The sequence below is a fragment of the Xenopus laevis genome, chromosome 1L (genome assembly GCF_017654675.1).
Source record: "Xenopus laevis strain J_2021 chromosome 1L, Xenopus_laevis_v10.1, whole genome shotgun sequence".
Lineage (NCBI taxonomy): Eukaryota > Metazoa > Chordata > Amphibia > Anura > Pipidae > Xenopus > Xenopus laevis.
In genome coordinates, this window is record NC_054371.1 from 176,814,394 (window position 1) to 176,952,715 (window position 138,322).

Consider the following 138,322-nt stretch of genomic DNA (forward strand, 5'->3'; position numbering starts at 1 on the left):
TCAAACCTTGTACTTTATTGAAAATGAGAAAGGGAATACTAAAACACTAAAACAATGCAATGAATGCACCCCATTCCCCATCTGAAAAAATGGTGGAAAATCCTGAGATTACTTCTTTATACATACAGTATATATATGAGTAATTAAAGATCCAGCATGTTTTACAATGCCCCAGATATGCCACGTATCTTCCACCCTAGTATACAGATGTGTGTGCTTCAACCACCTCATAAAAGTCCCTTTCGGTCAGAGTGCAAAGCAGTGTACAGGCCCTTGCCATTGGCCAAATATATAGCAGAAGAGAGAAAAACTGCAGCACCTCTTGTTTGCAAAATGTGAGAATTTATTACAATTGGTCAGTAACAGGCAACGTTTTGGGCCTGGTCTTGCCCTTTCTCAAGCCTGCCTGACACTATCAGCTAACTCTTGTATTTGCCTCTATATATATATATATATATATATATATATATATATATATATATATATATATATATATATATATATATATATATGCTATATATACAGTATACACACACACACCAGGTATGGCCAACCTGCTGCCTTTTAGCTGTTGCTCAGCTGCAACGTTTATTGTCCCACTGACAGATATAGGTCAGCAACATGACTGGCAAATAACAAAGCAGCAAAATAGCAGAGCACAGGCTCACGAATTATGGTTCATAGAGGTGTAACAGAAAACACATCTCCTTATTCCAGCACAAAAGGTGTTTTTTCCCCCCCAAAGTTTAAATTTAGATATTTCCTAGCACTATCCTCGTTAATAAAAAGAGCTTATTATTTTCACAGCCTTCACCCTAGGACGAGAGACATATATTTAAAAGGATACAAAGATGAAAGGACAATCCATAAGCGGGGCATGTGTTGCACCAAAGTTGATCTTTTAGTTAAAGGGTAAATACTTGACGTTCTGTTATAGAAGAACCAACAAGGTACCCGGGTGGATTGTTGTCAGGGTAGCAATTTAATGCATTAGGTGCACAACAAGAGATGCTTTCATTAAAATGGCACATTCTCTGGCTGTGTATTGACTCGAATGGCAGAAAACAGGCAGCAAAGATGGTGGCTAGTAGAATGAGCATAAAGATTTGAGCTATCGTGCCACCTTAGGCAGCAGAGCAGTGGTCCATTCCACCTGTCCCACCCCTAGCTCTAGTAATGGATTAGCTCAGCTTGTAGGCAAAAGAGGCCTGGGCTAGAGCTTAAAGGGACAGCATAAATTACTGTAAATATTTAAAATATAATATGGAGTATGCCATGTTCTTTAAAGAGAAGTTTATAGATTAACATGCCAACTCTCTCTATTTGCATTTATATGCAGCAGCAGGATCTGCATATCAAGATGACATTCTTCACAGACACTATCTTCTAGTGTCCCTAATATAAGGTGGTATTGTTACATCTTCACTTGGACAGGACAGCTCGATTATTCCATCACTGGATTTTGGAAAAAGATCACAATGATGGGTAGTCAATCCAAACATTTTGTGGTATTGTGAGAAATATAGTCCCTCAGCATTGAGAGGGTTATTTATCAAAGTCCGAATTTATCTCAATATTTTCTGCTACAAACTCCAATCAAATCCTCTCGGGTTTTTTATGCTTATTTATTATTACATTTTCCCAAAAATTAGCTTTGCAGGGGGAAAAAAATCAGATTTTCACGATGTTTTGGGATTTTGACCCGATTATTACGATTTTTTTGGATTTTTTCACCCAAAACTCAGATTTCTTATATTTTTTGCCCAAAGACTTCGGGGTATTGCACAAAACCCAGCGCACATCAAAAAAATCATTGGATCTTCTCTCATTGACGTATACGCAACCTCAACAGGTTTGAGATGCCAGATTTTCATATTCGGACATTTCCATCCTCCAGGTTTAGTAAGTCCGATTTTATAAAAAAATAAAACAAAATCACGAATTTTGCATGATTTTTGCTTTCAGGGTTTAGTAAATAACCCCCTGAATATTTGTTTATTTGGTGTATAGCACTCACAAATGTGATATTTAGTACAAGTGGGCCCCCTAACAGGTGGACCCTGGGCTAATGCCCCTTTTCCAATGTATACATGGCAGATATTCAAAGGGAAATAATATGGTGCTGATGTAATGATTCACCTGCTTACTTTTCCCACCGCCCCAGGTGGGCCTCCATGATTACATGACCTGATTTATTCTTGTCTGTCTATGCCGGGAAGCATTGGTTACAATATAAGCAACTCTGGATATCACATGTACATAATCCGCTGCACTAATCTGTCTGTGACCCACTTAATATCATCATAGATACTTGCTGTTCTGTGAGCTCTTTCCTTTTCCTCTTAAAATGCATCTGCACTGTCACTGAATCTGTGCTAATAATCCATCAAGGATACAGAGAAGCAGTCATTCCCTATCCCTGACCTTTAAACATCTGTTTGCTGAGCCAGGCTATCTACCTCGCTCTCTAGAGCCCCATTAATACAAGAAGGTCCAACCAGTTTTAGCAGATCCAGTCACAGTCACTGTTAAATATATATAAAAATATATATATGAGGTTACTTCTAATATCCTCATATTTTCCAACACGGGGTACTTTGTCGGACATTAATAACAAATACATAAAAGTACAAAATATAGTCAAACATTTAAGTGAATATGTATTATAACATTTCCAAGTAAAAAGATTCTTTTATGGGTTTTTTTTTTTTTACAAAACATTAAAAATAGTTAATAGCGTTCCTCCAGCATAATCTTGCATTGAAATCAGTATTTTCAAACAGCAAACAGAATTTTTTATATTTAAATTTGAAATTTGCTGTGGGACTACGCATGTTCTTAGTTTCAAAGGTGCACTTAATCATGTGATTTGTACTCTTGATAAACTTCAGTCACTCTTTACTGCTGCACTGCAAGTTGGAGTGAAATCACAACACTTTCATTCCCTAACTAGTGGTAGATATTAGAATAGCTCTCAATAGTAAAAATCCAAGTGCCATAGCGACTCCTCCAGTTAATGAGTAGGCAAAACATTTGCTTAGCTGAAAGCAGTTCCATTGTGAAGTACGTGCTATTTTTAAAGCACAGGATCAGACACAATGACATGGCTGTCTATGCACAAATGTTACGGCTTGAATTTTTTTTTATTGGTTTAAGAATACCATTTTAAATGATAGAATGAATTATTTTCAATGTACACAGTATACTATAAAAATCATGACAGAATCCCTTTAAATGGGATTTTGCTGAATGTGAACATAGTTTTCTATTTAATTTTAAAATATTATTTTATAATATCAAATCTATTTGAGACTAGACAATATAATGACACACTGTGACACTGTTAGTAAATATCAGTCACCTTGAGTTGTCTTGTAAATGACAAATGCGGAATCAGAATCCATTTTAAAAGAAAAAGACAGCAAGGAATGAGAAAGAAATTTGATACATTTCTGTGTAGGCGGGTAGGTTGTTAGCCTTTCCTTATTGCTGTTAGCCCTCATTTAGTCTATGACCATGAATAGAGATGCTAAATGTAGGTGGGTGGGTGTATAGCCTATCCAGGAGTTGACATGCCTGTAGGTGGAGGGGAGATTGTTTTTCCTAGCAGTATAAAATAGAGTTTCACAAGCTATAAAGCTTCTGAAATTCCTGTTTGCAGATTTGTGTTTGCATATCTGTTACATAGGAGAAAGAGCTGCTGGACTGGGTTAAAGTAAATATGAAAATTAACAATACTAGTTGCACTGTCTGTTTTAATTATCTGGAATGCTTAGGCTTACTTCTGCCAAGATAAACAAAATGGCAGCGCCCACATTTATATGGATAAATGCAAGTATTCAAAGAAGACATGTCCTGTACACACAATATGTCGTGCCCTCATCATTCCTTTATTAAAATATATTGAGGCTAAGGTTCACTAAACTCAGTGTAAAATGTAAATATAGGAAAAAGACAGTAGTGGGCTCTTGGATGTATTCTAATGTTTCTATTGTGGAATCCACAGTACTACAAGAATTAGTTCTATTCGGCTACGCAATAACTTACAGTCCCGCCCCTTCTGTATTATTATATACTGTGTTGTACTTGCTCATCCGTGAAAGTCATATGGACATCTTTATTAGAGATGTTGGTGCAAATGCTTGAAGTGGCCACTTTTTTATTACAAATGTCCAATGAGTCATAATAGAGACAAAAGAGATCCTCTAATGCCCTAGACATGAGCCCATCCTAAAACAAATGTGGCATGCCCCTCAAATGTCTGGAAAAAAATGTCCACATAAAACTCTGTGGATAGTTCAGACTTTTGAAGGCAATCCCGCTTTAAAAAAAGTAAAAGTTGCCAATGTTCCCTACCTGCTGAGGATGGTGAAATTAAAGGACAAGCTGTAAATCTAAGTTAGGCTTCTGTTCCATAATATCCTGGTCATCGTCACCCAGGCATCTGTATAACTGTGACATTTGCTTACAAAGGAGCACTGTGGACAAGCATTGTGCAAGTTACAATTACATTGGATGGGTGTGCCTTTGCATAGAGAACAATATAATTCTGCAGGATTTGGAAGGTATGATCATTTCTGAAGATATATTGTCTGTATACAATGTAATAACCCTTCTTTTTAAGCTACTGCATAGAAAGCATGCCAATTGTAGACTAAAATCAGCATTTGCCAGGGAATAAATGAACTCATATAGAACAATTATCATTGACATCCAGTACTGCAGGTGTTAATGGAACACAGTCTTGTCCTTTTCATGTTGGCAGAAGAGTGGGTAGATGGGAAGGGCATCTGTCACTTGTGGGTGACTGTGTGTTGCTTTCTAGAGACATCTCTGCACAGAAAATCTCGCCCACGCAAATCAACTTGGAGCCAATAGCATGATTCATACTGTATGCAAAGAACTATTTTAGGGTCCTAATTTAAAGCAAGTATTACTCAACTCTAAGGAACACGTTAACCAGCCCCCAAACGCTTATCTTCTCCAACATTTGTGTTAAGAAAGACACAGTGGTATCTTAGGTTAGTGTATTAAGCAGCAAAGTATCACCTAAGGCCGAGCAATGGCCATTATACCTTTATAAACCCAAACTCACTCTGTAAGGTGAGAATCTCATCCTTCAGACTTTAATTACACTAATTTAATAGGGATTTGCCTGCAAACTGTTATTTGTGTCCGAGTTTCATGTTTTGGGCACTGGGGAAATCAGGCTCAACATGAATACTTCCTAAACTGGCCACACATAGACCAAAGTGCCCAATAAATCACCGATCATTGTCTGGGTGTGTAAATGGCCATATTGGGTATAAATGTCCATGATCCGTTGTGTTTCTTTCATGCCTATGATTAAGTACCAGAGGGTATGAAACACGTAAGGCGGAATACCAAGTAGTCTGTATATTTTTAACTTAATATAGATTTACGGGATAATTATTTGATTTTGGACTTTTGTGCCCTTTTTAACTGGGGGTTTATCCCAGTAACTATGGGCCCTTTTAGACAGGTCCTTAAACGTTAGCATCCCATTATAATTCGATTTTTGGGTGTGCAATATGGGCACATATAGGGATGGAAAATTCCATTAGTCAAACCAGTTGGTGTAGAGGCATCAGTCTGGTTTTTCCTTTTGGTATTATGGCAACTGATAAGACAGGGTTGGACAGAATACCAGATGATTTCCAGTGGGCCCAGTCAAGAACAATCCTGTGAGAACGCACGCTTGCGTCCTGTCCGGCGCAGGCGCGGACGCGCTAATGCGCGTCAGCGTCTGACGCGGGACGCTGGCGGCGGACGCGGAGGCGCTGGTCGCAAGGACGTAGGCGGAAACGCCTGTGACGGACGTGCTGGCGTCAGTTCCGCGACGTCAGCGCAATGACGCCAGTTTGGCGCCAAAACCTCTGTATTTAAACCCAAACCAGATTAACATGCATTGCCTGATTATTAGGTTATTTGACTGAAACCCTAGCGACTCTGAACTTTGGATTCCCGATTATTGACCCTTGCCTGAACCCGGACTTTGATTACTGCCGCCTGTCTCGACCTTCTTGCCTGTTTATCGATTACGAATATTGCTGCCTGCCTTTTGACCTCGGATCTCCTGACTACGACTTTGCCTAAGCCCTTGTACTTCGCTGACCGTCTCACTGGCTACTCTCCACAACCCTGCTCCCTGTTCCACTCCAGGTGGGTAGCGGTTGTGTGAGGCGCTTGTGGGTTCATTAACTTCTGCTCCAGCCTCTTCTATGTCTGGATTATACTGGTAAGTCCTGACAGTATAACCAGGCCAAAGATGGATCCAGCTGAAGGGGCGTCCCCGTTTGCAGTCCTGACGCAACAGTTATCTTCTCTTACGCAAGCCGTCCGGGAGCTGCAAAGTGGCTATGCTCAGTTACAGGAGCACATTAGGACCCAACCACCAGTTGTTCTCCCTTCCACGGCCGCTGCAACTCCTCCGGTTCCAGCGGAAGTCCAGGTGATAACTTCTGAGATTTCGGAACCTAAGGTGGCCTTTCCGGAGAAGTTTGCGGGTGACCGAAAGTTGTTCCGGAATTTTAGGAGCAATTGTAAGCTACTGTTTACACTCAAGCCTCATACCTATCCCTCTGAGCAGACCCGGGTCGGGGTGATTATCTCTTTTCTGACGGGAGAACCACAGACGTGGGCCTTTCGTCTTATGGATCGCCACAGTCCTGCATTGGCCACAGTAGACTCCTTCTTTGATGCCATGGCAGTTCTTTTTGACGATCCGCACAGAGCCACTACTGCTGCCTTGAAGCAAGGTAGCCGCCCAGCGGAAGACTACACCCTGGAATTCCGGCAATGGGCAGATGACACGGAGTGGAATCCGGCTGCGCTTAAGAACCAGTATCGCTTCGGCCTTTCTTCTGAACTAAAAAATGAATTGGCCCATACTGGCATTCCCGACAGTCTGGAAGACCTCATCTGTCTGGCCATCCAACTCGATCGGAGGCTCAGGGAGCGCAGAGAGGAAGAAGAGGCAGAGAGAGCAGGTCTTCCACCTCAGTCTTGGATGTTACCAACCGCTCCACCTCCTATCCGAATGCCTTCCACTTTTCCTCCAGCTGTTCCGCCACCCGTCTTCAGTGCAGCCCCAGAGCCGATGCAGATTGGAGCCATTAGATCTGCGTTAACTCCAGAGGAACGGATCAGACGTCGCAGACTCAACCTCTGCCTGTGCCTTCTCGTCCATGGGGTTCGGTTTCTTTGGATTTCATTTCTGATTTGCCATTGTCTTGTGATTGTTCCACTATTGTCGTTTTTGTGGACCGTTTAACAAAGATGGCTCATTTCAAGTCGTTACCTAGACTTCCTTCTGCCTCTGAGACTGCTGATACCTTCATTAAGGAAGTAGTAAGGCTTCATGGTCTTCCGGATGAGGTGGTGTCGGATCGGGGACCACAATTCACTTCTCAGTTTTGGAGATCGTTGTGTGGAGCACTCAAGATTTTGGTGTCCCTTTCCTCTGCCTTTCACCCTCAGTCCAATGGTCAGACCGAACGAACTAACCAGACTCTCGAGCAATATCTGAGATGTTATTCTTCATACCTCCAAGATGACTGGGTGAATCTTCTTCCTTTAGCCGAGTTCGCTTATAATAATTCCCATCATTCTTCAATCAATCAGTCCCCTTTCTTCGCAAACTATGGTTTTCATCCAGTAACTTTTCCCTCTGCCATTGTTTCTGACATTCTAGTTCCTGCTGTCAAAGACCGATTAACTTTCTTATCCAATAATTTTCAAAAGATCCAGGAAAACATGAAGCAGGCCCAACAAAATTTCAAGATTTATGCCGATCGGAGACGGAGAGGTGACCCAGAGTTCAAGGTGGGTGACCGTGTTTGGTTATCAACTGTTAACCTTAAGCTTTCTTGTCCCAGTAGGAAGTTGGGTCAACGTTTCCTGGGTCCCTTCCCTATTATTCGCCAAATCAATCCTGTGGCTTTTCAACTTAAACTTCCAGCTTCCTGGCACATCCATCCAGTGTTTCATGCTGCTCTTCTAAAACCAGCCTCAACATTCCAATTTCCTGGGCGTTCGGCTCCTCCTCCGCTACCTGTGGTGGTCAACGGTCAGGAAGAATTTGAGGTTGAGGAGATCCTGGATTCCAGACTAAGAGGCAAGCGGCTCCAGTACCTGGTGAGATGGAAGGGTTACGGTCCGGAAGAAAATTCCTGTGAACCAACATCGAATATCCACGCTCCTGAGTTGCTGAAGAAATTCCATAGAACTCACCCTGGTAAGCCTTCTGGTGGTCGCGTCCTAAGGCCGCTCCTTGATGGGGGGCAATGTGAGAACGCACGCTTGCGTCCTGTCCGGCGCAGGCGCGGACGCGCTAATGCGCGTCGGCGTCTGACGTGGGACGCTGGCGACGGTCGCGGAGGCGCCGGCGACGGTCGCGGGCGCAAGGACGTAGGCGGAAACGCCTGTGACGGACGTGCTGGCGTCAGTTCCGCGACATCAGCGCAATGACGCCAGTTTGGCGCCAAAACCTCTGTATTTAAACCCAAACCAGATTAACATGCATTGCCTGGTTATTAGGTTATTTGACTGAAACCCTAGCGACTCTGAACTTTAGATTCCCGATTATTGACCCTTGCCTGAACCCGGACTTTGATTACTGCCGCCTGTCTCGACCTTCTTGCCTGTTTATCGATTACGAATATTGCTGCCTGCCTTTTGACCTCGGATCTCCTGACTACGACTTTGCCTAATCCCTTGTACTTCGCTGACCGTCTCACTGGCTACTCTCCACAACCCTGCTCCCTGTTCCAATCCAGGTGGGTAGCGGTTGTGTGAGGCGCTTGTGGGTTCTTTAACTTCTGCTCCAGCCTCTTCTACGTCTGGATTATACTGGTAAATCCTGACAAATCCCCATCGGCCCTTTCCTATTCTTATCATAGGTTTGTAAAACATCTACTCCATTTAGCACTGCCTACATCTCATTATAGTGCAAGTACGTCCTCCACATCAGGTTATCTGGGAGGCCCAGTCTGACACTGGATATTGTTCTATCTAAGCCAGGGGTCCCCAACCTTTTTAACCCGTGAGCCACATTCAAATGTAAAAAGAGTTGGGGAGCAACATAAGCATGAAAAAGTCCCTTGGGGTGCCAAATAAGGACTGTGATTGGCTATTTGGTAGCCCCTATATGGACTGGCAGCCTACAAGAAGCTATACTTGGGACTGTAATTAGTTTTTATGCAATTAAAACTTAATTTCAAGCTTGAAATTCAAAAATAAGCCCCTTCTTTGAGGACCCTGAGAGCAACATGCAAGGGGTTGGAGAGCAACATGTTGCTCACGAGCTACTGGTTGGGGATCCCTGATCTAAGCCATAGTTTCATAGACTAGAAGTTTGGTTGGAAAGCAATGAAACTGTATAAATATCTGAGTGACCAACGTTAATCACCTCTTATTGGAAACACAATACTGTATGATAGAGATCATGTTTTTTTTGAAAATGTTGTCATCACAAGAGGTAGAATTTCTGGGATCATTATAAATATAAATGTTGGTTTATAAAATTATCATATTGCACAGAGCTGTACAAAGAGGCATTTTAGAAAGAAATATGGTACATTAGAAAACCTCTGCTAAAGAGATCTCCCAATTCCAAGAAAACACAAAAAAATCATAGTTTAGTGACACATTTCAGTACAGCTGTTTTACAGAAAGATTTTATATGTAATCATTTTACTTGCTCTATCTAACCCTTATTATTTTGTGCTGAACAACCCAAGTTTATGGTTCTTTTTCAGGCAAATGGTTTATAATCTGACCCTGGGAGGGTTCCTGGTGCCATTCCCTACACCCAGGGTATCACTGGCTATTTAAATTAAAGATCTTTTCATTTTAAATCTTTTAATGTCTACAGCCCCCAGCATCCCACTGAGAAGCTTGGGCTTCCACTGATCGAGGGTAATGGAATCTACAGTTCAACAATTGCTGAAGGAGCTGCAGTTGGGCATCCTTATTTTATGTTATTATCCCAATGGTGGCACCAGATTTCCTGCAATAATTCGCCAAGGCCCCCTCCTTCTCCATTTCCAGCCCTACTTTGCAGCCATCTGTGAATGAATATTGTGTGTTTGCTCTGGATTAGATTATGTAGAAATGGAAGCACTGCCTGCCTGTCAGCCAGAAGGTGCGCAGTTATATTTCTTTATGTTACTAATGAGCAGATATTTTTATAGGTCCATATGTGCGTGCATGCGTGTCTATATGGGTAGGAATTCTTATGTGTGTCTGTATGTCTATATCAGGGTTTATGTCTTTTTTTTATCACTGATGTTATCTGTGTATGCATCTTTCTGCACTTGTATATGTTCATTATATATATATATATATATATATATATATATATATATATATATATATATATATATATATATATATATATATATATATATATATATATATATATACACACACATTTTCATATTGTTTTGCCTTTGTGTATGTGTAGAGCCATGCACGTTTGTATGCATCTCCATATTTAAGTGTCCAGTCTTATATGACTGCTTTTATATATCATGAAATTTCTTGGATGATTGAATAAACATTCACGAATTCAAGAAATTTGTGGGCAAATTCCCTAAGCTGCGAAAATTCGCCAGCGACGGCAACACTTCGCCAGACCTAAATTCACCAGGACAATGCTAATTCCCTAAAATGCAAAGCGCTAGCGTTGGCTAATTTGCATGCGACAGGAAGTGAAAGTTTAATGAACGTATATGTTGCAGCAAATACATTACTTTACACAAGCCCAGGGACCCTTAATAAAATAAAATATAGTTGTATCGAGGTATCGAAGGCAAGTCTGGAGCAAGAGGTAACGTTCAGTAAAATCCACATCTTAGTGAATTTGCCGAGTTACGTCCCTTCGCCAAAGTGAAAATTTGCCTGATCGATAGCGTGTATCTCTTTCGCTAGCAAAGTTACGCCTGCGCCCGTTAGCAAATTGGTGAAATACCGAAATTACGTCATGCTGGCGAATTTTCGCTAGCATTAGTCACTTCGCCCTTTAGGAAATCTGCCCCTTGGTGTATTGGTCCATTTTGAAAATTTGCATATTTGACCAAGCACCGACAAGTGTGCCAATAATAATTGTATGTGTCTGTATGTGTGCAGTTGTGGGATCACAGGTAATATGTTTACATGTAACATGGGGTCACTATAAGGCCCGCATCTGTGCCAATGTTATATGCAAGTGACCTTAGCTACTGGTGTAAAGAGTCTAATACAGTGAAACCTCAATCTTAAATACTCTGATTTTAAAGGGGTTGTTCACATTTAAATGAACTTTTAGTATGATCTAGGCAGGGAATAATATTCTGAGACAATTTGCAATTTGTTTTCATTTTTTATTATTTGTGGTTTTTAAGTTGTTGAGCTTTGTATTCGGCATCTCTCCAATTTGCAATTGCAACAACCTGGTTGCTAGAGTCCAAATTACCATAGAAACCATGCATTGATTTCAATAAAAGACTTCCAATAAGGATTAATTATATCTTAGTTTGGATCAACTACAAGCTACTGTTTCATTATTATTGCAGAGAAAAAAAATTTGGATTATTTGGATAAAATGGAGTCTATGGGAGACGGGCATTCTGTAATTCTGAAATTTCTGGATAACTAGTTTCAGGATAACAGATCCCATACCTGTAGTATATTTATTATAAAAATGTAGTTAAGCAATATACAGGCTACTTACAAGAGTATTATAAGATGTGCGTATAAAACCAATAGCATTTCGCATGGTGCTCGCCACGCTTCCTCAGGAGATGAATTGAGATTGTTTGATGGATACAACTACGTCAGTCATGCCGGTTCTGGTTGGATTTTCAAAAACCATCACTTTAACACTTTTCTTCACTAACTAGATTTTAAGGATCTGCCTTTTTAGGAAATATTTACATTTACACGGTTATATTGCTGTTAAGGCCAAAAACATTTATCTTATTTTGTATGGATGCCATGGAAACGATTTGGGGCCTGAAATGTTTATCACACTGACTGCTCTGTGCGTATTTTCCCACTTCCTCCTTCTAAATTCTCCCTTATTCAGTGGTTTGTTTTAAAAACAGACATACAGTATATTTTCAAGGCTATAGTGGGCTTATTGGAATCCTGCCTAAACTGACAGCAAAGTGTTCAGTGTTATGTAAAAAGGTCAGTGGTTTTACAGTTACTTGTTAAAGTGATACTGACACTAAAAAAATGTATTTTTAAAATATTAATCTACATTAATAGGTCATGTTGATCATTTTTTGCTGATAGTTCTGCTTTTGTAAGTAATTGTTATTTGAAGTTCCTAAACCTGACTGTCTCTTCTTAACCTCAGTCAGTTAAGCTGGCCATAGATGATGAGATTTTTAAAAGATCCGATCGTAATCGTGAGACGATGATTATCACGAAACGATCGTACGAATTGTCCATCAACTAAAAAGACCAATTTGCCAGGAAAACAAAGGGTAGCTGCCTGCTTGGCCCTACAGACATAGATAGATTGCACTGGGACCGACAAAGATTTTTTGACCTGGCCGATCAATTTCCTGATAGATGTCGGGCGAAAAATCGTAAGATGTACGATCGTTCGAATCCCACTAACCGCACGATAATTTCAAAGAATTGGTTGGTCTTCGCTAAAATCGGTCGTTGGGCAAGAGAAATCTTTGCGTCTATGGGGAGCTTTAGAGTTTCTAAGAAAGGTAATGTAAAAACATCAGGCAGATACTTTTATGGCAAAATTATAAATAGCATTCAAAAATGTTCTGATGGATGTAAAAAAGGGTTATTGTCTGCTGTCAGTATCTCTTTAATGTAATTACTATTGAAAGCAGTATCTGTCCCAGTGTTTCTGGTGTCTGCACTCCTGCCTCAGACTCCTGAAACAATGCTGAGCAAATCTAATTAAGACAACTCAGTCCTACAGAGCAGAAATGAAAAAACAAACAATTACAAATCCATGTATAAAATTGACTCTACTGACAACTTGCTAATTTTTAAGACTCGATTGACTTTTTATTGCCAAATCACCAAGCGAGTAGCTCAAGGTTTCCATCAAGTGGAATAAATGTAACACTGCAGTAATACTTTTGTTCAGAAGTTGTATTATCATTGTGGGGCACATTTTACTCTTGTAGTCAAGTATTTTGCATATTTTATAGGCTATTGTTTCCAAATCATGGTTGCATTTTATTTATGAAGGCATCACTGGTCATTTGTGTTTCTGCAATCCCAAATTCTACACTTAGGGGCCCATTTACATAGCTCGAGTGAAGGAATAGAGGAAAAAAACTTCGAATTTCAAATGTTTTTTTTGGCTACTTCGACCATCGAATGGGCTACTTCGACCTTCGATTCGAACTAAAAATCGTTCGACTATTCGACCATTTGATGGTCGAAGTACTGTCTCTTTAAAAAAACTTCGACCCCCTAGTTCCACCTAAAACCTACCAAGGCCAATGTTAGCCTATGGGGAAGGTCCCCATAGGCTTCCTAACAATTTTCTGATCGAAGGAAAATCATCAATGGATTAAAATCCTTTGAATCGTTCGAAGGATTAATCGTTCGATCGAACGATTATTCCTTTGATCGTTCGATCGTAGGAATAGCGCTAAATCCTTCGAATTCGAAGGATTTCAATTCGGCAGTCGAATATCGAGGGTTAATTAACAGTCGATATTCGACCATAAGTAAATTTGCCCCATAATAATATTTATAATGCTATGAACTTAAAATGATTCAAAGTTTCATCTTGTCCTTCCTACGTATCATAGAGATCAATGGAAAACAGATATTCTGAATTTTGGAGTGCAGAGAATCATGTTTTTTCCTCAAAACTCCAAAATCACTCATGAATATGACTTGAAAATGTATGAGAAACTGCAATTTGCAAAAAGTATTTTCTGCATTACTTTAAATAATAGGGTTTATATTGGAAATGTCACCTTTCAACTGGCCACATTGTTTTCAGTTCAGTTGTTTTGAGATTGTTCACCAAAAATAAAAGTTGCTTTCCATGTTTTATTTTTGACTGTTCCTGTGTCTGGTGTTTCATCAGTAATTCAGGTGCAGATTCTGAACGGTTACTATTTTGCTACATTAGTTGCAGCAGCATCTGTGGAATATTAACAACTATTGTATCAATTCTAACAGCTGCTTTTAATGAAACTTGGCAGGGACAAAAAATAAGAAACGTATCAACTGATGTATCAATTTAGAACAGTTACAGTCTGCGACTCTCCCCCCAACATAAAAAGGTGAAAATTTAAACTTTAAAGGGGTGGTTCTCCTTTAACTTAATTTTTAGAATGAGAAATTCTAAGCAACTTTTGGTCTTCATTTTTTCTTTATAGTTTTTTCATTATTTGCCTTTATACAAATCTTTTTCAGCTTTCAAATGGGGGTCACTGACTCCATCTAGAAAACAAATGCTCTGTAAGGCTACAAATGTATTGTTATTGCTACTGTTTATTACTCGTGTTTCTATTTAGGTCCTCCCTATTCATATTGCAGTCTCATTAAAAACAATACATGGTTATTAGGGTAATTTGGACCATAGCAACCACATTTCTGAAATTGCTAACTGGAGAGCTGCTGAATAAAAAACTAAATAATTCAAAAACCAATTTCAAATTGTATCAGAATATCACTCTTGGATGCCCAGTGGCTCCCTGTGCCACAAATCACAAACTCTGCATCTTTTTATTCATGTTTTTTTTTCTCAGGAAGGTAAAATAATATGGTGTTGTAACAAAAGCCTTGACAGCATCTAAGTATACTAAATCTGCTGCCATGCCATGATCATAAATAGCTGAATGTCTTATAGTGCAGTGAGCACAGTTCACTCCAGAAACTCCCCAATGTCAAAACTGCTAGTTACTATATAAAAAGTTTGTTTTGAATATTGTAATACTGATGACTTTTTTTAAGTCCATAAATCTTCAATTTGTGTCACGTCAGAAGAACTAGTATGAGAAAATCAGAAGTAGCGACCTGACTAACAACTGAACAAAACAAAGTACTTGAGGGTGGATTCTATCAGCTCGTGAAGCCTTGTTTCCATTAACTTTGCTTGCAGGAGAACGAAGGCTTACCCCCCCCCCCCATTCTTTGGCAGACTGTAAGTTCTCATTACAGTGTAGCAAATCTATTCTGTCATGAAGATATTTATTATTATTTATACTTGTAAATCACCCTTCTAATTGTCATACTTGCAGTTTACTCCCAGCCAGGAAATCAAACACAAAGACTTAAGCCGGATCTGTGAGCATAATCAGCTTGGGCAAGGTTATCAGGGCATTTTAAATACTAAATGGCTGTAGAAATGCAAATTTGGTGCCAGAAAGTGACATCACAGCATCTGATGTCCTGCAGTGCACCTCTGTACAGTGATGCAGCACACACTGCGGGTGCATAGGAGGTGTGCCAGTCCCCAGTCTCACTGTTGTGTGTTGAATACATATCTTATTCACAATCATGTGTAGTGTTATAAAGAAAGCGAGATGAGTTGCCACTAGGCCTGGACTGACAATCTGTGTGTTCTGGAAATTGCCAAAGGGGCTGCTGTAGAATGCCATAGACAGTCATTATTTATTGGTAGGGGCTGTTTGGGCCTATGTGTAAATAATATGGCTTATATTGAATCCCAGTCTGGGACTGGTAGTTACTTATTACTTCAAGGACACCCTTTATTGGCTGGTAGACCTGGCATTAGATGTCCTGTACTAGCATTAAGATAGAAAAGTTTGGAGAAAGAGTGAAGACAAATGTAATAGCCAGCTATGAGGAATTGAGTAGAAGCCTAGACAATGGGGTGTTAGTGGATTATTATTATTATTAACAACATGTTTTTATATAGCGCCAACATATTGCGTAGCACTGTAAAGTAAATGTGACTATACAACTAAATCCCATGAATTCTATACATAGAACATATGGGGTTACATACATCACAATCAATACCGGTACAAAAGGTGAAGAAGGCCCTATGCAAAAGAGCTTGCACTCTAAAGGGAAGGGAGTAATACACACGGTGTGCAAGTTTGAATTAAGTGGGTGAGAAATGTGGTATTGTATGTGGTGTTGCACTTGGTAGTTAAGCAGAGTGAGGGTAGGCTTCTCAAAAGAAGTGCGTTTTAAGAGATTTCTTGAAAGCAGAAAAGTTGGGAGAAAGTCGGACAGACCGTGGGAGAGAGTTCCAGAGGAGGGGTGCAGCCCTTGCAAAGTCTTGAATGTGAGGAGGTAATGAGAGAAGAATTGACTAGCAGGTCAGTAGAGGAGCGTAGTAAGCGGTTGGGTGAGTATATAGAGAGGAGTTCAGAGATATAGGGTGGGGCAGAGTTATGAAGTGCTTTGAATGTCAGGGTCATTAATTTGAATTTGATTCTGAAAGGTAGCAGAAGCCAGTGCAGGGATTGACAGAATGGCATGGCAGAGGAGGAGCGGTTGCTGAGGTGTATGAGCCTCGCTGCAGTGTTCATTATGGACTAGAGAGGTGACAGTCTCTGGATGGGAAGGCCAATTAAAAGAGAGTTACAGTAGTCTAGACGTGATATGACGAGAGAGTGAATAAGAATTTTGGAAGCATCTTGGGTGATAAATGATCGTATTTTGGATATGTTCCTCAGGTGGAAGTGACTTGATTTAATAAATGACTGGATATGAGGAGTGAATGACAGGGCAGAATCTAGGATAACCCTAAGGCACCGGCCCTGGGGGGAGAGGGGGTGATAGTGGAATTGTTAACTATGATGGATACTTCTGGGATGTTACTGGTGTTAGAGGAAAGAGAACCATTTCAGTTTTAGAGAGGTTTAATTTAAGGTTGCGTTGCGATATCCAGGTAGAGATAGCGGAAAGGCAGGAGGAGACGCGAGTTAGGAGTTCTGGGTTGAGATCAGGAGATGAGAGATAGATCTGAGTATCGTCAGCATAGAGGTGGTAGTGGAAACCATACGAGTTGATTCATTTGCCAAGGGAGGTATAGTATAGAAGTATAGAGGGAGAATAGTAATGGTCCCAGGACAGAGCCTTGAGGAACCCAAACAGAAAGAGGTAGGGGAGAAGATGATACTCCGTTGTAGGAGACACTGAAGGAACGATTGGTGATGTAAGAAGAGAACCAGGACAGGGCTGTGTCACGAAGGCCAAGCGAATGGAGGGTCTGCAGGAGGAGAGGGTGATCTACAGTGTCAAATGCAGCCGAGAGATCAAGCAGTATTAGTAGTGAGAAATGAATGTTGGCTTTAGCGGTTAAAAGGTCATTAGTTGGTCAAATCAGGGCAGTTTCAGTGGAGTGTTGTAGCTTAAAACCAGATTGTAGGGGTCCAGCAGGTTATTGTCAGAGAGGAATGAGGTAAGTCGGTTGTAGACTAGGCGCTCAAGTAGTTTAGAGATGAAAGGTAGCAGAGAGATAGGTCGGAGGTTGTCAAGATTGGAGGGATCAAGAGAGGGTTTTTTCAGAATGGGGGTGACAAGAGCATGTTTTAGTCGAGAAGGAAACAGTCCAGTTGAGAGCGAAAGATTAAATAGGTGAGTTAAGTCTTTGATTAGACAAGGATTGGTATTGTGGAGAAATTGAGGGAATTGGATCAAGTGGGCAGGTGGTAAGGTGAGAAGAGGCCAAAAGCTTTGAGACTTCCTCATCAGTGACAGGGGTGAAGGAGCACAGGAGAGACTGGGGAGTGTGGGTGGTGGAAGTCTAGGGGGGTTGAATAGTGTAATGTCCCTTCTGATCAATTTTTGTTTTTGGAGTGCTCAGCAATATCTTGAGCAGTGACAGATGTGCATGGAGGGGGGGGAGAAGGGAAGTGTGTTAAAAACCAGCTCCACCTTTTAGAAAGGGAGTTAATGAGTGAAGTAAAGTATGTTTGTTTGGCTTGGAAGAGGCTGGTGTTATAGGAGCGCAGGGCAGATTTATAGCTCCAAAAGTCTGACTCCGAGCAGGATTTGCACCAGCGACGCTCACATGCACGCGAGTGTCTTTGGAGCGCTTTTGTATGAGCAGTATGCCAAGGTTGAAGTGGTTTGGGTCGAGAACGTTTAGTTTTTATAGGAGCAAGCTCATTTAGGGCAGTGGTGAGAGTACTATAGTAGACAGAGGTAGCCACATTAGGACATGAGATGGCTGAGATATTAGAGTGAAGAGAGTCAAAGGAAGAAGAGAGATGTGACACGTCTACAGCTTGCAAGTCACGGTAAGTACATGTTTGGGGAATAGCAGGGGTGAGGAGGGAGTTAGTGAGAGTTGAAATGTGAGCATATTGTGATCAGAGAGGGGAAATGGTGAGTTAGTAAAATTGGTGGTTGAACAGAGTCTGGTAAATATGAGATCCAGAGCGTTAAGGGGAGTCTGAGCAGAAAGATAAGCCTAGGGAGGAGGTTAGTGAAAGAAGTTTAGAGACAGAAGGGTTGTTAATGGGTATATTAAAGTCACCTAATATGATGGATGGGATGTTAGATGAAAGAAAGTAAGGAAGCCAGGCAGCAAAGTTGTCCAGAAATTGTGCAGTTGGTCCTGGTGGTCGATATATAACAGCAATGCAGAGTAAACAGGAGAAAAGAGCCTAATGCAGCGAGTCTCAAATGAGGAGAATGATAGAGAGGGAACAGGTGGAAGAACTTTAAAAGTACAGCGGGGAGAGAGAAGCAAACCTACCCCACCTCCAGGTCTGGGAGTATGAGTAAGGTGTAGGCCCCCATAGGACAGGGCAGCAGGTGAGGCGGTGTCAGTAGGAGAAAGTCAGGTTTTAGTAAGTGCGAGTAGGTTAAAGGAATTTGCAATGAAATGGTCATGTATAGCGCTGAGCTTGTTGCAGACAGATCTGGAATTCCAGAGAGCACAGGAAAAATTAACTGGGTTTTTGGGTATAGGAGTAAGAGTTCTGTACTGTTGGAATTTGCACCGAAGAGAAGGAGCTCGTGGCCGTGATATAACTGGGATGGGGTAAGGGCCAGGGTTTGGGGAAATGTCCCCAGCTGCCAGTAATAGAAAGGAAAGATAGACTAAGAGAGAGCGGGATTTGTAAGTTCTTAGTTGTGTCAACAGCTTGTCTAAATCTCCCTCCTGTTTCATGTAGATATTTATGACTTTAAGGTCAGATAAGAAATAGTTGTTAAATATAACAATATCTCAAATCAATATTTCAGTAATATTTTACATGGAACAGAATACTGTATAATTTTATGGATGTAGATCCTAATGGGACATCACTTAAAGTTCTATTTGGACCAGTGTTAGCTAGATTACCTCTATTTCTCCTCATACTAAATTGTGCAGAACTATAAGTTGCATGCAGGATGTTGCCACTTTGCAGAGTGATTTGACTTAATTCCAAAACTGGACAGCAAACTGGCAAATTAGGTTCAATGTTGAGAAGTGAAAGGTTATGCACTTTGGTAGAAATAACATGAATGCATGTTATACACTAAATTCTGTTTCTAGAGGGCATCCTTAATGTAAAATGATCTGGGAATTTTTGTGGATAAACTGTGAAACTGTAGGTAGTGTCACTCAGTAGCTACTAAAGAAAATACAGTGAAACCTCAATTTTGCAAACCCCGGTTTTAAGTTTCATTATTTAAAGTTGTTTTTGTGGTCAACATCAATTTCTAATACATTGTAGTGGGTGCTTTTCCCTGATTTTACAGAATGTTTTTCTGGATTTTATACCAAGATTTTGTCCTGAAGTTCTAAAAAAATGGCAGTCTGTCCTATGTGAATGCTGTTAATGAAATTAGAGGTTTAAAATACTAACTTGCATATTTTTCCATGGTTCTGTCTGCAAATAATCCAATTAGCCTGCACCTCATACAGTCATGCACATTCACTTAATACATTAAGATGTGACTGTTAGAGAAGCCTTACACATGCGCCGCCAATGGACTCCTGCTTATAAACTTTGAGTACTTCAGGAAAAAAGCTGCTGTAACAGATTTCCATTCAGTGGTTCTGACCATTGAAACAGGTTAGTCAGAAGCTAGCGATTGGGCTTACAAGGTGGGATTTGTAATTGAACATTCATGTTGTACAGGCAGCCAAAAGAAAACCAGGCAGGTACAGAAATATACGGCTTTATTAGGAGTTACTACAAGTGCCTATATTGCGGCTGGTATATGGTGGGAAGTCACAGTTTGAAGTCAGAAAGAAGAAATTCCAGTGTGAAGTTGGTGTCCCCAAACAACGGATGTTAATTTCGGGCAAATAGCTTGGATGTCTAGCAACCAAGGCCCAGGGGTATTCTAACAAAATGAAAACCGTGCATAGAATTAAGTGCTTTCTTTTTGGGCATGACTTTAAGCAAGTGTTGCTGCACGGTTTATATGATTTGCTTTGTATGTTATGGGGAAAGAAAAGCCTTACAGAAAGCATTAAGGGTTTAAAAAGGTAACTGCTGAACTCTTAAAATAACAGATCCAACCCTACAGTTTCCCAGATGTTTTCCTTTCACAGCACGTTTAAGAATTCTTCTGGGGAATCTTAATGGTGACCTGAAAAACCAAACACATTATTTTGAATATTTTGTAAATCCTTTCCTGACAGATCGTTTATGGTGCTTAGACATGAACTATGAGAGATATGTTAAAGATTTGTACTTGATTAGCATCATGGTATAGCAATAATGTCCATATGTGTTAAAATTGTTATGCATTGCTTCCCCTGATTTATATAAACAAAACATGCACAAATCTACAGCCATCTTTATTTCTGGGGATGTAGAGGATTTGAGCATATGGCGCAACTTACATTCTTCACTTCTGTGTATGCTTCAAGTCCATACTCTCCAAGCTCTCTGCCTATTCCTGATGCCTTGTACCCTCCAAAGGGGGCTTGAGCTCCAAAAACATCATAGCAGTTAATCCTTAAAGAAATAAATAATAATAATAATAATAATAATAATAATAATACATTGCCAGCAAGTTCTGCCGAATGGAAAGCCTATTCCGTTGTGTATATTGCTTTATAATGTTGGAGGCCCCCATACTAACTTTGTACATGCAATATATAAACATTCCACTCTGTCGAAAAAACTACCATTTGTTCTTTAAAGTGCTTCTTCTTGCCTCGTGCGCATCTTTAGAATGTATATCTCCAGCTTGTACAAAGAGATTCTGTACAAGGATATCATTCCTCCCCACCTGCCAAGGTGAGTCGTACAAGAAGTAGAAAGCTGTCCTGGAGCTGAAGAGCTGGCTTTGCACACTCTCCCTGACAATAAAAACTACCCAACTATAAACCGATGGTGAGAACCCCCTGTGTTTACTATACCCTTCGAAATGATGCCCCCCCCATCATAATTTCGAAGGGTATAGTAAACACAGGGGGTTCTCACCATAGTGAAATTGTTACATGAATTGAATCAAAATTCTACCACCTCCAGCTACCTAGTAGTTCTGCACTGTCAGGGCCATAGGAGAAACCTTACACAAAAATAACAAAATTCATGTTTTCTATACAATAACATTCCATTAGGCTACAGTCCTGGGCTGGAGGAGAAAACATTTCATGCGCACTGCTTTAGGTGTCAATCATGTGTCAGTCTTCAAACCTCACTAAGCAGCAAGTGCATTACTTTACTGGGAATTAGATACAGTAAAGTAATGCACGTAAGAATACTGCCAAGCACAGTAGCATTTTTACGAACACTGGAGAAAAAGATCTCCAGAGATGCTGCACATAGAAACCAATCCGATCTGTGCTTTTATTTTCTAACTTGTAGGTGACCGTTTAAAATGTTTGATTGGTTACCATGAGCAACATCTCTGTAGATCTCCGGAGATCTTGATCTTCAATGTTAGTAAACATGCCCTATAGCCTGCCATTTGAAGAGCGTATAAATAAGGGATGATGGCACAATGCACCAGAAGAAGAAGAAAAAAAAAAAAAAAAAAAAAAAAAAAAAAACACACAGCACCACAAGTCCAGGCAAGCATTAAAAGTCTGTTGCAAGTTCCCTTTATGCTGATCCCTTTTACAATTCTGCCAATAAAGAGACTAGAGGCATTACTTCCCTACTACAGGTATGGGACCAGTTATCCAGAAAGCTCCAAATCACGGAAAGGCCTCCATAAGACCCTATTTTATCCAAATTTTTTAAAAGGACTTTCTTTTTATCTATAATAATAGAACAGTACCTTGTTCTTGATCCAAACTAAGATATAATTAATCCTTATTGGAAGCAAAAACAGCTTATTGGTTATTTAATGTTCACATGATTTTCTAGTAGACTCAAGGTATGAAGGTCCAAATTACTGAAAGATCTGTTATCCGGAAAACCCCAGGTCCCAAGTATTCTGGGTAACAGGTCCCATACCTGTATCTTAAAAGGAAAAAAACCCCATAAGGTTGTGTAGTACAGACATGCATAGAAGTAAAAACTGCACAAATACTGGAATTTAAAGCAATTTCTTGCCTTTATCCAATAAAATGGCGTGTACCTGAACCACTAAGCAGCTGCATGATCAGTTTTGTGACACTATCCTCCATATATAATAAAAGAGGCACTAAATTTGCCCAGGTCGGGTAACCCATAGTGACCAATAACACATTTGCTTTACTACAGGTGACCAGTAAATACTACCTGCTCATGAGGTTGCTGTCGGTTCCTGGATCTGGGAAACCTTGAAGTCTTTTATTACATAAGACTAAAAGTATCTTTGGGTGGTGGCACTTCATGGCGGTGGTAAGGGATTTTGTCTCTACAATGTTTTATGGTGAGATGTCTTGCAAAATACAAAGAATTTTCAAGAAAAGGAACACACCAGCCTTTTCCCAATAACAACCATCTTCAAACTTTCCCTAAAAGTCTGTGGTGGTTCTCATTCATTCAGGTCATGATATATCTATTGTAAGTCAAATCAACTGCACTTGCTGGATTTTTTCTTTTGATAATTATGTTGGATGGTGGAAGTGAGATGGCTTTCACCATCCCACTTAATTTAGAGGGAAAAAAATACAGCATGTTCAGTTGATTTGACTTATTACTACAGATATTTTCCTAAAAGGAAAATTCTGAGCATTAGCGAGTTTTGCACTGAAACAACAAATACCATATGTGCTATTGCCCTTAGAGTGTTGAGGTATACATACCAGACAGTACCAGCTCTTACTGACTGAGAGAAAGTGTGAGCTTTATCAATGTCCTTTGTAAACACTGCCGCTGCCAGACCATACATTGAGTTGTTGGCTCGGTCGATCACCTCTTCAATTGATTTAAACTTTAGAATTTGCATCACAGGTCCAAAAATCTAATAAAAAAAGTAGAGTGTTTACGGCACGCCCTTTCATACCAGTCCAACAAATATGCATCAAATAAACATCATGCTCATTATATTACCCCACTGTATGACAGAAGTAGACAGTACAGTATATCACTCTAGAACAGCTTTAAGTTCTGTTAATCTTTCATACCTCTTCTCTAGCAATGGTCATGTTGTCAGTCACATCTCCAAAAACGGTGGGCTGGATAAAATAGCCTCGATCAGCAGCAGGATTACCACCATAGAGAAGCTTTGCACCTTCCTTTTTCCCAGATTTTATATACCCCAGAATTTTATTAAACTGTTCCTCATCCACCTACAACAGACAGGCAACCGGTAAAATGAGACACACCTAAGAATTTACATTTTCCAAGGCTGTGATGTGAACAAAGTGCCAAGAATAAAATGTTGCTACCACGCCTGTCATGTTTGGAACTGGGTAAACAATTTCAGGCAAATTAAGTGTGAAACCCAATGCTTGGAAAAATAAAAGCAAAATGCAGAAAAGTCAATATAAACTGCAAATCATGCTGAGATGAACTATTTAAGGCAGGCATTCTTCAGCTCTTAGGAGAAACAGGAGAGTTGTTGAAATAAAACTGCAGTGCATCTGTTGAAGAAAGCCAGTGTACATGCTACAGAAAATAGATAAGGAGAACTAAACCATAAAAACAAATGTGGCTAAAAATGCCATATTTTATATACTGAATTTATTGCACCAGCCTAAAGTTTCATCTTCTTAATAGCAGCAATGAACCAGGACTTCAAATTTGTCACAGGGGGTCACCATCTTGGAAAGTGTCCGTGACAATCACATGCTCAGTGGGCTCTGAACAGCTGTTGAGAAGCTAAGCTTAGGGGTCGTCGCAAATTATTCAGTAGAAAATGAGGTTGGTCTGTAATATAAACTGATGCTACAAGGCGGATTATTAAATTCTGATGCTAATTGCACTGGTTTCTGTGCTGCCATGTAGTAATTATCTGTATTAAATTATTAATCATCCTTACATTGCAACATTTCTATTCTATGTGTACTGTATATTGAGTGGGTCCCTAAGCTCAGTAAGTGACAGCAGCACAGAGCATGTGCAGTGAATCAGCAGAAGATGGGGAGCTAGTGGGGCATCTTTGGGGAGACAGATCTTTACTGCTAAAAGGCTGTGGTGGCCATGGTCTGGTACAGAAGCCCAAAACAATGTACAACATTTCTAGCTACTTCTTTAGTTACGCTTTAGTTCTCCTTTAACAGCAGGTACCTGTACACACTACTGTTTGGGGTGCAACTGCAAAGTGGGCCTAGTTACTAGTCCAGGTTGGTAGGACTAGTCTGATCAGCCACAATCTATGAGAACTGGATGTTCTGTGCACAATGGAGTCCTAAAAAAAGCACAGTTTAAATAATCCAAGCACAGCTTTGTATTCAGGTCGTACAAAATTGTACCTGAGGTCCTTGCTCTGTTTTGAAGTCAAAGGGGTTCCCAACAATCCTATTCTTTGCTCTTTGTATGCTCCTCTCAACAAACTCATTGTAGATATCTTCCTGAACATAAGTGCGAGAGCCAGCACAGCAGCACTGGCCCTGGTTAAAGAAAAGGGCAAAGTGGGCCTGCTCCACAGCCCAATCCACTGAAGTAAGCAGAAAAAAAAAAATAGACATTAAATGAAACCTAAACTCCCCCCCCCACACCCACACAATGAATACTTAAAGGGAATGTCAACCCCAAAACTTTTTTGCCTAATTAAAGAAAATATAATTCTAATCAACTTTGAAATAACCATTCATTACAACTTTTCTATGGTTCCTAAATTACTTGAATATGTATTGCTATTAAAAGCAGTGTCTGTCGCTTTCTATTCTCTGTCCTGATGTCTCAGACTGTTGATACAATGTAAGACAAGCCAACTGATTAACAAACCTGTCTTTGCTGGGGAACTAAGACTTTTGCAACATTGTTTAAACATGAACAACTATTTTGTGATGGTCTCTGTGCTCCTTCAGATATCACCTGACCAGAAATAATGCAGCTCTAAATGTATGAAGAGTGGAAGCAAAAGACAGAACGTTGATATGACATGTATGTATGTGTGTCCTTGGTTCGTGTACACCGTGAATCATATGATCTCAGGTCCACAGTACTTAATATGGCAGTTTTCTATTTAGGATTACCCTATGGCACATAACTTGGAGGAGTTATGGGAGAAAAAAAAATAATCCCATTTTGCTATTACGCACATTACTTAAAGGGGCTGTCCAAACATAAATGCAATCTTGCTGTCCTAGTATGCTCATATCACCAATGATGTTACCTATACAACAGATTGTTAGTCAGACACCCTGTGAATAAACTGCTGAAGAGTTGATCAGTTGTCATGGTCTAATCACAGGGCAAGTTGTACTATTTACCAAGGGACACTGGCTACTGTGATGGGATGTTCTTGGACTTGTTATTATTGGCTATTGCCCATGATAACAAAAAAACGAGTAGGTGTCATTTACTTGGACCCAGGCAAAAGTGCAGGAGCACTAAGTGGAACAGATGCCTACACTCCTTTGCCTGTCCTTCATGAGTACCAGAATATAGCCCAGAAGTTCTAGTATTAAAATAATAAACACACAGACATAGAATATTTATTTAGTGCTGGATTTCTTACAATCTGCATCAGAAAAGATAATGATTGGGCTCTTCCCACCAAGTTCCAGTGTCACTTTTTTTAAATTGCTTTTCCCAGCTGCTTGTTGGATTAAACGACCAACCTAGAGAGAAAAAAAAACAAAAAACAGTCGACTTGTTTTTATCTAGCCACATGATAGAGAATGATACTCTAGAGAAAAATACTCACACCGGCATGTTAAAGTCAGAAGTAATTAACATATCATAAATAAAAGGTTCAGCCCTACAGGCTAAGTGTCAGTCACATGACTTTAAGGGTTTGGACACGGTTCAGATGAACACTTGGGGTTTGGCCAAATCTAAATCCTGCTGAGTGCCAGAGTTTGATTGGATCCTGAACCAAATCCTAGATTTGCTACATCCCTAGATAATATAGCTCAACGGATGCCTCAGAAAGCTTAAATAAGCAAATTTTTTTTTTAATATATATATTTTTAATATAATAAAATTTTTGATGCCTGCCTCTTTAAAAAGGATCAGACTAGAAGTTCAATTATGGTTTATTTCTGCACCTAGAGATTTCCTGCAGAGAATCCTATAAACGGATCACAGTGCAAATTGTGTTTATACAAGCCTGGAAGTGCGGTCCTTAAAATGCTAATCTCCGGAAAGTCTTGTTGGATTAGCCAAAGGTTTCTGGTGATTAATATCTCACAGATAAGAATATATGCTCAAAGACTCAGCCCATTAAAAAACAGTCGGGTTACTGCATCAAAGAGCACAAACCACTCTCTAGTACTCAGGTAGGACACGTTCAGTAAATACATTACATCCTGCATTCATGGCCCATCACCAAGTAGTAATTCAGTCACACTACTTATTTTCCAAAACTACTATAGAATTTCAGTTAAAAGTGACACCATCTCCTATCAATATTTTCCAATTCAATTGTTCAAATATGAAACAAATTTCAGAATTGGAGAAGCACCAGTCAAACAATAAGAGGAACTGTGTGTTGAATAAATGAACACAAAATCAGCTTTAAAAATAATTTGAAGGAAAGGGCAGGGGACCAGCTGGCTTACAGAGTTTCATTTCTAGCTCTCAGCACATCTTTAGAAGCCATGGAAAAGTTGCAATCAATTTATCTGAAACTAACTGAAAAAAAAAAAAAAAAAAAAAAAAAAAAAAAAAACGGTTTGGCATAAACTAAACCTTTACCCTTTCAAATGGTAAGAACTTCCCATCTATGCCCCTTTACCATAGCTGTGGAGTTGGAGTCTGGAGCAATTTACCATAGCTGTGGAGTCGCCAAAAATGTACCGACTGACTCCTAACTTTATAAGCACTGAAAATAATCGAATCATACTTAAGAGCTTCTACGAAGGATGTGGTTTATATTTTTGAGCTTTGCCACTGTTAAAATGCCTAGTATGTTGTGTACGTAACTCCTTTCAATCAACAAGGAAATTACATTAGGAACAGTAATGACAAAAAAAAATAATTTGAAGTGTTCTAAAGTAATTAAAATATAATATACGGTTAGCATGCACTGTTAAAAGCTGTGCGTTTGCTTCAGCAAAACTAGTTTAGTTTATATAAACAAGATGCGGTGTAACTATGGGGGCAGCCATTCAAGCTGTTTGAAAAAAGTAGACAAGGCACAGGTTACATAGCACATAAGCCCTGTCCAATACAATGGTGTTTTATCTGCTATGTAACCTGTTCCTTTCTCCTTCTTTACAGCAGCTTGAATGGCTGCCCCATGGCAACAAAGCAGCTGCATTATATAAACTATAGTAGTCTTCTGAAGCAAACACACAGCTTTACTAGTGCAGAGCAACAGTACATTATATTTGAATCCCTTTAATACACTTTTCGGTTTTTGGTGTTACTGTTCCATTTAAAACAGAGGAATCCGAGTTGGAGTCAGAGGATTTATATACCAATGCCCCAGCCCTGCCCTTTTCACTCTCACTACATCCTGAAGCTCCCCTACATTTCCCATTCTGTATACACACACCTCTCTCTCTCTCTCTCACACTAGTTCTTCCAACCAACAAAGTCTTTAATTCCATTCTTATGGCCCAACCACCATTGGCAGGAATATTTGCAATTATGCAATGATGATACTTCCCAGTGTAAAATTATTCTGGGAAATGGTTAAAGGGTAAAAAAAAAAGGTCAATATTACCTCTGTAGAACCAGTAAATGCCACTTTATCCACATCCATATGAGAGGAGATAGCTGAACCAGCTGTGGGACCCATTCCAGTAATGATATTTACAACACCCGGAGGGAATCCAGCCTGTAATAATTAGACAATGAATTGACGATTTGAACATTTCTAGAGAGAATCTATTTTCATTTATACAAAAAAACATTACATTGTTTGGAAGAAGTCATATGTATGTACACGTAGTTCTGCATACGTAGTATCTGAAACAGAAGAGCTGCAGTGTACTGCACAAGTTATATGGCTCACCTCTTTCACAAGGCTAGCAACATGCAGAGCAGAGAGAGGGGTCTGCTCAGCCACCTTCATGACAATCACATTTCCAGTGGCCAGAGCAGGTCCAAATTTCCAAGCAAGCATTAGAAGAGGAAAATTCCACTAGGAAAAAAAGAAAAAAAAACTTAAATTGTTATGCAATATAATCACTTTCAGTGCATAAACATTCACAAAAATTCAGTGGAACTGTAGTAATTATAAATGACAACATAGAAAGTGCAACACAGCAAGATTTCCCACTTGTAGTGTTGGGTGCATATTTATTTCCCACTGCCAGGGATAACTTCCAATATAGAAATTCCAGTGCAGCTGCACACCAAATTTGTGAAAGAAACACTTTTTATTGTACTTTAACATTTTTGAATTTGATTATGTATATATTTGTGCATTTCTAAACGTATTTTTTTCTGATAACTAAACACAATCGTGCTGTGACAGATTGCACTTGCTTCAACTGGCTGGTCCCAGCAAGAGGCAGCAATTTGCAATACACAATGACACAGCCGAGTTATTTGCAGTAGAGAGAGGAAAAAAAAGCAAATGCACAAGAGAAAACATTATTAAGCATCCACTACAGTCTGTCCATGTTTACATCTAACAGAGTTCCTTAAAAAAAAAGAAAATAATCCAAGTAATTTACAAACGAAACTCTCCAACCCCATTGTACCACTTAGTATATTCCCTGATTTGAGAATTATATACTAATAAAGGTACATAATCTATAGAACTTTAAAAATAAACATAAAAAAGCAGGCATAACACTAATTGCCTGAGCACTTTTACTGCACCATATGTTTAAGAACAAATACACTGTGCAGCTCAAAGTGCAAACCGGGAGTGTACATTTTATCCTCCCTGACACCTAAAGGATTAATAAGGTTTGAATGAGTATGGTAAATATTTGCAGCAACATACCGGAATGATCTGTCCACACACTCCGACAGGTTCATGTCTGGTGTAGGTAAAATAATCTCCATCGATTGGGATCGTCTTTCCATGACATTTGTCAGCCCAGCCTGCATAATATCTGATATGGACAAAGTCATCATTTGAAATACCAGGTAGTGTTGTATGGGCCCTGTCCTGCATACTAAACTTGAAATTATAATTAACTTATTTGTACAAAAATGTATCCCTACTTGTTTAAGATAAATATAATTTGTATATGTGATTTAAAAGGGATTTTCCAAAACACAACTATTACCTTGAAAAGACAGTACCTTCCCCCTATGGTAGTATGTAAAAAAACTATTTTATAATAAAATGACAACAAATATTTTACACAGACTATGAATGGGTGATGATATAGTAGGATATGTTGCCAGTACGAAAGATTCCTCCATCCACAATATGTATGTAACAACCCCATAGGGTACATCAGATACTCAAATACAGATTGGTAATAAGATAAGAGAGGTCATTACCTTAGGCATTTTAGTACAAGATCCAAGTCCACTGCATAGGAAATTGCATATGGCTTTCCATTGTCTAAAGTCTCCAAGGTCTACATATAAGGGAGAATAAAAAGCCAAGAGGATAAACAGACATGCATACTACTAAAACTATCAGAGGAACACACATTTTTTTTTAAAAAAAATCCTTTATTTCATTTTGAAATACAGTATAAAGTAGACAATTTGCTCTTTACAGATTTCATATTTTTAACATAATTCTGCAGCACTCCATAAACAAGCAGATATCTGGTTGCTTAGGCCCTGCTCTCCAGCAGGAACAATGACCAAGATAGCATTTTGTTGGATTTCATACTAAAGAAAGGCAGAACTAAAAAAATTTAAAAAATTATTTATATGTGGGCATCAGTGCTTCGTAATGTCACTGGCCTATGCTGCAGAAATTAAATTTTCAACACCCTTCCAAAACACTAAAGGGCTAATGTACAAGCAGTCAAAATGTCAGCAACAGGTCTAGAAATCCATATCAACCAGTCACCCAGCAGTAATTACTGGTTACCTGTTTGAAAGCATCTGATTGGTTGCTTTCAGTCAGTAGACTTATTGAAAGGTTTGCAATTTTATTACATTGCTCTTTAAAGTGATACTGACACTGAAAATCTACTCTTCAAAAATATTAATATAAATTAAAAAGGTACCTATAGGTCATGTTGCTTATTTTTCGAGGATAGTCTGCTTTTGTGTGTTATTATCAATTGAAGTTACTAAATCTGACTGTTGCCAACCTGACTCTCCCGTTTCAACCTGTCAAGAGTTTCTAAGGGTTATGGACTACTGCTGCACAAATATGGCAACTCCTTCATAGAGGAACACAGGGTATGAGATAGGTAATGTAATAGGGCAAATACTTGTATGGCAAAATTATAAATATCATGCAAAGACAATATTATTATATATTATGATGTAAAAAGATTAATTTTTGGTCTCAGTATCTCTAAGTTTCATTACTCAGGTGGGTGTGTGTAGGCATGTTGCAAGAGATTTGGGCCAGTGCTCAGGCCCATAAGGAGAGTAAAGGCACAACTATAGAGATTAATAACCAGAAAGGAATTCAAGAGATTTAAACATGCAAATAAGCATCTAGGAACATAAAGTAATAAAACTGGTCAGTGTCAGTTATACATTGATTTGTGAATGTTAGCCATTTGTGACACACGGTGCAGACCATATACTTTAAAGAAACAGCAACATTAAAAATTAAAGTTTTAAGTAATTAAAATATAATGTAGTGTTGCTCTGCACTGGTACACCTGGAGTGTTTGCTTCAGAGGCACAGGGTACACAGCAGATAACAGACAAGCTCTGTAGAATACCATTGCATACTACACAGCGTATCCGTTATCTACTGTGTATCCTGTGCTTGAATGGCTGCCCCATGGCTACACAGCAGCTTATTTATATAAACTACAGCAGTGTTTCTGAAGCAAACACCAATTGTAACAGTGAAGGACAACAGTACATTGTATTTTCATTACTTTAAACCACTTTCATTTTTTTTAAATGTTATTGTTCCTTTAAGTTGAGAGCAAATAAGAAGCAGGACAAATTTATGGCATAGTACAGTTGTATTTAATTTTACTTAAGAATACACATTTTGTACATAGACTTGAAGACTACTGTACATCTTGTATTTGATATATTACCAAGCTTATCTTATACTTAAAGGCATAACTTCCTTTTGTTGGTGCCACTTACTGCCAATATAGCTCTGTCTCTTTCAATAAGATCTGCCAGACGGTTTATCAGAACACCCCTTTGAGATGCATCCATTCTCCTCCATGGTGATCCCAATCTGAATGCCTCGCGTGCAGCTTTAACTGCTTTGTCCACATCAGCCTGCAACAGAATGTTAATGATTAACTCCTATACAATAACCAGCCTTACAGGTGACTTATCAATACAGGATATGGCTCTATAAAGGACATACAACAGCATATTGTTTTATTATTATAAACTACGATTCTGAGCAAGGACTAAGTTATAACCACAGTACAAGACGCAATGTTCTTTATCATTAAAGCAACATATTATTTATATTATACATTAGCAGCTGTGATACCGAGCATAGATGGTTATCACATGACCCAACACAATAACAAAGACCATATTATTTGCAGAATGGAAGTGCCTGGTGGAAATTAATGCATGAAACTATTCTTTCTATAACAGATAAGAGAGGAAAAATAAATATGCTTGCACTATGAGGTCTTCTGGTTCTTTAAAGTAACCCATATACACTTCAACTGCCACAAAAATATGGGATTATCAAAAATTGGATCAAAAGATATAACCAAGCCACCTGTTCAGTCCCAAAATGCCTCTGCCTATACCCAGCAGAAATAGAATTAAGCAGGTTAAGAAATCTACTTTTACTAATCAGGTCTCTCTTAATGATGAGCTGTAATTAGCATACAGTATGTACAGTCTGGACCTATACCACGAATATGTTCCTGGTATTCTTGTGTGTGTTTCACTTATGGCTTTTTACATGAGGTTTGGGTTTCCCGATAGATTAAAAAAAAAAAAATTTAAAAAAAAAGCTAAAATCCAGTTTTATTATTGTGATCGATAATATATATAGGATCCAAATATATTTTGCAGTAGTGAAAACAATTACAAATCTGCATTTACTTCCAGGATGAACCAGAGTTATCCGCTAAAGCAGCTACTACAAAACAAACTCCTCATTTAAATTTATAACAATGGCATGGATGTGACACTGCCCTCCAGACTGTTAACTGCAAAACCCAGTGTCCCATTGACATCGGTCAGAGACAGCAGGGCCTTGGCAGGGAAAGTTTGACAATTGGAGAATTACCGACTGTCCATAAAATTCATATGACAAGAATGTGATGGCGCACAACATCTTTATAAAAAGAAACGCAAAGCAAGAAACAGCCATATCACTAAAGACCCATAACTGGTAAAACTACAGAATATATTTTGACAAGAATACAACTCCTGAAACAGTTAAATGGCACACAGACAAGACATATTTGCACTCATGTTGAAAAATATGTGTAGGCTTGCACTAGTGTAGAGACCCACAGAAACTAAACACGCACATTCCTTATTCCAACTGCATCACCTCCAGTACGGTTTTAACCCATACATGTCAAACACACATACTTCTGTTGTTGAGGGCTACAACTCTCACCATCCTAAAGTTCAAAGCAACAGGATGGCTAGAACTCTTATGTTGTAATAAAACTGGAATAACCAAATGTTAAAACAAATGCCGAGTATAACCACAGTACAATGTTAATGATTAACTCCTATACAATAACCAGCCTTACAAGTGACTTATCAATACAGGATATGGCTCTATAAAGGACATACAACAGCATATTGTTTTATTATTATAAACTACGATTCTGAGCAAGGACTAAGTTATAACCACAGTACAAGACGCAATGTTCTTTATCATTAAAGCAACATATTATTTATATTATACATTAGCAGCTGTGATACCGAGCATAGATGGTTATCACATGACCCAACACAATAACAAAGACCATATTATTTGCAGAATGGAAGTGCCTGGTGGAAATTAATGCATGAAACTATTCTTTCTATAACAGATAAGAGGAAATATAAATATGCTTGCACTATGAGGTCTTCTGGTTCTTTAAAGTAACCCATATACACTTCAACTGCCACAATTGGATCAAAATATATAACCAAGCCACCTGTTCAGTCCCAAAATGCCTCTGCCTATACCCAGCAGAAATAGAATTAAGCAGGTTAAGAAATCTACTTTTACTAATCAGGTCTCTCTAAAAAAAATCACCTCCAGTACGGTTTTAACCCATACATGTCAAACACACATACTTATGTTGTTGAGGGCTACAACTCTCACCATCCTAAAGTTCAAAGCAACAGGATGGCTAGAACTCTTATGTTGTAATAAAACTGGAATAATAACCAAATGTTAAAACAAATGCCGAGTATGGAATCTAGCCACACAGTCACATGCTACAGGCACAGCAACATTCCACAGATTTTTTCTTTTTCATTATTTTTCTTAAAATGGAAAAGGCCAACTTGAGAACAGCTCAAACTGGTTTGTAAGCAAGACACATACTATGGCGGTCTGTAATGTATGCTCATATATCATTGTGGTGCAACACATGGTGTGCCATTCAGTTATAAGGCTACTTACTTTGTCTCCTTCTGCAATATGGCATATCACTTCTGCTGTAGATGGGTTGATGGTGGGGAAGGTCTTCTTGCTGACAGCATCATGCCACTCATTGTTGATAAAGAGCTAGGAAAAAAACCATCTTATTACAGAATATTAACTAAAAATAACAGAAGGATTTTCACATCATGTGTGTGAATTTCAGAGAGTCAACAGATTTGCAATATGTGAAAACACTGGTCCAACCCCAGCAGACCACTCATCACACCTCATTTACTTACTAAGGGAGTCACCTGAAAAATTAACTATACAACGATTTAAGAGGCAACATCTTAATTTGTTTATGTATGTACTTTTACAATCTTAAGGTAGTGACACACGGGAAGATTTGTTGCCAGCAATTTTTTATGCGCAGCTGTGGGTGACAAATCTCCCGAAAATGCCTCTCCACTGCCAATCATTGAAATCGCTGGCAGTATTCCATTGGGGGAAAGTGAGTTTGAGAAGCAGAAGTGCGTCCCCCCCCATGCCATTAGCCCTATGCACATCATGCAACATTTATTCAGCAAAACTGGATTCATTATTTTAAAATTAAACAGCTTCTAAAGTAAAATCAGATATCAGTCACATGGAAATAAGTCTGTTTTGCCTTGTGACTATCAGGGGATGACTTGGCTTAAGATTCTTGGTGCTGCCGCTAGAATTGGACCGAACTCCTTTCCACACTAGCAGTCAGAAACATAATTATACATGGACAATCTCATTTCTACCAAAGTCAAGGATTTCTACAGCCGATTCTTATCATGCTATTCTACAACAGTGAACTGTTCTGGAGTTCATTCAGCAGTGCAGCTAATGTAAAAGTGCAAAGGGTAAGTGTTCTGCTCCACCTGTGCCAAAGGTTGCTTAAACTGGACAAGAGCAAAAATAAACAGAGGTTGCAGTGAAATTCCAGTAGATGATCATTACAACAATTAGGAGTCCAGTGCTCAGATCTGTAGCATTGCCAGCAGTGTATCACAAAGGTGAATTTACTTAGAGGATCATCAGAACAAGTGTAAAGCTTAATGTCACGTGTAGTGGACTCTCCACTGGCAGGAATAAAAGTCTAACCTCTTCCAACAGCATTTTTGTGTCTGGAAAAGTGCTCACTAATGTACTTCCTACTATTGCCCATGTAACATGACCACCCTAACCTCTTCAGGGGGATGTGACTACCTAACTCTTAATACTTTGGGAAAGATGTTAATGCTAGCTTTTTGACCCTATCGCCGAGGGAAATCGTACATTTAAAGGGATCGCGTAGACATTAAACATGATGGAAACCATTTTTTTTGTTCCTGAGATTTGACCTTGCATACTTTAGTGATCTTTGTGCTGTCAGGTACACATGCAGATATGATCTACAAAGCTTAAGACTTCTCCTTAAAGGGGGTTGTTCACCATCCAAACACTTTTTTCAATTTAGTTGTTTTTAGATTGTTCACAAGAAATAAAGACTCAATTACTTTCCATTATTTATTTACTGTTTATACAAAATCTAAGTTTAAAGTTGAATGTTTGTGTCTCTGGTGTTTGAGTCTGGCAGCTCAGTAATTCAGGTGCAGACTCTAAACTGTTACAATTTTGCAACATTTAGTTGATCCATTTCTCAGCAGCATCTCTGGAGTTTAGCAATTATTGTATCAATTCTAACAGCTGCCTGTAATGAAACCCAGAGATTAGAAATGTATTAACTAAATGAACCAATTTAGAACAGTTTACAGGGTCGGCGACCCCCCTCCCAGGGCTGTTTCAGAAGGTAAAAAAAAAAAAAAAAAAACAACTTCAATATTAGAAAATAATTGGAAAAAGTCGTTATTTCTGGTAATCTATCTGAAAACAAATAGTTGTTTGAAGGTTAACTACCCCTTTAAGGGTCAGGGCACATGCTCAGATTCGGGGAGATTAGTCACCGGCGACAAATCTTTTTGTCGTGGCGACTAATCTCCCCGAACTGCCTCCTGCCGGCGATTTACATTCTAGCCGGCGGGAGGCAGTTTGGATAGATTAGTTGCTCCGAAGAAGAGGAAATGTCGCCGGGCAACAAATCTCCCCGAATCCTACATTTTGCCCGCAACCACCACAGGCATCGCTTCCTCAGATACTGCAATAGACAATTTGTGCTCTTTCACCCCTGTACTGTAGGAGCCAATCAGGAGCGAGCATGGCACCTAAGCATGACATCACTCTTGGGTGTTATGTATACTCACTTCCAACAGGCTCCCTGCTATACTAAGAGGCCAGCATAAAGATTTATTAAAAAGCACTGTAGTGAAATGTAGGGATAAACCGAATCCAGGATTCGGCCGAATCCTTCTGCCAGGCCTGACCAAATCGAAACCCTAATTTTTATATATATATATATATATATATATATATATATATATATATATATATATATATATATATATATATATATATATATATATATATATATATATATATATATATATCCTTAGTTCTGCACAGTCCTGGAGTTATAATGTTAAAGTTTCAAATAATCTGCATTTTAGTTTCTTCTGAAATTCCTCCTTTCATCTGCAATAAATTGACCAGATCAGCAGAAGTATTAAGAGGGTTGGTATGTGCCAGGGTTGAAGAGCATCAGTATTCATTGCAGTTGGTTCAGTTCAACTAATTGTACTTTTGGAAAAGCGTCTCTGGTATAAGTTTGAGGCAAAACCAACTCAGGCGACGGCCAAGTGTATTGCAACACCCTGATTTAGCAGAAGTTAGGCCGAACTTTCCTCTCTAGAGATACAATAACCTGCTAAGTAAACCCTTATTATTCAGAAGTTGCTAAAACGTATGTAATACAAATGGTGTCCCCCTGTAATAAAATGATCCTGCTTGCAAGCAACTGGAGCGCAGTGTCTTTATATGGTCAGTGTTGTTGACTTGTGTTGTATACTACATTATTGCACATATACTCTTCCATTCCAGTCACAATTGAGGAATTAGACAAGTCTCCTGTTTCTATACACTGGTGCCTGGTTTGACTTGGAGAATTGTAATTGCGGAAAGCAGCAGACTGGCCGTTCCACCACAGAGTATTTCGTATTAGTATTTGCAGGCCCCCTTACACGAATGAAGTTGGAACAGTCCGAGAAGCTCCCGCGCTGCTCCGTGCTTACCTGGTTGAAGTGCACATCTGGCTTAGGGTTGGGGGTTGGTATGGCAACGGAATATCTGCAGAGCTGTAGCCCCAGAGGTACACGAGACACCTTGCCGTAGAGGCTCCCCAAGACTGACCGGAGCATGGCGCACTCACATACAAAGCCTGAACTTCAACTGCAAAACCCAACGCAACAACTAAACTTCAGTTCAGTCTAATCGCAGCTGCTACTTATGTCCCCTCCCAAAAAGAAGGAGTGAACTGGCCCAAGTCCAATCGTTCTGCGCTGAGAGGAAAGGGGGAGGGGTGCAAACGGGTCAAGTTCAAGTGGGAGACGCATGCCCAGTTAGCTACTGTTGTTTTTGTTACATCGATTCCTGCTCCTTCTCTGCTGACACTTTGTTTGCACAACTCTGCTGCCTGTCTGCCTTGTATGGACATTACATGGCGACAGAGAAATAAGCGCAGCCTGCCTCATTCCGGCTGTAGTATTAGCAATCTATGACAGAGATCAATCACATGTTCTGGTGATCCCTTAGTTGAAGCACTCAGAGCATGTGCAGTGTCGGTGGCACAAGGAATATTCCCAAACAGATGTAATTTACAGTAGAGTACCGTTTTTAGTCATTAGTTCCCCTTTTATGACCCAATTATTTAGAACCAGACACTTTCGACATTATGTTAATGACTATTGTAACAAGACATTTCACATTAAAGGGAAACACCCACCCTAAACAGCATGGAGGGCCATAGGCTGAGTAGTTGCTCTAAGAGACAGACTCCCAGGCAGAACCCTTCTCATTGTCTCTCTGCACCTCAAGTCCCAAATACCAGGAAGCCCTTCTCATTATGTCTCTGCACCTCATGTCCCAACTCCCAGGCAGCCCTCCTTATTGACTCTCTGCACCTCAAGTCCCAACTCCCAGGCAACCCTTCTCATTCTCTCTCTCTGCACTTCAAGTCCCAACTCCCAGGTAGCCCTTATTCTTTCTCTACACCCCACACACCAACTCCCAAACCGCTCTCTATCTCTCTCTGCACCTCATGCACCAACTCCTATGCAACTTTTATTAACTCCCTCTCTACATCTCATGCACCAACTCTAAGGTATATAATTCTCTCTCCCAGTACTTCATGCACCCAGGTAGCTCTTCATTCCCTCTCTCTGCACCTCATAAACATACTCCCACACAACTCTCCTTATTCTCTCTCTCTCTGCACCTCATGCACCAACTCCCATGCAACTATCGTTCACTCTCTCTGCATCTCATGCACCAACTCCAAGACAGATATATAATTTTCTTTCCAAGTACTTCATGCACCCAGGTCACTCTTTATTCTCACTCTGCAACTCACGCAGCAACACAGCTCTACTTATTCTCTCTCTCTCTGCACCTCATGCTCCAACTCCAAGGCAGCTATACTGATTTCTCTCTCTCTCTCTCGAGACAGAGAGACACACACTAGAGAATTGCTCCTGAGTTGTTGCATGAGTGGCAGAGAGAGAGAATTAAAGAGTATCTGGTGTAAACTAAAGAGAGTAAATAATTAGACAGTATCTGGGAGTTGGTGAATAAGGTGCAGAGCGATAGAATTAAAGAGCTGCAGGAGAGTTGCTGCATGAGGTGCCCATAAATCAGCATAAGGGCTCTTACAGACGAGCGCTAAGGGCTCTTACTGACGAGCGTTTTTACCTGCGCTCCCCTGCGTTCCGTTTTTCTGCGTTCAGCCGCAGGGGAGCGCAGGAATAGACGCATTACATTTTTTCCAATGGGGCTGTACTCACACAGGTGCGTGTAGGCGCCGAACGCAGGAAAAATGCAGAATGTTGCGTCTCAACCTGAGTTCGGCGCCTACACGCGCCTTTGTGAGTACAGCCCCATTGGAAAAAATGTAATGCGTCTATTCCTGCGCTCCCCTGCGGCTGAACGCAGAAAAACGGAACGCAGGGGAGCGCAGGTAAAAACGCTCGTCAGTAAGAGCCCTTAGAGTTCCAAAGGGGCTTCCAGTGATCACCGGCACCTGATAAACGCTCAGGCTTTGACGTTGAAGTCAGATGCTTTATTGGGTGCTGTGTGTACTTGTTTCTGATTGGTTCCTACTGCTAACAATGTCCTGACATATTGTTTGAGGATAGGACTGCCAAATGTGGCTGGAGGAAGCAGACCTTTGTCTAGTAAAAAAATTAATGTGCAGGCCCGGATTTGTGGAAAGGCCACCAAGGCCCAGGCCTAGGGTGGCGGCATGCTGCCCAACCACACCCAGATTGGTTCAAAAACACTGGGGAATCACAGAAGATACAATCATTTTTTACATTTCCCATGCGCCAATCCCCATTGCTCTAGTTCAGATGATGAAAATATGCACAAATAAAGGAAAGGGAACAGGGGCAACAAACGTCAGTGGGCCTATGGGTCGCCCACTATGTAAATCCGGCCCTGTTAATGTATACTGAAAAGTAGCTGCTTGTAATGTATGCTATAAAAAAAATAAATTTTCTAGAGTGCCTTTACTTCTCTTTATATTTCTAAGGCAAATGTCTTGTGGGTTCTCATTTACTTGCACCTATTTTGTTCTGTATAACACCCATAACTCTGTAGTTTGTTCTCCCTTTCTTTTTGGCGGTTACCCAGATCTGAATGAAACACACACAGACATTAAATGTTGACATCCAGCAGAAGCTGACTCATTCCATTGCTAGCATAACAAGCAATTAATATTTCTTTATTTCAAGGACTTTAAGAATGTTTTGTACCTGCAGATGTAATTCATGACGGCCGGTATATCATCTAATAATGTAATCCATGGATATATTAGGCCCCAAATCTCTATTTATTATGCTCCTTATAAACTTACCTATAAAATTAACATGAAATAAAAGACCAGATATGGTGGTGCACATCCCCACTCGTTCTTAACTTCAACATAGCACTGGAGAAAAATGATTAAGCCTTTCCATTCAGCTTTTGCACCACAAGCTACCTTCCTAACTATAAATGTACAATTATAAATGTTATTAAAATCTGCAAAACCATGTCTAGTAACCCATAACAACCAATCCTATGTAGTAAATGCTACATGGTGATTGCTGTAGAGTTCTAGGTCTGTAAAAAATGTTGTACCCTTTTATTACAATACCTCAAAGGTAATCTGCAGTCCTGCTTTAAAATACCTATTTCTATTTTGGATCGATATTATTTGTCCAATATTGTTCCCAAATAGATATACTAGGATAGCTTTTGGGTGTCTCGATTTTTAACATGAATTAAAGGACCTGTAAAGCCTACATCTCCTCCACCCAAATGGCGCATATGTGCCATTCATGCAGTGAAGAATACAGGCTTACACAGGCAGAACTTGCTTTGATAAAAAGTCCTACATAAATTGAGCACTACAATGGTTAAGCTGAGGTCAGGAGAGGAGGTCAGTAGAAAAAATAGGAGAAGACAGCTAGAGGAAAATCTCCACCAGCAATGCCATCTCTTCATTGGCTGCTAGAATCGATGATGTGCTTACAAATCTGAGTTGAGAAGAACTGAACATGCCCTGTAGCCAACAGCAAAAATTCCTGAACCCATTCTCCTCCTCTAACCCAGTCGAGGGGGACGACTGGGTTAGAGGAGGAGAAGGAATGCTAAGTGATTGAGTGGATGCTGGTGCCTTACTATTCACCTTTGAACAACCGGAGTTGCAGGTAGTCAAAGATTTCAGAGGGTGGGGTGGTTTACATGTCCTTTAGTAAATCCAACATCTTTTTCTGAAAACCCCCCCAAACTGGGTCCATTTTAAAGCTGTGTTTTCAGCTGCTATTCTGTTAGGATGACAAACATGGGTCAAGCTTTGTTGCACGTGAGAAATTCAGCTCCCTATTGGTGGCAAAATTGTGAAAATTCCTTTCCTGAGCAATGTATTTTTGGAGCTTTGTTGCCCATGGGGAGCATGATTTCCAGCAGGCGAAAAAGTACACTGCATGTCATCAAACTTACATGGGATAAAATCATAGCCCATGCAGCCACCCTACACCGTGGGCATAGAAATACACATGCCAATTGCCTCATGGTCCCCCAGAACTGAATTAATCATTGAAGGAGAGATCAACTGCTCATTTTCGGTAATTATACAGATAGGAATCAATTCTGGGGTAAGAGGTACTGCACCCAGCCAAGACGAGAGCAGGAGTGTAGTACATCTTTGAGTATTTATTTATTTATTTATTTATTTTTAATAGCTACTTCAATCACATGCATTTTCCAGGTAATGCAATAAGTAACATTTTCTCCAGCAAAACAATGCAGTTTGGGTAGGTGGTAGGGAAGGGAAAAATAGAGGGTTGACTTGTGCTTTAGAGGGTTGACTTGTAATTTAAAAGGATCCTTCACCCGAAAACTAGTGAAATAAAACTGCTAACAAAAGAGAGAGAAAAATCAAAGCACATTTGATACACATTACAATAAATGTATTTGGGGTGTTTAGTTCCCCTTTAATGCATATCAGTTTCTGAGACTGCTTTACTCCTCGTGATTTTTTTTTTTACTGAAAATAATGTTAGATTTTTTCTAAAATGAAAGCATAGCTGTATGACTTATGCATGCATAATATACCAACTATAATATCATTGATCTTACAGCCATTCTGCCACACAAAATACATCTAGGTGCTGGCTAAACATTATCCTCAAAATTTCCCTTCCTGACTAGGTTCAAGCCAACATGAATGTCCCCAGAGACCAGGAAAAAGGGTAAAAAAGGCAGAAAATACTTGCTATGGTTTTTACAGTTGTCAACAATAACAGAAACACTTCTCACCTTAGAGACTTTGATTTATTCCCAAACACAGAAGATTCAAATCACAGCATCCAGAAGTTTATAGGACAGTATAACACCATTAAAAATAGTAGTAACTGAAATGTATTTTAATAAATCATCATTACAAAAAATTAGGAATTGCAAATACTGTAAGTCCGATGTATGCTTATTTAAAAAGAGTGAAAGCAAAATTAAGGCACTGCTTAGTAACAAGCCGACTACGGAAGACACTGTATAGTAGAAGCTGATCATATACAGTTCTGATGGGCATGAAATGCACATTGTACTGTTGTTATTATGAGCAGTAACACCGTGCTTTAAAATAAGGAACCACTACTCTTATCAGTAGCAATGTACTTGTAGAGCAACCCTTTGTCATTTAGTTGCCATTATTTTGTACTATATTGAGGATTCATTTCTATAACATTGGTAGTCCAGTATATTTGTACAGGCCCTGAATTGCTACATGAAAACAGACCAGTACACAGTGGTACGTATTTTAAATGGTTGTTTCTATTACAGTATTGCTATAAATAAAGAGAGAAATACATTTCCCCGTGTGTAGTAGTATAACATTTTTATTAATTATGATCAGTGGCAAACTAGAAAACAGAAATTATTCTTCACCATTGGCAATGGCGTTGTACCACCTGGGAGTTTAATAGCACTAAAGACAGGCTTTGATCCTTAGTGATTTTAGTGATCTCCACTGCAATCTGTCTACAGTGCTACTAAACACAGAGGTGGCTAAATGCCCAAAATCTCCTCTTGTGCCATTCCCTGTAAAGTTATAATGACACATTTTAGAATTTGTCAGTATTAATTCTGGCAAAGATCTGATAAACTAGAGGCACTGTTCCAATAGTGTACTGGTGTAAAAAGTAACTGCAGCCTAACACATCTTTGCTTTATTGACTAACCCTGAACTGTATCCCACAACTGTAGCGCCAATGGCTGAATCAGACTAGGTTAGTAATGGGTGGCAACGAGAGGGAGGCAAAGTTGCAGTTTCAAAAAGTAATTTTATTGCCAGAAAGAATTTTAAAGTGATACAGGCATGATCCTATAAAAACCTGGAATATGTAGCACTTTTTAAATTGATACCCATTCCAGGTTTTTATAGGAACATGTCAGTATCATTTTAAAAATAAGAATATATAAATGAAAATACATTTTTGTATTCTTTAATTAGCAGCGTTTCTATTCTGAGAATTATGTCTGTTAATGAAGGTAAGTGTCCTTCATCTAGTCACATTAGCAATAGGATTTATAAAAGTAGCTGTATATATATTAATAATGCAGGTTTGTGTTGAAATACATCCACAGGATAACAGACCTGTTGATTGCATTATTTTGGAAGAAAGACTGACTAATGTTTCAATTCAATTTTAGCCACAGCTGCTTGGTGAACTTCATCTGGTCCATCAGCAAGTCGTAGCGCTCGGGCCCATGCATGGAACTGAGCAAGTGGAAAGTCACTGCTGAGACCCGCGGCACCAAAAGCCTGGAAAACATAATGCATTAATAAATATTAATAAATTAAATGCCCTCTGGTAAAAGTTTAGTTCCAAATGAGACAAACTATAATTTATAGGAGCATTACAAAGTAATTTCGTACTTTATGATTGGACACCGATCAATTTACGAGTTCCCACTAAACACATTTCTCATTCACTTTAATGCATACCTGAAATTTAGATTCTAAATTACAAGCAGACTTTCTTGAACAAAATACCAGACTCCCTATAGTTTGATCTTGCTTAGCAATAAAAAAACATTTTCTTTCCAGCTTGTCCTCTTCCTGAAGTTTTGAGAATACTGCTAAAATGCCAATTATTGTCAAGTTATGTGGCCTTGCACACACATATAAGAACACATGAAAACGTTTAGTACAATTATCTGTCCACATATAGGGGCCCACATTGTACATATACTTGTATTATGGATATCAGTTCAGTTCGAAGATCGGGCAGGTTTAAAAAAAAAAAAAAAAAATGTAATGTGCTGATATGCCTTGTCATGGTGCATTGGAAGATGAGGAAAGAAGAAAAGTTATGGCTGCTCTTCACTTTGCATGAATAAACAGAACAACAGAAATGCATGCATTTGGATGCCTTTAATCTTTTAGAGTTGTGTAAACAAATGATATGGAAAAAATGTCAATGATTAAGGCATGGTCAGTGGGTGGCAAAATGAAGGAATACTCACAGTGTTTATCTTGCTCCTACCTGAATAGCACGATCAACAACACGATAGGCCATGGTTGGAGCAACCATTTTAATCAAGGAAATTTCCAGAGCAGCTGTCTAAATAGGAAAAAAAGAAAACGTTTGTTAATATATGCTAACGCCTCAGTCCTATCCCACATGCTCTTATCTAAACTACTACAGGTGCCATTGCCACCTACTGCACCTAATGTCCCAGGGTCTTTTCTCTTACTGCTACAGTTATCTCACAACCATAGTCCCTTCCAAAACAGGTAATATCCAGACTGCTGCAGTTACTATCATCATACTGCAGCCATTGTCTCTTCCAAAAGGACAATATCACAACTTCTACAGGTGCCATCTGCCTCTACTATATCTGCTCTCCTACAGTCACTGTCTCTTCCCAGAGGATAATATATTTACATATCTGCTTCTTACAGGGCCAGGCACCAGCTCACTCAGTGATCCATGCTTGGGCAACACATATTTAGTATTCCATCTTGTCTTTTGGAGAGCACTTACACCTTATGCTCTGTGCTACAGAGTGCAATGAGAACAAACCAATATAGGTTTCAAAGATACAAACATCTCTTCTTTCCAGTAAATTATAAAATGTTTTTTCCATAGTGTGCTATGTTGTCTGCTCAAACTATGGAAAAAGCACTTTATTCTTTACTCCCCACTTCTGCAGGCACAATAGGATGGAATGAAAAAGTCAAGAGTAAATTTGTTGCTCATTATTTTGAGTGGCCTCAGAATCTAGCTACTACTTCCTAGTATGTGTATGACCCTTCTAAAGACAACCTGGATTATACCTTCCGTGAAACTTTAAATACATGCTTTGGTGGTCTATCACACTGTAAGTGTTTTTTCTGTAATTTATTTAGTTACCCAGGTGAGTGGGTTGCTCATCTCTTTTCTGTTTTAAACTTCTTTAGGAAACCAACAAAGCATTTGGGCTGACAGGCCATGACTGTACCTACTACAAATGAAGGCCTGTCTTTACTCAGATTTTTATAATGAATGCAGCAGAATGAAATATGCAGTATAAAAATCACAGCTTAACGTGGTTTAACATCCATTGTTTTTCTTCAATTATTAGACATCATAAATTAAAAATATTTTCCCGCAGGGACGTGATTTAACTTAATTTAATTATAACAAAACAAACCTGAACAAACAAATACTGAAATAATGCATTACAAATAAGGCATCTGTTATTCATAAACCTCCCAAATATGGCAATGACTTTTCCCATCGTGTCTTATTCAAGCATACATTTTTGACTGATTTGCCTTTTTCTGCAATATTGAGACAGTACTTTGTACTTGATGTTAATTTCCCAAGCATAATTCCATGCGGAGGGCAAAACAAACCCTTTTTTAAAGTTTCAGTAGTTTTAAGAGGTGGTGCTCTAGATTACAGAAATACACTTGTATCCTGACAACTCTAGATCCCAAATCAGTTTCTTCAGGAAGTACAGAAGACAGATATATAATTACAACAGAAGATGGCACTTTTACCTTATTGCCAACTGTATCCATGAGATGGGCCGCTTTTAGTACCAGCAATCTGGCTTGCTCGATTTCTGCTCTGGATTGTGCAATGCCTGCTAGAATAGTCCCTTGCTCAACTAAAGGCTTGCCAAAAGCTATTCTTGTCTTCACCTACAGAAGAAAAATGAAGTTATTAAGCAGATATAAATGATCAACATAATGGGAAAGCGATGCTTTAGAGGGGTTCTGCACTTTTGAGTTAATGTTTAGTAGAGAGTGACATGGTTTTCATTTTTTTATCATTTGTGGTTTTTGATGTATCTATCTATTCAGCAGTTCTCCAGTTTACAATTTTAGCAATCTGGTAGCTAGGGTCCAAATTACTGCAGCAACCATGCATTGATTTGAATAAGAGACTGGCACATGAATAGGAGAGGCCTGAATATGAAGATAAGTAATAAAAAGTAGCAATAACTATAAATGTTTGCCTTACAAAGCATGTGTTTTTAGATGGGGTCAGTGACCCCCAGTTGAAAGCTGGAAAGAGTCAGAAGAAGAAGGTGAATCATTTCAAAAATATAAAAAATAAATAATCAAGGCCAGTTGAAAAATTGCATAGAATCAGCCAAGACAAAATGTCTTCTCAGCATTGAGATAATTTCATTTGCTTAAGATACTGCAAAAGCTGCTTGTGTTTGTTAATGGGGCAGTGAAACTTGAAGACAAGTAAGTTGTTCTAAATTATAAGAATGTTTCTACAAAGCTGAGCAATAGGTGGATCCGTGAGTGGAAAAGCAAATATGCATACAAGCAATGCACTGTTCCCAAAGTAGCCGGAAGTTTCCACACAAGGCAACTTCCGAATGAGTAGCAACAGGTATGTTTTTCCACCATTTCAGGAGATTAGTCGTCCACGGTAGAGATTTATTGCGGGCAACTAATCTCATGGTCTGCCAAAGCCCTAAAGTAAGAAAACGTTACCTCTTTACACAAGAAAAGATCAGGGGACTTACTCGCTGCTTCATGAGACTTAAAGACCTCTCGGCATTTCCTACAAGCCTCATACAGTGGTGTATTCGTCCTGGACCAAGTCTGCCTTGTGCAATTTCAAATCCCCTGCCACGTCCCAGCAATATATTTTCCTTGGGCACTCGTACATTGTCAAAATGGATCTCGCCATGTCCAGCTGTTAAAAAAAAAAAATATTCAGAAATCTAGTTAAAGGGATACTGTCATGATAAAAAAAAATATATTTTGAAAGCATCAGTTAATAGTGCTGCTCCAGCAGAATTCTGCATTGAAATCCATTTCTCAAAAGAGTAAACAAATTTTTTTAGATTTAACTTTAAAATCTGACATGGGGCTAGACATATTGTCAGTTTCCCCGGTGCCCCCAGTCATGTGACTTGTGCTCTGATAAACCAGTCACTCTTTAATGCTGTACTGCAAGTTGGAGTCATATCATCTCCATTTCCCCTCCAGCAGCCTAACAATAGAACAATGGGAAGGTAACCATATAGCAGCTCCCTAACACAAGATAACAGTTGCCTGGTAGATCTAGGAACAGCACTCAATAGTAAAATCCAGGTCCCACTGCGACACATTCAGTTACATTGAGTAGGGCATGCCAGAAAGCAGTTCCATCCTAAAGTGCTGCTCTTTCTGAAATCACATGACCAGGCAAAATGACCTGAGATGGCTGCCTACACACCAATATTACAACTAAAAAAAAAATACACTTGCTGGTTCAGGAATGAAATTTTATATGTTAAAGTGAATTATTTGCAGTGTAATTTAGAAATAAAAACTACATCATAAAAATCATGACATAATCCCTTTAAGTACATTTGTAATATGTTATTATGTCTACTAAAAGTACTGTGCCATTTGCATTATTTGTGTTTAATACATTTTTTTGCTATTATTCTACTTTTAAACTAAATTCTGGCAGCCACACAATAAATGACCAAGTTGAATGTTGTTTGTTTACACAATACAGAAAACCTGTTTGTTTGCTGGCCCCGGCCACTTGTGTATGGGGTCACTGGCTGACATTAAAAGAGATTTAAACCTAAAAAATGAATGAATATAAACTTACTAATAATGCTTCTTTGAGCCCCTATCAAATTTAAATGTATTACATTACTACTAGGATGTTGTGGAACATTATTGTTAAAGATGAATCTAAAATAAAACAAACTTTTAATAACTTGTAGACAGAAGTCATCTAAACTAGTGATGCGTGGATCAGGTGGGTGGTCAGAAAGACTTAAAGCAAGGCCTCTCTTGTTGCTACAAAAGATGCACCGAATCCCGTGCACTAATGCACCCGTGGCGCTTCGATTTCCAAAGTTGCCTCAGTTCGGGGAGATTGTCACCCCGCAGAAGAGATGATTAGTTAGTTGCCAGGCGACTAAATCTCCCCGAATCTGCCCCAACCCTAAAGAAACAGTAACATCAACAAATGAAAGTGTTTTAAAGTAATAACAATATAATGCAGTGTTGCCCTGCACTGGTACAACTGCTGTGTTTGCTTCAGAAACACTACTATTGTTTATATAAATAAACTGCTGTGTAGCAATGGGGGCAGCCATTCAAAGGAGAAAAGGCTCAGGTTACAAAGCAGATAAGCTCTGTAGAACATATTGGTGTTATCTATTATCCACTATTTAACTTGTGCCATATAGACTTTTTTCAATTTCTGCTATTGCCATACAATAAATAGCTTGTTTATTTGAACTATAGTCGTGTTTCTGAAGCAGACACATCAGTTTTACCAGTGCAGGGCAACACTACATTATATTTTCATTACTTTAAAACACTCATTTTTTGGTGTTACTGTTCCTTTAAGTTTATAGGTTTGCCCTGTTTAGCTCGGAAATAACAAGAAACAAAGATTTTTTGTGGTTAAAGCAATAGTCATAAAGTATGTTTAGCAAAAGCTCTACTCATGTTGAAAGGGTATATACTGCCCCTTTACAGCGCCCAAAAAAATTTGTGTCACATTGCCCTTGAAAAAATCTCAAGCTTGAGAGTTCAACTGGAAAGTAAAGCAATGACACATTGCGGAAAACGTATCATATAGCCAGTATTAGTGGGTAAAATTGATTTTTTTGCAAATGTTCACCTGGAGCATCATCTAATCCATACACTGTCAGTGGTCTTGTGAGTTTTATTCCAGCAGTGTCCATTGGAATCAGGATCATGGTCTGCTGTTTATGGCGAGGAGCTTCTGGGTCTGTCTTTCCCATAAAGATGCATATTTTACAACGAGGATCCAATGCACCTGTTAAGAGATAACAGTAGTAAAGGTATAATATATGATCACTGTGTGCTCCCTTATTGGAAGCTACCTCTACAAAAGTCTTTGAGGTGTTTTTTGAAGAAGCACAATGTGAAAAATAATTTCTCCACTGTCAGACAAAAATACTATATAGATAAATTCTAGGTCTGCCCATTTGTGTAGTGAAAAAGAAAAATAATTTTATAAGGGAGAATCATTCTGACATATTTCTGTAGTTAATAGTGTGGTTTGTGCCAATGCCAGAAAAAATATATATGTATATAAATAGGTACTACTCCAAAATAATTAATAATTGAAAAACAAATATTAAAGTTAATCATGGAGGATATACTCACAATTCACCCCAGTCCTAGGGTGTAAGTCCAAGACAACATTTCGAAAGAAAGGTGTGAGTACCTCCAATAATAATGAATCAATCAGTTAAAAAATTTTAAAATTTATTAGGACATAAGAGCAAGACCTGGTCTTGCTCTTATGTCCTAATAAATTTTTCAGTTTTTTAACTGATTGATTCATTATTATTGGAGGTACTCACACCTTTCTTTTGAAATATTTCTGTAGTTGCCTCATATAGTGCTGCCCTATGTAGCTAGCTCCAGTGAGCATACACATATGTGTATATATATATATATATATATATATATATATATATATATATATATATATATAATGCACAAAGGTACCGGCACTCTCGACAGCAGCGTTAAATATGCCTGGGTGCAGAATCAGAAAAATCCAAATAAAGAACAAAAGATGAGCCGCACTCACAGGACTTAAAAAATAAAAAATTCGATTTATTTAAAAATATATGACCAACGTTTCGGCCTCCTCCAAGGCCTTTCTCAAAGGCCTTGGAGGAAGCCGAAACGTTGGTCATATATTTTTAAATAAATCAAATTAATGATTCCAATATATATATATATTTGTGCGTGATCTTCATGACTTATTTTTGTATAGTTTTGAAATAATACTTATTAACTATGTATTAGTTAATTTAATGTTAACTATTTCCACCCGCAACTGTAAGTGCCATATGTTTGCCTGGATCACTGACTTTGAGGCTTCATTTGAACTGATATACTTATTTAGTAATTCATTAAGTTTTAGTGTATCTTTCTAATCAGAATAGCAGAGAGAGCAGACCAGAGAAAGCTCCAGTTACAAATTAATATTTGTAAAACTAATAAGGAAAAAAAAAAAGATACATTTAGGGCACATTTACTAAGCTCGAGTGAAGGATTAGAAACTTCAAAGTTTTTTTTGGCTACTTCAACCTTCGACTACGATTTTGAATCAAACTATTAGAACTAAAAATCGTTCGACTATTCGACCATTCGATAGTCGATTAACTGTCTCTTTAAAAAAAACTTTGACTACCTTCTTCGCACCTAAAACCTACCGAGCACCAATGTTAACCTATGGGGACTTTCCCCATAAGCTTTCTAAGCAATTTCTGATCGAAGGAAAATCGTTCAATCGATGGATTAAAATTCTTTTTATTAGCCTTTCTATTCTGGCTCTTGCTTGACTGCAGATAACCAGTTGTCTGTTTTTGGGGGTCATTTAACCTCTCAACCAAAGAGGGCCCTCAGATGTTGCCAAACTATAACTATCCAAATTCTACCCTTGATGCCGGGAGAACAGTTAAGAAACAGTGTTAAAAATTTTAAATTTTTTTATTTTGTTGTTGTTTTACAACAGAGCTGCTATTCTCAAACTTGTGAATCACTTCTTATCCCTTGTGCTGCAGGGAATCTGAAACAGGGGAGCACTCCAAGTGTGATAACACACACAAAGCTTTATTGAATTCTTCAAAATGCACAAAAGACCAAATGGTAAAAGCCATATAGAATCAAATCCTCTTCTGTCTCAACATGTTTTGTCCTCAGCAGAGCTTCCTCAGGAGGTTCAGGGGCATTGACGAGAACCAGATTAACACTTTTGGTACCTCTAAGGGACACAAACACCCTTAACACATAAATTAACCCTTTGTGTGCCTTAAAAGTTAATAAATAATTAGAACTAAAGGTTATGACAAATACATATTGTATTAGTCAGTGAAATGGAGTCACAACAAGTACAGGTATGGGACTTATTAGTCATAATGCTCGGGACCTTGCTCAAGGATCTTTCCGTAATTTGGATCTTCATGCCTTGAATCTACTAGAAAATCATGTTAACATTAAATAACCCCAATAGACTGGTTTTGCTTCCAATAAGGATTAATTATATCTTAGTTTGGATTAAGTATAAGTTACTGTTTTATTATTACAGAGAAAAAGGACAAATTTGGATTGTTTGGATAAAATGCAGTCTATGGGAGAGGGTCCTTCCATAATTTAGAGCTTTCTGGATAATAGGTTGCCAGATAATGGATCCCATACCTGTACTGAGTATGCCCATAGGAAATTGTAAATGTGGAAAATAAGGCCTGTAGTTTCTTGGAAGAAAAAGCTAAATTTATGGCTTTACAAATGGGAACGTCCTACAGGATCAAAGATTCCATTACCTGTACCACCAAGGGTGTCATTTATTTGGCACCTTGTACTTGTGGTCAACAGTATATTGTGAAAACAAACCATCCCTCACACATAAATGGTATTTTAAAAAATTGGTAAAACAAACCGTCCCTTTAAGAAGCAGATTTTGGAACACATAAATGGTATTTTAAATGCCCCTAAGTTAATCAAGGCAAACAAACACGTGACATATTTACAACAGCATATTTATAAGGAGCATGCTTGTGATCCAGGTGGAATATGGTTTCCGGGTATTGAAATGATAAGGAATACCCTAATAAAAAGAGATGAGGACATAAGAATTCTGCAGATAGACAAATATTGGATTTTTAAATGCAGAACAAAATTCCCTAAAGGTTTTAAATGTAGCTATAGAACCAAGTTTCTTTTTTTAAGGAAATGAGGTTTTACTGACTAATGCAATATTTATTTATCATAACCTTTAGTTTTTTTAATAACTTTTAAGGCACACAAAGGGTTCATCTAAGTGTTACGGGTGTTTTTTATGACCTGCAGAGGTACCTAAAGGGTTAATGTTGTGTATAAAGTCTGGTTCTCGTTAATGCCTTTAAAAGACCTGAGGAAGCGCTGCTGAGTGCGAAACATGTTGAGGCAGAAGAGGATTTGATTCTATATGGCTTTCACTATTTGATCTTTTGTAAATGCATTTTGAAGATTTCATTAAAACTTTGTATGTGTGTTCTAACACTTGGAGTGCTCCCCTGTTTTCTTTTGTTTTGCAAAAGAAACATGTCACCCTAAGGGTGAAATAACTAATGTATAATGTTAGTTAAGCAACAATGAAAACATATTCTACTTTAGAAAATCCATTACCTGAAGTCCACCATTTGTGACCATTAATTATATATGAATCACCGTCTTCTTTAATGGAGGACTCAATATTTGTGGCATCAGAAGAAGCAACCTAGGGAATAACAGGGGAATGCATATGAAAATGTTGCTTTCAGCTTACGATATCTATTTCTAAGCAACCAAGTATTTTGTTTCTCTTCCTTTACTGCTTTTAGGTCACATGACTTGTTGCGTTCTTCTGTTGTTGTTTGCATTAAATTATCATCAATTAAACATCTTTTTTGTACCCAATGAGGTCAACAGCGTTTTTAGGTCTGGTGCTGCCCTAGGCACTGGACCTTCAAGCGCCCCCATCTGCACATGCATGTGACATTGGCGAATGTGACACCACAGCACAATACACGCATGCGTCTGGAATCTATCTGCTGCATCACTATAGGGACCCCCCATGTTGGATTTGTCTTTTTTTTTTACCATACAGGCATCTGAGGGCCACCTACCCTTAAACTACCTCCTAAGAGCGCCTATATGGTAAATACACCTCTGTATGTGGTATCAGTTTACTATTTATTATATTAAATACAAGATCTCATTCTCTAAACTGGAGAGCTAACACCAATGCAGATCTGTGAAAAGCCATAACATGATTAATACGTATAAGGCACATTGTTACTTACATGTCTCTCCCCTTGCTAAACTTGTCCTGTCACTGCTGAAATTGTAACTACAGTATTACACCATTACATACACATTAACTAATTAAAACGTGAAAAACCAGTAGATCATTAGGTGGATGGTGAAAGGATGCCCGAACTATAAAAATAAAATTGTATGTTTCTAAAAGCTGATTTAAATTGTCATTACTGTAGATAACGTGTATTTGGTGGAGGATTTGTAAGAATACAATTACGATTAATATATTATATGAGAATGAAATCGGAATAAAGAACAGGGGGATAGGGGCATAAATGCAACCCTAGTGGGAGTTCTCTCTCTGAGAAGATAGTCTGAAGAAAGCATGTAAATGCAATGACAAAGGTTCACTGTAACATCTGAAAAAAAAAGTCACCTGTGGCTCAGTCATAGCAAAACAGGACCTGATCTCTCCTTCTAACAAGGGTTTCAGCCAGAGTACTTTCTGATCTTCTGTTCCATATCGAACCAGTACTTCCATGTTTCCTGTATCAGGGGCTGAGCAGTTAAATATCTAAACATAACACAATAAAAGACAGCAGTATATAAACAGGTGAAGACCGATACAACTGGATAGTTAATTTTATATAAAATGACAAAAAGTATTCTTCTGAAGACTTCTGCAATTAAAATTAAAGGACAAGGAAAAGCTATTAAAGTAATTAAAGTGCATAGCAACACTGCATTATATTTGCATTATTTTAAAACACTTTCATTTTTTTTGATGTTCCTGTTCCTTTAAGCCTTTTTCAGATCAAGGATGGCATTGTTGTAAAAAAATGCTGACTTAAAGAAGAAGGAAAGTCTTTTTTTGCTTGAGGGTGCCAAAAGTTAATCACCCCCAAGTGATTGTATTTATTTACCCGACACCCCGGGCCGGTGCCACCTATCTTTCTCTAAGACCAAGACCATGGAGCATGTGCATAAAATAGAATTAGCAGGCAGCACATGTGCACAAATAAAATTCATGAGTGCACCTTGTACTATGGGAGAATGAGTGCTCCCAAGCATTGACCCTGGCAATGCCCTTCCTTCATTAAGAGCAGCAATCACAAAACACTAACAAGGTTGCCATGGTGATGCACGCATCAAGGTGTATATACTGTATATGGACCATTTGACCATTGTTTATTATTTTGTCCTCCGAACCAATTGATTTGTGGTTTACTGCTACTCCTGTCTTATTCACCTGCCTGCTGCATACTGGCAACGCTGTCTATCCGGCACAGATTTGGCACATGCGCAAATTGTTTGTGGAACCGGTCATCGTAGTGACTTCACAGATAAAGAGAATGGTGGCTGCAACAGAACATCTAGAGATGCTAGTTTCAGAGGGCAGAGCAGGACAAATCAGAAGAATTTTGAAAAAAAAACCTTTAGTGATCAGGTACAGCTATGGGGGTTATATGACATGGTGGAGACTTGGGGTACTAGCTTTCCTTGTTCTTTAATATTTTTTTTCTAGTTTACAAGATATTACAAGTTTTCACACATATTTGATAATTATTTTGTCAACAGAGGAACTCTTGTGTTGCTTTTCTTAGAACTGACCAGAACATTTTTTAGATGACTCATTGCTCACTAAATTCATTTTCTGAGCAGAGAAACATGACAAGATTTCATCCTGCTATCTAACTAATGTATATTATGTTAGCATTAAGAGATTCATCTAATATGACTAGGGCTCATTTATAAACACTGGGCAAATTTGCTCCTGTTCAGTAACCCATGGCAACCAATCAGATGATTGCTTTCAGTGCTCAACCTGTAGCTGGCTGAAAAAAGCTAATCACTGATTGGTTGCTATGGGTTACTGGACTGGAGCAAATTTGCCCAGTGTTTATAAATGAGCCCCACTGTGTTTATAAACTGCCAGAGAAAGTTCAATTTGGCCCCACATCCGCTCCATGTTTGTGTGCTCTGATAGGACTGTAATCTGCCTGTCAGTGAACACATTGAGCAGATTTCAACCAGAAAATGTGCAAGTATAAAAATGGTTTCAAGGGTCGAAATGAAAATTCGAAGTCAAATTAACAAATTTTCTTCATGGTCAAAACTGTCAAATTCGACTAGGGAGTTATTAAAATTCGATTCGAGTTTTTTTTTTTTTAAAACATTTCGAATTAGATTTTCAAGATTTATCATACTTTAGCCCTTTAAGAACTCAAATTCGACTATTCGCCACCTAAACCTGCTGAATTGCTGTTTAAGTCATTAGGAGAGGTCCATTGATCAATTTGGATGTTTGCAGCCTTCCTGACATTCCTGACATTCTGTACGAGTTGAAAAAATTTGATCATAATAATAAATTTTGTTTGGTTGAATTTTGAATTTATGGAGGAGTTTTAAAAAACTCACGTGAAATCTAAATTCGACCTTTGATAAATGTGCCTTCCCATGTGCCACTAGATTTTGCTCTCACATAAAAACTGATTCTGGAGGCATTTAGGGTAATGGTCATTTCTTGAGGAACTCTATGGCTATGGACACACATTTGTTTTACGCAACCGCTGCACCTCCGCTAGCGTATTTACGCTGCGGTTAAACGTATGTGTGTCCATAGCCTATGAGTGCAAGTAGCTTTTTCTTTCCTTAGGCAGATTCATAGTTAAACTTAGTTATCACACCTGAAAAATTTAGTGTTTGTAAGATGTATAGGAATATAGATAAACCAAGTTACATAGTTACATAGTAACTATGTAACTTGGTTTATCTATATTCCTATATATCTTACAAACACTAAATTTTTCAGGTGTGATAATTTTTCTTGTGGGGGGATAAGTTAATATAACTGCGGACATTTTTAAAGGGGATATTCACCTTTTCGGAACATCTCGCCATGTAGTCCCTTTTCACAATATGTAAACATTCCTCTTTAAACGGGTGGTTCACCTTTAAGTTAACTTTTAGTATGTTATAGAATGGCTACTTCAAAGCAACTTTTCACTTGGCCTTTATGTTTTAATTTTTTTTATCATTTTTGAATTATTTGCCGTCTTTCTTCTGTCTTTTTCCAGCTTCCAAATGGAGGTCACTGACCCCATCTAAAAACAAATGCTCTGCAAGGCTACAAATGTATTATTATTACAGCGCTGTGCAATATGTTGGCACTCTAAAAATACATGTTAATAAATATAATAATAATATTGGTCTTTATATTACGCATTTTTTATTCAGGTTGTCTCCTATTCATATTCCAGTCTCTCTAAATTTGTAAACTGGAGAGCTGCTGAACAAAAGGCTAAATAACTCAAGAACCATAAATAATAACATATGAAAATCAATTACAAATTGTCTCAGAATATCACTCTCTACATCATACTAAAAGTTAACTCAAAGGTGAACAACCTCTTTAATAATCATTACTATATTATTTGTATTCACATCATAGTTTTATTTTTTCTGAAAGAGAGGAAAAATATAAGTCACAATTTTTGCTTTGCAAGTTAGTAAGCATCAGTCCTCTAAAAGTCCATAACAGCATACACAGTTCTGTGCTAGGAATTCTAGTTTCAATGGGTAATAACTGCACACATTGCTACATACCTCTGGTGCATAGAGAGATGTCCCCATTAATTCACAAAGGTGAGCATATTCCATATTTGTAAGTCGTGCACCATATTTGCCTTCTGGGTCACTCTCCAAAGGAAGAAAAAGATTCCATAATCCTTGTAATTTGGCCTTTTCCTATTAAAGAAATATATTCACTGAGTACAGACATATAGGGTTATTTATCAATGGTCAACTTTTAGCTATGTGAGGCTTTTTTTAAACCAACAATTTTTATTGTTTTTCATTCACAAGACAAGGGGAAGGGGGGGGGTACATTCCCGCCTGGGAGACACTGACCAGTTGCATTACCATACATCAGATACAGAATGTGTATACAGATTTCCCCATGACCTTCTGATGGAAGTTTTAATCACCTACATCAGTTATGCCCTCAGCATCAGTCCATGGCTGCCAAATTTTGTCAAATTTGTCTGGACAGCCCCTTGATAAGTAGGTAAGTTTGATCAGGGGAAGGACATTGTTCACTTGCTTACGCCACATTGTCAGTGTGGGAGGCCTGGGCCCCATCCACCTCAGTATAATACACTTTTTCGCATAATATAACAGTCCTCTAGTGAGAAGGTGCAAGAATTTCCCATGAATAACCCCCTCCAAAATTCCCAACAGACAGGAGTGGGGATTGAGCAATGGGGGGAGAGCCAGGTGGGTCAAGAGGTGTGTTGTGACCGCTCTCCAAAATGATTGTATGTGGGGGCATTGCCACGTCATGTGAAGAAAGTTCGCCTGTTCCGCCTGGCACCTATGGCAGTTGCCGTTTGCCCTACTGCCAAACCTGTGTAACTTAGCAGGAGTTAGGTAGACCTGGTGGAGGAACTTATATTGTATCAATCTATCCCGAGAGGATACTAAGAAGTGATACAAGTTGTCAGTCACCTCCTCCCACTGGTCCTCCTCCAGGTCTCCCAGGGTGTCACGCCATTTAAGGTAAGTACGGTGGAACGGGGCCACAGGGGCACGAACCAACAGCCAGTAGATTCGGGATACTAATTTAGCTGGCGTTTCCAACATGACAAGTTTCAAGAGTGGATAATCCTCGGTTACCAGTAGTTGGGAGCGAAATTGCGACAGAAAGGCCTCTCTCAGTTGGAAGTATGCATGGAGATGTGAGGCTTTTTAGACCTCAAATAAACACAAATGGTTTCTAATTTAAGAAAAAACTTGAATCAGCGAGTTCAGGATTAACAACCCAAAAAATTGAATTAATCTACTTTTCGACAAAAAAAAAAAAAACTTGGAATCGCCTGATCGAGTTTTTGAGTGAAACCCACCGAAAAAAACTCAAACATCATGATTCATGAAGGCTATTAAAGATTTTCAAATAGTTCAAGGGACCTCTGCCATTGACTTCTACATGGCACGACAGGTTTTAGATGGTATATTTTCGGATTCAAATGGTATATTTTCGGATTCAAGCTATTTTCAGGGTCGGGGTATAATAAATCTCGAAAAATTTAAGGTTTTTTTTTAACCCGAAAAATCCCTCAAAAATACCCTTGAAAACTCAAATTTCTGTGGAAAACAGAACTCGACTTTTAAAAAATCTGCCCCGTAACCGCATAGCAGATAGCTATGGCAACGTTGTCTGTTTTATCTGAAGCCAGTCCTATACTATTTTGTAATTATGTTCAATTTGTTAGCTAGCAAAATGGTGTATGTTCCAAAACAAACTGCTGATCAACATAAAGATGAGTTGAAGATTGTATTTCTATTATCAGTAGGCTGTCAGACATTCAAAATTCAGATTGTAAGTCACACACTTTTTTAATTTAAATGTCAATGTTAATTTTACAAGAGACAAATGAACCTTTACTGATGGTTAATAATAAATAACTAATCAAATATAACAGGTTAAAAGACTAAGACCCATACACATGTTATGATTCATTTGTTATAATATAATCACTACATTTAAGGTATGTTATGTCTCACTTATTTCCAATTTCAAAGTTTTTAAAACCTACATGCCTTAAATGTAAAACTACATTTAAGGCATGTTATGTCTCAGTTATTTCATGTCAAAATGTTTAACTTTCCCTTATAGGTTGTATAGTATAGTACAGAGAAACAGTCTTTATGTACCTTCAGCTCTTCTATGAATGGATGTGGTGTCCATCTCTTCTCAGACGACTGATAATTTCTAAATTCTTGCTCAGCGGGATATATATACATTTCAATAAACTGCTTAACTTTTTGGTACAGATCCAGCGCTTCCCCAGAAAGTTCTTTATGAGAAAGTATCAGGCCACTCCTTGACTGGGAGTACTGAGAAGTCTTGGTTAATGTAGGAAAGGCAGTCTTTGGGGATCCACTTTGTACAGCCATTCTACTGCATGTACTATATGACCTTGATGATGGGTTGTTAGAACTTGTTCCTGATTGAGAACTGAAGATACGAAATCCTTCCTTAGTTGCAAAATCCCAAGCTATGTCAGCCATAACATTCACAAGTTTTCCACCACTTGATGCATCTGACGAACTTGCCTGTCCTGCAAATGGTTACAGTGTAAATTTCTGAAATTTTCAAACATACCTTTTATGCCTCATTCAGATAAAATTACCTTGCAACAGACAACATGTACCTTCTCAGGCTTGCAACAGATAATATGTACATTCTCAGGCTTGCAACAGATAACATGTACACATAAATAAGTCTTTATATAGGAACACGCGTGTTATGTGTATATGGTGTACCTGTGAGTGATCGCTTGTATACACCCTGTAGTATAGCTGCCACCCTGAAAAAGGAGAATGCCATATAGAAATTCCAGTTGTGAATCTTTGGTATTCCCATGTTGTTGCAGTACTGTTGGAAATATTCCTCAGTTGTTGGAATTCCAAGTGCTGTGAGGTCACAGTTTTTAAGGCCTACAAAAAGAGCAATACAGTGTTTAAAATTAGTTTAGCCTTATCTAGGAGGAAGAAGAGCATTGGCTCATAGTTTCTATCAATTATCATATGAAATTATTAGATTATTCTCATACTTTATTTATAAAGTGGCAACATATTCTGCAGCACTGTACAGTGGTTTAACAAGGGCAAACAATACAAGAGACAAAAAAACAGTTACAAATGATGCAACAATGCTTCTTAGGGGAATATTTATTATGCTGTGTAGATAACAGCGGGATAATATATCACATGTCACCAGGCTTTGTAAGATTTTCACGTGTTTTTTCTTAGTGACTTCAACCGGAAGCATTTACTTTACACAGCTTTTTACACAGTTTTTCTGCTAATTTCGTTTTACACTGCATAATAAACATGCCCCTTAATGGTTTTAAAAATTTCCTTGATTTAGCAGGGGTGCCGATTTATTTGGACAAGCTACTTTTAGTGCCTGTAAACATAGATTTATACATGTAAGATTCTTCTCTGATCATACCGTCATATGAGGTCATCTTTGCTTGCTCAGCTGGTGGCCAATATTGGGCTGATCATCCAGTTAAAGATCAGATCACATAGGGGGTTAGGAAAGCAGGTCTAGCTCACATTCAGAGCCTGAATCTGGTTCTTGACCAAAAATATTTTATATTCAGTCCAAACTATACCCGTCAGTAAAAATGTAATGCATGGGGGAAATTGCTTTGTCCTTTATAATACCACTTCTAACCTTGACCGAGTCCTCTTATAATTTTATCTAGCTTTGTCAATTAATAAAACAATAGTGTAGTATTAGCTTACACATATTCTGCTTTTGGTTGCATCTAGTACTTATACAGTACAATGTTCTGCCTTGAAGTAGAACTAAACAATTATACATGAACTCTATTGATACCTTTTTGAATTGGAAGATCAGAAGGGAGGTAATGAGCCAAGCAGCTGTATGCCACATCAGAAATAGGATCCCCTAGTGTGGACAATTCCCAGTCCAAAATACCAAGAACCTTGGGTTCCTCGGGGTGAAAAATTAAATTATCCAACCTGTATTCAATAAAAACACATAATAAATACTACAAAAAATAAAATAAGCATAAACACAGCGATTGTAGGGATTATTTAATGTAGGGATTATTTATGATTGCAAGTATAGTTCCAGGGTGTTAAACTGGCTGCAGTCAGTTGCATGAAAAATCCCATTCCTTAAGGGGAAGAGTTATTAAGGGTCGAATAGTAAATTCAAATTTGAATTTTCGAGTTTCAAAATTCACAAATTCAAATTTGAATCCCCCTATTCGAATGTAAATTCGACTGTGAGATTTATCACTCCTCGACCATGGAAACAGTCCTAATTCGAATATTTGCCATCTAAAACCTGCCGAGTTCGCGTACAAGTAAATGGTCAGTTGAGCCATTTGGTCAGTTGAGCCATTTGGAGATGATGACATTGAAGTTTTTTTTTCAGGAGAAAAATTTGATTCGTACGAATCAAATATGAATTGAATATGATTAGAATTTTCGGGTCGGAACCATTCGATCGAATATTAGATATTCACATTTCTTCTTAACCTCCCAGTCGAATTGTGAGTATATTTGAATAAAAAAAAAATTCACAAAAATTTGAAATTTGACCTTTGATAAATGGGCCTCTAAATATACTTGCAACTAACCTAAATGACCACTCTTATGTCTACCACAATGCACCAATGATAAAAACAAGTATACTTACAGACAACTAGACTGCAACATTATATGCTTTAATACCTTTATGTACTGTCTACTTTCAAATGAATTATCTGCACTGCAAGTCTTTTATTAAAGCACACTTTATATCTTCATTGGACGTTTTTTTTTTGTTTTGTTTTTTTACAATATTACCACCATGTGTTTCTGACTCAGCAGACATTTTCTGTTAATGAAACAATGTTAAAAATTGTTTTGTACCTGAAATCTCCATGTACCACTGTGGTTTTCTGTTCCTTGGGAAGATGCAGTGGAAGCCACTCAATTAGCCTCTCCATAGCTGGGACAGTGTGTGTCTCACTAAGTCTATACTGCTTAGTCCAGATCTGAACTTGACGTTCAATATAAGCCCCTAAATATAAAGAGAGCCATCATAATACTTACAATTAGTAAAATTAATTAGCAACTGAAATTAAGGCACAATCTCAGCCCTATGTAAATTATACATATAAAATAAAATTTAGACCAAGAATATAAAGACTTGAAATGCAGGCTGCGTGAGCATATTTATAGTATCGAGTCCTATAGTACCAGTACAACAGTGTCCAGGCATTTTGTTAGATTGTAACAATAGTGACATTAAATATCTTAAAATCCAGGGAATGCAACTGCATTCGAGTGTAATCTGTAGAATCTAATGTATTCAGTCGTGTTTTACGTTTATTATGTTTATTTTGTTTCATTTAGTATTTAATTGATCCGGTGTCATGTAAATGTTTATTCTAAGAAATGGACTTTCAAGACACGTATATCTGTTTAATTGATGTATAGTTTAAATTGATGCATAGTTTACATTGATGTAGATCTTAAAGTGATACATATTTAAGTGTTTCCTCACACGATGACATTTTGTTTTAGAAAAAGTTACTCTGTAGTTTTCTTGTTCTGATTGTTAAGAGTTGATTGCTTTTACTTTTGAGTCCATTGAGAACACCCATGTAAGGTTAATATGGACGTCACTTCCTTTAATTATGTTTAAATACTTGTAACGGCTGTATGCAAACTAGTGCCTATGATTACGCATCCTTTGATACGAAACGCGTTAGGACGCTACTTTTAACATGATGGAATAAAGCTACAACTTTTACCTCAATTTGTCACGGCTGCAGGAGTGCGTGTATATTTATTTTTGAAGATTGGTTTCGCCTAAGCTACGGGTTCGGGGCACGGCACCCGGGCCATCTGACAAACGTGGTGAGTGACAAGCAACGCTGAATTTACCATATTCGCAACAGAATTGTTCCTTTTCAAGTGAAGGGCCTGGGGTTTGGACACCCAGGCCATCCTGTTCCACTCGGTGAGAATTACCTAGTGGTCGCTATCTGGTTTTGTTGGTGGTTTTTATTATGAGCGTTATGCTCGATTTATTTGAAGTATTTAAACATTCAACAATTTAAAAAGCAAGCCTACAGATTATAGATAAGTTGGTCCAATTAGAGATTTGAGCCAGCGATCCATTTCTGTGCAAGAATATAAAGCCACAAATTATAGCATCTCTTATTATTTAAAGACAATTATTCTGAAGATCTGTGGGAAGTGGCAGGAATTCCCTGCACACAGGGAAATGTACAATGTGGCCACAAAATTGATATAGTGTGGATAAATTAAGTTTCCTCATAAAAAGAACTTGTATTGTATTTTATTGTATTTCACCTTTAAGTTACCCCTTTTTTAAAGGAGAACTAAAGTTAAAGAAGTAGCTAGAAATGTTCTACATTATGTTTTGGCCTGTACCAGCCCAAGGCAACCACGGATCTTTATCAGAGAAGATCTGTCTCCAAAGATACCCCAGTAGCTTCCCATCTTATTTTCTGCTCATTCGCTGCACATGCTCTGTGCTGCTGTCACTTACTGAGTTTAGGGACTCACTCACAATATACAGTACACATAGAAATGTCACAATATAAGGCTGATTAGTAATTAATACTGATAATTACTACACGGCAGCACAGAAACCAGTGCAACTAGCATCAGAATTTAATAATCAGCCCTGTAGCATCAGATTTTATTACAGACAAACCTAATTTTCTGCTTGATAATTAGCTATGACCTTCTCAACAGCTGCTCAGAGCCCACTGAGCATGTGAGTGACACTTTCCAAGATGGTGACCCCCTGTGACAAGTTTGAAGTCCTGGATCATTGCTGCTATTGAGAAGCTGAAACTTTAGGCTAGTGCAAAAAGTGCAGTATATAAAATATGGAGTTTTTAGATATTCATTTTTAGGGTTTAGATCTCCTTTGAAACAGAAATATTGTACCCTACTGACTGTACAAAACAACTTGACATTGAAAACATCCAGACGTTTTACCATGTTTTCCATAATCCTCTACTCCAGCTGTCTTAATATCCACATTATGGATTTTACACAGAGCTTGATTCATTGCTGAATATATTGCAGAACGCTGCTTTGTCTCCATTCCTGGTAAGGCAGGGTCTTTGAAGATGCGTCCAGTTAAATACTCCATAACATAGAATGGGGTGCCAATAATGCTAAAAAAAAATAAAAAAATAAGACAGAATTATAAAGGCAGCTGGAATATACAACAGTGTTAGTGTCACAAGCTAATAAGTGCTTACCTGGAATCTTCACAAAGATGAAGCACTCTGGGAACAGGAACACCAGCCTCACTAAGGGCTTTCATTATCCTAAAAAACACAACATTTCTGAACCATAATTTAGATATTACAATTTGAGTAAATTTTTTTAAAAAAGCATGATCTCTGAACAAAACTTTGCCCCCTTTTGAAATGTAGTGTTTATCATATTAAGGATTTGGAATCCCAGCTGATTACTCAAGATTAGGTCCCAATCTGCCACTATTGGGGGGGCACAGGGGTTACTGCAGTTAGCAGCCCCTCGCAGAAGGGGGCTCATGATGGATAGGGATGAGCTGTTCGTGAGAGGGACATTTTTGTTTACTTTGGGACCCATTTTACTTGTTTGCAGGCCCACCACGTAAGGGACTTGTGGGCTAATAATTAAGGTCACTCAATCCCCTTGTAAGGGGACCTTGATGACCAATTGGCGTACCTTCTGCTGAGATTTTTGTATCCATATTGATAAGATAATTCTCTTCTAAATTCTACAGAAAAAAAACTTTGCACAGGTCTCTCCTTGGCATAGTGTAAGTGATTTTCAAATTTTGCAGATCACAAATATGGTTATGGTATTGGCTCTGTTATCCAGAATGTGTGGGACTTGGGGCTTCCATACTGCAGACTTAAGGTTAATAAAAACAAAATTCCAACAACATTTTTTTGCCATTAACATGGACATATGTTATATTAGATAAAGAGATCCTTTCAGTGGTTTTAAGGCCATTTGTAAATCTAATTGCAACTGGAAGTAGCATAAGTTTATTACACAAATATACAATAAACTACTTTACATAGCAATTATATTTATAAATAACTTTAGGGATGCACCGAATCCAGGATTTGGTTCGGGATTCGGCCTTTTACAGCTGGATTCGGCCGAATCCTTCTGCCCGGCTGAACCGAATCCGAATCCTAATTTGCATATGCAAGTTAGGGGCGAGGAGGGAAATCACGTGACTTTTTGTCACAAAACAAGGAAGTAAAACATGTTTTCCCCTTCCCACCCCTAATTAGCATATGCAAATTAGGATTCTGATTCGGCCGAATCTTTCACAAAGGATTTGGGGGTTCGGCAATCCAAAATAGTGGATTCGGTGCATCCATAAAAAACTTTTTTTTTAAAATTATTGTATAATGGACAGTTGCTTAGACCTGCATTTTTTGTCACTATGCAAAAAAAAGTTTTGGGTGGAGGATCCCTTTAAAGGGGTTGTTCACCTTTAAATTAGCTTTTAGTATGATGTAGAGAGTGATATTCTGAAACAATTTGTATTTGGTTTTTATTTGTTATTATTTGTGTTTTTTAAGTTATTTAGTTGTTTATTCAGCAGCAATTTTAGCAATTTGGTTTCTAGGACTCAATTACCCTAGCAAACATGCACTGATTCAAATGAGAGACTGGAATATGAATAGGAGCTTGAATAGCAAGGTGAGTAATAAAAAGTAGCAATAAAAATACATTTGTAGCCTTACAGAGTATTTGCTTTAAGCTGGAGTCACCCCCATTTGAGAGCTGCAAAGAGTCAGAAGTAAATAAATACAAAAACTATAAAAAAAGGCTAATTGAAATGTTGCTTAGAATTAGCCATTATATAACATACTAAAAGTTAATGTAAAGGCGAACCACCCCATTTTTTCAAACGGAAAAGCAAAAATGATGAAGGGTTTTGAGATAACGTTTTTTAAAACAGATAAAAATGTCCTTAGTTTTGCCTGAATCCAAAATCATGTGCCTTTATATGACTAACACAGGCGACTAAAGATCTTTTTTTTTTCAAGAAAGCTATTGGATTTTGGATGTCAACTTCCAATTTAAATATACAAGAACACTACAAATAAGATTCATCATTCAACCAAATGTTAAGGAAGGATTTAGCAATGTATGAAAAATGATGGATTGGTACATCATTAAAATATGACTGTATATATGTAACATAGGTAGCATGACTTACCTATACTCTCTTTCAATAGCATGTGCTGCAGGTAGAAGTTTCCCTGGAGGTTTTTTCCGCAACACATATTCTTTTCCATTAAATACAACATAATATGTGGGGTTGGACTGTCCATGGCTAAACTGTCGTAGAGTTAGTTGGCCTGTAAGTTTTCAGGGGAAAAAAAATGCAATTTTTCTTGCTCTTTGTACTTCATATCGTTGCCAGCAAGATAAAGATATACATATATATATATATATATATATCTATAGATATATATATATATATATATATATAGATATATAATAATATAATGTCTAACATCTTCATATGAATTCCGCTAAATGCTGTTTTCCTTGTTATATTAGCAAATCTAATCCTTACTTGTTAGAAGTCTGTCATCTACATTGGAGTGAAGTGGTATAAACCTCAGGTCATAATACTTGCACTAAAGTTTGGAAAATGTTCAAGGAACTGTTCAATTATAAAAGAAACTGGGTAAATGGATAGGTTGTGAAAAATAACTGTATATACCATTATCTATACTAGCTAGCTGTAGATCTCATATCACAAAAGCCTTGGATATTATGCTTGTTAAAGAAATCAACCAAGGAACTCCTAAAGGAGAACTAAACCCTACCTTCCACTGCTCCCCTCCAAAGTGAAATGGATCTTGCGGCGCACACGCAGTTAAATCCATGTCCTGAATCAGCTTGTACTGCGCATACTCCTCCAAGATTCATGTTGCGCTCTAACAGAAGAGGATCACAGACAGACAGACAGAAGATGGCGCCTTTGAACTCTGCAGCTTTATAGCAGGTCTGGATACAAGTCAACTTCTCAGAAGAATAGATGCTGCGAGGAAAGAAGCTAGGAGGGGGGCAGTGAAGCAGGCAGTGGAAGTGAGTAGAGGAGGGTAGTTTTTAGTTCTCCTTTAAGAGAATCTGTCATCACAACATCACCGGGTTGGGCATTGCACAACCTTATTGCCCTCAACATGAAGAACCACCTATACTACTTTTCTATGGAAAAAAAGAATCCCCTCACAAGCGCTTTTTCTCCAGAGAAACCTTTAACCACATAAGTTGCACATCTCTTCACTCTCTCCAGCTTATCAATATGCTTCTCAAAGGGGTTGTTCCCATTTAAGTTTTATCATGATGTAGAGAGTGATATTCTAAGACAATTTTCTATTGGTTTTCATTTTTTATTATTTGTAGTTTTTTGAGTTATTTAGAATTTTATTCAGCAGCTCTTCAATTTGCAGTTTCATGAATATGATTAGGAGAGGGCCTGAATAGAAAGAGGAGTAATACAAAGTTGCAATAACAATAAATTCTTAGACTTACAGAGCATTTTAGATCAGTCAGTGACCCCCATTTGAAAGCTGGAAAGAGTCAGAAGATGGCAAATAATTCAAAAACTATAAAAAATAAATAATGAAGACCAATAAAAGTGTTACTTAGAATTGGCCTTTCTATAATATACTAAAAGTTATCTTAAATGTAAACAACTCCTTTAAAGAATGGAGCCTAAAGCTACACTGCATACTCAACGTAAGGCCTTACACCAGGGACCTATAAAGAGGCAAACTATGTTTTCATCTCTTGAGCCATGCCCATTTTTATCTCATCTCTTGAGCACAGCCATTTTATAGCCACTGAATAACACTGCCTCGCATTAAACAGCTTGTTATCCACAAAAATCCCCAGATCCTTCTCAATTAAAGATCCCCCCAACACATTACCATCTAATATATATTTAGCATTTATGTTATTTCTACCTAAGTGCATTACCTCGCACTTAACCACAATGAACCTCATTTTCCAGTTTGCTGTTAATTTTTCCAGTTTGAGGCAAAACAAGTTGCTGTTTTCAGTGTGGTTTTCTAAATTGTACTGCTGTAGATTCCCTGGAGCCTGTGTCACACTCCCAACTTAGTCAGGATAATGTATAAAGCAGGAATAAACAGCTTCAAAGCAGTATTTTCAAACTGCAAGTGAAACACTACATGTTTCGGGTACAACCCTTTCTCAAGTGTATAAATTGTGCAAGGTATTATGGGACTAAATAGCCTCTTCCAGCCCAGGATCCTCCCCCATTCACCTCATTAAAGTGAATTAGCATAATGCAAAGTGCAAAAAAAACACAACATTTTTCCAGTTTAATCAAATTGCTCTGCAAAGTGGCCAACTAACTATTATACATTATACATTTTTTAACTTACTCAGCCTATTTATCCAGTTTTATTTTTACACTGAACTCTTCTTTCATAACCGATTGACAAATCTGCTTTGAGTCTTTTTTTATGACAGAGAATCAGTCAGCATTACAGCTGCTACTGTCTTAAAAATTACGTTACCTTTTTAATAGGTACAAAGGCTAAACCTCCAAAGAATGTCCATGCATTGATTTTAGTACCATGTGTCTTATGGTGCAGCAAATAAATATCTTCACCATGTACAACTGAAATATAAAATACCATGTGATTTGAGCACCTGATATTCTTTCCCCTAAAATGTTTTCCAGATACTTCTTCAAAGGATCTCTTGGAATTTCCATTGCTGGTCTCAAAGAGCGAGTGTTTGGAACAAAATCTTTTAATGGGAATCCTAATTGCTTTTCTAATTGCTCAAGAGCTTCTCTTGGATCATCCACCTGTATTTATTTAAAAGACATTGAAAGCAAAACCTATTATTGCATTTAGACAAATCTTACATTATACTCTCTAAGTAGGGTTTAGCTTCCTTTAATCAGATAATGTAATAGATACTTTTATGCTATAACCACTCACATGTAAAGTTACTAAGTTGCCAGCCAAAATTCAGCAAAATCTGAAGGGATTTGATGGAGATTACCGAGTGTAATGCATACTGTGCCATATATTTTTCTGTATAGGAAAACTGTGGGCACAGGTATAGGATCAATTATCTGGAATGCTTGGGCTTTCGAATAAAGGTTGTTTCTGTAATTTGGATTGCTGTATCTTAAACCTGCTAAAAATCATTTAAACATTAAATAAACCCTAGAGGACTGTTTTGCCACTAATATGGATTCATGCAACTTAGTATTAGCTTGTATCAAGTACAAGGTACTGTTTTATTGTTGCAGAGAATAAGGAAATATTTTTTTTTTTTTTAAAAAACAAACCAATAATTAGCTTAAATTGGACTTTAAGGGAGATGCAATTCCTGTAATTTAGAGTTTTCTGAATAAAGTGTTTCCGGCTAAGTTATCCCCTACCTGCACCACACCACAAAACAAACATTGTCCAAGGATTAAACTGAGCTGGGTGAGGGGAAGCAAGGTTGCAGTAATTTGGGCAGAAGGTAAAGAAAGGCAGAGTTCAAGTAAGGTCAGTAATCAGGCAGAAGGATATTCACAAAAAGTCAGCAAAATCACCTGAGTAAATCACAGCAGCTAGGTGTATAACCAAGCACTGACTGGATCCACTAGCATCCTTTTGAAGGCTAAGTTTGTTTCCAAGACCTGTGCAGCGTCATGTGCACACGGACATATGTAACGTTGTGCGCACTGACATGCCTTTGGGTATTTACTTAAACAAGAAGTTGCATTTGATGAAAATAAGGATTGTTGGTACAATCTCAGTTGTTTTTAAGTGGCTGGTCCTGGTTGCACTTCTATGCTAAAATTTCTAAAGAGAGAAAAATCTCTTGACAAATATTTTCCCCAATAGCAATGCAAAATACTTACAAATCATCTTTATGGCATCCCATTAACCCCCCCCCCTTACAGTATCAATATTATTAACAGTGGTCTCTACCTTATAGTTAAAAACCAAGTTCCAAACATACTTTTAAAAATAGTCCTAGCCCCAACTCACCTTTATTGTACTAAAGCCCAGCTGTGCAGCAGCTCTTATATTCTGTTCAAGATCATCTAAGAAGATGGAATCTCTTGGCTGAACACTAAGCCGCTCCACGCAAAGTTGATAGATCTGAGGGTCTGGTTTACATACACCTTCAATGCAAGACTCAACAATCTAAAGGATTTAAAAAGACTAGGTTGAAAAAAAGAAAAACTCAGGTCCCAAACTAATCAGTTATGCGTACAGGCCAGTGGGTATAAGAGTGAATCACAAAACAAATAGAGAAAAAGATCTATATTATATTTACTCAGAGATCAAGATACTGAGTAGATAAAAATATATAAAAAAATATTACATTTGAAAATAATAGTCTCTGAATAGTCCCCAAAAAGAGGTTCTAAGACAATGTCAAGGAGTGAGTAGGCAGTTAGGTTAGAAATTGAGGTCCAATATGGTTAGATATTTGTATTTAATATCACATGTCGTGTTCTTTTTTTAAATGAATTAAGATACAACGCTGGTTAACAGCTCGGTACCTTTGTACCAAATAACATATATGGCTAGTGGATGTCCAAAGAAGTTTTATAAGGTCTGGTCTCCTTGGATATCGGAACATATGCCCTCACTGTTGATCCAGGATGCATTAGGCCCACGGGTTTCTCCTCCACACACAATCTAATCCCCCCTCCCCCCCACCTTAATTTCCCCAAAGGCATGGCATAATACACAATGAATAAGGTAAACAGTTTAACTGTTGTAAATCGCTTGGTTTCAAGTTGTTTAAAGCTTGGTTTGTTTTTCTATTTGAAAATGATAAACTCAATAATAAAAAAAATAAAATAAAAAAAAGATAGAACACTTTCCTTTTTGCCAATTTCTATCCTGCAATGCAGCACAGAATTATGGTACTTTATAAATATGTGGTAATAATAACAATAACTTATCAGTGATTGTCAAGACATAAGAAAATAACCACCTACCACATCAAACTGTGAACGATTCAAAGGCAGAAAGCTTTTCCCATTGTGCAAAAAGAAGTTGTTGCTTAAAACAGCTGTTTTGAGACCCTCGGAGCGGATACAGCGTATAGCCTGGGTCATGCATGAATGCTGTTCTATCATTGGTCCATTTGTGAAATCTGTAAGGAATCTGAAAATTGGGACAGGTAGACCAGCCTAGAAATCACAAGAAAAAAAATTCTTTAGAAAACAAAATGATCCTTATTTATACATTGGTAAGACAATCCATAGTCCACAATACCATAGTAGTGAAAGATTGAACAGCACCAGCAACTTTTCATGTAGTTAAAAGCCTTTATTTGTGCTTATTTGGTCAGTAAGCTTGATAAAAGGCTGCATGGCCTGAAATGTTGCGGTGATGTCCACAAAAGCACAAATAAAGGCTTTTTAACTACTTGAAGAGTTGGTGGTGCTGTTCAATCTTTCACTACACAGTTTGCCAATGGGAAGTGGCTATTATAGAACGTGCACCATCTCCAAAGAATACTGAGAATCGATGTGCTGACTACTCTTTTCCTACACATTACTATAGCAACCATGCATTGATATGAATTAGGGATGCATCGAATCCAAGATTCGGTTCGGGATTCAGGCAGGATTCGGCCTTTTTCTGCAGGATTCAGATTCGGCTGAATCCTTCTGCCTGGCGAACCGAATCCGAATTTGCATATGTAAATTAGGGGTGGGGAGGGAAATCACATGACTTTTTGTCACAAAACAAGGAAGTAAAAATGTTTTCCCCTTCCCACCCCTAATTCGGTTCCGTATTCGGCTGAATCTTTCGCACAGGGTTCGGCCGAATCCAAAAAAGTGGATTCGGTGCATCCCTAATATGAATAAGAGAGTGGAATATGTATAGGAGAAGCCCTGAATAGAAAGATAAGCAATACAAAGTAGCAATAACTATACATGTATAGCCTTACAAATCACTTGTTAGATGGGGTCAGAGACTACCATTTTAAAACTGCAAACAGTCAGAAGAAGAAAAAGACAAACAATTAAAAAAAAATAATGCTTAAAGTGGTGGTTCACCTTTAAGGTAACTTTTAGTATCTTACAAAATGGCTAATTCTAAACAACTTTACAATTGGCCTTCATTTTTTTCTTTTTTATAGTTTTTGAATTATTTTCCTTCTTCCTCGGACTCTTTCCAGCGTTCAGTAGCACTATATATACATTTACAAATAACAAAAACCATAGAAAATGTGTAATGAATGTACAGCTAGGTCCATAAATATTTGAAAACAAAAAGGGGGTTGTGAGAGCACTCCTAAGTCTAAGTAAAAATGTATTTAATTATAATGGAAGTGCTACTGACTTGGCCAAATTAATCAGGCCAAGTCAGTTGCACTTCCGTTCTACTTTAATACATTTTTACTAAGCCTTAGGAGTGCTCTCACAACCCCCTTTTTGTTTTCCATAAATATTTGGACAGAGACAACTTTTTCTAATTTTGGTTCTGTACAATACCACAATAAATTTTAATGGAATGCAGTTGAACTGCATATTTTCAGATTTAATTCAGTGGGTTGAACAAAAAGATTGCATAAAAATGTGAGAAACTAAAGCCTTTTTTATACAATCACTTCATTTCAGGGGCTCAAATGTAATTGGACAAATTAAAAAACTGAAAATAAAATGTTAATTTCTAATACTTGGTTGAAAACCCTTTGCTGGCAATGACAGCCTGAAGTCTTGAACTCATGGACATCACCAGATTCTTAGTTTCCTCCTATTTAATGCTCTGCCAGGCCTTTACTGCAGCAGCTTTCCTTTGCGGTTTGTTTGTGGGTCTTTCTGTTCCAAGTTTAGTTTTCAGCAAGTGAAATGCAAATCAATTGGGTTCAGATCAGGTGACTGACTTGGCCATTAAAGAATATTCCACTTCTTTGCTTTAATAAACTCCTGGGTTGCTTTGGCTGTATGTTCTGGGTCATTGTCCAACTGTATTATGAAACACCTTCCAATCAGTTTGACTGCATTTAGCTGGATTTGAGCAGACTGTGTCTCTGAACACCTCAGAATGCATTTGTTTGCTTCTGTCCTGTGTCACATCATGGATAAACACTAGTGTCCCAGTGCCACTGGCAGACATGCACACCCAAGCCATCACACTGCCTCCACCATGTTTTATAGATGTGGTGTGCTTTGGATCATGAGCTGTTCCAAGCCTTCTCCTACTTTTTTCTTGCCTTTTTTCAAGCCTTCGCCTACTTTTTTCTTGCCATCATTCTGGTAGAGGTTGATCTTGGATTCATCTGTCTAAAGAATGTTTTTCCAGAACTGTGCTGGCTTTTTTAGATTTTTTTTTTTTTTAGCAAAGTCCAATCTAGCCTTTCTATTCTTGTGAGTGGCTTGCACCTTGCAGTGCACCCTCTGTATTTACTTTCATGCAGTCTTCTCTTTATGGTAGACTTGGATATTGATACGCCTACCTCGTTCACTTGTTTCGCTGTTGTGAAGGGGTTTCTCTTCACCATGAAAATGATTCTGCGATCATCCAACACCACTGTGGACGTCCAGGTTTTTTTGCGTTGCTGAGTTCATCAGTGCTTCACCATCCGAGAAATTGCTACAATATTAGGAGTGGCAAAATCTACAGTTTGGTTCTTCACATTTTTATGCAATCTTTTTGTTCAACCCACTGAATTAAAGCTGAAAGTCTACAGTTCAACTGCATTTTAGTTGTTTCATTTAAAATTTATTGTGGTAATGTACAGAACGAAAATTAGAAAAAAAGTTGTCTCTGTCGAAATATTTATGGAACGAACTGTATACTGCAAAGTTGCTTAGAATTACGTTTTCTTTTATTGGGCAAAATGTCAAAAGTTTTTTGGACTCTCTCCTAAACTCCTTCTACTGGGTAACTCGTACCTTCCAAATTTCAGACTTCTCCAGGACTTCATATTCTGGCCTCTCTCTCATGACTGATGTACTGAACCTGTATGACCTTATAAAGGACAGATGGCTTTGGGAAATTTCTGATTTGATAGAGGGGACTTGGAGGAAACAACCGACAACAGTTATAATTTATTGATCTTTTCTGGAAACACCTATTTAATAATGTATTATTAAACACTTGTTAAACTGACCTCAGATGCCCGGGGCACCTAAATCAAATTTTACAAAATTTTGGCTCCATGGTGGGAGATGAACTTACACGAGTAAACTGTTTCTTCCCTTTCATTACCTATAACAACTATGTGTTAATGCTTATGCTCTGTATTTAAAAGGAGGCACCAATTGTATACTGATTTCTAGCACTAAGATATCATGTTGTCAATATCTGACCTGTAAAATTATTTTTAAATGTAAAAATAATCCCTGTACCCTTGGATTCCTGATATACAGCAAATAAATAAAAACAATATACAGCTTACAAATGCACCCAATTAAAAATGTCAGTCTCTTAGATAATTTCTTGCCGACCCCTTCACAGTCTCTCAACTGTATGTAAGTCCAAAATCAAGCATATATATATTCCCAAGGGGATATGTATAAGAAGAGATCAGCGCCTGTGGCAACAGAAATTAAAAACAAGCATAGCGTAATACGTTCCAAATATGTAGTTACACCCTGTGCATACACTAGGTATTAAACAAGTGTTTTCTCCCCTTTTCCCTTCAGATAACTGTTAATGGGGGGGGGGGGGTGGTGAGGTAGCAATACAGGTGATAGGAAGGTAATGACTTCCCTGCGAATCAAAAAGTAAATATATTCCAGGAGTGAAGCGCCTCCACCTTCTATAGAAATGCCTACTTACAAACCACAGCCGTGGTGTTATGCATGTAACGAAAAGCTCTTTATGGTCCCTCCTTCGGGTCACAACATTCCTTCCAGGTTTCAGGCCAGAGATAAAACCGGTGATAGTGTAATACCGTTTTTTATTAAAAACAAATTAAAATCAAATTAAAAGATTTACACTCACATTTACCCTTAAAGGGTTTTTGCGCATTCAGTCCAATAAAAAGTCCATATGGGGTCGCGAGGGGTGGTTCTGCTTACTCACTCCAGACTCCCTCGTGGTGCCTTGCTTCTGGGCCTTGGTGTCCCCCAAACTTTGCCTAACGCGTTTCGCTGTACGTAATCAGCTTCCTCAGAGGCGTAATTTCCATTAGTGTTTGCTGTGCTGCTTTTTAAAACTCATTCCAGCGCGCTCGCCTGGTTTCCGCCGTCACTTCCGGTTTATGTGTTCCAATTGGTGCGTTCCAGCGTATTCACTTCCTGTTCGGCGCACAAGATCCTCGGTTCTCGAAGGAGAACCGAGGATCTTGTGCGCCGAACAGGAAGTGAATGTGCTGATTTTTAAAACTCATTCCAGCGCGCTCGCCTGGTTTCCGCCGTCACTTCCGGTTTATGTGTTCCAATTGGTGCGTTCCAGCGTATTCACTTCCTGTTCGGCGCACAAGATCCTCGGTTCTCGAAGGAGAACCGAGGATCTTGTGCGCCGAACAGGAAGTGAATACGCTGGAACGCACCAATTGGAACACATAAACCGGAAGTGACGGCGGAAACCAGGCGAGTGCGCTGGAATGAGTTTTAAAAAGCAGCACAGCAAACACTAATGGAAATTACGCCTCTGAGGAAGCTGATTACGTACAGCGAAACGCGTTAGGCAAAGTTTGGGGGACACCAAGGCCCAGAAGCAAGGCACCACGAGGGAGTCTGGAGTGAGTAAGCAGAACCACCCCTCGCGACCCCATATGGACTTTTTATTGGACTGAATGCGCAAAAACCCTTTAAGGGTAAATGTGAGTGTAAATCTTTTAATTTGATTTTAATTTGTTTTTAATAAAAAACGGTATTACACTATCACCGGTTTTATCTCTGGCCTGAAACTTGGAAGGAATGTCGTGACCCGAAGGAGGGACCATAAAGAGCTTTTCGTTACATGCATAACACCACGGCTGTGGTTTGTAAGTAGGCATTTCTATAGAAGGTGGAGGCGCTTCACTCCTGGAATATATTTACTTTTTGATTCGCAGGGAAGTCATTACCTTCCTATCACCTGTATTGCTACCTCACCACCCCCCCCCCATTAACAGTTATCTGAAGGGAAAAGGGGAGAAAACACTTGTTTAATACCTAGTGTATGCACAGGGTGTAACTACATATTTGGAACGTATACAGCAAATAAACCCTCATGCTGTGCCATAGGCTTTTTTTTCAATTTATCACAGTGCTGACACATTGTAATGCTGTGTGTACTTTCTGTATCAATTGAAAAGGGATCCTCCCTAACTCCAATGGAATCGCAGGAAAGTGGCAGCATTGGTGCTTTTCAGATAACTTTCATCTAAAATCCATGGATGCACCATGCAATTTGAATTGCAAATCTTTAACGAAGAATTAAATTATGCTGAATCTCTAACCGGATCCGGACTATAATTTTCATATGTAAATTGTGGTAAGGAAGGGTTAAAAAGAAAAAGTAATTCTTTGGATTCAGTTTGGCCAAGCATTTTAAAAGGCTGAATCCTGAATTCGGTGAATCCCTATTGAAAATACGTATTAGGATGCTCTCAGGGAAATTGGAAACAAGTAAAAAGTTGACCCTATTTGCCACAGACCTTAAACTCATGCTTATTCTCTGTTGTTTAATTTTTCAGCTGGAAGGCAAGCAAGTGCACTAACCTGATAGTGTAGCCTGTTATTTGAATCAATTAAATCCACCTGTCACCAGCAGTAAAAACGCTTGTGTGCATCTTTGCAAATGTAAGTTTTTATGGCAAAGTTTTGCAGTTAAAGGAGAAGGAAAATCTGTTCTCACTTGGGGTGTCAAATGTTAGGCACCCCCAATTGATTGTAGGGTCTATCGGCAGAAAACTGCACTGGCCGGGGGTTATACCAGTGAGCACCACGGAGAGATCTTCTTCCTACTTCCTCCACGGTTGCGAATGCGCAGAAGAACGGAAAGCCGAACTTTAAAGTCAGCTATTTCGTTCTACTGCACATGTGTTTGCCTGGGGAAATTCGAAGAAAGATGAAGCCGGTGCTCGCTAGAAAAACCCCGGGCCAGTACAGTTTTCTGCCAAAAGGAGCACCGGCCCGGGGTTTCAGGTAAGTCACTACAATCACTTTGGGGTGCCTAACATTTGGCACCCCCAAGTGTGAACAGACTTTCCTTATCCTTTAATGCATATTTTATATAGTTTCAACTGAAACATTGAGGTCGAAATTGGATATTTTAAAGAATGGTACTAATGTACTAAGCTGTTTCTTGAAAGGTAAGCTATTTCATTTCAAACTGCAAAAGCTTTTCTTTGGTAAATTTACATAGAAAACATTTAAAAAACATATATCAACTTACAATATTTGAACACTGCTCCCCAAATTGCTCTACAAAGAGTTCTGCAGTCAATTCTCCTCTCATATACTTCATCCAAGGTCCTCTGTTCCCACCTGATCGAATGGCTTGCTTTAATGTACCAGGTGGAACTTTGTTATGAATTTCCCACTCTGTATGCAAAATACACATTTGGAAGAATTCCAATGTCAAATTACATCAAAGAAATAGCTCAGTGAAAAAGATGCACAAATATATAAAAATATCTGTCTTGTATTTATCCTCAGAAAAAACATCCACTCACATTTCCAGAGAGCAGTGTTACAAATGTGCATTTGCAAAAGGGATCACTGATGATCCCTTGTATTGTGCGGAATTTGTGCAAGATAGATTTAAATTTGGAATCCCTGCCATCAAGCTAGAAGAGACCCACAGTTATCAAAAATATACCATACAAGCAGAATAAAACAACTAAAACATTTTAAAAAATAAAAAATGTCCTCAAACTTTTAGCGTACTATACAGAAAATTACAGTGTTTTCAGAATAAATCCTGTTTTCTTTCAATGATTATTTGCCTACGTATTTAGATTCTATTTTCTGCTTTATAATAAATAATCAAACAGAAAAAATAAGTCTGTTTTTAAGGTGATGTTTTGGTTCTTTTCTTTATCTATATAAATCCACAGAACTATGGATAGTTATATACTAAAAGTTTCTGTTTTTTCCTTTAGCAAATTGAACATATGGTGTTTTTTTTCTATTTATTTAATGGTAAACATGAACAGTAAAATGTGAAGATATAGTTTATTGCATTAATTATTAATTCTACGTGTATTATTCCTTGATGGCAACAGTGGGTATTGCTGTACCACTTGCACAGCTAGGGAATTCTACATTGATCTTACAATAGCAAGAAATAAATTGCAGTGCTTTGTTATTCTAGCTACAGTATAATGAATGCCTCAGCATAGGCAATCATCATGACAGTTCCTGCTTGGTTAAGAAGAAATGCTTTAAATCAAAAAAAAAAATAAAAATCGCAATTTGTAATTCAGATATAGGTTTAAAGGGGATCTAAAATCTTAGCACAGATTGTGTTAGTATACATCAAAACTAAACACCAATATACTTTGTTTCAGTTTTAAAAAGGATGTAAATACAAATAACATTTTGCCTACTAAAGAAAAATGTAATTCTAAGAAAGTTCCCAGATACATTTATTAGACAATGTCAATGTTTTTTTGTGTTATTTGTAATTTCTACTGAAATTTCTATGGAAAAGAGAAAATGTCTGCCCTTTCTATTAACTGCATTTGTTGCTCTGGCTTTTGAAACAACGTAGCTGAGGAAGAGTTGATTGCAGCTGAATTGTTTCAAAAAGTCAGAACCAGGAGTTCCGAAGGGCACAGACCAATACTGCTTTGATTTCCAATAGAATATACATACAACTTTATCATTGACATTTTTTAATTAATGCATACTGCAATGTTATATAATAATAATAAAATTGTGCTAGCAGAGGAAACTGCCCATAATGTGTAATGACTGTAGTGGGAAATGCAAAATTAATATGTGGGTCTGTATAATGATGGTGCAGTTGCAGACATGTCAACTGCATGACATCCGTGGCCACAGACCATTGTGCTATCAAGAGGACCAAAGAGTATTTTGTGTCACATTTTAGGTACCCTTTATTATTATTTTAATTTAAGCAGTAAAAGGAAGGCAGAGTATTAATCGTGGTTTTGATCAGTTGTGCTGACAAAAGATTGCATTAGAAATCAATTCACATATGTATCACGTAGGCTCACCTTGTATCATTTTGTAAGGCGAAGGAAGCAGCACCCCTCCCATATCAAAAATAACAGCCTTATACCCTGTTGAAACAGTATGGCTGCATCTTACTGAACTATGCTGCTGAAATAGAAAGCTGCTCCATATTGCAGTTGCCTTTGTATAGCTCAGGCAGGATGTTTTTAAAACTCTGTTTATCATCATTTCATCACCTGTATAAACAGAAAAAAAGTCAGTTTTGCTTTATTTTAGCCTTCTAATCGTTTCAATCTATCTGCTTTTTTTAGGCATATACTTTTATTTACAGTAAATTTTTTTTTTTTTTTTTAGTTTCAAAAAAGCTTCATTGTAAATTATCAGCGATACAAAGCTGTAAACGCATTAACAGTACCATGTAACATACATCTATAACAGTTGAGCAAACATCTACAGTGTCTCATACAAGTTCGCTTATGGTTAGAGTTTGCAAAATGACAAACTTATAAGTACGAGTCAACAGTGTTTCACATCGTAACAGCCAGAAATCAATATACTTCAAAATAGAAAGAGTCATACATAAACGAAACAACAGTAGAAGTGTAATTAGAAAAGAAGGTTAAGGTGGGGGGGGAGAAAAAGAGAGGGGGGGGTGCAGCGGGGTGGTATCGGGTCCACAACTCATGAAAGGTAGATCAGTTTCCTTAAATAGGAACCATCTTATCCAAGTAGTAGAGAATTTCGTGAATTGATCAGGGGTATGGGATGACATTTCCTCGAATCTGCATATTTCCGTAATTTTGTTGAACCAATCTTTAATAGTAGGCACATATGTAGTTTTCCAGTGTAGCGGTATCAACAGTTTTGCGGCATTAAGCAGTTGAGGCTCTAGACCCAAATTAAAGACCTTTAGAAGAACTTCTAAAGCAACTCTGGGAGGGGGGTCGCCGACCGTGTAAACTGTTCTAAATTGATACATTTTGTTGATGCATTTCTTATCTTTATGCTTGCTGAGCAGAATCTCTGGGTTTCATTACAGGCAGCTGTAAGGGTAAGGTCACACTGGGCGTTTTGGGGAGATTTAGTCGCCTGGCGACTAATCGCCTCGTGTTTGCCGCGACCAATCTCCCCAAACGCCTTCCCTCACTCTGCGCTGGCTAAAATGAAAAATTGCCGGCATTTATCACACGCGGCGATTCGTTTTCTGAAGTCGCCCGTCGGGTATACAGATATTCGCATACCTCGACATTCTCCTAATCATGGCCCCTGTCCAGGGATCTATTGATGTCTCACCTTTTAATGACCACATCTTACCTACAAAACCTGGGTTGGTTGATCAATTGGGAAAAGAGCCACACTCGGCCTACCCAAAAGTTAGAATTTTTGGGAGTCCTGATAAATACCCTGACTTGATCCTTAAGCCTCCCGGCATGGAAGATTCCAGATATCAGAGGGGCAGCCCTCTGTCTCACTCGGTTCCCCATGACAACAGCGAGAATACGTCAGCAAATCTTGGGGAAACTAAGATCTAGCTCAGAATGCATCAAATGGTCCCGAATCCACACCAGAGCCCTTCATATGGAGTTTCTCTCTATGAAGAAGTTCTCTCATTTGGAGTTTTCTTCTCCAACCAGCTCATTTGTCTAAACCCAGAGGTTCTAGCATCCCTCAAGTGGTGGTTACAGAAAGACAATCTTCTTCAACCAATATATCTCCTTCCAAGAGTATGGATAACCATAACAACAGACGCCAGCAAGAGAGGCTGGGGGCTCACCTAGAGGATTTCAGAATACAGGAAACCTGGCAAGAGGAAGATATACCCAAATCATCCAATTGGAAGGAACAAAAAGCCATACACCTGAGCCTCCTGAACTTCCAACACATAGTCCTGGGAAAGGCTGTAAGGATCAGGTCCGACAACATGACTGCAGTGACGTACATCAACAAGCAAGGTGGAATAAGGTCCAAAGAGCTATTAGCCTTGACCACTCATGTATTCGTGGGCAGAACATCACCTGACAGATCTGAAGGCAGTAAATGTTCCCGGCATTCTGAACTCACTGGCAGACAAACTAAGCCACCCTCGCATAGTTCTGGGAGAATGGGAACTACATCAGAAAGCCTTCAAACTAGTCCAGTCAAAATGGAGCCGTTTTCTCTAGATCTGATCGCTACGAGAAAGAACACGAAATTGGCAACTTGTGTGTCTTGGGGCCCGGACAAAAGGGCAGTTTCGCAGATGCGTTTTCGAAAACATGGAACTTCAACAGACCTTACCTTTTCTCTCAGTTCCCCTTGATTCCTCGAATCCTGAAGAAAATCAAGGAAGACCAAGCAGAAGTGGTACTGCTAGCCCCACTTTGGCCGAGGAGACCTCGATTCCCTCTTCTCCTATGAATTTCAGTCAAACAACCACTCAGTCTTCCGATCTTATCGGATCTTCTCAGTCAGGGAGTAATACTTCATCCACATCCAGAACGATTGCACCTAACGGCTTGGCTCTTGAAAGGCGGAACTTAAGATCTGCAGGGTTACCTGCTAACTCCATTTCCACCCTATTGGTAGCAAGGAAAACTTCCACAATTCAGAAGTATTTCATCGCATGGAAAATTTTCCAATGACATGAATCATCAAAACCTTTTAGAAGTTAAGCTAATCGAATTTCTACAACAAGGGGCTGATAGGGGTCTCAGCAACTCAACCTTAAAAAGTAAGGTTTCGGAAATATCTCACTTCTCTAAAACTCTTTGGGCTCAACAGCCCCTGATTAGAAGATTTTTCCAAGGAATGAGGAGACTTAGACCAAGAGTCCACTCACAAGTTCCTCCTTGGGACCTAAACCTAGTCCTTAATTCCTTAACAAAGGAACCCTTTGAGCCATTGGATCAAGTACCTTTTAAGTTCCTGATCCTCAAGATGTGCTTCCTGCTAGCCATTATATCAGCTAGGAGAGTGTGCGAACAGCAAGCCCTGTCAATACAAGAAGGTAAACTAACCTTCCTCCAAGACAGAGTCATCTTAAAAACAGCAGACGACTTTCGACCGAAGATGCTCTCCGACTTTCACACATCACAAGAGATTGTATTGCAATCCTTCTTCCAAGACTCAAAGTTTGACCAGGAAGCCCGGCTACATACTCTGGACGTAATCAGATGCTTATCTCTCTATCTCCCTCTTGGTGATCCCTTCCGGGAACAAAGCAGGAACTCAGCCTTCTAAATCAATGATTGGCAACTGGATAAAGCATTGTATACATCTGGCTTACAACACTCAACATAATAATGTACCCTCCAAGGTAAAAGCACCTTCCACGAGGGCATTCGCTGCGTGGTTGGCCTTACATTCCAGGGCTTTGGGGGAAGACATTTCCAAGGCAGCAGTCTAGTCCTCTCTACACACCTTTGCTAAGCACTACCAATTTGATGTTTTCATGAAAAAGTGTTCTGCATTTGGCTCAGCTGTTCTGCAGTCTGCCTTACTTAACAATTAAATATTCCCTCCCTGGACTTTGTGTTGATCTTTTGTAGATCCCTTAATGTGCCCACTGCCATGTGAAAGCAACAGGAAAAATCAATTCATACTTACTGAGATTTTATTTTCCTGGACTGTAACATGGCAGTGGGCACAGCTTCCCACCCTTTTTGGGGGGGACTCCAGTAGGTCAGAGATGGCGGCCAGGGGCGGAAGTTTTTTTATAGAGGAATACCTGTCCAATCACGGGGTAGGGGGATTAACCCATAGTGTGCCCACTGCCATGTTCAAGTCAAGTCAAGTGGTTTTTATTGTCATTTCAGCCATATACAATAAATACAGTACATGTTACAGTCCAGGAAAAGAAAATCTCGGTAAGTATGAATTGTTTTAATTACAGAAATAGGAACAGGTCATAATCCCTGTTCAGACCATCAGGTGCCAGTGTATTTATCCACCACACCTCTCTTTACTACAACTTCAGTTCTCTATAAAACCTAAACCAGGGGTGCCCAGACATTATTACCCTGGGATCTACTCTCGACACCTGTCCCCTATCAGGCCCAGGTGAGATCACACCCCTTACACACACACCCCTGGTAGTTACGCCACTGGCAGCTTCTTTAGTTAGGGAGGATGAGCAGAACGGTTAGAACAGAGAAGGGCTCAGTGTAATGAGAGAAATTACAGGAGTGAAATTAACTGCTGATCCTGGAACAGCAGTAATACAGTCATTGACACAGGGACCTATGAGGATCAAGTTTGTCATGCTTGCAAAATGTTGTTGCCCCTTTAGAAAAGTGAAGCATGATCCCTTGTGAATATGTGGCAAAAGCTCCCTCAATTCCCTATTAAAAATTATTCTGCACCCCTCAAAACAGAGAATACTGCCTGCCACCTGACCCCCCCCCACCTCCATTGCGCCTAAGGTGCCACCTCTCAAACCCAGAATGGATGTGCCACTCAAACTAGGATTTTGGGATGAGGCCTCTGTCCCCCAGGGATCAGGCAAAAGTTTCCTTGTCCTTATTCTGTGCATGAGACAGGGCGGCCCTGAGTCTGCTCTTACTTTCTCACTGCCAGAAACTTACCAGCTCTCGGCTGTCACTTCCACTGTCGTCAGCAGCGGGGGGAGGAGAGATTACTAATGCGCAGCCCCGATCTTCCCCTCACACAATTGTCCCCTGCCAAGGAGAGGAGTGGGAGGGGTGGAGCCATGGTAGAAGATAGATTGGAGGAGCAGTCCTAGAGCCTGCCAGATAGATTGAAAGAGATTGTGAGGCAGTCAGTGCTGTGTTCCATGTCCCCTCTTCTCTGGTCGGTCGCAGTCTATCAGAAGCATTACCGGGATCTTCTGGTAGACTGCGATCAACTTCCTGGGCACCCCTGACCTAAACCATAAAGATCCTGGTTACAAAGTTATGTTTCTTGCCTCTTGTAAAACACATCTGTGCCCAGGCCCGGACTGGCAATCTGTGGGTTCTGGCAAATGCCAGAGGGGCTGCTGTAAGTTGCCATAGACAATCACTATATATTGGGCTGATGGGAGGCTGTTTGGGCTGCTGTATGGCCTATTTGGGCCTCTGTGTACCTGAAATGCCAGGGCCTATTTTGAATCTCAGTCCAGGCCTGTCTGTGCCTCAGACATTTTGAATAGCCACACTTACCCTCCTATTTGTACCTGTATGCTACCTAGGGTTGCCACCTGGCCGGTATTTTACTGGCCTGGCCGGTAAAAATGATGGATGATCCCAATGTTATTAATAAGAAAAAAGCATAAATATATAGGAAGGCCGGTATTTTTTTCCAGAAAAGGTGGCAACCCTAATGCTACCCAACACTTCAGATTGTAAATTTCTAAGGAGCTGGAACGTCCTTATCCCTGTGTGTCTCATAACATGTGCCATTTGCTTATGTATGTCTATCTATTAAAGTGTTTGTCCTGTTGTTGATGAAGCACTCCACACTTGCACAGAAGTGCCATACAAATCGCAATAAACATACATTACAGACATTTGCTGTGTGGCCCAGAAAGTTCAAGTTAAGCCACTCTGACACCGTATACAAAGGTAAATAATAAAAAAAAGCAGATGCCTATAAATACTAAGTACTTTGGTACTTTCAAGTACATTGGTTGAATTCTGCCAAATCGAGGCTTCCATGATAGGAATGGGCAATGGTAGAAGCAGATATTGCCAGTATACCTACAATCCTTTAACAAATATAATTTTGGCTGCTGAAGAGTTCCACAATAACTGCCACAAGCGATGCATTATATGCCAAGGAGAAGAGACTTTAACGTATTTAACGTATTTAAACGATTTCCACTTGTTATTCTAATGCCGATGAATTAGAGACCTACGTTTACGCCATTACGATGGCCAGGGGCGCCATCAGAAATCACAGGGCTCCGTACAGCAAAATTTTCTGGGCCCCCTGGTCCCTGCCCACCCCACACTACAGTAAAAAGTCCACAAAGACACCACTGCTAAAAACGGTAAACCCCCTCACTCACAAGTTATAAAAAGCCATTGATGGTCATAATTTAAAAAACAAAAAAATGGCGGCAGGGGACCCACATAAAAGTTTTTTAAAAAACATTAATGGTCAGGGCCCCCCTACAAGTTAAAAGAAATCATAGTGGTCAGGGCCTCCCTATAAGTATAAAATGATTGGTGCCAATTAAATGGGTTTTTTTAAAAAAAAACATTGGTAGTCAGGGCCTCCCTATAGGTTAAAAAAAAAAAGATTGGTGGGGCCCCATATATGTTTTTTTTTTGTTTTTTTTAAAAAAACATTGGTGGTCAGGGACCCCTTAAAATTATAAAAAAAATATTGGTGCCAGGGGCCCCATTAAATGTTTTTTTTAAAAAAAACAAAACATTGGTGGTCAGGTCCCCCCATAAGTTAAAAGAAAGATTGGTGCCAGGGGCCCCATTAAATGTTTTTTTTTAAAAAAAACATTGGTGGTCAGGGCCCCCTACAAGTTAAAAAAAAGACATTGGTGGCCAGGGCCCTCCTATAAGTTAAAAAGAATCATTTTATAAGTGGGCATCGCATACTCTGTCTATAACAGGATCTGGGTTTCTACTGATACCAGCACTAGGCAACCTCTATGGCAGCTACATATAATATCACACTGCATAGCTAGGCAAATATTAAGCACAACATACACAGCACTACTTTGTCTCTCTCATGGTCTGCTTCTCTGCAAGCTCCAGAATGTTGGCACTCAGCTCTCTCTTTCTGCCATAGAGATAGGAGCTCAAACAGCAACAGTGTTCTTACAGGGGCGTGACAGAGCCTGCTGAGTGATGTAAGAAAGGGAGAAGCTGTCATTGGCTGAAAAGCAATGGGGCAGGACGAGATTGCAGAGTTAGGGATCGTCTGCCAATTTCAGACTGCTCATGAAAACTCCAGTTGTGCATTGTGTCACATCTTGAAATTGAGTTTGCTAATCGTGGAATTTGCCGATTATCCCTAATTTCACACTTCTCCACATACCATTTTCAGCGCGGCTTCGGGTCGGGCCTTAACACAGCCAGACACCCCCTTTAGTCCCAGGCCCGGTACAGGTGTACCCCCTGATGGTGGCCCTGACTAGGCAGATTATTGTCATTCACGGTAGACCATAGGATTTTTATTTGTTTTTGTTTTAAAATCCCTATCAAATATGGCTGCAAGAGTATGGTATTGCGTCTTCCTGTATTGTCCAGTCATATAGCTAGGATTGAGTCACGTGCTTGCCGTCCCGGAAATCTAACGCTATTGACAACATCTTGGGAGAACCCACTCTAGCCATAGCTCTCGGCCCTTCTTTTCCCTTGTCTTTTCTTTTGTCATCAATCCGTGACCCGGGGGTTGTGTCAGTCCCGTCTGTCTCTGTGCGGCTGTCAGCAGCCCGGCTAAACATATGAGTGTTTCACTGCTTGTCATCCGGCTGGAACTTGCGGACCATTCTCGCTTTCCAGTGGGCTTTCAGTATTGTGCTGGTAAGTTCCCGACATCGGATGAATATTTGCATTATTACACCAAAGCTTGCTGATTGTCGTGTAATCATCTTTTTTTTAATGTTTTTATTTACCATTTTCTTAACACAACAGCACATACATAAACTTGCATTGCTACGACCATACAAATAAGAATGAATGTTTGTCGGGTAATAGTAAGTTATATATACTCAGGAATATATAGTAAGACATTCACCAGGGGGTCCATTTACTTAGTTCGAGTGAAGGAATAGAGGAAAAATAGTTAGAATTTCGAATGGTCAAATATAGCTACTTCGACCATAGAATGGACTACTTCGACCTTTCGACTGCGACCTTTGAATGTTTCGAACTAAAAATGGTTTGACTATTCGAACATTCGATAGTCGAAGTACTGCCTCTTTAAAAAATTCTTCGACCCCCTAGTTCGCCACCTAAAACCTACCGAGGCCAATGTCCTAACAATTTTCTGATTGAAGGAATATCCTTCGATCGATGGATTAAAATCCTTTGAATCGTTCGATTCGAAGGATTTAATCGTTCGATCGAACGATTATTCCTTCGATGGTTCGATTGTAGGAATAGCGGTAAATCCTTCGACTTCGATATTTGAAGGATTTTACTTCGGTCGAATATCGATGGTTAATTAACCCTCAATATTTGACCCTAGGTAAATGTGCCCCCAGAAGTCAATGGGAGAAACCTTAGGTGGAAATGAATGATGTTTGGAAGTAAATTAAGTAAGTTGAGTACCTTTGTATTCTTAGGAAGCTATCCCTGGATTAACTAATTATCTTTATGTAATATATTCTGCCCAGACTGGCAATCTGTGGGTTCTGGCAAATGCCAGAGGGACTGCTATAAGGTCCCATTATACAGTCAGTATTTAGTGGGCTGGTGGGGGCTGTTTGGGCCTCTGTGTACCTGAAATGAGAGGGCCTATTTTAATTCTCAGTCCAGACCTGTTGCCTTGTCAAATGTCAATTACAATACAAACAATATAGGGCAAAGCCATTAAAAAGTAATTTTCCCACCATGGCAGAAAAAAATTGTATTAGGAAACCTATATTTACTTGGAGGTCAGTATTATCTCTATGTCGCAGTGCTGTGTAACTTTTCCACAAATACTGAGCTTATGTTCCAATCTATGTTCCCTCTAAGGCAGGGCTTCCCAACCGCTGGGCCGTGGACATACTTCAACTGGGTCGCTGAGTCTGAATTTGTAGCGGCACACACAAAATTTAACCGCGCGTAGTTGACGCCCCCCCCCCAGTTCTTAAAATAAATAGGGCCTTACACCGGTCCCTGGGGCAAAAAAGGTTGGGGACTGCTGCTCTAAGGTGTGCGCACATACATTTTGAGGGCAACGCACAGAACAAACTATTGCGTCCAAATTTTGTATTAATTCTGAAAAACTGCGCACACAAGTTTAAAATATGCACACAAATTAATTTTATTGCATGGATAGCGGAGAAGGAATTAGAGGGATCATGTTTAGAGAGACATGTATAGAACTGACCTGTACAGTACAGTGATGTCATACAAAGACATGTATAGAACTGACCTGTACAGTACAGTGATGTCATACAAACACATGTATAGAACCGACCTGAGACTCTAAAAAAAAATTTTGAATTTCTTGATGAAGGGTGGGTGTTCCCCCCCCGAAACGTTGAATGTTTGGTGGCTGAATAAAAGGGGATACTCCCCGACTGCATTAACTTTTGTGTGTGCGGGTCCGTTTTCTATACACATTCGTTGCTAAGGGCCCTGGCCAGGTCAACGTAAGAAACGCACCACCAGTTGCAGGAATGGTGAACTACAGGTGTGCGGTAGGAGAAATTACATTTTAAAGGAATTGTTCAGTGTGAAAATAAAAACTGTGTAAATAGACAGGCTGTGCAAAATAAAAAATGTTTCTCATATAGTTAGTTAGCCAAAAATGTAATGTATAAAGGCTGGAGTGACTGGATGTGTAACTTGTCAGTCAGAACCCAACTTCCTGCTTTTCAGCTCTCTTGGTTTACACTGACTGGTTACCCTGGCTACCAGGCAGTAACCAATCAGAGACTTGAGGGGGGGGCCACATGGGTCATTTCTGTTGCTTTTGAATCTGAGCTGAATGCTGAGGATCAATTACAAACTCACTGAACAGAAATGTACCATGTGGCCCCCCTTCAAGTCGCTGACTAGCTCAGAGTTATAGAGCTGAAAAGCAGGAAGTTGGATACTGGCTGTTTTATTAGACATCTGTTCACTCCAGCCTTTATATATTACATTTTTGGCTAACTAACTATATTAGAAACATTTTTTATTTTGCACAGCCTATCTATTTACACAGTTTTTATTTTCACACTGAACTATTCCTTTAACCATGGTACATTGGTGCATCTGCTCCACCAGTGTTTTGTAGCTGGCAAACAAATTCCCAAATGTGTCCCAAGCAGCCTGTCATTTATGTAAATTGAATCTGCCAGTGACGGTGACTGCCATTATGGTGAAAAGTGGATGATATGTTACACCCAGTGTACCATGGGTCATAAATAGAAATGTAATACCTCCCCACTACCCCTGGAACTATGGGGCATATATGGTGGACTTGTTCTAAGGTGATCAGGTTTTGGGTGAGAGTTTATAATTTGATCTTCTCAGTCCTTCAACTAAACTTATGGAAAAAATCTGTACAAAGCCCTAATGGGAGCAAAACCCAAGGAAGTCCCCAAAATAAAATGTAAATTGTTAAATCATATATTCCTAGCTGCCAGGCAGACTATAGCAAAATGTTGGAGATCCCCTATAAAGAAATTATGTTTAAAAACAAAATCGATTGGATTTTTACAAATGAGAAATGAACAGGGATGGCTGCAGATAGGCTTCAATCAGTACAAAAGATATGGCAGCCATGGGTTACATATAGGTTCAATGGCAGGCTCCCTACTCGACTTCTTACTTTATAACAGGGATGACTTCATTCTAGACTAAATAATGAGCAACCGGATATAATGGATGACCAGATGTCTCCATTAGGTTGGTTTAGTTAAATTTGTTTTTTTATTAATTTTTTTGTGTGTTTTTTATTGATGTATTATTTAAACTTCAAAGCACATTTCTTCTTCTGTTTTTATGGATGACTTTATAGTACAAAATACGATATTGTTGTATCACAGTAAAAAAGTCAAACAGGATAATATGACATGTAACTAAAGAGAACGGAATAATTCCATAATACAGAGAACTGTTATATATTCTATTGGGGATTAACCCCTTACTATGCAATAGCATTTTGTTACTATAATGATGAAACTGTACTAAACATGAGTCAAATATATTATATTAACTAGCATAATCCGATGTGAAAATACTATTGTAAAAATTGTGACTATGAAAAACTGTATAAAGATATATATAAAAAAAAGAAGAAATGTAATACCTTCCCACAAGTTGCCACCCATTTAATATAATGCATGCGCCTGCAAAGGAAGGAATAAAACTCAAAAAGTTGTAATTGCTCAACTGTTCTTCTAGATAAATGGGATCCATTTTCCAGAAGGGTCCAAATTACTGAAAAAGCCATCTCCCATAGACTTCATTTTGATAAAATAATAAAAATGTCAAAAAATGATTTCCCTTTTCTCTGTAATAATAAAACTAAGCTATAAATCATTTTTTTATTGACCTGCAGAAAAAAAACTGCCTTCCTAAAAATTCTTGTACAGTTAGAGCACAGCACTCTTCTAATGTTCCTTTTATTTATATTTTACAGAAAGATTTTATAATTACTTAATCTGTCTCTTAAGTTTCTCTTTAAAGTCAGCATTGTGTTTTGGTGTAAATTCACATAAGGAGTTAATATTTAATGCTCCCTAATCTTCACAGTACCTTTCTGCTTTCTGGAAATCAAAGCAAATTATTATTAATATTAATTTCCAGCCACCGATATGTCTGATGAAGAAATCAAAGAAAATGCCTTGCATAATGCAGCAGCTCACTTGGAAGGGAAGTTGCCAGTGGATAAGACCTCAATTCTGCACCAACACATTGGAAGGAGAGAAATGACAGATATGATTATAGAGACTCTAAGTCCCAGCCCAGGTTAGCTTTGAACTTCAGTTTACTGTATATTTCTCCATCATTTTGAGCCTGTCATAAATCCACTCTGTCTCCATAAATGCTTCTGATTTGGATATACAGGTAGTAATGTTTTCCTAGCCTATTCCCAGCTATGATCTGTCTTTGTTGAACTGTACACAAATGTTACAAGGGATTGAACTGCCCTGTCAGCAAAGAAAACTAGCTGCATTTCACAAATGTTAAAGGGGTGGTTCGACTTTAATGGTGGCCATAGACGCACAGATCCTATAGTACGAATTGAGGATTCGTACGATTTTCGGATGTGGTGAGTGCCGACTTCTTTCGTCCGGCGGAGATCGGTCGTTTGGTCGATTGGACAGGTTTGATTTTGACCCGACCGATCCCGCTGGGATTGCGCATCGTAATCGGATCGTTCGGCCGTACGGCTGAACATTCAGATTACCCCTGATATAGCCATGCTCGTTAATGGCATATCGGGGAAAGATCCGCTCGTTTGTCGATGTCGCCAAACGAGCGGATCTTTGTGTCTATGGCCATCTTAAGTTAACTTTTAGTATGTTATAGATTTGCTAGTTCTTAGCAACTTTTTAGTTGGTCTCCATTGTTTCTTTTTTTATAGTTTTTGGATTTATTTGCCCTTAACTTCCAATTTTTTCCTGCTTTCAAATGGGGGTCATCTAAAAATAAATGCTTTGTAAGGCTACAAATTTATTGTTATTGATACTTTTTATTACTCCTCTTCCTGTTCAGGCCCTCTTCTGTTCATATTCTAGTCTCTTATTTAAATAAATGCATGGTTACTAGGGTAATTTAGACCCTAGCAACCAGATTGCTGAAATTGCAAATTGGAGAGCTGCTGAATAAAAAGCTAAAAACCCAAAAACCACAAATAATGTAAAATAAAAACCAATTGCAGATTGTCTCAGAAATCACTCTCTATATCATACTAAAAGTTAACTTGGAAGGTGGACAACCCCCTTTAATATACACATATATACATAAAATATGGTTTGCACAAGTTTTTTATTTTAGAGTAATTGGATATAACTAGTAAATGTTGTCCTAATTAACTGTTGTTTTTGTTAGATGTGAATGTTAGTTCTGCTGAGAAAATGGATGCAGCATTGGCAGTTACTAATAAAACCAGTTTGGAAGAGCAGGGTACCTGTGCAATGGCGGTTCCTGATTCTCCCTCTAAACAACTACCGGAACAGATCACATTCTTCAGTGGAAATCCTTCAGTGGAAATAGTACATGGTCTCATGCACCTGTATAAAACAAAGTAAGGAGAAAGCTACCTTGCTTAGTTCAAGAGAAACACTTCTCCAATTATGTTTGATTTTACTCCCTTTGACTAAAACAATTCAGTAATGCTTGATCCAAACTAAGATATAATAAATCCTTATTGGTAGCAAAACCTATTGGGGTTATTTAGGGGCAGATTTATCAAGGGTCGAATTTCGAAGTACAAAAAACGGCGAAATTCGGCTCGAATATCGAATTCGAAGTTTTTTCAGCAAATTTGGCAATCCTGAGATCGAATAAAAACGACTCGAAGGATTTCAGCAATCGATCAAATGATTTTTATCCAATGTGTAAAGACTTAGAAAATGGTTGTAGAAGGTCCCCATAGGCTAACATAGCACTTCGGCAGGTTTAACTTGGCGAAGTATTGAATTCGAAGTTTTTTTTAAAGAGACAGTACTTTGATTATCGAATATTCGAACGATTTTTACTTCGAGTCAAAGTAAATTCAAAGTCGTAGAATCCTATTCAATGGTCGAAGTATCCAAAAAATTACTTTGAATTTTGAATTTTTTTACTTTGAAAATTCCCTCAAATTCACTTCGACCCATAGTAAATCTGCTCCCTAATGTTTACATGATTTTCTAGTAGACTTAAAGTGATACTGACATTAAAAAAATACTTTTTAAAATATGAATGTACATTAAAAGTTACTTACAGGTCATGTTTTTTGCTGAGAGGTTTGTTTTTGTAAGTTATTGTTATTTGAAGTTCCTAAACCTGACTTTTGCCAACCTGACTGTCCCATCTCAGCCAGTCAGTTAGAGATTCTAATGCTAACACTCCTGCTGCACAAATATGGCAGCCCCCTCATACAGGAACATGGGGCATCAGACAGGTAATGTAAAAGCATTGTGCAAATACTTTATGGCAAAGTTATACGTTGCTTTCAAATGCAATATTATGATAGATGTAAATAAGAGTTTCATTTCTGGTGTCAGTATCTCTTTAAGGTATGAAGATCCAAATTACGGAAAGATCTATTATCTGAAACCCCCCAGGTCCCGAGCAAGCTGGATAACAGGTCCCATACCTGTATTACTATTTGTGGTTTTTAAGTTATCTTTCTTTTCAACAGCTCTTCAGTTTGTAGTTTTAGCAGCCTTGTTGCTAAGGCCCATATTTCCCTAGAAACCAGCAATAACAATACATTTGTAGCCTTACAGAGCATTTGATTTTAGATGGGGTCAGTGAAAGTTGGAAAGAGTCAGAAAGAAGAAGGCAAATAATTCAGAATCTATAAAAAGAAAAAAGGCAAAATGAAAAGTTCTTAGAACAAGCCATTTTATAACATACTAAAAGTTATTTTAAGGGTGAACTGCTCCTTGAATGTGTATTTAGTTTTCAGTTTGTTAAAATGTGAATGTGAAATGAAAGGAGGTTTGGTCTTAATATTCAGAAAGGTTTTTTTTTTTTTTACAGTGAGAGCATTAGATATACAAGAAGGGGTTGGATGGCTTTTTAGCAAGTGAAAAAATACAGGGTTATTGAAAACAGCTCTTAGTAAAAAAAAAAAGTTGATCCAGGGACTGGTCTGGAATTGGGAAGGATTTTTTCCCCCCCCTCGGAGGCAAATTGGAGAGGTGTCAGAACGGGTTTTTTTGCAACCAACTTTACTATGGCATTTTATATTTTCACCATTGTTTGCAGCTCACTTTTTGTGTATCCACCTCTATATTTAGCTAAATAAACCAAATTTTTATGAATACCCATTTTAATTTTTTTTACTGTATGTTCCCTTCAATCAGTTTTAATATGTGCTCTATATAACTGAACAGTACCAATCTGCTTCATTGTGTCATTCTCAGTAAGATGACATTGCTAAAAGAAGATGTCCGACGTAGTGCCATGCTGTGTATACTCACTGTTCCTGCTGCAATGACAAGTCATGACCTTATGAAATTTGTGGCGTCATTTAATGAAGTAATAGACCATATGAAAATCATCCGGGACTCCACTCCAAATCAGTATATGGTTCTGATAAAATTTAGTTCCCAGGTAAGAGATAAGTCACCAAATCATTTTGTAATGTGATGAGAGAAGGGTCTCTACATTTTATTAAACTTTTGATAAATTATTTCTAGTTATTGTTTTAAATATTTTTTTAAAATACATAGAGAACTTTCATACTGCCTTTATGTTACTAAAGATAATATTGTGTAACCTCCACCTGGTATGGCTGCATATTTAGTACAAAGTCTAGCAAGCCATGCACAGGGCCCCTGCCATAAATAACTTCCTTTGTGACAGATTTCTTGTGAGGTATCAGGACTCCTAGATATGACTTTGCAGAGCCTGGTTTACAAGGCAATATGCCCAGGGAAAGTCTGTAGCAGTCTTCCTGCAGTTACCAGGTGAAACACAAAGCCTGTACTGTACCTGTGCCTGGTAACTGTATCTGGTAACTAGTATTTCTGCCTGGTTGGTGTACATATTTCTGACAGATTAAAGGTTAACGGTCACAATAATCAAACAAAAAACACTAGTGTGGATATTTGATATATCTCTTCCACAAGCAATATGTATTATTTTTTTCTTACAGATGTCTGTATATGTATTTGTGAATGCCTCAACTCATTTTTTTTTCCAGGTGTGAGATTTATCCTGGTCAGTCAGTAATTTGCACTGCATTACTGTCAAGTTGAATGAGAAAAACAGTGAACAGAATTTGTAAAAAGGAATCCAATACAGTTTGGGTGCATATTTATATCCAAGACAGTTCCCATTTAACAAAACTGGGACAGATAGCAAAGGCCCACTAAAATACGTACCTTTTTGGTTTTCCTAAATGAACCCATTGCTCAAGCATTTGTAGGGGGAATAAAGGGCCACACTATCCACACTAAAATTGGTACCTAGAAAATGCATCCAATTTGATCTAAGCTACAACAGTCACTTAAAATTGCATTTTCTACTATATTTGACTTAACATAATTTCATTGTACTTAAAGGAAAATTCAACCCTTAAAGAAAAAAACCCATATACCCCCCGCACCCCACAGAGACCCCTCTGCGGTGAATTTGGCTTTGGAGTTCCACGCAGCCATATTCTGGGTCTTCGTGTCTTCTTCCGGCGCTTCGCCAATTTTCGGGAGTTTCATTGCATGTGCAGTTGTTGCAGTCCGGCAAATTGCTCCAACTGTGCATGTGCCAACGTGCCAATCTCCCACATTAACTAGTTATTTCTCCCACTCCCAAGACCCGGTAGATGGCTGCGTGGAGCTCCGATGCCAGAATCTGCGCAAAGGGGTAAATAAAAAGTATGGGGCATTTCCCCGGGGGGGGGGGCAGTTAGGATGGGGGAGGATTTTTCTTAAAGGCTTGAATTCTCCTTTAATCTATATGCATAACATGAGCTTTCTATATATAACTAACTGTAATTGTGGTTTTCTACTCCATTTAAGCTCTTCAGTTATGCAACATGATCCCCCCCCAAACATGGTGCATGGTCCAAGGTAGGCCACAGCTAACTGCCTGTTACACCATCTGTATTTTTACGTAGCCAGCCTAATATATTCCACCTATAATAGAGTTTTGAAGACATGAGTTTGCTACATAACCAGTTTCCACTGGGAATTCTCCATTCACACATATTTTAAGCAACAAAGGTTGCTTTCCATGTGACTAGCTGTTCTGAGGAAAAAAAGAAGCCTCATAAAAGATTGATCTAGCATAACATTGTGCACGTAAAAGGGGTGTAGTTGTGTGCTGGGCAAGTCAGATGACATGAGAGGCTGAATACAAACCACTGTCCATTCCTGTTAATGCTTCACTCGTGTCAGGCTCTTATCAGTCACCACTTTCAGCTTTCACCTGAACCACTGCATGTACAAAATCTCCTAATCCTGTAATATGTCCATTTTGCCTTCAGGCTGATGCTGATAGTTTTTACATGGCAAACAATGGTCGCCAGTTTAATTCTATTGAAGAAGATGTTTGCCAACTGGTATATGTCGAAAGAGCAGAGGTATTAAAATCTGGAGACGTAAGTAAATTTAAATAAACCGTATAATTGTTTGTCATGTTTGATAATCTTATACTGGAATTGTTTTTATTTATTTATTTTTTTTTTTATAAAGCACCAGCATTTTCTACAGCACTGTATAGTATACATTGAACATATAAGATTACATACAAAAACAATTAATAACTGATAGAAGAGGTAAAGTGAACTCTTTAATTGTTACACACACACACATGCATTGTATGCTGTAGGAGCTAGAATGGTCTGTTATTGTTTGCCTGTATGTTTGATTGACTAAATGGGGTTGTTTACCTTCAAAACACTTTTTTTCAGTTCAGTTGTTTTCAGACAGATTGTTCACCAGAAATAAACTTTACATGTTTCATTTTTTACTCACATTTCTATTCAGGCCCTCTCCTATTCATATTTCAGTCTTTTATTCAAAACAATGCATGTTTGCTAGGGTAATTTAGACCCTAGCAACCAGATTGCTAACATCATATTACATCACCTTAAATAAAACATTAGGTAGTGTCCCTTGACAACAACATTTTACATTTATGTGGAGATTTGCAGTGAAAGCAGCAATTTAATAAGTCAAAATACATTGTTTCTATCTACATTAATTTGACGTGGATGGAACAAAATTGCCTCAGTTTGCAAATTCAGCAACAGAATTAATCCAGATCAAGAATGACATTGCACATGATGGATAAAAATGAATTACAAAGAGTCTGAAATTCACATAACAGTGAATTTCCATGCAGTAACACTAAGCGGGTTATTTACTAAGCTCCGAATACCCGAAATTCCCCGAAATCTGAAAAATTTGTGATTTTTTGTGTTATAATTGGCTTTTCACGAATTTTTCGGAATTTATTAAACCCCGAGGCAGGGGCGTAACTACAGAGGAAGCAGACCCTGCGGCTGCAGGGGGGCCCAGGAGATACAGGGGGCCCCATGAGGCTCTCATTGATGAGCAATTTCAACATATATTGTTAAAACAGGACAAACACTGTATATGTTGGGGGCCCTAAAATTAATTTGCTGTGGGGCCCAGCAACATCTAGTTACGCCACTGCCCCGAGGGCTAAAAAGCCCGAATATAAAAACACGGCATCTCAAACCTGTCGAGGTTGCATAAAAGTCAATGGGAACAGTCCCATTGATTTTTGGTTGTGTCAGGGGTTTCGGGCAATTTCACAATGTTTTCTGAGCTTTCAGTGAAAACTCAGAGTTTTCGGGTTAAAATTCACGAAAAAATCTTTAAAACCGGAGGTATTCCCTCAAAGGTAACTTTCCGGAAAATGTAATAATAAATAAGCGTTAAAAACCCGACAGGCATAGATCGGAGTTTGTAGCAGCCAATATTGAGATAAATTCGGACCTTGATAAATAACCCCCTAAAACTTAAAAGACCTAGTTTTCAAGCTCGTTTTAAGCAGTTTTTAGCTTTCATTTGTAAAGCTTAGACATATTCTATGATGCTGTAAAGCATAATGTTTAGTTAACTGGCTTTGATTTACAGGGTGCCAGCCTCCCAGTAATGGATTTGACTGAGCTTCCTAAATGCACTGTGTGCTTGGAGCGGATGGATGAATCAGTGAATGGAATTCTGACAACACTTTGCAACCACAGCTTTCATAGCCAGTGTCTGCAACGTTGGGAGGATACCACGTAAGTACATTATATATGTTTTTGAGTTATGCTGTTTACTGTTATGATAACCACATACCTAAGGTGCACACACCAATCGTTTAGACGCGTACTCTTGGAGTCCACTTCAAAGGAATCGCTTGTTCTCAAATTGTAATTGAGAATAGAAACCCCTGGTTTAACGCTGGATGTGTGTATACCCATACCTAAGGTGATCTACAGAGAACATTTACTTTCTTATACTAAATTTTGGCAAGTTAAGTAGTTTAAAGGGGATGTAAAGGCAAAAATATAAAATCCCATTTTTACTTTCTTTAATGAAAAAATAAATCTATCTCCAATATATACATATCTATCTACCATCTTTATAATAAACCTGACTGTATGCAGTGAACTTCCCCCTTTATTGCTCTGACTGCTGAGGATAGGAAACTTCAGACAGTCCCTAAATACTCTGCAGGGAACTTTCAAACAGCAGGGGGGGAGCTCCCGCCTTACTTCCCAGAACTCGAGCAGCTTTGTTTGTTTCCCTATAAAGCAGCCGGCGACTGTGTAGGGAAGCTTCTGTATCAGCTTCTATGGCAGATATTATTTGACTTGTGCCGTTTTGATAATTTATGATGATCCCTAAGCTTAACCTCCCAACTGAAGTCCAGACCACAATGAGCATGGTCTTGGTTTTTGCAAAGATGTTTAACAAAGTTACAAGATGATGACCCCCTGAGGCCAACTTTGAAAGCATAAATCATTTGTTTAATTAGGCTTCTGATACAGCAAGTTCATGTTTATATGTAGTGTACAAAATGCAGCATTTCTAGCATTATTTTAGTTTAGACTTTAGTTCCCCTTTAAGCAGACCATTTGAAGGTTTTGAATTAATCTAAGATGGAAAAAATATGTATTGATGCTTCATAAATTACACATAAAAGGGGTTGTTCACCTTTGAGTTACCTTTTAGTATGATTTAGAGAGTGATATTCTGAGACAATTTTCAATTGGTTTTCATTTTATTTTATTTGTGTTTTTTGAATTATTTAGCTTTTTATTCAGCAGCTTTTCCCGTTTGCAATTTCAGCAATCTGGTTTCTATGATTTAAATTACCCTAGCAACCATGCACTTATTTGAATAAGAGACTGGAATATGAATAGGGGAGGGACTGAATAAAAAGTTGAGTAATAAGAAGTAGCAATAACAATAAATTTGTAGCCTTACAGAGCATTTGTTTTTTAAATGGGGTCAGTGATCCCCATTTGAAACCTGGAGAGAGTCAGAAGAAGAAGGCAAGTAATTCAAAAACTATAAAAAAAAAAAATAAACACTGAAGACCAATTAAAAAGTTGCTTAGAATTGGTTAATCTATAATCTATAAAGTACTAAGATCCACCCCTTTAGTAAAAAATACAGTTTAAAATAATTTTTCCAGTGGCATAACTACAGAGGAAGCAGACCCCATAGCTGCGGCCCTTCGGGCCTGTGTTTGTCACCCGTGATATCACTTCTCTGCAGGTCACCCAAGATTTTGGCCAAGGGGGGTGGGGGCCCAAGGAAAAAAGCTCTTTATTTTGGCCTGGTGCATCATGCAGGAGACACAGCACTTTTGCTGTCCCGTGGAGGAATGACAGTTGTGCATTTTCCAGAGTAGGTTTTAGTATTAAGGCAGGTGCAACTTGCAGATACACTTAGGTTCTTGTTGCACACAAGGATGTCATGATTAGCTCTAATAAGTAGTGAACTCTGTTGGGGTGAAGTAGCACCGATTCACTTAAAATGCTAATAATAAATAACCCATTGTGAGAGATAAAGTAGATCCTGTGAAAAAAACATGTTGTTATAGACGGTCCATGATAGTCCAAACACCAAGCATGTCTAGTCACTGCATAGTTTCATGAGAATTAAACTAATGTAAACCATGTTTGTCTTTTGTCTTAATTTGGGGATACAGCGCTGCCCATTCATCAAACTGGACACTAGACCGCCTGTATCGGATGCATTATAATCCGATCTTTGGGCCCTATGGCCCGATCGGATCAGCCACTTCAATGTGGGCATATCGGGGAGAGATCCGCTCGTTTGGCGACATCGACGAACAAGCGTATCTCTACATCTATGGCCACCAATGGCACAGAAGGCATTTCTCCACAGATCTATTGCAGCAGGGAAGCACCAATAATCAGCCCTGCTGTCTCCCACTGACTTAAATGAGAGCTGCCTCATGGTACAACCTTCTAGTACAAGCATTTGTCAGCAAGAAAACACACATTAGTATGTCAGATACTTATGGCATGTTTACAACGCACAACTAAAGCTTTCATGATAGACTAATGCCCTGTAGAAGAGTTAGGAAAGGTTAACTGAATTAGAGCAAATAGAACCATTGAACTTTATGACACGTATTGATTCATGTTTAGCTTTAATACAGTTATGTTAATATTGATACTGTTAGGTCTTACTAGGTGTGGCAACCTCCAAAGACAATTATGGCAAATTATTTCATCAGAGAAGGGAGTTTAATTTTATTTCAAGTGCAGAACTCAGAAGCATTCGTCAGCCAGGACAGATCTCTCCCTAGCTTACTGGTACATGACTTTTTATAATGCACAGTTAAAGGGGTGGTCCACCTTTAAGTTAACTTTTAGTATGTTGTAGAATGGCCAGTTCTAAGAAACTTTTCAATTGGCCTTCATTTTTTCTTTTTTATAGTTTTTTAATCATTTGTCTTTTTCTGATTTCCAGTTTTCAAATGACCCCATCTAAAAACAAATGCTCTGTAAAGCTACAAATGTTATTGTTATTGCTACTTTTTATTACTTAACTTTCTGTTCAGGCCCTCTCCTATTCATATTCCAGCCACTTGTTCAAATCAATGCATGGTTGCTAATTTGGACCTTAGCAACTGGACTGCTGCAATTGCAAACTGGAGAGCTGCTGAATTAAAAGCTAAATAATTCAAAAACCACAAACAATAGGAAATGAAAACATATTCCAAATTGTCTTAGAATATAACTCTCTACATCACACTAAAAGTTAACTCAAAAGTGAACAACCCCATTAACAACATTATCATATCTATCATTTGATTGGCTATACATTGCTTTATCACCATGATTTGTTACATATTTGCATTAATAGCCAATGTTATACAAATATGTATGTCATAATCATAAGTCTCTAGATTTTCTAGGATTTCCGCCGGGTCTTCCTGCACCCAAGCAGAAGCAATGTTTCCAGATGCAGGCAGAGCAGCAGCAAAAGAGGAGCGTAGGTCTGCTTGGTCTTGCACTAGCCTTAGCAGTGAAGATCTCTGGCTCTAAATCTGCTCTCAATATCTCTTTTTCTGCTGATTCACAAATCATGCTTTTGGCTGCTGTGAATCAGCCCCTAAACTTCGGTAGCTTTCAATATACTGTGTAAGATCAAACAGGACAGGGACCTCCTTCCTCCGGTGTCTATAAACATTTAGTACTTAATCTTTGTATCTATGTAAGTATATATTTATAGAATATATAGAATATTCTAGTAGCGCTACATAAATAAAGTTATACTTGCTTATATAGTAGTAAAAGTACTACCGTAAATGTTAATACACATCGGAGGACGGAGGTCCCTGTCCTGCAGCACTGTACAATGTATTGCAGTATATATTTCAGTAGTTATATAGTGATCGTAGTAAGCTATTCATATATTGTCTATATCCTATAAATTTCACATTACATTGGTAGCATTAAACCTTTGCATTCAGCATTAAAATTGATTGATCGCATCCTTTCACAGATATAACCTCTCTAACTGCTGATACTTTGCTGAGCCCTAAGCTTAGCTTCTGAACATCAGCCTAGAGCACACTAAGTAAATGCAGTGCTAGTGATGCCCTAATATGATACAAGATGGGGTGCAGTTTTGGGCATACTTAAAGGCATGGATGATTACTATTTTGGGCTGCTGAACTGGAACTTATATAGTAAAATTATCATATAAAACACAGTATTTCTAGCCATAGTCATTTTTAGATTTTAGTTGTCCTTTAACTGTGCACTAGCTTATATAAGCATAGGAAAATCCCAATTAAATCCCTAATTATAGTAAAAAAGAAAAGTTAAGATATGTTGTATAAATGCTAGCAAGGCACAGTGTAAGTGTGTCTTCTCTGTATTACAGATGCCCTGTATGTAGATACTGCCAAACTCCCGAGCCAGTCGAGGAAAACAAATGCTTTGAATGTGGTGTTCAGGAAGTAAGTTGACATTTAAAAAGCTGCAAGGGAAAGCATGTGGTCTTCATTTACTCTGTATGTTGTTTATATTGGAAATATTTCCCACTTGTTTTTCTCTAACGTGAAAAGAAAGAGGATTTCACAAGAGCTATTATATTTCTGTTTAACACTTACGTTCTATATCTGTATTTCTTTTGTCTGAAACTGCATGAAGTAATAGTTGTTACTTTTGGTTAATCTGGACATAGTTTCTCCTGTATCCTGTTTGTTGCCTGCCCACAGTAAAGGGTGGAGAAAAAAAAACGCAAGCTTAGTATACGCAGCATGTTGTAGCTGAAGTTCTGACGAGATTTAATAATGTTACACTTGTTATTATAGCTTGCTTTCACTGCATTACAATACATCATTGGGAGAAACATATAGGAACAAACCCAATGCTGAAGTTAGTGTGCCAATCCATAGGAATTGCAGCCCTCCAAGACGGTTATACTAAACCACCATCTACTTTACATATGGCATAGCAACATTTCGGACCTTACTGGTAATTTATCAAGCTGACAAAGACTGTCCGAAACGTTGCAATGTCATGTGAAATAAAGACGGTTTTAATATCACCATCTGGGAGGGCTGCAATTCCAATGGAATTGGGATGGAAAGCATGTGAAGGTGAACAAATTCTACTGTATGCATCTCTTTAGAAGGTATTTCCTATCAATAAGGTGCTGGATAATTGACAGTTTGGTTTAAGAGAATACTCCATGTCTCCATCCTTTAGCACTTTGCTACACGCAAATGTGGTGAATGCCTGAAATGGCATCATAGCCGTCAAATAAGACTTGCAAGAAAATGCAGTTATGGGATCTGGTATCCAGAAATCTGTTATCCAGAAAGCTCCAAATTACGAAAAGGCTGTCTTCCCATGAACTCCATTTTATCCAAATAATCCAAATCTTTAAAAATGATTTCCTTTTTCTTTGTAATAATAAAACAGTACCTTGTTCTTGATTCAAACTAAGATATAATTAATCCTTATTGGAAGCAAAACCAGCCTATTGGGTTTATTAAATGTTTACATGATTTTCTAGTAGACTTGAGGGATAAAGATCCAAATTACAGAAACATCTATTATCTCGAAAACCCCAGGTCCCGATCATTCTGGATAACAGGTCCCATACCTATACCTGCACTGTCAAGTTTTTTGCATGAAAAAAAACTGCAAAACATGTTTGCCTGTGATACAAGGTTAATCTCTTGCAGTTTGTTTGGCATTATGCAAACAAGAAAAAGTTGTGGACAAAACACCCAGGTGTGTGTGTGAAAAAAAATAAAGTACACCGTTCCTATTTCTTGTTGCTCTGGCAGAACCTCTGGATCTGTTTAATCTGTGGTCACATTGGATGCGGCAGATATGTCAGCAGGCACGCTTATAAGCACTTTGAAGAAACACAACACACATATGCAATGCAGCTGACAAATCACAGAGTCTGGGATTATGCAGGAGGTGAGAAAACTGTTTTAATATGAAGAGCAAATACCGTACAATATAGTATTCTTTCTGAGAATGTAATAAGATGTGATTGTGATACTAATGTTGAACATTCATACATAAATAATAGGGCTTATTTACGCTCGCAAGTTTTCCCAGAAGACGGTTGCGCGTAAAAGCCCTTTCATTAAAGGAACTATTGCTTGCACTTCCGTATCGTTGTGTTTTGTGCCACTCTGTGTATGAAGCACATTTGAGTGTGCACAAACCGCACTCACATGCTGAACACTGGACATGACACCAGACAGACTTTCATGGAGCTGCATTTTGTTGAATCAACTGCACAGTTGCACCAGATGCATTGCCTCCTTGCGACCTCAAAGACGCTGGAGTTCGGGGGGGGGCATGGAGATTGCGCTCAAGATTACACTTTGCTTACTGAACTTCCAGACGTAAACAGACCCTCATATCCACTTAGACTGTAAGCTCTATGGTGCAGGGACCTCATTCCCATTATGTCTCTTACCACATAGCACTTAAGCTCTTTGTCCTGATATGATTTCTGCTTATATTTATTATGTGATTTGTCTTCCCCATGTATACTTTTATTTATTTATATAAATCTATATATATATATATATATATATATATATATATATATATATATATATATATATATATATTTTGTACTTTTATGCACTGTACAGCACTGCGGCTCCTTAACATCGCCTTACAAATAAAGTTATACATACAAGAAAGGAAAGGAACCACAGTGCCTATACGCAGTCCAACAGAATGCATTTTCCAAAATAAACCACATTTGCAGGGCTTACAGATGCTCTAACAGATTTATTGTACAATACAGTTTCAAAGCTAAATCTAAAAGCCCTGCAGGTGTGGTTTATTTTGGAGATTACATTTACACATAAATCTATGGATTCAAAAATGTATAGGGACAGTGGGACAGTACAAATTGTCATCTTTACTCTGTGGAAATCCTACATCAACAACTACAGGGGTATCTGGAGTTCAGAAAGAGAGTTTTCCAGACTTTAGACCTCCACTCCCTAGCAATTGTATATTTTATTATAGAGTGCTGACAAATATACAGTAGCTGTTCAATAGCCTATTGGACACTCCTAATTTTAATATATGAGGTTACTGTTCAAAGGTCTGCTGAAGACTTTAGTGCTTTTTTGGCTTTACAAGACAGCACTGCATGGAATTTTGCCAGCAAGTTATATTTGCTTTGCCTTTAACCTAGTGATCCCCAACCAGTGGCTCGCACCAACCCCTTGCTCCCAGTGGCATCAAAGCAGGTGCTTATTGCATAGTGCATTGTTGTAAAAAAAAACAAAACAGGTGTACTGCCAATAAGCCTTCCTGTAGGCTGCCAGTCAACTTAGGGACTACCAAATAGCCAATAACAGTCCTTATTTGGTACACCAGGAACTTTTTTATGCTTGTGTTGCTCCGGAATTCTTTTACATTTGGATGTTGCTCACAGGTAAAAAAAAGTTTGGGGACCTCTGCTTTAAGTAACCTATGTATTGCGCTGCAAAAAAAAATTTATGTATGCTTTTCACTCCAGATAATTATGTCCATCGATTGGTTGCAAGCAAAACAGATGGCAAAATAGTTCAGTATGAATGTGAAGGAGACACCTGCCAGGATGAAAAGATTGATTCTCTACAGCTAGAGGTAAGAAACTTGAACCAACTCAGAATATATTTTTTTGGCCTTATCACCAATTAAGCGCATAGTCAATATTTTGGTCTATCAATTGACCTTTATCAAAATATATGGAAGTGCTATGGCCCCATATATTTATACCCAGTGGGCCCAGACAACTTTTGGCACCAAGTGCACTTCAGTATTAGATTATACAATTTAAGATATTAATAATGAATGAATTGGTGCAAAATGAAACATATTTAAGCAACACTGAATTTCTGTGTAAAGAATAACTGAACTGGTAACGAATTAAATTATGAAAAGTCAATAAATGGTATTAGACAAGGCAAGACAAGGAACTAAAACATTTCCTCTGTTTTGAAATCACACAGTTATCATCTTTGACTTATATATTATTATTTAATATCACCTGTTTGTATTTTTTATGCACCAGTGTGTTTCATATGGAATTCATTTTTGTGTCTATTTGGAGAAATCATGCAATGCATTAATTGATGCAGGGGAACCCTGGACCTAATACACATCAGAATTAGAAGAAATAAGAAGCTGCAAACAGCATTTTGATTGCAGGCGCTAGAAATGACGAAATCCCAAATCTTAAAAACTTCCAGTGCAATTGCACATGTTTGGCCCAAGATTCTCTGGCAGATGTAATGATGCTAAAAATATGGGGGAAATGCTGCATTCAATGAAAAAAACATGGCAATTGCTTGTTTTCTTTTTTTTAAAAAAACTGCTCACACAAGTTTAAAATGTGCACACAAAATAATTTTTTTGCACACATAGCCGACAAGGAATTAGTGGGACATTGGTTTGGACACACCTGTCCAGGGTTGGACTGGGAGGTCCGGGACTGCGACTTCAAGGGCCCTCAACCTGGCATCCAGCATCCAACCTCCACCTTTCTACCCACCATCTGTGTAATTCCCTCCTTCTTAAAGGAGAACCAAACCTTTGCTATTAAAATCCCTTACTCTACATAGACCCCCTCCCTGCTCCACCCAGTCTAGGTGGTACCTTTGCTAAATGCCCCTAACTCTTTACTTACCCCTCTGTGCAGATTCAGGGCAAGTAAAGCGTTCGGGGCATTTAGCAAAGGTACCACCTATGCTGGGGGGAGCAGTGAAGGGGGTGAAAAATAGCGACACTCACGGGATTGTTTTAAATGCAAGCAATAAGTATTTATTCCACTCAACATTTCGATCCCTCACAGGGATCTTCGTCAGGAGATTACAAACAAATCTCCTGATGAAGATCCCCGTGAGGGATCAAAACGTTGACTGGAATACATACCTATTGCTTACATTTAAAACAATCGCTATTCTTCATATATATTGTCCTCTAACACTTATGTAGTCTTGTATTTCTTTATTCTTTTAGTACTCATACCTTCTCACCAGTCAACTTGAATCACAACGCATTTATTGGGAGAACAAAATTGTTCGCCTGGAAAAAGATACAGCGGAAGAGGTAAAAGAGATGCTTGAATTTTTCTCTTGTGATATGTGCTCTTTGAAATCCAAAATAGCTGGGGCTTTTTTTGGGGAAAAAGGCACCAGCTCAGAGTACTTTCCTAAGCAGCAAAGCACCATCTAGCTTTACTTTTACAGGCATCCATAGCCAGACTTACACTTAAGCCTAAATGTTTCCCATTTTACAGGCTCAAGTCTAAGCCTTCACGAAGGACACTGTGTACTTCATAGAAAAAAAATAGGGCAGATTTAGATGAAGGCTTGGAGTGGCTAAATCCTTTAAATTTAGATTAATTTAGATTAACTTGCTGCAACATTATGCTATGCATGTGTCTAACTGATAATTAAACATGAGGGAGGTATCAAGTTAACAAAGTACATTAGTGTGACGCTGTCTACTGTTGTACAGTGAGGATCAAGATGTGATGGGGGTGCAAGGTGGGATACCTCAGGATACTCTACTTGCTGAGGGCTGAAACTAGGGTTGCCATCTGGCTGGTATTTTACCGGTCTGGCCGGTAAAAATTATGGTTCATCCCAATGTTATTAATAGGGAAAAAGCTAAATATATAGGAAGGCCGGTATTTTTTTCCAGAAAAAACCCTAGCTGAAACTGACGAGCTGGGCTTGCTGTGAGTTGATGGGGGACTGTAAAAAATAACATTGGGAGTTGAGTGCAAGGTAGCAGTTTGTATGGAATTAATCTAACAGTGTTCACCATGTGTGTGACCTAAATTATTGTTGGTAAGTCAAGTGTGTTGACTGTCATTGTAAATAAATACTTAACATATTTTAGCCTCCACAAACACAAAAATCACCATGCACCTATGAGGACACCTAAGAAAGCGAATAAAGAACTTAGTAATTGAATACACTGGGTCAGGGTACCTAACATAATTGGGTGCAATGAAAATTTGATATCATTAGACGCTAACACCCACTCTCGGGGGAGAATTTTCCGTGTGCTGCTGGAACAAATTTGATTCTACGCAAAAAGCACTTGTCTCACTGCAGTTGTTTTTGCGTCATGCTTGGTGTTAAGATAAGGTCAAACAAAACACGATGGTCTTTATTATTTCAGACTATGTATATTTCTCTAGGTCTGCTTGGGGGACATGGGGACAATGGAGTATAGCTGGTACATCCAGGAGGCAGGACACAACTCATAAAAAACTGGCTCCTCCTCCACTGGCTATACCCCCAGCAGGCGGCACCTCACTCAGTTTCAGTTGTGTCCTCAGGAAGTTAGGATGTTTGTTTTTTTTTCTGGTCAGTTATCTGACACCAGGGGGGTGTCGGCAGCTTTACACTGCATAAAGTATCCTTGCTGACACCCTCCACCATGGGAAACTGTCTCCGGGGTCCTTGTGTGCTGTGCACTGACCACCCAACCATAATCACATCTCCTTCTGTCACAGGAGGAGGTTGGGCTGGCCGGAAGACAAGAGAAGAAACTACCCCTGTAAGCTAAGTTTTACTGTGACTGGGGGTTCTCCTTCTTCACTCTCCATCTCTCTCTTAAAGGAAAGAGCGCATTCACACACTCCAATGCTGCACCATTTTATCCTACAGCTTATGGGTGTTATTCTCCTCTCAGACTCGCAGGTAACATAGCACAGGTCTGAGAGTGAGAGCGGCAGTATCTGTACAGCCCCAGCAGAGTCGCCATCAGGGGGCACAGGGGGTACAAGTGTACCGGGCCTGAAGGGGGGCCCAGCAGTGCTGAAGTTTTGAAAGAGCCGGACCCCCCTTGACAGCGCCGAAGCCGTGCCGTCTCCTTCCGAAGTCCTGAATGCTGAAGTGCCGAAAAGCCGAAGTCTCGAATTCGGAAGTGCCGAACAGCTGAAGTCCCGAAGCGGCAAAAAGACCCAAAGCCACGAAAATAGTCGAAGCAGCAAAAAGACCCGAAGTCATGAAAACAGCCGAAATTGAAGTCCTGAAGTGGCGAAAAGACCCAAAGTCATGAAAGGAGGCGAAGTTGAAGTCCTGAAGCCACGAGTTCAATTCCTCTGAACACCAATGTGTGTGTGTGGTTTTTTTTTTTTTAATCCCCTGGCCACCAATGTATTATTTTAATATTCAATAGGCACCTGCCACTAATGCTTTTTTAAAAAATATTCTTTGGGGGCCCAATTTTTTTTTAACTTGTAAGGGGGGCCCTGGCGCCAATGTTTTTTTTTTAACTTATATATAGGGGGGCCCTGGTCACCAATAGCTTTTTATAACTTGTGTGTGTGGGGGGTTAACTTTTTTAGAGCTGATGTCTGTGTGGTCTTTTAACTGTGATGTAGAGTTGGCGGGATCTGGGTTGGGGCTTGGGGGCTGGGGCTTAGAGGCTGGCCCTGAAAATTCTGGGTGGGGCCTAGGGGCCCCGAAAATTTTGTTGTACGAGGCCTGTGATATCTAATGGCGGCCCTGGGGTCCAACAGTATGTTGTGTCCCCTTCCAGCAGGGGGAAAAACACACATATTGCGCGGAATCCCCGCTTTCGGTCCCCTAGCACATGGTCCTGGAAGCGTGGAGCGCGCACCCAGGAAGGCTCTGCATGAGGCAGCACCATTTTAAAAGTGGCTGGCACCTATAGCCAAAGGGTTGGGGCGCATGTGATACACCGGGAACAAGAGGGTCTTATGAATTCTATTTTTGGCCCAACCTTACCGCCTTGCAGTCCACTACTAGCCAGTTATGGGAACTAGATTAGACGCCATTTTCTCCCTGCACCCAGCTCTCGCGTCATCGCGAGACTTGCTGTTCTCGCCCGCCATTTTGGATGCCGGTCTGAATGCATTCAGCGCGCAACAAGTCTAACACCTGTAGCCTCTACACAGCACTGCTGTAAGGGTCGAAATTGCACTCCTGCATAGTAAGTCTCCCAGCCACAGTGGCAGACTTCAGTCCCAGGCTTCACAGGGGGTACCTCAGGCCAGTGCTGCAGTTACAGCAGGGCACAGGCAGGAATACTACTCCTCCTTTCCTGCTCATATCCTTGCAGGTAAGTAAATGGGCTGAGTAGGCTGACTTCTAGCTCTCTCTACTAATCTTAGGTAAGCCCCTTAATCACCATGTGTGAGGAACAAAGCAACAGATTTTTCCAGAGCAGCGCCTGTAAACCCAGGGGCCCTCCTTCGCATAGATAGGGATTCCAAAAATTGGCATTATCACTAGACAACTATTGTCACGCCTTGATAATCCCAAAGTGAGGCCTTCCAACACAGGGCCCCTCATTTTCAGATTAAGATAGTGATTCGCCTTCGGGAGATTCATCCCTTCGGCCCTCATATTTAATGGATGAAGGTGACAAATCTGAAGGAAAGCTTCCTCTAACTCTAAACAAGATGAGGATGACTCCCTAAAACACTCCTTCAGATTTGGTCGACTCTCTTATTCCTCTGTCCTGGAGATGCTTTTACCTGCAAAACCGGAATCTTGTACCGATTTCTCTAAGGCTCTCTTCAAATGTCACAGTAAGATGTCTCCAGTTTCCCTTCCCACTCACAACTTGATTAGATCATACAACAGGAGTGGGACAAACCTGAAAGGTGTTTTCAAACTAACTGCCGGTTTCAGAAGCTTTGCCCCTTTTCTAAGGAGGCTACAGAGAAATGGGCAGTACCACCATCTGTTGATGCTCCAGTGTCCCGGATTTCCAAGAGCACTGCTCTACCAGTCCCTGATGCCTCCTCTCTCATGCACTCCATGGACAAGAAGCTGGAAAGCCTCCTCCAGTCTCTTTCCCTTAACTAAAGATTTCCGTGGAGAGGAATGACCTTGAGTTTCGTTCAATTTGAAGCCTGGTTCACACCAGCTCTCCTTTTCGGCTTCAGGCACTTCCCTGCGTCCCATTTTAGCAAAGGCTTGGGTGAGCAAGGCCATTCAATCCTGGTCGGATTCTCTCCTCAATGCAATTGTTTCTGGGGCTCCTCGTCACAAACTTACACAATGGGCCTCTTCGATAAAGAAGGCTAATGACTTATTTCTGAGGCTTCCCTAGACGCAGTCCAAGTAATCAGTAGATCTTCGACCTTTCTTCCAAGAAGTCCCTGACTTTCATACCATTCAATGGTAAACCCCTGTTTGGCCCTGAGCTGGGAAAGATTATCAGCCAAGCCACAAGGGGAAAGAGCACCCTCCTACTACAACCCAAGGCACGACCTACCTTCGAAGGGGAAAGTATTTTCGTGGCTCCCAGACAAAAAGCACAAGGTGCCCCTCTAAGGCAATTTTTCATGGCACGGGGGCGCTTCGCAAGTAAGCAAAGTCCAGTCTGGCACAACAAAGGGCACACTCCTAGGTCCGGGGACAAGTTTACCTCAGCATGATAGTGTCATTACACTTCCAACTACATCACCGTTAAGTGGGAAGTTAAGTTTGTTCGCTTGGCTCACACTCGTTCAGGATACCTGGATGCACTAAGTGGTGACTTGAGGTTATCTCTGGAGTTTTCGTCTCCTCCTCCTCATTCAACAGAGCCAGACAAGCGGGTAGCCTTTCAGTGTTATTTCTAATCTCCTTCTCTCGAGGGTGATAACTCCCACTATCTCCAAGCAGGCCTGGACTGGGAGTCAAAATAGGCCCTGCCATTTTAAGTACACAGAGGCCCAAACAGCCCCCTAACAGCCCACTATATAGTAACTTTCTATGGAACCATACAGCAGCCCCTCCGGCATTTGCCAGAACCCACAGATTGCCAGTCCGGGCCTGTCTCCAAGAGTCTGTCTCAAGGGTTACTACTCAAACCTATTGTAGTACCCACAAAGGACTGGTCAGTGCCTCCCATCCTAGCCCCTAAGGGAACTAAACAAATTCATCATTCCAGTTCACAAGTCCCCCTTTCCGGCTCACTTCATCTCCCTGAGTCTTTACCAAGGTCATGGCTGCTGCAACAGTGATTCGCAGCGAAGGTGTCTCCATCACACCGTACCTGGACAATCTATTGATCAAGGCTACATCCCGTCCAGAGGCTCATCGCTCCCTCGAGATCACTCTAGACTAGTTGCAAGAACTGGGTTAGGTTCTAAACATAACAAAATCCTCATTCACACCAAGCCAATTGATGGTGTTTTCTCGGCATGCATTCAACACACAGACACAGAGAATCGCTCTTCTCCACGAGAAGGCACTTCACCTCAGATTGCTAGTAAAATCGCTTTGCAGAAATGACAACACACTGTCAAATTTTGCATGAAAGGGCTTGAAGTCATGGTCTCCACCATAGAAGCAGTGTCATTTGTTCAATTCCATTTTCGAGAGCTCCAATGGAACATCTTGACGTTGTGGAAACGATGATCCCTGCCACAAGAGATCCGTCTATATCACCAGACGAGGGTACTCTGGAACTCAGAGGAAAATAATTACCGATCAATCTTTTAGAGATTCGAGCAATCCATCTGGGCCTTCTTCATTGGAAACGAGATCTGAGAGATCAGGCGGTGAAGATTCAGATGGACAATGCCACGGCGGTGGCTTACATCAACCACCAAGGGGGCACGAGAAGCAAACTGACCTTAAATGAGGTCAAGCTCATTTTCCAATGGGCATAAAGCCATCAGACCATGCTTTCAGCCATAAACATTCCGGGGCTCCTTAATTGGGAAGCAGACTTTCTAAGTATACAGACCCAGGTGAGTGGTCTCTAAATGACAAAGTGTTCCACGAGATAACAGAGGTGGGGCGTTCCGGAGGTGTACCTCCTGGCGATTCGACACAATCGACAAGTGGAAGCCCTTCTAGCTCGGTACAGAGATCCTCTAGTCTCTAGTTTTAGATGTCGATGCTCTCACGGCAACTTGGCAGTTTCCTTCCACATTTGCCACTCCCCTTAAGGATAATCAGACGGCTGCAGACAGCTGTCATTCTCATAGCACCAAGGTGGCCTCGACGGTCCTGGTTCACAGACCTCCTCAAGTTGTCAGTAGCAGAACCCTGGACGCTACTTCCTCTGCGGGATCTTCTATTTCAGGTTCCAATCCAACACCTGAATTTGAAGGTGTGACTCTTGAGATGCAGATTGTGACTCAAGAAGGTTTTTTCCAAAGCCGTAGCATGCAAGATATGCGCTGCCTGGAAGCCATTTTCAGCCATGACATACCATCGAGTCTGGTCAACTTACTGTCAATGGTGCAACCGAAACAATGGTGCGTTCAAGGTCTTCTCAGTCCCTAATATTCCTAGGGTTCCTCCAGGAAGGGTTATCCAAGGGTCGGTCTCTTGGTTCTCTAAAGTCTCAGATTCCGCTCTCTCTGTACTATGCCAGAAGCGCCGGGCACTGTTGCCTGATGTCAAAATCTTATGCAGGGGGTTGTTCATGGCGCACCCCATTCAACCACCAGCTCCCTTCTGGGACCGGGACTTAGTATTGCAAGCATCCCAACACCCGCTTTTTCAACCACTGGGATCAGTGTCTCTTCTTGGCTCACCTGGAAGACAGTCTCTTCCTTTGGCAATTGCCTCAGCAAGACGTGTTTTGGAACGCCTTAACGCCTTATCCTGTAAGCCCTCCTTTTTGGTTTTCCATCACGACGGAGCAGTTCTTCGAACCGTACCTTCATTCCTACCCAAGGTGGTTTCAGCATCTCACTGGAATCAAGAAATATCGGTTCCAACCTTCTGCCCTTCACCACCCATTTCCAAGGCGGTGGCTCTACATTCCCGGGATTCCGTAGGGGTTCTAAAATCTTCGTAGAGTTAAGGACATTCACAAGACGGATGCTCTGTTCATCCTGCCTTCGGGACCTCATAAGGATTCACCTGCCACTAAATCTGCCATTTCCCGTTGGATCTAGCAAACCCTTCAGCGAGCCTATATGGCACAAGGCCAACCGCCTCCAGCTAGGATTACTGCCCACTCTACCAGAGGGATGAGTACGTCCTGGGCATTCAGAAATCAGGCCTTGGCAGAACAGCTGTGCAAAGCAGCTGCGTGGACTTCGGTCTACTCTTTTTGCAGATTTTACCATTTCGATACCTCTGGCTTCTGCTTCGGCAGAAAGGCGCTACAAGCCGCAGTGGCTGTTTCCACATAAGCCTCACTCTCCCACCCAGGATTTATGGGACAGCTTTGGTATGTCCCCTTTGTCCCCCAAGCAGACCTAGAGAAAACGAGATTTTGTGTACTCACAGTTAAATCTCTTTCTCTTTAGTCGCTTGGGGAACACAGGGCTTCCCGCCCTGGATTGAGGCTCTTCTTTTTCTATCAGACATGTTTCTATTACAGGTTATAAAGTTATAGAGGATTATTTTATTCCTGTTGACTTTGCTACAAACTGAGTGAAGCTCCATCTGCTGGGAGTATAGCCAGTGGAGGAGGAGCCAGTTTTTTATTAGTTGTGTCCTGCCTCCGCGATGTACCAGCTATACCCCATTGTCCCTGTGTCCCCCAAGCGACTAAAGAGAATTAACGGTACACAAAATCTCCTTTTCTGTTTATAGATCAATAACATGAAGGCGAAGTTTAAGGAGACCATAGATAAGTGTGACAGTTTCGAGCACAGGCTTAATGACCTGAGCAAAGAGAAACAAGCTGTGGAAAGAAGGTAAGGGTTTTATATATATATATATATATATATATATATATATATATATATATATATATATATATATATATATATATATATATATATATATATATATATATATATATATATATATATATATATATATATATATATATATATAATATTTATTTATTTTATTTTTTCATTTTTGACACTTTTTGTCTGTTATTGCATAAATCCTGTGAGTGCCATCACTTCACACATTGTACTTTCTACTTATGCATGAGCACCCGTTCGGGCTGACCTCGCACTCTTCTTCGCGGCGGGCGGTATATATTAGGATTACTATGATAAATGGGAAGAAAGCATTAATTCCATGGTGTTGCTACATTTTGCTATGGACTGCAGATGACTATTGGAATTATAAAGCCGTGGCACATGCTATTATGTCAAGTTCCAACATGAATTGATCAGACCCAGATGCTTATTGGTTGCTTTGTTAGGCTATCTTCAGTGAGAAATACAAGGGTTCAGTTACATACACAAGTACAGTTGCCATTAGCATCCAATCAGTTATTTGCTTCCTAAGTTGTAGTAGAATTTGCACAACTCATTGCTGAGACGTTGCTTTTGGAAACCATACATGTGCTGTGTAGCATCTGTGTTCTTCATAACACAGCACGTTTGGTCAGCTGAACAGTTTAGTGCATCCACATGAGTTGTCTGTTGCTCTCAGTCTCATATTTCTGCCCATAGGTCTGCTAGTTGTTTCACACATTCATCTACTTGGAACCAAATATATAAAAAAAAACTGACTAACAGGTAGAGAGATGCAAAGGAGACGTGCTCTGGACATTACAATAGACATCCGTTGACTTCAGCCTTAATAGATCATGTTATTGGCCAAGTATATTGAAAACATTAACTTATACAGCCTATTTACCCAGTTTTATTTTTACACTGAACTGTTCCTTTAAGCTCTGTTACGCCATCCACAGTATTTTTCTTCTATTGAGAATGATCTGTTTGCCCTTCAGTTTCAGAATTTTAATGCCTGAAATACGGACTATTTATCAGTGGCGGAACTACCGGGGGAGCGAGCGGGCCAGGGTCCGCACCCCCTCAGGGCCCCCCAGCAGTCCGTTCGCCGCTGAAAATTCGGCCGTATGGAGGGGGGCGGGTCCCGGCTGTGCGTCACGCACCAGGGCCCATCCTCCTCTAGGATCGCTACTGCTATTTATGTAGTTTATTTAAAGGCAGGCATACATATCCTTTAAAAGAGGGCTTGGTACCTCTGCTTTTGAAGCCAACAAAGAGTTTGACGAGGAAATGTTAAAAAGTGAAAGTATGTTGTCAGCAGAGGCACTCGCTAGATATGCTGATCATGCCATTGTCTGTAGCACAAACCAAGCTGTGCTTATCGCATGATATTATGTGCTTGTTGCCAGCTAATCAGGTGTTTTTTTCTTAAAAGGTGTGCCCAGTTGAACAGTAAAGTGGCTAAGCTCTCCACTGAGCTGAAAGAAGAGCAAGAAATGAACAAGTGCCTTAGGGCCAATCAAACCATGCTGCAAGGCAGGCTTCGAGAAGAGGAAAATACGCACAAGGAAACTAGTGAGCAGAAGGACATGCAGCTCTTAGAAATGCAGGAGCAACTGAGAGATGTGATGTTTTACCTGGAGACACAGCAAAAAATAAACCACATGCCTGCAGACACTCGACAGGAGATACAAGATGGCCAGATCAACATAGCATCCTCCAGTTCTCCTGCTCCTTCTGGAAAGCTCTCATCTCGGAAAGGGCGTGGAAAAAGGGGCAAATAGTTCATCATTTATCCCTTTGTTATTTATCGTGTTAGTGTTTCGACATTTGGATATTTCAGTGAGACAGAATTAAGGCTGTTCAGTTTCAGGAATTGTTTTCTTCCAATCTCTGCTGCAGATGTAAGAGCTTCTGGCATAATTTATTTCAGCTGTTCAGCACCATTAGGTACAATTTGGTTTTGTTTCAGATCTTCCACGATCTGTTTGTTAGAGGTGCCTTCAGAAACAAGTTAGTGGTACATCTTTCAGTAAAACCAGTAAACAAAAAATAAATTACTTGAAAAGCAAGAGGCCAAATATAATATGTTGTGCTGCTGAGCTTAGCTAGATATGGCCTGGTTTGTTGATTTTTTGTGGAAAGGCCCAAAGTATCTTATTGCTTGGTTACCAAGTTGCTAGTATTCAGGTGGAGAATAAACCTAAATAGTAACTAAAGCACTAGGAGATTTTGGCATCCTAAAAATGTTCCCTATGCACAAAGTGTATACGCCAGTTGTACACATAGGGCACAACTTCTTTCTGGGCTGTAGCTGCCATTTATGCATTAGGATGCCTATTTATGTTGTCTAGTCAAAAACACCAATACACTATGCACATGACATCCCAGCTGCCTTGACAGGAGTAATCCACCCTGCACAGTCCCTGCTTGTTCCCTGTTTGTACTTTCCAAAACTGAAACCAGCTTGAAGCAAATAGAAGCAACCATAAAGTTGGTGTGACAGGTAGCTTCCTATGTTATTTATGTATGCAGTAACACTACATTAGGCAAAAGTCTGTTCCTACTGATCCTTGTGTGGCTTTGCTATACTGCTTGTTTGCTTGCTATACCACATGCATTGGCTAATACTTATGGTGTTTTATTCAGCTGTAATAAGAGACCCTACCATGCATATTGGCTTTATTACACTATTCATTTATTTGATTTAAAATAGTTTTTGTGTGGTTCTGTAAATCCTCTTTCATTGTATGACGTTTCTACAACTAGCAAAGGACCATTTTTCTTTGCATATTCATTATTTGCAGTGCTCTGTGGTAGTAGTTTTTTCCCTTTAGGGCAATGACTAGGGTTGCCACCCGGCCGGTATTTTACCGGCCTAGCCGTTAAAACACCTACCAAGGCCGGTATTACAAATTTACCGGCAATGTAGCTGCTGGTAAATATGTAATACTCCTAACAAAATACCTCGGCCCACCCCCAATCCGCTCAAAATTTACTTTTTTTTTAACAGCCTTTTGGCCAATCGCACGTTCTGGCTCTGCTCCCTTACGCCATGACCCGCCCCCTTTCTACATCACGGCCGCCCCTGTGTTCCCGCCCCCACCACCAGCAGCTGGTGGAAATTTTATTAAAAGTTGGCCATCCTAGTAATGACACATGGCGTGTTTTGCCGCTCTTGCATTTGGCAAAATGCTGTAGACAATAATAGTAATCCTGCTGATCCAGCCAATGCAATCACAGGTCAGGTGATTATTGCTCAATAATGTTCACTGTCTCAAAGGTGTTTTACAGTATTTTGCCACCCATGTGGGAGCTAAAAAAAACTAGAGGGAAACAAAATACACCAAGGGGCCAATTCACCATGCTCGAGTAAAGGATTCGAAGTAAAAAAACTTCGAATTTCGAAGTGTTTTTTGGGCTACTTCGACCTTCGACTACTACTTCGAATAGAAGGATTCGAACTAAAAATCGTTCGACTATTCGAAAGTCGAAGTACTGTCTCTTTAAGAAAAAACTTCGACCCCCTAGTTCGCCATCTAAAACCTACCAAACTCAATGTTAGCCTATGAGGACCTTCCCCATTGGCTTTCCTAAGTTTTTTTGGTCGAAGGATAATCCTTCGATTTTTGGATTAACGTCCTTCGAATCGTTCGATTGAAGGATTTAATCGTTCGATTGAAGGATTATTCCGTCGATCGAACTATTTGCGCTAAAATCCTTCGACTTCGATATTCGAAGTATTTTAATTCTCAGTCGAATATCGAGGGTTAATTAACCCTCGATATTCGACCCATGATGAATTTGCCCCCAAGTGTCATGACCGTTAGTTGTATGGGAATAGGGTTGCCACTTTTTTGGCATAAAGTTACCAGCCAGCAGTGGGGGTGGCAACAAAAGGGACAGGCTGTGACGTAGGAGGGGCGGGCCAGTGATGAAAAGTAGTTGGAGCTATGATTTCATGGCACCACAGGAGGATCGGGGGGGAAGGAGAAAAAGAAAAGAAAGGGTAAGTTTGGGGTAGGATCTGGGTGGATTGGTGGCTTAATGGGGCAGGCCAGGGGCTGAACTTTGGAGTATGGCATATATACCGGCAACTATACTGCTATTACATTTGTAATACCAGCCAGGCCTTGGCAGGTAAAATACTGGCTGGGTGGCAACTCTATATAGGAACCATGAAGACATTTGACCCCATCAATTAAATACTAGTTATTACATTGTAACTTGGCATAAAACCTGTAGGATACTGCATGTAGGATCATTCTATGAAAAGCTTTAAGCCTACCACAAATTATAGCATAATGGCTAAAACAAACAGTGCATCGTTTTTAAAGGAACAACTGGAAGCCCTCTCATTTCTTTTACATTACTGGCCCTTAAATTGTTAGAGCAACATTTATATATGGTTCCATTTATTGAACCGATAATGGCGTATTGAACACAAATATAATTGTACTGCAGTGATTCTGCTGTTGTAGTGTTTCTGTTCTCAAGGTGAACATACTAGTTACTGCTGTTTCCATTACCCAAGATATGTTAGGCAGGCTTATGAAGGTATCAAAATGATTAATATATTACATTAGTCAAATAGCTTGCAGTGTTAAATTGTGCAAGTTTCTATGCTGGCAGTTTATCTGGCACAGTATACAAAGCAGCTATTGTGTGATTTCTATAGCTGGGCTCACACAGTGAGATGGTCAGCTGATTATCTTGTTTATAACCCACTTGGAACAGTTAACTCCAATCATAGAGGCTCAGCAGAGCATTCTTAGCAAATCATATCAGGTCTGAGATCTCTCACAAAGTAGCTGTAACTCCTCCACACGTCCCCCCCAATGGAGTGACCAATAAAAGATCATTTTGGCTCACAATTATAATCCCTTAGTTTAAACTGTAGGCGCTTGACCGGCTACTTAGCTGGAAAGAATCAAGTTATATGCAGGAGGTTGAGAACTGCTGCATTGTGGGGAGGAAAAACATGGAGGTTGTACCATTCTCTGTTACCGCTTTTCACCTGTTTGTAAATGTATTGATTAATTGGTCTGTGGGGCCAAGTGTTGGTAAATTGTTGTATTTTGTGGTTTGTTTGACACAATCACAAACATTACCAACTAGACTTCAAAATACACAGTTTTACTTCCGCACAGGTTGTTTCTGGTAAATGTTTGCTTTTAGGTAAATCAAAGCCAATTGTAATATCTTATTGTATAAAAAGTATGTAAGTGTAGAAACAGGTTTCACTAAACAGTTCTACATGTAAGTAAGTGTACAAAGCATCTGCATGCTTACAGCTAAGATCTTTCTTATACCTAGTGCAGTTCACTGTTCTGGCTATTCTTGAAAAGAACTGCAATAAAAGCAACCTTAACATCAACGCATACATGTCTTGTCTTCTACTTGAAATACTTTGGCAGCGATTATAACTGTTGTCCTCACATGCCCTCTGAGTTCTATTACTTGCTGTAGACCTCAGGACTTCCCTTCAGCCACTTAACAGCAAAATTGCGGCCAGACTTTTAAACATCTTTGGAATCTGCCAAATTAAAGGGGACCTGTCATCCTAAGAATTAATTCCAAATCCAATTTTTGGTTGTTAATGAAGCAAAATAAAAACTTACACTATATCCATATCTTAAATCATTTGTTTTTAGTTTTTGAATTCACAATCCCATCAAGCAGCCAGGCAAAAGCATTTTGACTATTCAAACTGAAATTTAACCAAAATGTGTAGAATACATTTTACTTTTAGCCAAGGAGGAGATTAAAACCCATTCTGCTGATTAGCCCTTCACGATGCTTGCATTAGGGCAGAGACACGCGGTCAGATTCGGGGAGATTAGTTGCCTCACGTCAAATCTCCTCTTCTTCAAGGGGACTTATCTCCCCAAACTGCCTTCCCACCGGCTAGAATGAAACCTAGCCGGCGGGATGGCACTTGGAGCGCTTTGTTTTTCGAAGTTGCCTGCATTTGTCTTACGAGGAAACTTCGGAGAAAACAAAGTGCTCCAAGTGCCATCCCGCCGGTGATTTACATTCTAGCCGATGGGAAGGCAGCTCTGGGAGATTAGTCGCCCTGAAGAAGAGGAGATTTTTCCCTGAGCGACTAATCTCCCCGAATCTGACCGTGTCTCTGCCCTTAGTCCTAGAGCTAATTGAAGCCATGTTTTATTATCTGGTATGCAATGTGAAGCCTTCTGAAATCAGAAGGTATTTACTTGTCTCATGCCATACACATAGACTGCCTAAATACCAAAAATTTTATTATAGCACAGATACAGCCTTAATGGTTCAGAGCCATGATGCCTTATGGGAGAATTAAAACTTGAATTTTTGGTATTTTAGCAGTGCTATGCATATGGCATAAGACAAGTAAATACCTACTGATTTCAGAAGGCTTCACTTAGCATGTAATTGCTTGTGAAGGGCTTTTTGGCTCCTTTTAGATTTAGCTCACTTTGCTCTAACCAGGTTCGGTTTACCATTAACTTGCAATGAGACCTAAACAGTTATCTTCAAGTCTGGATTTATGGCTATGTCATTAGTTCTGGACTCAAAACAGTGACAAAGGGTAATTTATGTGTTTTTGCCCATCATTCCTTGAGGGAGTGCAAATATAAAAATATATATATATTTTTGTAAAGATGGCCAGGGTGCAGCACCAATGAGGCAAGTTGAGAAAGTCGCCTCAGGCGGCAGCACCCCGCAGGTTACAGGAGGCAGCAAAAATGCAGCAAGAATGCAGCTCCTGGTAACTTTAAGAGCAGAATTTGCAGTTTTTAAACCAGAAATTGGGCTCTTCAAAACAGAGAGAGCAAAATTGCTCATTGCGGACCTCCCGGACCAACCCCCTTATCATTTTATCTTGTTTAAAAGTCAAATAAAGCCCAATGGCAAGAAAGGGAAATTAAAATTAGCAAGATTGCATAAAAGTGTAAAAACGTCTCCATATTATACGAGCATACAAAAAATACATAGATACAGAATTTTTTCCCCTGCAAAGGGAAATGGCATAAGTTTTTCCTGTACACATATCTAAGATTATACTTTTTAGTAAGGGCATAGGTGTGCATTCCCAGCTTCATGTGTGAACATAATAAAGTAGAAGCCACCATGATTTCTTTTGACTTCAGAACTTTGCTCACACACTGGACATTTCAGGGCTGTAATCATCCTTTTTTGCAGCTCATCAGTATTCATAAACTAACAGATTTTAATAGGAGATCTGAGGACAAATCAATACGCTATGTTTTCTTCTACCTGGTCCATTAATCTTACGAGTTTGTCAATATGATTCCACACTTACATGTAAGATAAGTGTTCTCCAGGACAATGGTTGCAATTTGTATTTAACCAATTGTTTTAGCAATTAATCTGTTTTCCTACTTAAAAGTTTTATTTTACAGGTACCAATCAAAATAATTAGACTAAAGCATGAAGGGCTCTTACACAAGTTCCATCTGTATTCAGCGCTCTCCTGCTACATAGTCATTATAAACTAAAGAAACAGACTGCGCTGCGTTCTGTTTTCCCCTGTAGTGGGACGCATTAAAGATCCACCACACGGAACGCAGTAAGAAACATTTGTGTGTAAAACACCAGTAGGGGCTAAAAGGGTTTGAGGGCTTCTAATTTGCTTATCTGTACAATAAACTAGGGTTATAAAGTGGCAAAATATGTTAGGCCGCAGGGGAGCGCAGGAATAGACGCATTAAGTTCTTTTCAATGGGGCTGTACTCACACAGGTCCGTGTAGGCACCAAACGCAGGAAAAATGCAGCATGTTGCGTCTCAACCTGCGTTCTGCACCTACACGCACCTGTGTGAGTACAGCTACATTGAAAAGAACTTAATGCGTCTATTCCTGCACTCCCCTGTGGCTGAACGCAGAAAAACGGAATGCAGGGGAGCGCTCGTCAGTAAGAGCCCTTACTTTAGGCTAGGTTACTTTAGGCTTGGTCCCATGGGACTTTTTCAAGAACAAATTCAAACTGCATGAACATGACAAGTTTCAGTTTTAGCAAACGACCCACTAAATCTGTATACTCTTCTGCAAAAAATGCTAGACACACCAGGTTATGTCATCAACTAGATTGGGAAACCCTCACAGCTGAGCAGTAGTCTAATCCTTTTATGGATATGGTCAACACCTTACTGAATATGATAATTAAAGGGGTTGTTCAACTTTTAATTAACTTTTAGTATAATGTAGAGTGTAGTGATGGGCGAATTTCTCCAGTTTTGATTCGCCGAAAAATTTGCGAATTTTCGCGGGAGATTCGCAAATGTATTCGCCGGTGGTGAAACACGGAAATTCGCCACAAATTCGTGCCAAGCAACTTAATTTGCCCATTACTAGTAGAGAGTGGTATTCTGAGACAATTTGCCATTGGTTTTCATTTTAGCTTTTTCTTCAGCAGCTCTTCAGTTTGCAATTTAATCTATGCATTGAATAAGAGACTAGAATATAAATAGGAGAGGGTCTGAATAGAAAGATGATTAATAAAAAGTAGCAATAACAGTACATATGTAGCCATACAGAGCATTTGTTTTTAGATGGGGTCAGTGACCCCCGTTTGAAAGAGTCAGAAGAAGGCAAATAATTAAAAAACTATAAAGAAGAAAAAATAAATACAATTGAAAAGTTGCTTAGCATTAGCTATTCTATAACATACTAAAAGATGAACTACCCGTTAAGGAAAAACCCAAGAAAATTCTGTATTACAGATACATATTCCTGGAAAAAGTGGTACCTGCATAAAGGGACTTGTTTTTGAGATTGTGGAGCTGCAGCAGACAACTGGCATAACTGGTGGTTATATGCAAGCCTGGACTGGCAATCTGTGGGTTCTGGCAAATGCCAGAGGGGCTGCTATAAGGTGCCATAGAAAGTCAGTATTTAGTGGGCTGGGGTTGGGCCTCTATGTGGGCTGATTGCGCCTCTGTGTACCTGAAATGCCAGGGCCTATTTTAACTCTCAGTCCGGACCTGGTTATATGGTACACCTGGTGTGGGTGGGTATTGTTTGCCTCCTCTCACTATGACTTCAATGAAACATTGAATTAGGCCCCTGGACAGCACGATTGAGGAGATGCCTTCTGGACATACCCAAACACCACAATAAATTAGCCACCCAAATGTGCTCAACAGCGAGATATGCCCTAGCTTCCATGTGGAAAGGTCCTGGCCTTCATGCGCTTGCTGTGGAACACGCGCACACAAAAAATCACCTATATAATGAACAATAAAGTGGACAAATACAACATGATCTGGGGTACTTGGGTGGACAGACACAAACAAGACTAAACAGACGGTGTTTCTTGATGCAATACATTCCCTTGGCTGCGTATAAAGGTGCCCATACATGGAGAGATCCGCTCGTTTGGCGACGGATCTCCCTCCGATATGCCCACCTTGAGGTGGGCAATATCGGCTGATCCGATCGTGGGCCCTAGGGCCCAATGATCGGATCCTAACGATGCCCAAACGGGCGATCTGATCGCGGGACCGCATCAACGAATAGATGCAGCCGCTATCCGACGGGATTTTCTGTCCCATCCGATCAAGAAGGCCAGATCTCGATCGGTGAAGCCCGTCGTGGGGCCCCATACACGGGCCAATAAGCTGCCGACGCGGTCTGTCGGCAGCTTTTATCGGCCCGTGTATGGCCACCTTAACTCCCGATGTGACAATGTTAGTTCATTATGGTTTATTGTTAATAGGTAAAGTTATAGCACAGTTTTGTACAGTGTGCAGGAAGGCACTTTGCAACAATGGTAGTGATTTATCCGCACTGCTGTTATTCATGAGAAAAAAGTGGCAAAATATGCATTTGATTTGCTCCTTTAGTATGTGAATAACTACACAATATGTAGCCAATAGAATACATGGAGATAGTTGAATTTCGGCTTGTGTGCTTGCTAGTTGAAATAGAAGAAAACCTTGTTACTTACGTGATTGCAAGCAATTGACTTCCATTATCAGTCATTTTAGTCCAGTGAGATTGGTAACAATAAAAGCAAAATGCATCAAGCACAGGAAAACCACTGCAATCACAGTGAAACAATAACTAGAAACAAGAGCTATAAAAAGCCCCGACAAAGCCATTGCTTACTAATAGATTAAGCTCAACATGTTCCTCCCATCTTTTCATGATTAGTATCTTTAACAGATTCAGCCTTTGTTTTATGGGATATATTGCACCATGTTTTGTGTATATGTAGCCTTGCAGCTGTTAAGATGGCCATAGATGCAAAGATCCGATCGTATGAATCCTCGATTTGTACGATTTCTGGGGCGACTAATCTCCCCAAATCTGGCAGTGTGTCCTTACCCTAAGGGCAATGGTACATATGGTGTTTTTATGTAACGTTTTCAGAAACGTTAATACTAGGGATGGGTGAATTTTTTTACCTTGTTTCGCCGCAAAGATGACGCCCATAGACTTGTATGGCGTCATGCATCAAAAAAAAAAAAAAGACGTGTGTCAAAAGAATGTCGCTGTGTGGAAAGTTTTTTGCGACATTTCGCTGGCGGCTAATTTTTTTTGACGAAACGGGTCAAATTCGCCCATCCCTAGTTAATACGTTAACCACACTACACTTTTTCATGTGTTTTTCTGTCAGGTGGTTTTGTCCCAAAATGCAATTTTCAGTTCACATTTCCCAGAATCTCCCTCTGAGACTTTTAATGCCTTACTGGAAAACAGTCACCAAAAAACTTAAAGAATGGTGTTTATTAGCGGATGTTAGCTTGTAAGCACTAATGGGTTTACTGAAGCATTTTAGTCTATAAAGCTACATTTAGAGGTACATTTATCAATGGTCGAATATTGAATTCATGTTAGTTTTTTAAAACTCCCATAAATTCAAAATTAGGCTGGTCAAAATGTATTGAAATCAAATTTTTTAAACTTGGACGGATTTAGACGACCCGAAAACTCAAATCGTATCTGATTCAAATTATAAAAACTTAATTAGAATTTAAAAAACTCGATTCAAGTTTTTTTTCTCGGGAAAAAAACTTGAATGTCAGGAGGGCTACAAACATCACCAAATTGATCCCTGGACTTCTCCTACTGACTCTCCTATACAGTAATTCAGCAGGTTTTAGGTGGTGAATTTGAGTTCTTAAAGGGCCAGAGTATGATAAATCTAGAAGTTTGAAAATTCACAATTCGAAATTTGAGCGTTTTGACCAAAACAAAAAAAAAAAATTGAATAAAAATGTTCACTTTGACCCTTAATAAATCTGCCCCTAAAGCTGGCCATAAATGCAAAGATCCGATCATACAAATCCTTGAATGATCGGACTTTCCCATCTCCCGACCTGCCACGAACCATTCCGATCAAATAAAGTAGAAAAGAACAGATCAGCCGATGTTCTGCCCCTGACCGCAATCGTACGAAAGTTATGTCCGACAAAAGCTAGTGACTGAAAATCGTACGATCGGCAATACACGCAGAGATATTATCGGCAGCCGACAGAAATCTTTTAACCTGTCTGATCGACCAAATGACTCATCTCCGCCGGAGGAAAAATGTCGGGACTCTCCACACACGGTCCGAAAATCAGATCTTTGCATCTATGGCCAGCTTTAGAGTGTATTTACTCCAGTATTGTTTTTACAAAAACATAACGTAAAAAACACCACTTGTGCCCTCAAGGGAACACAGCCTAGTTCCTTTTTGCATAGAAGGATAGGGGTATGACTATTTCAGTCCTTCAGTTCATGTTGTACTCTTACCCTTTGGCAAAAATCAGTAGTATTGTACAAGACAGGTGTTTAAACCCCACTTAGCCAGAGGTGTAACTAGAAGACACGACAATTTATTTAGTACCATATGTGAATGGGATCTAAGTTCGGATCTAAGTCTGATGCATATTCACCAGTAGATTCTTTCCATAGCTGTAAGGCCATCCATTCAAATTCCATGGGCACAAACATGGTAGTAGATCAAACTGGACTAACAATTGGATCACATTTGAAGCCTGTTCACATCTTCCAGGAGAGGACCAGATTTACAGCTTATTGTGGTCCTCATCAAATGGGATTTTCTAAGCAAAATGGCTTATTTTTTCCAGATTAGGTCTTGCTGCTACATTATTTCTTTAACTCTAGTACCCTTTCAATACCATACTGCTTGCTTGGAACCACTTACCATGCTCCACCCATACATGTTAAAAAGTGCACAAATATTTAAGGTAAACATGTTGCTGTACTTTTCAGTATATTATGAGGCTGCAGTGACCCTTTTTTTTTACTTGGAGACGTGTTTACTAATGTACTGTACTTTTGGATAAAGCTATTCTGTCTGCAAGAGAATGTTGGCACTCGCATGTCTTAGAAGCACTATGCCTGGGTGCAGACCACATAACTTATGAATTTTTTTTAATACATGGGTATATACATTTTTCCACAAATATTGTAGATAGGGTAGCAATCATAAAAAAATTGTAATCCTGAAAAATTACTAGATTCAGTTTGACATCATTAACATATTTTTGCTCATGCCACGCCTTCAGATTAAATATGTCCTTATTTATAACTTGTTGATGGACATATCCTATACTTGTAACTAATTTATCCCACTATATATATATATATATATATATATATATATATATATATATATATATATATATATATATATATATAAAGTCAATTGTGGTGAGCGCACTCTTACCGGATTTTTTAGATGATGGGTGCGTTGGTCAAGTTTTTAGCATATGTAGTAAAGAATGGACCCGCACTCCAATGTTCTTAGTGAAAAAAATGATGTGTTTTATTCACAATGCATATCCAACGTTTCGGTCCACGCTGGGACCTTTCTCAAGGATGAGAAAGGTCCCAGCGTGGACCGAAACGTTGGATATGCATTGTGAATAAAACACATCATTTTTTTCACTAAGAACATTGGAGTGCGGGTCCATTCTTACTATATATATATATATATATATATATATAATATATATATATATATATATATATATATATATATATATATATATATATATATATATATATATATATATATATATATATATATATATATATATATATAAAGCAAACAAAAAACCGCACACACAGGACTTATGAAGTGCAAAAAAAATAAAAAATTTTATTGCAACGTTTCGGCTCCTGTACTCGAGCCTTCTTCAGGTGGTGTGTACAGTGCAAATAACCATCAGTATTTAAACACAAAATGGCGCCAAAGGCACGCCTCCTGCATAGATTATGGCCATAGGATACACATGTCCCTTAGATCAAGCAGCCTTCTGATGTAAGGCTTTTATACACTCCTTATAGTGACGCACATTTGACCCCATGACGTCACATGTCGTGCCTTTGGCGCCATTTTGTGTTTAAATACTGATGGTTATTTGCACTGTACACACCACCTGAAGAAGGCTCGAGTACAGGAGCCGAAACGTTGCAATAAAATTTTTTATTTTTTTTGCACTTCATAAGTCCTGTGTGTGCGGTTTTTTGTTTGCTTTATGTATGATTGATTATAACCCGGGCAATTGCCTAATGGATTAAGAGTGCTCCAGCCGCAAAAATGAGTATATATAGTGAATAAAGTACCCCCTCTTGTAAAATATAAGGATATTATTAGTTACCGAGGAGTTTCATGACCATATAAAAACACGAGGCCGAAGGCCGAGTGTTTTTATACAGGTCATGGAACTCCGAGGGTAAGGCATTTTTCAGTAGCAGTATGCACAAAAGGGTAAGCAGTATGCACCGAGGGTAAGGCATTTTTCAGTAGCAGTATGCACAAAATGTCTCTGTCTTAAATATATTGATAATGGGTTGAGTGCACAGGACTCTTGTATTTGTGTGTGTGTGTGTATAGATAGATAGATAGATAGATAGATAGATAGATAGATAGATAGATAGATAGATAGATAGATAGATAGATAGATAGATAGATAGATAGATAGAGATATATATAAACCAAGAAACAGAGAGAGAGAGAGAGAGAGAGAGAGAGAGAGAGAGAGAGAGAGATAAACCAAGAAACAGCACCAAGGGTCTTTGCAAAAAACAAATAAGTCTACTTATACAAAGATAAATTACCTTTCTACAAGCCCTTCACAATATGAAGTTGTGGAATCTACAGACTTTATATCTACCATAGACTGAATTGTTTTCTCTTGGGAACAGTTTCTCTATAGTCAAATCATTTTCAGACATATAAAAGCTTTTCCTGACATTCTGAACCCCTTAATATATTTAAACTAACCAATATACAATAAAGAGGTTAATATTAAGTATACATAAGCAGACTGAACTTTGTTAAAGGAAAGTAGCTAGCCAGGCTACTATAAAAATGAAAAAAGAAAATCACATACATGTTTGTTCTAAAATTCAAAAACTGTTAAAAATCAGCAACAGCTAAAACAACATTCTATTGTGCCTCACTAAATTATGATGGTCAAATAGATCATATATGTATATACTGTATTTCATAAATTGTTAAGTTAAAATACAGTTATAAGCCTCTATGTTGGATTGATAGAAAAAGGGTGATGGTGTAGATAAAGTCTAAAAAAATATCAAGTGACTCACTTTGAGATCAGTTTAGTTATGTTTATAACTTCTGCGCATATGTTTCTCAGTCCTGTGTCTCTAACATGCGTCTCTAGTCCCGATTTGAGCAGAATGGGGATCTATCACGATAATGAAAATATATTATATGCTTCATCTCACTGAAATAAAACAATTTCTAAATACAATCAATTAAAATTTCTGTACGGTTTACAAAATAATCAAGTTAGTCTACAGTATCTCACTCTCCACAACCTGTCACTCTTCATGCTGAGGTCTGGGTCAGAACCCCCAAAGGGTGTATTATACCTGTCAATCAAAAACTAACTCCACCTACTGCATGAAGACAGAATGAAGAGAGACAGGTTGCTCAGAGGAGGAGAGTGAAGAGTAACTTTAATTATATTTAGAAAGTTTCTTATTTCAGCAAGATGGATCTTATATAAAACTTTCATTTTTGCGATAGATCTCCTTTAAACTGCAGTTGCTTTTCGAAGCATGCTCAAACCCTTGCCACTGCTGTCAGGCAGCCAGCATTCTGTATTCAGGCACTGGCTCCTATTCAACATGCTGCAGCTATAGAAAGGCTGAATTTTGTCAAGATGTGAGACCTGCATAGTGAACAGAAAAGCATTACAAGTTACACAGTATGGACTGCAAAATAAAACAATTTCACATGTATATTTGTTTATTATAAACTATTCATAATAATTGTATTGCTGTTCTAACTGTAACAAGATGTTACTACATGGGCATTGTGTTTTTTACAGTCTCCCTGGAGGAAGAGGAGAGAAATGTGAAAACTGTAATCATGAAGGTACAAAGCTGGCCATATCTGCCTATACTGTATGTCACTGCCACTAAACATACTCAGAGATGTGGCCATGTTTACACTGTCCCCTGTGTTTCTAAAGATAAGGTCTCCAACTATCCATAATACTTAGGGGCCGATTCACTAACTTCGAGTGAAGGATTCAAAGGTAAAAAACTTAGAATTTCGAAGTTTTTTTTGGGCTACTTCGACCATCGAATGGGCTACTTTGACCTTCGAATCGAAGGATTCGAACTAAAAATCGTTCGACTATTCGACCATTCGATAGTCGAAGTACTGTCTCTTTAAAAAAAACTTCGACCCCCTAGTTCGCCATCTAAAAGCTACCGAAGTCAATGTTAGCGATATTCGAAGTCGAAGGATTTCAATTCCCAGTCGAATATCGAGGGTTAATTAACCCTCGATATTCGACCCTTAGTGAATCAGCCCCTTAGAAAAAATGCTAGTCAGTGTCTGCAGTCTCTTCTTCCCCTTTAAAATAGTCTAATGCGGGCCGCCTCATGTGGCCCTCCATATCAAAGTCTGCCTGCTGTGTCTGTTTACCATATGTAAGATTTAGGGTAGGGACACACTGGGCGATTTGGGGAGATTTAGTCGCCTGGCGACTAATCGCCGCGACTTTCCACGACCAATCTTCCCCGAATGCCTCCCCTCACTCTGCGCCTGGATAAAATGAAAAGTCGCCGGCGCTAATCACACACGGCGATTCGTTTTCCGAAATCGCCCGAAGTTGCCTCACGAGGAAACTTCGGGCGACTTCGGAAAACAAATCGCCGCGTGTGATTAGCGCAGGCGATTTTTCATTTTATCCAGGCGCAGAGTGAGGGGAGGCATTCGGGGAAGATTGGTCGTGGAAAGTCGCGGCGATTAGTCGCCAGGCGACTAAATCTCCCCAAATCGCCCAGTGTGTCCCTACCCTTAAAAGGTATCACTACAAAGATTTACTGGCCCCTGCATTGTCTAAACCTCAAATTCAGACTAATCCCCTGCATTGTTCACACCTGTGATCCCCCTGTATTGTTCACACTTGTGACACCTCTATTGTTCACACACCAACAGCCCTGTACTGTTCACACCTGAGACCTAGACTGAAACTGCCACATTGTTCACCTGTTATTCAAAATGCCAATGGAGCACCAGCACTGTGTGACTGTATGAAGTACATATTAGACTGGTCCTGATTCCTGTCTCCTGCTCTGTTCTGCCTTCCCTATGCTCCCTGTGTGTGTCATACTTTGGTATTTGTTCTGGGGGTTTGTTAGCATTTGAAAATTTTTGTCGTGGCCCCTAAGGTGTTTAATCATATGCTGGGGTACTGTATTATACACAGAGGAGGAGGAGGCATGTGGATTTATGTCTTATATGACTTAGCTTTTTTCACATATGAGTGACATCCTTGCCAGGACAGGCACAAGGTAGTTCGGCTCCCTAGTCAAGAGCTTCAATCAGTGCCCCCTGTCCTGCATTACCATTTCCCTCCTTACCATGATAGTTTTTAAATAAAGATAGCAAGAAAGTGTAGAACACTTTTTCATTTATATTACTGCCCCCTGTACCAGCAAGCCAAGCAGCCATCCATAATACACCCTGCCCATACCTGTGCAAGCAAGCTCAGCAGCCATTCATCATACAGCCCTCCTGCAGTCATCATATTGCCCCCAATCTTTACCTGTGTCAGAAGCAGCCAAAAATAAATCTGATCACATCATATTGCCCCCAAGTATTTATGTACCTGTGCCAGCGCCCAGCAGCAACAGCAAACATATGGGCCCCAAATCTGTACCTGGCTGTGCCAGCAGGAAGCTTCACACTTTACAGTAATATAAAGAATGTCTTGAGTTCAGTGCAACTGTGCAAGGCTGAGAGCAGCAAGAGTCACACCAAGCAGGCGGCCAGCTCTCTGCCTCTCTCTGTCATCCAACACATCAGTGATGTCATTGACTCGTGTACACACGTCGCGGTGCGCCGCACAGAAGGAGCTATTACTTGCCGGCAAGAGGGAGAAGGAGATGGATTCCACCCAACTGGGTGACCATGATTACTGAAATAAATTATTAAATAAACGCTTGAAAAAAGTGCGCCCCTCAATGATGGCATCCTAGACAGCCGCCTACTCTGCCTACCCCTAGTTCCAGCCCTGATCCCTGAAGTGAGCACCAACCATTTGGTTTTTTGGTGTGGGACATGGTCTTGTGATAACATGGGTGTGGTTTAAAGTGGGTGTGGTCTAAAAACAGGGAGTGGCCAACACTGGCTTCCGTTATCGGCCCTCGGTACCATAGAAGTTGGACAGCACTGGTATAATGTAATATTGGAGCATAGGAGCACTTAAATAAAGGGAGGCACTGTATGGGCAATATTCTGTAGTATATTTTAGCTATAACTAAATATCACCTCCAGTCAGGCAGAGGACTGTTAGCACGCATTTTCGGGTACTCCCGGGGCTCCTACCATACGCCCTCCCTATCCTCCCCACTAAGAGCAACAGTTACCTGTGGAGGCAAACCGCAGGTTCTAAGGGACTACTCGCCATCAATTTCGGGAGAAAGGAAACCTCCTGCCACAAGCTGACGCGCAGTACCGGTTGAGGCGTAGCGGCGTGTGTGAAGCCGCGGCCTTGCGTAGTTGTGGACCCGGCGAGGCAAGACCGGAATCGCGGTCCTGCAAAAAAACATCTGAGGGACGTATCATGGGCGATTTTAACTCCACAATGCACCCCCTGGCAGATAGTCTTCATTCTCGGGACCCTGGCCCTACTAAACTAGCACAATGGGCAGAAGCCTTCAACCTAGTAGATGCCTGGAGGTGGAAGCATCCAGGGACAAAAGAATACTCTTGCCATTCAACCACTCACCACCAGGGCCGGAACTAGGGGTAGGCAGAGTAGGCACGTGCCTAGGGAGCAAAGCTGGAGGGGCGCCAGGTACGCACCTTCTTTGCCTCTGCTATCGCCTAGTCCGGTCCCTGCTCTGGCCGACGTGCGCCTTTGCGCATGCGTGAAAAATACTAGTGTGCATGCGCGAAAAACGAAAGTGCGCATGCGCACTTGTATTTTTTCGCGCATGCGCACTTGTGTCTTTTCGCACATGCGCACTCGCGTATTGGGCGCTTTGCCGGGCCAGGCTGCCTAGGGCACCTGCCCGCGTTGGCCCGGCACTGCTCACCACACCTTCTCAAGAATAGATCTAGCACTTATAACTACTGATATTCTCCCCCTCGTCGAGAAGACTCAGTTCCTTCCACGTATTCTCTCTGACCACTCTCCACTCCTGCTCTTCCTCCGCTGGTCCACTCCAATGGGGTCCAGACTATGGAGACTAAGTCCCCTATTGCTGAATAATGATACAATGTGGGAGGCCAACGCTGAAGGATGTTCAGACTATTGGGTACAAAATGCAGTCACTGCCTCCCAGGCAATTCTATGGGACGCGAGTAAGGCGGTGATGAGGGGAGTACTGACGAGAGCCATAACACAAGCACGCCGACAAACACAAGACATAATAGAACAAGTGGAAGAAGAAGTAGAACAAGCAGAAAACTAACACACTGCGAACCCAACACCACAGACTTATGCACTACTACAAACAAAACGTAACACCCTAGAACGCCAAAATACCCTCTTAATAAAGAAAGCACTACTATATCAAGCCCAAAGAATATTTGAACATGGAGACAAAAATGGGAGATTGTTGTCATACTTTGCGAAGACCCAAAGCCCTACAACAGCCGTATCAAATATAAGGAGGGCAGACGGGACAATAGTTACAGATCCTAAACACATATTGGAAGAATTCGCAACCTATTACCAGAACTTATATCAATCTACTATACCACAAACAAACAATTCCCAAAATGCACGTGCAAGATAGAATTTCCGTAAACCAACCAATAACCATAGAGGAAGTCAAATCAGCCATAGCATCCCTTCCTGCCAACAAAACACCAGGTATAGATGGTCTTTAATCCAATTGGTATAAGGCCCTAGCAGAGCAACTAGCCCCTCACCTATTAAATATGCTACAAAAATCATTTGATATAGGGGCCCTTCCCTCAGTCAAATCAGCCATAGCATCCCTTCCTGCCAACAAAACACCAGGTATAGATGGTCTTCAATCCAATTGGTATAAGGCCCTAGCAGAGCAACTAGCCCCTCACCTATTAAATACGCTACAAAAATCATTTGATGTAGGGGCCCTTCCCTCCTCATTTGGAGAAGCCCTTATTGTAGTAATTCCGAAACCGGGAAAGGACCCTGGTCAGTGTAGCTCTTATCGCCCAATCTCCCTCATAAATACGGACGCAAAAATCCTTGCAAAAATACTGGCTACAAGACTACAAAGATATATGATAGATCTCATCCACCCAGATCAATCGGACTTCATGCCGGGTAGATCCACGAACATTAATTTTAGGAGACTACACCAATTTATCTATCCAACATGAAAAAATGGAAAATAGAGCAGTGGCCGCGCTAGACGGAGCAAAGGCATTTGACTCCATAGAATGGCCCTATCTCTGGGAAACCCTCCGCAGGTTTGATATGGGCAGCCAATTTATTAAATGGCTAAAGATGCTATATCACCAGCAAATGGCAAGAATCAGAGTGAACGGCCTAACATCAGATCCTTTTCGACTAAGGCAGAGGCACCAGGGTTGCTCCCTCTTCTCTTTTCTCTTCATGTTAGCAATAGAACCCCTAGACATTGCAATCCGAGCATCGGATCAAATAATCGGCCTCAACAGGGGTCCTATCACGGAAATAATATCCCTGTATGCCGACGATATGCTCATCTACCTAGCAGACACTCAAAATTCTCTGGCCAGGCTCCTCAACGTAGTGGAGCAGTTTTGATCAATATCTAGTCTCAAAATAAATTGGGACAAATCCATACTATTCCCACTAGATCATCAAGCCCCCCCAATATGGGTAAATGAGTTTAAATATCTTGGCCTGAATGTACATCTAGACCTTACACAACACATACAAAAAAAACCTAGACCCTATAATCACAAAACTCGCTAACGACCTACAAGCCTGGACAAACTTCCCACTAACCTTATGGGGGAGAATTAATCTTATTGAGATGATCTACCTCCCCAAATTCCTATATCACCTAAATAACACCCCAATCCATATTCCTCAGTCTCTCTTCAAAAGACCAAGAGCCTGGTTCTCCCATTTATCTGGAACCAAAAAATCCCTAGAATTGCCTGTGTAAAATTGACGGCAGAAAAAGAAGATGGAGGCTTAGCCATGCCTAATTTTCAGCTATACTACTTAGCAGCTCAACTATACTACCTACACTGGTGGTACCACCTTGACCCATACAACCCCAATATGGCTTTACAAGCCACATTGGTGGGATCACTAGAAGGCCTTAAAAACCTACCCCATCGAAATCTTGCAGACGTGGGTACCCTCCCACCTACCATTACCACCCCACATAAAGCCTGGACTCAAACCCTGAAAATCCTCCAAAAGGGCCCTGTTAGACTTACCCGGAACCTCCCACTATGGGGCAATTCCCACCTCATCCACTTCCGCAACCTAGAAGACATTCTTTATTGGCCGAAACAGGGAATTAAATACCTAGGAGATCTGTTACAAAATGACACCTTCCTTACCTATTAAGCACTCCAGACCAAATGCTCTACACCAAATGTACCATTATTCAGATATTTTCAAATCCGCCATACATTTAAAGCCCAATTCGGTAACCTTTCCCCCATCCTAACTAATTTGGCGGTTGAAGAAACTCTATTAGTGGAACTACCCAATAAACTGGTGTCTAAGCTATATCATAACATGCTTACTTCTGTTCCTCCCCCATTTAATCTAGCACTGGCAAAATGGCAAATAAATATCCCGACTGGGATGAGGCCACTGAAAAAATGTACACTAGCTTAATAGCAATACGAGATAGATTAATTCAATATAAGGTCTTTCATCAACTCTACATAACCCCCCAAAAGCTAAAGAAGATGGGTAAAAGAGATGAAGCCTGCCCCAGGTGTGGAACCTATACGGCCAATTTCTTACATATGATCTGGGAATGGGAATGCCTAGCTATAGCTGAATTCTGGTCGCAAATAATGGCAACTCTAGCAAATACACTAGACTACCCACAAATACTTTCCCCCATGGTATGTCTATTGGGAGTAGTGTACCAATTGGTACATGCAAGATTACGATTGCTCTTTTATGAAAAAAAAATGTGTAAAAATGCATTGGATGGGATCTAACACACCCACAAAGGACTCATGGATTAACCTAATCAACCAGTCAATACCTAAAATTAAACTTACCTATGAAGCCAGAGGCAGCGCAACCAAATTTGAAAAAATATGGAGTCCTTGATGGGAGTCAGGACCTGGGGCAGAACCAAGGGATACTGAGTGTAGGACGTGATGGATTGCATGTACAAATCAATGTCAACTAACAAAGCTTACAAATTTATATTCCCTGTTGTTTCCACTGAGTGAACAAAACCAGAGACAAATGTAATTTTAAATACAAATGTTTATTACTTGTATTGTTACAAATTAAGAGAAATAAAGTTTACCTTTAAAAAAAAAAAATATCACGTCCAGTAGTGGCCCCAGATTCCTGTAGTATATTTTAACTATAACTATATTTCAATCTTCAGTAGTGGCCCAAAAATCTAGCGGGAAAGAAAAACAAAGTATTTAGTAATCTAAAACCTGATTAATCTGTCATGGTGTCTGTTAAAACCAGCCATAGAAAAATACATTCCTTAAAATAATTCAGCAGTACCTTGATGTTTCAGTGCTTCACCTTTTTTTATATTTAATTTTGAAATCTGACATGGGGCTAGACATATTGTCAGTTTCCCAGGTGCCCCCAGTCATGTGACTTGTGCTCTGATAAACTTCAGTCACTCAAAATAAATTGTGGGGGAACAGTGCAGAAAACACGTGATAAAGGTTTCATTGATATAAACAGAGGCTTATAAAAATAATGTTATTCATGGTGTGTCACCAAAGCTGATCTGCTCCTGTCTGTTTTAAATAGCTAATCATCCACATTCCCTATGATGTCTTTACACATAGATATATTCATTGGTATGATTTGTCTCATGAAATCATCAGGGTTACTGATGTAACCATCAATCCCATATACACATGTGTGTGATGTACTGTGCTACTTCATTAGTTACAGAACTGTTAACATTCCAGGAACCAAATCCATATGACTTTTGGCAACATTTACAGCACACCCAACCACACCCCCCAAGCTCTACCCCTGCTGGGGGTTGTTACTGGAAAATCTGTGAGGGCTGACATGTCTGTAGCAATTGCAAAATCATTTAAAATATACATTTAGGCACAGGTTACATAGCAGATAAAACATAAGCCCTGTCCAAAACAATGGTGTTTTATCTTCTATGTAACTTGTGCTTTTTTTCCCAGCAACCTGAATGACTGCCCCCATGGCAACACAGCAGCTTGTTTATATAAACTATAGTAGTCTTTCTAAAGCAAACACAAAACTTTTACCAGTGCAGAGAAACAGTACATTATATTTGAATTACTTTGATACAATTTTAGTTTTTGGTGTTACATTTCTTTTGAAGCGGACCCGTCACCTGTTCACAAAAAGCTGTAAAATGAAAGTCCTTTGCAAATTAAGGTGTTTAAATATCTGAGCTGTCAATCAAATATTACCTGCCCCGCCTCTATGCCTGAAGCATAGAGGTAGGGCAGTCATTTACTTTGACTTACCATTCACTTCCTACATGTCACTGCCCTCCCCACATTCCCCCTTCCCTCCTCATGCTCTAGAATTGTGTAGGGCACTGCACATGGACATTAGGTCACCCATTCTGATGCAAACAAAAGATTTTGGGGTGATACACTATTTGACTTAAGTGTCCACAAAATGGCACCGACCTGCTTGCTGTGACTGAAGGGAACACAATTGAAATAATAAAGTGTATGTAAAATTTATTTTGCTCAACTAACTTGATAGAAAAGAATTTGGAAATATTTTTTTAGGGTGACAGGCTCCCTTTAAAAACAGAAGCGTGTTCTATGTTACAGACTGTTAAAAACATTCTGCACATTGTATTGGCTATGTTTTTATTTATTTGGCAATAATACCCATATTCACGGGTTGCCACATGACCAGAATTTATTTCAAACACATGGCTAGGTCAGAAAATGTGTAAATCCCTTTTGGGCACTAGCCCTCCGATTTAGGCCCAGATCTGCCCCAATTCCGCTATGACTGCAGGCATCTCATCACTTTGGCCATTTGCATTCAATATCTGCCTACATAATCACCCTGCCTTGTTTCTATTTTCTAGGTCCATATGTCAGTCATTCACCGAAAGCAGTTCCCAATCCTATACAGTATACAGAAAAATAAAATAGATTAGGGCTGTTACAGGCGGGCATATCTGTGCTACTAAAATGCACCATGAGCATGTCAAAATGTATGCATTACATTTATATGATTTTTAAAAAATGATTTTAACAATGTTGTATTTAATAAAAAATGCATAACACATCTGTACAAAAATGCAGTTTGGATTCTGGTATAACCAGGCATAATATAATCAAATAATTGGAATTAATTAGCAATTGCATTTATGGCCACTCAAACCTGTGTCTCAAGCAAACACACAATAAAGGCCCACCCATCTGCACCTCTTTTATAGACAAGCTGCCTACTTTGTCATTTGCCCATTAATGGATATGTTTTGGTGAAAACACAGACAACAATTCATCAATGGATGCTGGACAGATTTCGTAATCTTACAGAACACACAGCAGTTCAAACAGATGAATAAGGGTGAAGCAGAGGCAGTCACTGAATATATTCAACTTAGCCGATTGTTTATCCGCAAATGCTAACAATACAATATCAATCATAGTAGCTGGACAAGGGGTATATTCCAATATGCATGTCTAAGTGAAATTTTTGTAGAGTTGACTATTTTGTGGTTATTGCAACTAGCATGTAATCTGTGCTCATTCCAGCACAGGGTCCCAATTGTATAAGCTACTCAGGACCAAAATACAGAAATGTGTTCTGCCAGCAAAACACTATATGCATATTAATAATAAACAAGGACTAGTCTTACCCAAGCTATTAGTGTTGTGGTAGACACAATTATCAATTGCAGATAGGCCTTGCAGTGGAGTATTTCCCTTGATACATATTAGTGCTTAGTTGAGCCTATGACTACTAGCATAATGCATTTGTCCAAATCCCTTTCCAACACGTTTTACTATCACATCATGGAGCTTTATAGTGCTTGGGGTATTGTTAACCTTATAGTAATTTTAAAATGCTTTAGAACATTATGCACCCTCCCCTCTCCATAACAGTATTATTGTTTGGGGAGTATAAATAGGGGAAAGCAGAAGAAGCAGCTGCCTAGGGCACATGGG

At 39.3% G+C, this 138,322-nt stretch overlaps 3 protein-coding genes across 5 annotated transcripts; 1 reads left to right on the plus strand and 2 right to left on the minus strand.

Moving 5' to 3' along the window:
• Positions 1-20,084: 20,084 nt before the first annotated feature.
• On the minus strand, positions 20,085-37,358 carry aldh2.L (aldehyde dehydrogenase 2 family (mitochondrial) L homeolog). Its single transcript, NM_001093553.1, is given in 13 exon segments — positions 20,085-20,517; positions 20,774-20,888; positions 23,117-23,274; positions 23,438-23,602; positions 24,728-24,912; positions 25,939-26,041; positions 28,093-28,206; positions 28,384-28,512; positions 29,326-29,437; positions 29,835-29,914; positions 31,578-31,718; positions 34,045-34,149; positions 37,200-37,358. Coding segments are annotated over 13 exon segments (1,566 nt in total). The 5' UTR covers positions 37,326-37,358; the 3' UTR covers positions 20,085-20,484.
• A 5,187-nt stretch (positions 37,359-42,545) lies between these two features.
• On the minus strand, positions 42,546-85,472 carry acad10.L (acyl-CoA dehydrogenase family member 10 L homeolog). 3 transcript variants are annotated; one of them, XM_041567753.1, is made up of 22 exons: positions 85,292-85,408; positions 83,210-83,370; positions 78,689-78,883; positions 76,900-77,048; positions 70,551-70,745; positions 69,586-69,744; positions 68,240-68,399; positions 65,763-65,904; positions 63,790-63,858; positions 63,521-63,702; positions 61,412-61,562; positions 60,366-60,511; positions 59,282-59,455; positions 58,670-59,076; positions 56,564-56,704; positions 53,394-53,531; positions 52,346-52,436; positions 48,816-48,974; positions 46,702-46,874; positions 45,716-45,859; positions 44,214-44,291; positions 42,546-43,489 (listed from the first exon to the last, which is right to left on the minus strand). In XM_041567753.1, exons 3-22 carry the CDS (start codon positions 78,873-78,875, stop codon positions 43,355-43,357), a joined length of 3,180 nt encoding a protein of 1,059 aa, XP_041423687.1. In that variant the 5' UTR covers positions 78,876-78,883; positions 83,210-83,370; positions 85,292-85,408; the 3' UTR covers positions 42,546-43,354. The 3 variants fall into 3 exon arrangements, with proteins under 3 accessions (XP_041423687.1, XP_018118918.1, XP_018118928.1); XM_018263429.2 differs by lacking the exon at positions 83,210-83,370 and having other exon boundaries at positions 85,292-85,472; XM_018263439.2 differs by lacking the exon at positions 83,210-83,370 and having other exon boundaries at positions 43,350-43,489; positions 44,194-44,291; positions 85,292-85,472.
• Positions 85,473-85,570: 98 nt separating this feature from the next.
• Positions 85,571-116,233, plus strand: brap.L (BRCA1 associated protein L homeolog). Its single transcript, XM_041567754.1, has 12 exons — positions 85,571-86,110; positions 90,038-90,199; positions 91,286-91,481; positions 93,313-93,502; positions 95,376-95,489; positions 96,997-97,145; positions 101,281-101,356; positions 102,698-102,836; positions 104,413-104,522; positions 105,897-105,986; positions 113,417-113,520; positions 114,956-116,233. Exons 1-12 carry the CDS (start codon positions 86,032-86,034, stop codon positions 115,302-115,304), a joined length of 1,758 nt encoding a protein of 585 aa, XP_041423688.1. The 5' UTR covers positions 85,571-86,031; the 3' UTR covers positions 115,305-116,233.
• The last annotated feature ends 22,089 nt before the right edge of the window (positions 116,234-138,322 follow it).

Excerpts from the sequence above, each read along its gene's own strand:
- acad10.L (XM_018263429.2), bottom strand. The coding sequence starts at position 85,457 with ATGACAGCTTCTCCCTTTCTTACATCACTCAGCAGGCTCTGTCACGCC. Across the intron at positions 68,400-69,585 it reads TGGGCTTTAGTACAATAAAG|GTGGATGATCCAAGAGAAGC; the intron begins GTGAGTTGGGGC and ends AAATAAATACAG. Across the intron at positions 46,875-48,815 it reads TGGATTAGATGATGCTCCAG|CTGGACATGGCGAGATCCAT; the intron begins GTGAACATTTGC and ends TTTTTTTAACAG.
- brap.L (XM_041567754.1), top strand. The coding sequence starts at position 86,032 with ATGAGTGTTTCACTGCTTGTCATCCGGCTGGAACTTGCGGACCATTCT. Across the intron at positions 104,523-105,896 it reads TTGATTCTCTACAGCTAGAG|TACTCATACCTTCTCACCAG; the intron begins GTAAGAAACTTG and ends TTATTCTTTTAG. Across the intron at positions 113,521-114,955 it reads AAACAAGCTGTGGAAAGAAG|GTGTGCCCAGTTGAACAGTA; the intron begins GTAAGGGTTTTA and ends TTTTCTTAAAAG.